We start from the raw sequence: 144,179 nt of genomic DNA on the forward strand, positions 1-144,179 counted from the left end.
CCGCACCTGAAACATGCTGTTGTCCCTACTAGACAGACTCCCTTGTGCGGCCTACCGCACCTTGGACATTTGGAGTTGGTCAAACCAGAGCTCGATCCCTCACCTATTTCCAGACCAGACTTTATCTGCTTCCAGAACTTATTCTTCTTTGATCTCCTGAGGCCTCTACCTCCTTTCATACTCTTTGTACTAGCCTCATGCAGAGGGGAGAGTTGAACATCACTTGTCTCTGCAAGTTTGGCACTAGCTTCCCTCTTCTGTGCCATATCTACTATATCACGGAAACTCTCCCTTGACCTGTCTGATAAAACCCCTCCTACAAACTCATGAGCAAACTGTTCCCAAGATAAGCTTTCTACCCTCAAATCCACATACTGGTTGAACCATTCCCTTGCTTTTTCACATGTCAATGTGACCCTTGCCATCTGAATGGCTCTACTCTCACTGGCTCCCAACTCATCAGTTATCAGCTTACCCATTTTAAGATACTCAACAGGGTCATCACCAGTCTCAAATGTGGGAACATTCAACCTCAAATAATCTGTCATCTGTACCCTACTTCCTCCAGGTGAACTAGGCTTAGGTGTTTGGCCAACTGGGGCTACTGATTCTACTGGTGGTGGAGGAGGTGCAACATGCCCTGAGGTAGGGTTTGCTGAACTTGGATAACCAAAGAAGAGTGGAAACATGGTATACTGTGGATATGACAGTGGATATGGCGGGTAAAAGGGAGGATAGGGCATAAAGGTGGGATCTGGGTTATACCTAGGAAACTCTGATGTACCACCTATCAGGTACTCTGCCCCCCTCGGGTAGGGTGGATACGGAGGTGGAACAAATCTCGAGGCCTGAGTGCCTCCTTGAGACTCATCCATATCTCCTCCTAACATACTCATGCCCAAGCTACCCTCTCTTCTCTGCTCATCCTCCTCTACTTTTATATCCCCTGACATACCACCCTGAACTACTCCCCTTTGGCTCTCATCCAAAGACCTTCTAGAGTCCCTTGATGTACCTCCTCTGCTTAATCTATCTGATGTTGTCCTTTGCAGAACAGGGAGATGGGTATCCAGACCCTCATTCTCTGGTGGAGCTCCTGTCAATCTAGCAGATCGACGAGTCCCTCTCATCCTGTTTCTGTAAAGCACACAACACCACACAAAACATCAAATGATCCATGTGAAAACACATGAATCCACAACACATATAGAAAACATATCAATAATGCACACTCATGGCATTTCACATCAGCATGCAAGACAAAACTCCACATTCTATCCTATTGGACATGATGTTACTTATTGTGCTTACCCTCCTACACAAGACAACACCTCTTTCCGATGTGAGCTATTTCTATTTCTTGAGCAAAGATGCTCCACACACCGTACTCTTGAGGCCCGATGCTCTGATACCAATCTGTAACGACCCGAAAACCGGTACCCCTCTGTAACGGCCCGAACCATCACTGGCACTAGGATCCAGATCGGCTTAAGGCCGCCAGGACCCGTAGCAAGCCGACTATACTCTCTGTGTACCTGATAAATCCCATACATGAGACAAAACAACTCAACAATCCTGTAAAACTCTGTAGGCTTAACTACTGCTTCTCAGATATGTCAATCTGAAATGGCCCTCCGGGCCTATACCAGGGACTACTATCTGCTGTGGTTCAAGGGATTAAAACCCTTTTAATCTGTAACACATTCCACTGGTATCTCATCAAAGCCATACATTAAGCCTAACTCACACATTTCTCATCAAGAAACGTAAAACAGGATCCATGTACAAAGGGATAGATTATACACCACACTAATGGTAAATCAAACAGTAGGGTAAAGCACAATTCTATCCAGTATATGACAGTACATATCTATACATGACATTACAACTAATACATTAATTACATCATGTCCACTATTCTATTACAAACATACATTCATGCATATCTTTACTTTTGCTACCTCTGTCTTCCCATAGCTATCTCAGAACCTGCAAAACTGGGGTTAAGGGAGTGGGATGAGCTCTAGAGCCCAGTGAGGAGGAACAGTAAAACAGTTCATTAATTACATGCTTTTATGAAATGCATCACATCACAAACATATCATCTCAAGGATGAACTTGTCACCAATAGCCCTTTACTGTATCCATATAATAATATGTCCAACTTGCCAGGGGCGATTAGGCCTCACCTGGACTTCTCTTACCTGACTCCATCACAAGGCCAACTGTGCCAGGGGCGATTAGGCCTCACCTGGACTTCTCTATCTGAGTCAGGTCAAACTGTCTAACTCATAGTACCAGGAGCGACTTGAACTATCCAGGAGCGACCTGGTATGGCTATCTCATGCCATATCTCATCTGATCTCATAGTATCTCACTGATATCAGGGGCTATGGATCATCCAACATTCATCCACACAAATATAATCTTATGCAATGTAGCATATTCGTGAATTCTAATGCAACACAACCTACTACATAACATGGCATTTTATGATGCATGGATCATGCTAAGAGCGTGTCATTTCTCAAATTAAAATATAAGGTTTAGTTCCACTCACCTCTGCTCTTCTAGCAGAAACTGACTGATTTTGCACCTACTAATCCTGGTGACCTCCTCGATCTCTTGGGTCCAATCCTACACAAATGGACTCGAATGAGGTGTCAAACATACTCTGAATAACTCATAAACAACTTCCCAAAATCCCTCTAAAAGCTCCTGAAACAAACACACAATGTATGAAAAAGAAAAGCTAGACAGAACACATTCGGCGGCAGGTTCGGCGGCCGAATGTCCTCTCCAGAGATGAAACTCAAGCACCTTCGGCGGCCGAATCTCCACTTTCGGTGGCCGAACCCTTTTAGGGGTAAGGTTCGGGGGCCACAACACACTCCAGAGACGAAAGTCTCTAACCTTCGGCGGCACCTTCGGCGGCCGAATCCTCCAAACAGAGTTGAACCTCAAAAACACTCGGGGGCAAGCTGTGGCAGCCAAAGCTACAATGCAAGGGGTTCGACGGCCGAATGCTCTTTCGGCTGCCGAACCTGAGTGCTTCAAGAACTCAGCTTCGCCCGCAACCTAACTCCTCTATCCTTTCTTCCTTCCTAAACATACATAACTCCAATCCTCAACTCGCATATACTCAAGTATATGCTCCAAGGGGTCCAAAACTACCTATCAACCCCAACAAACAATACACATAACACATAATCATGCATAAACTATTAAAACATCAAAACTAAACCTATATACATAACTCTACCCTTAACCTCTTTAAAAACTGTCATAAATCATTAAAACAAGTTTAAAGACTTCCCTTACCTCTTGAAAACAGAAGCTAGACAATCTGAACTCAAAGCTATACACAACACCTCTTCTTCTTCACCAAACCACCAAAGCTCTCCTTTTTTTCTCAAACCGTTCAAAACACTTTACCACCCTCAAACCTGTGCATGGGTGATTAAAACTTTGCAGATGAGTCATAGGAGACGTGGCCTAACCTCTGGGTATGATTTGGAGACAACACCTGTCCAAAATAGTGACTGAGAAGTGCCCATTCGTTGGCTGGCCAACTCAGCTTCGGCTGCCGAATCGCATGCAAAACCATGCAACATTCGGGGGCCGAACATTGGGCACTTTCGGCGGCCGAACATTGGGCACTTTCGGCGGCCGAACTTACCTTCGGCGGCCGAACCTGGCTTTTGTCCCCAAAGCCTTTTCTCTTCAAAACTCAATCCTATTACACTCTAAACCTTTAAAACACTTGAAAACATTTTAGAAAACCTTCCTCTTGCCCTTCTAGAAACTTCTGACATCCTCGAATTTCACCGGATGGTAAGAATTCCGATGCCTGATCTAGCCGGGTATTACAAAAATCTGCCACCTCTTCTCTTCATAAGGCCTTTAAATAAGTCTTGGGAGGCTGCCTAGGCTTTCTTGGATGTCCATGCATCTTTTGGAGGCTTCCCAAAGTGTCCTTGGTCTAATATATGTCTTCTAGGTGCATGTGTGGAGTTGCAAGGACTTTTTGGTCTTTTAATTGCTGCCCAAGGTGTGTCCAAGAAGTCTTCTTCATGCACTAAAGAGGAAGGTGGAGCCTTGTTTTGAATTTTGAATGTGCATGGCATGAAGTGGGAAACATGTGATCTTCAAGATTTGGCTTCTTGAATAAGGAAGAGGCTGTTCGGAGGCACTTTCGGCTGCCTAAAGTTAGTTTCGGAAGCTGGACTTTCGGCTCTGGAGTGAAGGTTCGGCGGCCGAAGGTACCGCTAAAGGTGCCCGAGTTTCGGATCTGGAGGTGACTTTCGGCTTCCGAAAGTGCTTCCGAAGGTGGTTGAGTTTCGGCTTCCGAAAGTGCTTCCGAAGGTTGGTGACTTTCAGCTTCCGAAGGTGCTTCCGAAGGTGATTTTTCCAGTTTTGGCACTTTTTGGCAGTTTTAAGAGCATTTTCTTTAGAATGTCCCTTTACACCTAATATCTTCAAAACATGATTAAAACCACAAAATTAGGTAGGAAAGGTGTAAATAAACATCAATAAGATTATGATAATATGGACTAAAATATGCTCTATCAATGACTGACCAACCTCTAAAGAAAATCTTGCATAGACCCGAGACCTCAGGACAGATGCTAGCCTAGTTCGTGGAAATTAGCCCATATTGCCTCATTTACCGACCTCAGACTGCCATCAAAGCCCAAGCATTAGCTGACATCATAGCTGAGTGCTCTTTCAGCTCAGACCAGCAGGAATAGAGTGAAAGGTTACCGAGGCCAGCAAAAGAGAAGATCAACAGCCACGCGAGTTCAGATGGAACCTATTCATAGATGGGGCATCCAGCACCGCTGGCAGCGGGGCATGGGTACTTTTGAAAGGGCCGGATGGATTCAGGGTGTGCTATGCTCTGCGTTTTGGGTTCCCTCATCTAATAATATAGTAGAATACGAAGCCGTCATAAATGGGATGCAGATATCATTGGAAGTGGGGGCAACCGAGCTCAAAACAAACAATGACTCCCAACTTGTGATCAACCAAATAATAGGGGCATACCAGGCAAAAGTCCCCATCATGCAGAAATATTTGGCCAGGGTACGGGCTGTAGAAGTCAAGCTTGAAGAGTAGGGGGCAGCTGTGCAGTACCAAAGAATACCCCGGGGGAAAATAAAGAAGCAGACTTGCTCAGTAAGCTGTCCGAAGAAGAACTATAGTAGCTTCTAGATGAAGTATACATGCAGTACATTGATGTCCCTACTTTCGAAAAACCAGCCCCAGTCATGCAGATCGAAGAAGAACGGAGCTGGATGACTCCATATTTAGAGTACCTAGAGGTAGGGAAGTTACCCGAGGACAAAGCAGAAGCTAAAAAGATTGCAGCTAAGGCTGCCAATTATCAAGCAGTGAGGGGGACTCTATACCGAAGGGGGAAATTAGCCCATGGCTGAGATGTGTGAGCCTGGAGAAGGCTGTTAAAGTAATCCAGGAGATACACTAGGGAGTTTGTGGGGTCCATGAAGGGGCAACCACATTGGCAAATAAGATTTTCAAGCAAGGGTACTACTGGGCCACAATTAAAAAGGAAGCCGAAGAGTTCATCAAAAGATGTGATGTATGCCAAAGATTCGCCAATGCCATTAACAGCCCGGCCACACCATAGTCAGGCATATCTAGCCCTTGGCCATTCTCACAGTGGGGGATCGACATTCTGGGTCCTTTCCTAAAGACTGTAGGGTAGAAAAGGTTCGTGATAGTGGCTGTAGAATACTTCTCCAAGTGGTTAGAGGCAGAAGCTGTACCCATAATCACAGCTCGTAAGGTGATAGACTTTGTCTAGGGCAACATCATATGCCAATTTGGGATATCGAGGATGCTCATATCAGACAATGGCAAACAATTTGACTGTAGATCCTTTAAAGACTTTACAGGAAACATGGGCACAAGGCACAAGTTTTCTTCAGTAGCTCACCCCCAGTTAAACAATCAGACGGAAGTAACAAACTGGGCTATGCTCCAAGGATTGAAAAAATGGCTGGATGGAGCTAAAAAGACTTGGGCAGCCAAGCTGAATAGTATCCTATGGGCATTTTGGACTACACTTCGGACACCGACGGGAGAGACGCCGTTCGCATTAGCATTCAAAACCGAAGCTGTAGTCCCCATAGAGCTGCAGATCCCCTTCCACTGAGTTCAGTTCAATGACAAGAATACTAATGGAGAAAAATGGAGGAGTAACTTGGATGGCCTGGAAGAATTCAGAGAAGAGGCTCAAATAAGAATAGATGCTTATCAACAGAAGGCAGCACGATACTACAATCAGAAGGTCTGTGAGAGGAGCCTAAAGGTTGGAGATTTGGCCTTGAGAAGATTAGAAGCAACGGGGAAGAGAGCAACCGTGGGAAAATTGGCGCCAACCTGGAAAGGCCCCATTCAGGATAGCTAAAGTCATCAAGCCTAGGCTGTACTGAATTGAAGACCTGCAGGGAAACTCGAAGCCTCACGCCTGAAACATCCAGCACTTGAAGAGGTACTTCCCGTAAAAGTGACTCGCGGTTGTCGAAGCCGGTCAAAAATAACCTTTTCAGTTATTAATAATATTACTACTGCAGATAGTGGTGAAAGGACCGAATCCACAGGGAATTGAAAACTTACCTATCTTCCTTGTCAAGACCAAGAGAATTAACTGAAAGCAAAGAAACTGAAAGCAAAATAAAAATGAGTGCAAGTAAAGTAAAAAGGGGGGTTTTGAGATTGATTGAATTAATCTAAACTTGAAATCAATAAAAGAAAGCGAATAATAAAAGTAAAGAGATTTCAATAATGAGAAAGATCTAGTTGAAGAATTGGATCCACTTCAGTTGTTGGGATTGATCATTGACACTTAGTTTCCCTTGATTGATTCAATAGATTAGTTATGGAGATGGAAGACGCTCCTCACCACCATGTCTCTCCTTAATCATAAACCAATTAGGGAACGTCCTCTAATTAATTACTAATCAACAAGTTGCCAAGGAACGTCCTTGGGCCTTAGACATCAAAACAACTGTCAATTGCATTAAGAAATAGAGAGATCTAATCCTAGCTACCCAAATGCATGGTGATATTGCTAGATTATGCAACTTCCTTAGTTTTTACACCAAGTGTTATTGTGTTTGAACAATCCAAGCAATTACGAACTCAAAATTATTCAAACTAACAATATATTACCTTGCAATCAAGAATCAAATGGCCACATTGATCATAATAACAAAGCAATAATGGAATCAAGCATGAAATTGCACAAATATTGAATAACTAAAAGATAAATAACTTATGTTCAGATCTCACAATCCATAAAACAACCAAAGTATCACCTAATCTTCAACTAGAATAAAAGGTTTCAGCCACTCACGGCTGAAACAAAACAAGAAAATAAAGAAAGGAAGAAGAAGAGATGGTGCCACTTGCAATCCCGTATGTGTGTCCAAGGGAGAGTATAAAAAGCATGGGGAGGCTCCTTATGTGTCTTTTTATAGTTAAAAGTGTTGCCCTAGGTCCTTACTTGCTGTCCAAGTTGAATTCTTGGCTGCTCAAGTGCTGCCCATGCCGCCTATATCTTGCATTGATGAGGTGGAGCCTCATTTTTGAATTTTGAATTTTGAATGTGCAAGACTTGAGGTGGCATGCGTGACTTCTTTGGATTCTTTGACAAGCTGAATTTGAATTTCAAATTTGAATGTGCATCTTCTAAAGATTTGGCTTCTTTAATAAGTAAAAGGATTCTTGAAGATCTTGAATATCAAACTGCTCTGCAGACTGCACTTTCCTTATTTGGCACTTTCCTCATTTAGCACTTTCCTTAATGAGCTGAATCTTGAATTTGAATTTTGAATTCTCTTAAGGATTTGAAATTTCAATTTCAAATTACTTTCCTTATTTGACTCCTTTCAAAGTTGCATTTGGCATGCTTGCTCTCCTTTGCTCTATTTTAGGCAGTTTTAGGGGCATTTTCATCAAATTGTCTCTTTACACCATTTTTTGCAGAATAAGATCAAAATCACAAAATTAGGCAGAAAAAGTGTAAATTAACATCAATATCATCATGATAAAATGGTCTAAATTATACTCTATCAAAAAGACATGTAATGTAAACCCCTGTCCTTTGAGATATGAATAAAAATTATTATTTCGTTCTTCCTATTAGTATCCCTGAAGCAGGTACAGAAGACCTCAGTGAGGTAGGTGATCGTTCTCAGACAATGACCGCCGACACCATAAAACCGGCTGAGAAAAAGAAGACCTCAGTGAGATAGATGACCAGTCTCGGACAATGACCACCAGTACCACAAAACCGGCTGAGGAAAAGAAGACCTCAATGAGGTAGGTGACTGGTCTTGGAGAATGATTGCCAGCACCACAAAACCGATTGAGGAAAAGAAGATCTCAGTGAGGTAGGTGACTGGTCTCGGACAATGACCATCGGCACCACAAAACCAACTAAGGAAAAGAAGACCTCAGTGAGGTAGGTGACCGGTCTCGGACAATGACCACCAGCCCCACAAAACTGGCTGAGGAAAAGAAGACCTCAGTGAGGTAGGTGACTGGTTTCGAAAAATGACCAGCGACACCACAAAACCGGCTGAAGAGAAGAAGACCGACACAGAAAAAATAGCATCAAACAAAGGCCATAAGGCTCTAAAAGAAAAAACTGAGCAATAAGCAGCCGATCTAAAATAGGACCTCAGCTCGAGTAAAACTCAGCAAATAGGTAAAAACCTGATCCCGACCTCACAAAAAGAGCTCAAAACACCTAGAAACGATAGATAAAAATCCAATTCCGACCTCAGTTAAAGGCTCGAAACGCAGAATCACAAACCATAGACTCAAATCTGACCTCACTAATGGATACGATCTCAACTACATCAGAATGGCCTAAATTCGAATTAATTAAAAGGCTCGACCTATAGGAAAAAAAGGTCACAATACCATAAAAATGAGCTTGGCCCACTTAAAGGCCTTGGGCAAATGAGGGGTAAATCAGAAAAACCCAATTGAATGAGCTCGCAGGCTAAACATGCAAAAAATAGCTTAAGTGTAATATGACCTAGCTCACAGCTCGAACGAGCTTGTAGGCTAAACACGCAAAAAATAGCCTATGTATAATCGCGCTCATAGCCCGGGTAAACTTATTGACAGATTGAGTGGAAATAGCCTAAGTACATTTATATAGGCTAAACAAACTAAACAGCTCGGTCAAGCTCATAAGCTAAATACATAAAAATCTCCTAAGTATATTAAAGCGAGTAAGCCAACAAACTGGCAGGACTCGCTGGCAGAGTGCGCAAAAACAACTTAAGTAAACGGGTTAAGCGAACTAAGAAGCTCGTCCAAGCTCACATGATGAGGATTGTTTAAGTCCATAATAGCATAGGAAGGGCCGTTAGCTCAGAAGAAATGCAGAAACTGCACATCCCAAAATTATTTAAGTATATAAGCAAAAAATACGCCAAAGTTAAAATTTACGAGCTGCCAGCCCGATAATGTTCACAAGCTATACATACAAAATGGCTTAAACATAAAGTGATATATAAGATGAACACAAATAAATCAAGAAAAAATATGAATTTTATTGATCATTTGAATGGGTTATAGAGGCAGCAGGGGAAGGGGAGCCAGAACTGACAAGATCATTCAAAGGCTTATCTACAGTATCTTCCTCTTGAGGTCCAGTAGGTAGGCGAGGAGCCCTCTTAGGCAAAAGATTGTCATCCTCTCCGTAGCACACCTCCTCGCTGTCAGAATTGACTTTGGGAGCTCGCAAGTTTGCTAATAGAGCGGAGGGGACATCTCTAGCTGCCTTCAGGCCCTGATTATAGCCGGAAGCGAACATGTGGAAGGCCTTCTTGTATACTCTCTCCTTTATCTCATCGGAGGCCTTATACTCCTCAAGTCGTGCCTCACAAGCTTGTTGAATTCTAGCCTTCAGTTCAACAGAGTCCTTGTACTCTTGAAGATGCTCCTCGCAAGCCAGTTGGACCCTATCTTTGGCAGCCTAGGCATCCTTTAGTAAGGTAGAACATCTCTCCTCCAGAGTAGTGACCTCTTGGCAAAGTTGTTGTTGCTGGAGGCGAGACTCCTCTGTTGCCAAGGCCATGCCTTTCAAGTCCTCGATGTGTTTATTGAGCTCCTGCTGGAGGACTGCAGCGCGAGCTAAGGCCTCATCACGCTAGGCCTTGGCCTCGTCACTTTGGCGACTGAACTCCTCCAAAGAGGACAGTTGTGGCAAGGCCTCATTCCGCTGAGACTTAACTGTAGAAGCTCTATGGGAAGCCCGGGCAACCTCTTCCCTCATGTCCCCCAGCCACTTGGTGATGTCCTCGATGACTCATTTCAGCTCGATAATCTGCCCACGAGCCTCACCAATGGCGGTGATGTTCTCATCCCGGTGCTCCTCAACAATGCGCTGCTCCATTGAGCCCTGGAAAGATTGGTTCTGAGTGTCAATCTTGAGGAACACTCCGAAGGCCTGCCATAAAGAAACAAATACGACATTAGAAAAATCAAGGAAGGTATAAATACTCCCCCAAGGAAAACATGTGGCTTACCATAAAGAGCATCTCCCTCAAGCTGTCTCCGAGGTCATCCACAGAGCGAGTACTAAATGCTGCTTGCTGCCTAGTGGAGCAGGCGAGATGGCTGACAAGGGCCAAAAGGCAGGGATCTGAGGTATCTAGAGGTCCCCCGAACATCTTATCACAGAGCTCCTTAGCAGCTGAAGCCGGTGTAGAGTAAGGAGTTTCCTCGGCAGCATTCAAAAACTCATTGTCAGGAGCCGAAGACAACAGCCCTACAACTCCCTTCCATTTGTCAGTAGAGGAGGGAGCCATTGTCTTTGCAGACCCTGCAGCCCAGGCCCTCTTAGTAGCTCTACCCTCAGAAATGGGCTCAGAGGTCCGCGCCCGCTTACCAGCGGCCCCTCCAATCACAATGGCAGCGACGGTCTGAAGAGGCTAGATGTCCAAAGGAGCAACCTCACCACCTCCTTTAGAACCACCCTCAGCAAATTCACTGATGGCGATGGGCTCCTTGGAGTTCTGCTTAGAGGCTGCTGGGGATTTGGCCGAGGCTGATGCCTTAGTAGGAATAGAGGCCTTTGAAGCTGCAGAACAAGAGCCCCCCGTAGCAGATGTCAACGCTAGAGTAGGGGCAGGAGTCTGGCTTATAGAGGTAGGGGCAACGACGTGGAAAACCTCACGAGTCACTTTCGCCACGGACTTGGAAGCCTTGAAGGGTTCCAACATGGCCTTTATGCTCTCCTTAGATAGGGTAAAGTTCTTTGGCAATTTGATGTTGCCCATGGGCGAGGCAGAAGCTGTAAAAAAGTAAACAATACAAGTCAGAATTTAGGATAACAGAAAAAAATACAACCAAAAGAGAAAAAATAAGAAAATAATCATTAATAATACCAGCTACCTGGCAGTTCCGGAGGTTAGACATAAACATGCACTTCTCAACATCATACTTCTTTCGTACAGAGGTCAGTCGAAGAAGGCAGAAATGGTCCATCAGGATCAGCTAGGGAAGGTCATTGCAGCCTTGAGGGACCTCCCTCCAAGAGATATCAACATCCCAGCTGATCTCCAAGCTCTCCTTTAGCTCGACCACCACAAGGCCTTAGCCCAGCCTTTTATTGAATCTTTGTACCCAGCAAAGATGGACACCCCAGAGCAAAATAGTAAAACCCATGGTTAGCTCGAACGAGGCAGAAAAAAGTGGAGAACAAAGCAACGGAAGGGGTAAAACCTCAACACAGGCAAACTGATTCAAAGGAGCTCATGAAGAGGATAGAATTTGGGGATAACATGGAAGGAGTCATGCTAAAATGAGTAAAAACCTCGATGAAAAAGGGGGTGAAGGGGAATGTCAGCCTAAAATTGCATTGCTTAACGAAAAAAACTAAGTTGCGACCCTACTGGGGTCTATCAAGCCTGCCGGAGGCGGGTTGGAAAGGATAATCCTCTCATTGCAAAGAGGAGCCCCAATTCTATAAATGGAGGTATCAATGTATTCGTTGGAGAAAAAATTAGAAAGGGAAGAAGAAGTAACAGAGGATATCAAATCCACGACATCAAGAATTTTCTAACGGAAGCCATGAGAAGAGTGGGACATACCTCAGAGCAGAGATTGCAGAGACAAAAGAGAATAAGTTAATGGGAGTGGAGCGAAAAGAAGAGTCGAGACCAAAATTGAAAGTACAAATTTGAAATGGGTAAAGGCAGAGAGAAGATGTTTTGACAAAAGTATTCCTAGTGTCGCGCGATCATAATTGAGACTTTGATATTTACCCCTTCATTAATCATGGAATAACTAATGAGCAAGTAAAGGGGCACTTGATGACCGCTGGTCCTCTGCTACCCAGGCCGCAGTTGAGCCCGCGTAAGAAAGGCAGGCCGTAATCCCATTAGAGCCCAATATGCAAGCCTGTCCTCTAGCACGCAGCCTAGGCCATGCTTGGGCAGGCCAGGCAGAATAGGATTCGGGCCCAATAGAGAAGGATCCAGCTCACCTGACTTGATGGGTCAGTGGGGTGAATAGACCCTTCCACATCCAGAACCATATCAGCACGGGCACCAAAGGGAATTAAATAGCCGCATGACGATGGAGAAAGGGGCAGTACATCCATACGTACGGCTTTGTATGATAGTAACATGTGGCACTGTAGCGGGTGACAGTTATATATCACTAGAGGATAAAAGGAAAAAAGAATAAAGGAAGAGAGCGTAAACCATTCAGACTAAATTAAAATTATGAACATTAAGCCAATTCTAAATTAAAATTATGAAATTAAAATCATAATTAAATTGTCAAATAAACTATCAAAGTTCAGAAATTTGCAGATTAATTAAAATTGCACCAAATGTAAAGATTAAGCCAATTAAATTAAAATTAAAAGATTTGAATTAAAATATAAACATCGTGTAAATGTTGAGTTTTTTTTAGTTAATTAAGTTACGAATAATTATAAATTTAGAGAATAAATAATAATTTATTTTAAAATATCAACTGTAAAATGGACAAAATAACTTGAAAAATATGAAAACAGTAAAATTAAAGGACTAAATAGTCTGATTTCTAGAATGCATTAGTCAAATTATTATTAACGATAAAACCTAAAGAATATGTCTGAAATTTTTTTTTTTGAAAAAAAAAGATTACTTCGAAACTATTTCGAGAATTCCATAAAAATTGTTTTTTACCTGATAAAAATTTCCAGTTTATCTAAAAATTTTACTTAACCATAATCAGAAGTTTACTTCTGGGAAACTATAACCACTGTTAAAAAAGACCAAAAGCCAAATAGTTTTTGACCCTACCTCTTTAACGTACATGGAAAACACAAGGAAAAAAAAGAGAACAATCATATCATACATTTTGTATACCATTCAAAATCCAAAACTCATTGGCTCAATTAATCATTTATCATACTTTTGACATGTGAAAATACATATTTGTATAGAAGTCTCTAAAAATTTACATCATGATGGATCTAACATTGCTAGTATCACCTCTTTCAGAGTGAAACTCCCGAATCAAATTGCACCTCCATAACTTGATGGTCGTTTGGTTACTTCTAGTTCATTGTGATGTCCATCAAACTCCCACTCACCAATCTCATCTGGCAAATAGTCTGCATCATCTTTCCCAAGTTCAGACTCGAGTTCTTCGAGTTCGACCAGGATTAGCGACTTTCTTCGAAGCAGCAAAGATGATTTAACTTTCCTAAGATGTTTGTCTACTACAGTCTTAGATGTGTGCTTGCCTCTAGGGGATACTGAGAGTGATCTTTGTAGCGGAGTTTCAACTTCAAAAACTGGTCTCTCAATGGAATCAAATTCCTCTTTCATTTTTTCAATAGCACTGAATAGCTCCTTCACCCTTTCATCATCTTTCCTGAATCAAGTGTTCAGTATCTCATTTTAAAGAGAACGTTTCAATATTATGGAGCAATGGATTGGTGCTTGTAAGGATTTCAAAGAAAAACCAACGTAATATACCTGTAAATGCCTTTACTTCCATTGTAAAACTGCTTTTTCACATTTTCCATCGTCCTTGAAGTGGTTAAAAGCTGACAAAAAATTAAAAATCAGCTGATTGAAAATGAAAGTGGTTATTCTTCTAAACCATGTTAATTTCACGGGCAATTCTCGTCTATACTGCATCATACTACAACAAATATTAGAATTAATATAAAAAAATTTTACATTAATTTTATTATTATATTGACTAATATATAAGAACAATTACTGCTAATAATATATAAAAAAGTACGGTAACAACAAAAATTATGAATATTAATAAAAGAAATTCTTTTTAACAGACAATATTCATTACCGTTAATAATTGTTATTTTAACAGTAATTATAATTTTATTGTAAAATATACTTGCTCACAATTTTATAGTAATAACATGCGACTGAAGAAAGAGGACAAATTCATACCTTCCCTTCCAAATCCAGGTATTCCTTTTCAATAATTTTTCTTTGGTTTTCTATATTTGTATCATTATCCTTCACACTAGGTGCTATCTCGGGCCTGATGTAAGAGAACAATTTGAGATTGGATTTTGACGCATGATATATAAATATTTCAAAGAAACACATTGTAATACAAATACCGTTGAAATGAATGAAAATCCTCAAGATATCCTTTAACACGTGTGATGGAAGGCCCCAATTGTTCCTGATAAGAGAGCAACGTTGTGCATATCAATAGAGAAATATCCAAAAATTCTATGGCTAAAATACTAAATTTATATTCAAGTATACAATAGATGCTAAAACTAACAAAATTCAATTTTCTATTCAAATTTGCCTCATAATTATTATTAAAAAATTCAATAAAATCATTACTTATCAAGATTTTAAAATGCGAAGTACATTTTTTTTCAATTTATTTAAATTTATTTAATTTTTTAAAAATAATTTATAGTTTAAATTTATACCGAAAGATAATATTTAATATTTTTTTGCCCCGTATGACAAACAAATTTAATTTTTTTATCACAGTTTTTATTTTTTTTCCACATTTTTTACAATTTGATTTGGAGAGGGCATCATTATGAATGAACCATATAGGAATGATTACCTTATGAGACATTAGAAGATGAATAACCAAATTGACAAAATAATCTCCATATTTCTCCAACTCCGCACTTGAACAAAGCACATGTGAAAAGGAAAATAATACATTAAATACAAAGAAACACCTTATACACAAAGATAAATACATTATAAAGGTACAATTAACATTAAAGTAACAAAAGAAAAAAAAAATTAGATTCCGTTTATTTTATGAAAAATACTTTTCACATATTTTGATGTTAATTTGAAATTTTTAGAAAAATTGATTAACCGAAAATATTTTTCTGATTAAAAAAAAATAATTTTCTTTTCTTTTCAAAAAATGCATTTTCTAAGTTTTGATAATCTTATTAATACCCTTATATATAAATTTATTAATTTTTTTTATTTTTAATTAAAATTAAATAATAAAAAATAAATTATTTTATTAAAAAATACTTTCCATGAAAAAAGGGCTTAGTATAATGCATTCAGCAAAAGCAACCGTCTCAGATTTATGAGTAGAACAACGGAAAGCTAATGGACATACTTGACCTGCTTTTCTTTTTGCTCAACATGAGTGGTCCGTGCAGCCCAGGTATCTTGAAGAAAATTTATCCAGGCATTAACAACATCTGCTTCTAATCTGTATAAAGACATTGACCTTGAGAGCTCATCCTCCTGTAAATCAATGAAATTTTTATGAGAAATTCTTACACAGAACAAAAAGGTCTATAATGAGTTGCACAATTTCTTGCGGAGAATACAGATAGGATTTTGATTTTAGTTATAACACAATGGCACCCATGATATGAATAAAACCCAACGGACCCTAGCTTCCAAGTGAACTACAATCTCACTACTGGCATGAACAAACTGTTCTTGTTCTTCCCTAACGTTGTGAAGTCGTGCCCGAGCAGCGATCAACGAGGAATTTACCTACACCAACATGCAAGCAAGTGTAACAAATTAAAGGATTACTTTGTGATTTAACCATACAGTTTAAACATGGATAATTTAAAATATAATACATGAGATTTAACAAAATTTACAATTTAGTCCATAAAATTTCATTTTATCAATAAAATAGTCATTCTATTGAAATTTATTATTTGACTATCGCAATTTAGTCTTTCTAATTTCATTTTTTATAATAGTTTAATCTCTTAATTTATAACAATTTACTCCTTATAGTTTTAATATTTAAAACAATTGAATCCTTTAATTTGAATTGAGTTTGTTTAATTAATAGTTGACTAATAATAAATGTTAACAAAAATACTATTTTGTTAATAAAATCAAAACTCAAATACTAAATCGTTTATTATTAAAAATGTAGGGACTAAATTACATATAGATTTTGCTAATTATCATGGACATTTTTGTAAATTACCCCTTAAACGTTTATGAGCATGTATACACTATGCATTTAGATGCACCTAATATAATCATGAATATTAATGGTAAAAGTCCACAATAGATAAATCATAAATCAAAAGGTCTCAGTAGACAATACTTTCCACAACAGTATTTATACTTCAAATATTCAAAAAAGAAAATCTGGTTAAAAAGGACCTTTTTCAATGCAGCTTCAAGTTCATCCTTTTGCTTCTCAAGATCTTCAATCTCATTTGCCAATTCCTAGGAAAAGCAAGAAAACATTTTCATGACATAACTTTCTGCCTTGGGAATAATTTATTCTTCTTATAAAATTACTGTCTCTTTATTTAAATTGAATTAACTCTCTTGTTTTCTTCATAGTGTTCCCAACTAGTTTGAGATTAAATATTAGCTATTGTTGTGTTCTTCCTAGTGTATATTTCAGAATAATTTGTATTCTTTAATTTATAATTACAATAATGTATTAAATAAACATGATATGTTAAAGGATTCTGCTTTCTCTCTGCCTCGCTTAGATTGTTTCTCTCAGCCTCCCATCGCGTGCCCCCGATGCGGTAGTAGTCTCCTGCCCGCGCTGCACCATCGTAGCAGGTGTCTTCTCTAGCGCCGCCTAGCACTTCTCTGAGCAGGTTGGTTAAGACTATAGGCATTACGACAATAGACAGTAAATAAAGAAGATCAAGAAGGGGAAAGATAAAAAATCTTGTTTGATGGGGAACCCATCGTGTGCCCCTGAGTAGCAGTGTTGCCGACGTGTTTGTGGCCTCTTGGCTGTGCCGCACTGCCGCAATCTATTCGGTCCTCTCTAGGGATGCGTTGCGCTTCCCTGGGTAGGTTGGTCCGCTCACACTGCACACAAAGAGCAGCCGCACCACTCCATCGGAAGTCACTGTGACTTTTAAGCACCACTGATTCAGGAGGTTCCGGCGCCGCATTCCCTCTGCTTGCATTAATCCTCTGCCGCAATTCAAGAAATTAAAATTGCAAGAGGGTAACACATGCAATGAATGACGACACTTCTATGTGTGTGGAGGCGTCAACGAGAGATGAGCATTTGGAAATCCAGTTGGTGAAAAAAGTAAAACTGAATGATGGTATGACAAATTCGTTTAGCGCTGTGATGGTTAAGCTGAGAAATTGCAATATCTGTTTTAGACTAAACCACTTCAATTCCTAATAAATATTTCAGTTTCCCATATCTTTAGTTTGGAAATGACTGAACAAATGTTGTTTAAGATGAGAGATTTCATCATGATCATTTCCTATAATGACAATATCATCAATATAAACCACCAAATAGATGCATCTATCACATTATAACGAAAAAATACAGAATGATCAGAATTATTTTGAGACATTCCAAACTGTTGAACTACAGTGCTAAATCGTCCAAACCATGCTCTTGGAGACTGTTTTAGCCCATACAAAGAGCGCTGAAGACATCACTATTTTGGTCCAGTGATTAATTGCAGCCAATGAGATAAGGAGACGAACATAAGTTATTTTAGCTACGGGAGAGAAAATATCACTATAATCAAGCCCAAAAATCTGTGTAACCTTTAGCTACAAGGCGAGCTTTAAGGCGATCAATTTTGCCATCAGGTCCCACCTTAACTGTGTAAACCCATTGACAACCAACAGTAGACTTACCAGGTAGTAAGGATACCAGTTTCCAAGTTCCATTGTTATGCAGAGCAGTCATTTCCTCAACCATGGCATTACACCAACCAGGATGATCTAATACTTCTCTAACTGTCTTGGGTATGGAGACAGCAGACACAGCAGAGACAAAAGTATAATAGGAAGGAGACAAACGATGGTAACTCACAAAATTATAAATGGAATGAGGATTTCGAGAAGAGCGAATACCTTTTCGAAGAGCAAGAGGAGGAGTAGCTGCTGTAGTTGAAAGCATGACTGAAGTAGGTGATGACGGAACGAGAGGTGAGTCATTAGAAGTACCTGCATTAGGGAGAGAAATGTCATTGTTATTAGCAGATAGGTGAGACCGACGTGTATAGACCTGAAGAGGTGGCATAGGAGTGGGAGATGGACATACTTGCGGGAAAGAAGAAATAGGAGCCGGAGGTATAGGCAAAGCGCTAGGGACAAAAGTTTTATATGTTGGACTAGAAGAAAAGTAAGGAGAGGTTTCAAAAAAGGTGACATCTGCAGACACAAAATATCTGTTAATTTTGTAATCTTTTTAAAGCCGTGAATAGCCGAGAAAGACACATGTAACTTATTTGGGTTGGAGTTTGTCTTTGCCAGGAGTATGATCATGAACAAAGCATATACATCTGAAAACACGCAGAGACAACTGGGTGGTATTCTGGTTAGGAAATAGGACAGAATGAGGACTTTAATGCTGCAAAACAGAGGAAGGCATTCGGTTAATCAAAGTAACAGGCGGTGAGGACAGCTAGGCGGTGAGGACAGCTTTTCCCCAAAAACGCAACGGAACATTGTGATGTAGGAGTAAAGTGCGGGCTGTTTCTATTAAATGCCGATTTTTCCGTTCGGCAACTCCATTTTATTGTGGAGTATAAGAGCAAGAAGTTTGGTGAGCAATACCCTGTGTAGACAAGAAATGAGTGAATGAAGAAGACAAATATTCTCTTGCATTATCACTTCGCAGTATCTTAATGCGAACACCAAATTGATTATGAATTTTAGCATAAAACTTTTGAAAAATAGGGAACAAATCAGAACGATTCTTCATCAGAAAAAGCCAAGTGCAACGAGAATAGTCATCAATAAATGTAACAAAATATTAAAATTCCAGAGTTGTACTAACACGACTTAGACCCCAAATATCTGAATGAACAATGTCAAACATAGAACTAGCCCTATTATTGATTCGTTTAGGAAAAGAAGCTCGAGTTTGCTTCTCGAGTTGACAAGACTCACATTCTAAAGAAGGCAAGGAAGAGAGGCTAGGAACCAGTTTTTGTAACTTGTTCAGACTTGGATGTCCCCAACGACTATGAATGAGTTCAGCGGAGGTGGAAGACACAAAAGCAATTGGAGAGTTAGAAGTGGAAAAATAGTACAATCCTTTGACTCATATCCTGCTCCAATCATCTTTTTAGTACTCCGGTCCTGCATAACCACAGATTCAGTAGTAAAAATGACTGAACAATGAAGATCTTTAGTCAATTTGCTAATAGAGATTAGGTTGTATGGACAGTCTGGGGTAAATAAAACATTAGTCAAGGGGATAGAAGGAAGGAGATATACATTACCGATCCCTTTAACTTGAATTTGTGAACCATTAGCTAATGTGACTTTAGATGGTGTGGAAGGTGAAACAAGAGTAGAGAGAAGAGAGGGATTACCAGAGATATGATCAGAAGCACCAGAGTCGAGGATCCATGAACCAATGGGTAAAGACTTGGTTAGATAAGTAAAAAAATTACCAGAATGAGCAATATTTGATTGGGCCATGGGGACTGAATCTGAATCTGTATTGAGGGTGTTTTGATTCTCAGATATGTCGAGAGAGATTATGAAACAACAAGGGACTGAGTAGGGATCCGAATCTGCAAAAAGGAGCCGAATCTGCCAAAAAGAACGCCTGTGAATAGTAAATCTGACGACCGCACCTACTGGGCTTTGGTCACCGGCGCCGGGTAGAGCTGGGAGAAGAATCGCCGGCGTGAAACGGTCGCTGAAAAGTGGGGCATGCATCCGCACGTGGATGAAAGACGTGTGAAGGCGAGCTGATCTGATGATCAGTCCAAATTTAGACCATTTTATCATGATGTCATTGATGTTAATTTACACTTTTTCTGCCTAATTTTGTGATTTTGATCTTATTCTGCAGAAAATGGTGTAAAGAGGTAATTTGGAGAAAATGCCCTTAAAACTGTCTAAAATAGAACAAAGGAGAGCAAGCATGCCAAGTTGCAACTGAAGAGGAGATAAACAAGGAAAGTAATTTGAAATTCAAATTTCAAATCCCCAAGAGCATTCAAAATTCAAGATTCGGCTTATTAAGGAAAGTGGCAAATAAGAAAAGTGCTGTCAGCAGAGCAGTTTGAAATTCAAACCTTCAAGAATCCTTTTCCTTATTGAGGAAGCCAAATCTTATGAAGATGCACATTCAAAATTGAAATTCAAATTCACCTTGCTAAGGAAGCCAAAGAAGACACACATGCTACCTCAAGTCTTGCACATTCAAAATTCAAAATTCAAAGAGGGGCTCCACCTCATCAATGTGCATAGGGCGGCATGGGCAGTACCTTGGGCAGCAAGGAGATCAACTTGGGCAGCAAGGAAGACCTAGGGCAGCACTTAAACTCTATAAATACATCTCTTAAGGCTGCCGCACACTTCTTCTCTTCCTCTCATTCTCTTCACATTCGGCCGGTGCACCTCCATCTTCTCCAAGCTTCGGGTCTTCTCTTCTTCTACCTTTCTTCTTTATTTTTGGTTTTGTTTCAGCCATGAGTGGCTAAAACCTTTTATTTCTAGTTGAAGATTGGTTGAAACTTTAGTTATTTTATGGATTGGGAGATCTGAACATACATTGTTTAACTTTTGTTTATTCAATATTTATGCAATTTCATGCTTGATTCTATTATTGCTTTGTTATTTTGATCAATGGGGCCAGTTGATTCTTGATTGCAAGGTGATATATTGTTAGTTTGAATAGTTTTAAGTCCGTAATTGCTTGGATTGTTCAAACACAAGAACACTTGATGTAAAAACTAAGAAAATTGCATGATCTAGCGATATCTCTATGCGTTTGGGTAGCTAGAATTAGATCTCTCTATTTCTTAATGCAGTTGATAGTTGTTTTGATGCCTAAGGCCCAAGGACGTTCCTTGGCAACTTGTTGATTAGTGATTAGTTAGAGGACGTTCCATATTTAATTTATGCTTAAGGAGAGACATGGTGGTGAGAAGTATCTTCCATCTCCATAACTAATTTATTGAATCAAACAAAAGAACCTACGTATCAATGATCAATCCCAACAACTGAAGTGGATCCAATTCTTCAACTAGACCTTTCTCATATTTGATTTACTCTACTTTTAATTATTCGCTTTATTTTTATTGCTCTCATCATTAGATTAACTGAATCAATCTCAAAATCCCCCCTTTTACTTTTATTGTCAGTTTATTTCGCTTTCAGTTTATTCGCTTTCAGTTTATTTTCTTGGTCTCGATAAGGAAGATAGGTAAGTTTTCAATTCCCTGTGGATTCAATCCTCTCACCACTATCTGCAGTAGTAATATTGTTGATAACTGAAAAGGTTATTTTTGACCGGCTTCGACAACTGCACAGTCATCTGACGACCGGACCTACTGGGCTTTGGTCGCCGGTGTCGGGCGAAGCTGGGAGAAGAATCGGCGGCGTGAAACGGTCACCGGAAAGTGATGCACACGCCGGCGCGTGGCCGAAAACAAGTATGTGCGAGGTGGCGCGTGGAGGCGCGTCTGGAGGCGGTGCTTCGCCGGAAAGTAGATCAGAGGCCGGCGTGGAGAATGGGCTGGGTGGTGAGACTAACTGATTTTCAGAAAGTCACCAGAGCAAGATGTCAGATCTGCAACTCAAAGGTGAACCAAATTTCTTGACTTTGATACTATGAAACTTTGATGAAAGGAAGAAAAATAGAGCAAAAAATTTGAGAGAAAATACTTGATTATACCCCTCAAGCCAATTGGAGTATATATACTACTTACAAGAGTACACACTAGATAAGAAAATAAATTAATTCCCTAATTATAGCCTAATCATATTCCAATCATATCCCTAATTACCACTACAAATCTAGGCTATTTACAGAAACAATCTCAACAAAGATCAAGGATGTGGTGTAACTGAGGTCCTTCCTACACAGCAAACGGTGTTTGGGTCGTCTTTTGACCAGAAATCATTGCAACAACTGTCGCGCTATCCATGGACTTCTAAATAAGGCTCCGTTCAATCGAATAGGAGAGATTCTTTAGTTTCTTTTCCTCAACAAGGTCGAATATGGGTGGGTGCTACTACCACTATACAAACTCTAGGTGAATCATCTCGGCAGCCACACTCCTTGGCTACCGCTTGCAAAACTGCTCTTGATGTTGTAGCCGTAGGAGAGTACGTGGTAGTGTTCGGTAAAGTTGGGATCGGAAAGGTGAGCTCAATGGTGGTTACGGATTCAAATGTATCTAAGAGCAAAAATATTTCTCTAGGATACCCGTATTTGAACAAAGAAAAGGGTTTATATACTGTTATAGCTGAGGTTCTTGGAAGTGGTTGATTTCTATAGGTAGCAGTGATCTGAATAGGTTGAATTTAAATGACTAGTGAGCAAGATCTGAAGATTTGATTATTGGATAAGGGTGTGTTGTTATAGGCTCTTTGTTGCCTCTCTCCTTTATTCTATCTTTATCAATGGATTGTCTTTTTTAGAATATTCAGGGGATTAGCAGTAAACACAGTCTACGTTCTCTAAAAGATTTTATTTTTAAAAATAAAATATAATTTTGTGCTATTATGAAACCAAAAGTGAGTAGTGAAAGGGCTGATTGGATCTCTCTACAGCTTGGGTTTAGTTGTTGGGTCTAAGTTAAGGCGGTTAGATTTAGTGGTAGTATTTAGCTCTTCTGGTATAACTCAGATTTCTCTATCGAGATCTTATACATACATTCTCAGTTCATACACTGTAGAGTCTCTACAGATAATAATAGAAACTAGTTTATTACGGTGGTATATAGTAGTCCAAAAGAATATTTACATAATAGTCTTTTTTTTCAACCATTCATAGTCTAAATGTCTCAATTTCTGCTTCTTAGGTCTTGGGAGGTGATTTTAATGCCTTTCTAGAACTTTCAGAAACTACTAGTGTTAGTGCTCAGGTTTCTGCACGGTGTCTACGGTTTCGAGATTGGATCTCGAATATGGGTTTAGGAGTTTTGTTTATATTAGCCAAATCAGTCCTTTTTGCGCTTCCTAACTATTTGATGTAATCAGTTTATATTCTAAAATCTATGTGTGATGAATTTGATAAAAGGCTTAGGAATTTTGTTTGGGGAGTACACATACATGGCGGGCAAAGAGTTCATTTCATTAACTGGAGTAAGCTTTGTCTACCAATGAATTAGGATAGTTTAGGGTTAAAATCATGTTGATCGATGAATTTGGCATTTCTGGCCAAGATGGGAAGGAGGATTTTGAAAGAAGATCGTGCATTATGGGTGCAAGTGATAAAAGGTAAGTATTTTCACTTACGTTCAAATTTGGAGGTGTTTGTCTCTAAGCCTACTAGCTCGTTTGTTTGGAGAGGTGTTGTTAGTAGCTTTCCAATATTATAAAAAGGCTTATGTATGGCTGTAGGCAATGGAATGAGTACATTCTTCTGAAGTGATACTTGGATTGAAAAGGGGTCTCTTCGTAATTTTTTAATCAAGCCCCTTCCAAGTCCATATAAACAAGTTGGGGTCGTTCAATATTGGAAGAATGATGATTGGAATTGAAATGAAATTACACCATATTTGTCTAGTGAGTGATATAACTTGGTGAAAGGCAAGTTTTTTATAACAAATGTTTGTGCTATGAATCAAACAACATGTAAGCTCACACGTAATGGTCATTTTACCGTCAAAATGACATATACTTTGTTGTACGATGTTTTCTCCTTTGCTCCCAATTCGGTTTGAAAGATGATTTGGAGTGTTTCAGTTTCTCAATGTATTCAGTGTTTCGTTTAGATTTTAATTCATGGAAAACTTATGACCAATATAGAAAGATAGAAGCGAGAATTTTCACAAGACATGAGTTGTACTTTATGTGGGCCAATAGTAAAGGATATTCCCTATATTTTTCGAGATTGTCCGAGAGCTCAATAATTTTGGTCTCGCGTTAGGTGACCTGACTCTCTTCGTATTTTCTTATATATGGATATTATTGCTTAGTTCTCTCAGTACAGATTTTGAATATGGATTATGTTTTGATTCATCTTCTGCACAAATCCTATTTTTAAGTTTGTGGTAGGTATAAAAATGGAGGAATAAAGATGTGTTTCATGACATTTGCTATTTGTTAAGCCAATAAATCAGTTGTTTTAAGTTGCAGTTAGCATAGAATCTCCAAGGTTGGTGTTCATAGAGCAATAAGACTCCAAACCGTATCTAAATATTAGTAAATATTATTTGGCAATCTCTCTTGCCTGATTAGGTTAAACTAAATACAGATGGGGCGATTAGAGGGAACCTAAGAAGGGGAGGTGCAGGGGGTCTTGCGTAATTAGTATGGAGTATGGTTGAAGGATTATTACATTTGTGTGGGTGTTTGTTCCTCAATGGATGTGGAGTTGCATGTTATATTATTTGGTCTCTGGATAGCATGAAATATGGGAATCAAACGGTTAATGGCAGAAATAGACTCTAAACCTGGCCTTATTCTAATGGAAGCACATACACAATGCTAATGTATTGTATCAATGTCGTCAGCCGTTATGACTCAACTGGCAGGTGAGGTTTAGACATGTTTATAGACAAGCAAATTGTATTGAGGATAGACTAACTAATCTAGCTATGACATCAACCTTTGGTGGTTTGTAGTAATTTTCGAGTCTACCTAAAATTGTTGCAAAATTAGTACCAGGTGATTTGCACGGTATTTCTTATCCTCATCAGATTACCACGGTTTAAAGGGTCGCCCTTCTATATATAAAAAAAACATGATATGTCGAAGTTAATTAGATTTTTAGAAATATAATTGGTATATTATCTATACTAAAAGTGTCAACAGAAAGTAATTGAACCAAAAAGGCTTGATATTTACATATTTTAAATTTTAATTTAAACGCTTCAATTTTAAATTTATCGAGTGCAATTTTAACCTAATTTTGAAATCAAAAATTTAAAATTCACTTTTTGTATACATAAAATTCAATTACTTAATACAAATATCATGGGAGGAGTGAATGGTTTGGTTGATTTTTTTATGCATGCTCGAGTATATGAAAAGGAGACATCAGTTGTTAGTAAAGGTACCATTTCAAGTTGCCTAACTTCACTGGCTTTAGCCACACGAAAGCTGAGTGCTTCATCTTTTTGAAACCTGCTTGAACATGGATGCAAAAGAAAATATAACCAATGCTTCACAATGAAATCTAGGAATGTACATAATTTCATCAACGCAAAAGTGGAAGATAAGAACAGATGATTGAGGAGAAAGCCTACAAGGTTCACATTTACTATAACTAGTTTTTATCACGCGTGTTATTAAACTCATTATTTGTTTTATATATCTTGTATGTAATATATATATATATATATATATATATATATATATATATTACAATAATATATTAATTTTTAATAATCAAATAAAAGTTAAGAAATTCTAAACGATACCACTAATTTAATTAAGAATAAAAGAAGAATAATTTAAAAAATATAATCTAACTTTATTTAGAATAAATAAATTAAACATATAAAAATTAAAAATTAGTTCTGGCTAAGGAGAAAAGACTATGATAAATCACATTATATAATGAGATAAAAGAAAACAATTAACTTTTAATGGTAAAAATATATAATATAGTCTTCGTAAATATTTAATCTATTAAGATTTTAATATTATATTTGTTAATAGGATATAAATTAAATTAAAACATTAAATTAATCGAATAAATCAAATTAAAATATTTTAAATAATGTAAATATATATCTATATATATATATATATAATTTTTTAATCCAGTAATTAAAATAGAAATTAACACGTTATAGATTTTATATATAAATTAAAATATTATATTATAGCTTAATTGAATAAATAATATATTAATAATAACAAATTATAAATTTTACAATTTAATTATTAGTTTTAAAAATATTAATTTAAATTATATATTATTTTATTATTAAAATAAATAACGGAGGACATGAAAGTTAAAAAAGTAAATATTTAATTTTTAAATTAAAGTTTTATGGAATGGGTATTTTTTAAAGTAAATGGGCTTCAATTAAAAAAAAAGTGTTTTCAAAAGCGATTTTATTTTCTTAAAACCATTTTTTAGGAAAATTGAATTTACAATCCCATATAAATACGCCATATTTATTTTTAGAATATAAAATTTTAAAATCATATAAATTCTAAAATAAGTTTATTTAAATAATAAAATTTATATATTCACGGACTTAACTTGATGGTAAGTGTATCTAAATAAATCTGAGGGATTTAATTATTTTTATTTTCCTTCCCATTTTCATATATATTATAGATTATAAAAATAAAGGAACTATTGTTATTATAGATCAATTTAGCATGAGTGAAACCACTCTCTCATTGTTGAATCCCAAACAAAAAAAAGGCAAAAATCACAGAGAAATTTTTTTTTTTTTTTTTTAAATACCATTTTAGATGTTAAAAAAATAACAACAGGAAAATATTGTTTTGTTGTTTAGTATTTTTATGCATATATATATTTAGTAATTTAATAAAATTACTTTTTAATAATTGCTAAATAATATATTTAGAAAAAAGTGATGCTTAATAGCTATTTTAACAGCAATGCCATATAATTTTCAGAGATGTTATCTGAACCTGTTCTCCATAATACGTCTTTCAGCTTTTGACATTGAATTTAGAAGAGACTCCGACAAAACTTTCAATTTATCAACCTGCAAAATTAATGTAGCATATATCCTTAAAATAGAGTATCCTATCAACGCAAGATAAAGCAAGTCTAAATAGAAACCGAGAAAACAAACTTCTTAGACGCAATACTATCTTTTCCAATTAGTAAACCAAAAGGACATGAGTACAATAATATGAATTGAAATACTTCCACAAAGCATGATAATTATTTAAACATTCAATATTGCTTATAGTTTATTAGTAAACATAATCTACCATGTTACTAATATACAATATTAGTCATTGATATTACCAGCAAAAACTAAATTTGAGTCAATTTAAGAATTTTTCAAATCAATAAATTATTGTGTTCTATAAATATTTTGATTTATTTGTATTGAATTATTTGTTGATTTCTTGATTTGATTACGGATTTTACGCATAAATTAGAATTTTTAATTATATCTATAATTATTTGATTATTTACTTTTTGTTTATCATAATTCTTTATATATAAATAGTCTTGTAAATCACTTATAAAAATTAATAGTGAAATACAAGAACATTACAGAATTCTCTAAAATTCTTCATGATACCAGAGTTTTTGTCTTGATCTTACGATTTAAATTCAATTTTTTCTCTTTAGGATTTCTAATACCCTAGATCTACTTTTTTGGTACTGCCCTATCTAGAGGCCTTTTTTTTTGTCTCACCATCGCCACCAGCAGGGTCACCGGACTATTGCCTGCCAGCTGTCCAACTTCGAAGCCAGAAATCCACGCGCGTGAGGCTCACACACCTTTCCTTGCTGGCGCATGAGGTTCTGTCTGGCGCTGCTACGCTGTCCAATCCACTCCGGCAACATTTTCGACCTCTTTCTGGCTATCCTGTACCGCTATATGGTCTTTTGGTGATTTGATTGGGCTCTTTTGTATGTACAATCTTGAGTACCTCCTATTCTTTCACAGTTCATTTGATTTTATCATAGCAGAAGATAAAAAGATCTTGGTTCCTAACTTTGATATCCCTTCCTTGCAAATTAGTCCCATAAAACTTGATAGAACTAATTATCTTGCTTGGTCAAGGTCTTATTTGTTGTTTATCAAGGTTAGAGGATTGTAGGGCTATGTCGTTGATAATAAGAAGCAACCGAATGAGATTAATCCAGATTTTCCTCAATAGAACTTGAATAATTGTCTTGCTATGACATGTTTACTTAACTTTATGCAACCTCATATCTCTAAGTTGTAGTAGTTGATATTGCTGCAAAAATATGGAAGGCTTTGTCATTAACTTATTCAAAGATTGAAAATGATGTCCAAATTTATGATATTCAGAATAAGATCCATAGTACTAAGCAAGGAGAAATGACTATCTTCCAATTTTATTTTGAGCTACATGGCTTATGGTAGGAGTTTGATTACTATCGGTAGTTCTAGGTAGATTGTACTAGAGATGCAATCAAATTTCAAAAAATAATTGAAAAGGAGCGGGTCTATAATTTTCTTTCAGAGTTAAATAACAAATATGATCCAGTTTGGGTGTAAGTGTTGGGGAGAAACCCTTTTTTTCCAGTAGAAGAGGCCCATGCCCATGTTCAACAAGAGGAAAGTCGCCAACATACCGTGCTCTATACTGCACCAGTTGAAAAGGCTAGGTTGGCTACTAGTTTGAGCAAACCTTAACCTCCTAATTTTAAGAAGGATAACCTGCATTGTGATTATTGTGGAAAACCTGTTAAGATATGGAGTCTAATAATATATTATGGACTGTACATCATGCCCCACCGTTGTGGATCCAATTGGTGAATTTTTTTGAGGGCTATTTTATCTTTTTGTATTTTTCCTTGGCATATAAATATGTAATATTCTCCTCACGTATTCTGTTCCAAAAAACTCACAGAGAAATAAGAAAACCCTAGCCGCTGTGGACATAGCTAAATTAGTAAACCACATTAAATATGTTTGTTAATTTCTTTTCGTACTTATTTTTTAGATTGTGTAATTGTTCGATTCTCAACAATTGGTATTAGAGCATTTGGTTTGTATCACAATAATCTGAAAAGACGATGGAAAGCCCAAAAATTCGAATTGAGAAGTTCGATGGAATAGATTTTGGTTTCTGAAAATTGCAGATTGAAGATTATTTATATCAGAATAACCTCTATGAACCTCTGTCAGGGAAGAAGCCAGAAATTATGAAACAGGAGGTTTGAAATTTAAAGGATCGGAAGGCACTAGGATTGATCCATTTGATGTTGGCAAGATACGTTGCCTTCAATATCGTTAGGAGATAACGACTGCAGGATTGTTGACAGCTCTGGCGAACATATATGAGAAACTGTCAGCCATTAACAAAGTATATCTGATGCGTCGTTTGTTTAATTTGAAAATGTTTGAAAGTGGATCTGTCACGAATCATATTAACGAATTTAATACGATCATCAGTCAATTAAGCTTTGTCAAGATTAATTTTGATGATGAGATAAGAGCTCTAATTTTGTTATCCTTTCTACTTGAGTTGTGGAATATTGTTGTTTTCGCAATTAAAGTTCACGTGGGTCTGAAAAGTTAAAGTTTGATGAAGTCCGAGATGTTATCATAAGCGAGAGCATTCGCAAAAGGAAAAGTCGGAGGGTAGAGGTAAGAGCAAGGTGAAAGGAGGCCATAGTAAACATGGTCGATCGAAGTCAAAGGAGCAGGGAAATCTCATAGCAGAAACGAGGTTGTCTGTTGGGGCTGTAGTGAAAAGGGACAATTTAAAAAGGATTGCCTTAACCTAAGAAGAAGAAAGGCCAAAAGAACAAGTCCAATGAAGATGATGATTCTGTATATTCTGCAGATGACATTAGTGATATTTTAATTCTTAGTGTGAACAGTCCGATTGACTCATTGATACTTGATTCGGGTGCATCATTTCATTCTTCTCCGAGCATACACTTATTCCATAATTTCAAATCTAAAAATTATGGAAAAGTATATCTTGTTGATAATAAAGCCTTGGAGATTGCTAGAAAGGGGAATGTATGTATACAAATCTCAGGTGAGGGAAGTGGAAGCTGCAGGATGTTAGATATATTCTGATTTGAAGAAGAATCTGATCTCTATTGGCCAGCTGAATAGTACGGGTTACAGAATAGTGTTTGGAGAGAGTTCCTACACAATTGTGAAAGGAGTTATTATGATAGCTCGGAGCACAAAATCTGAAATTTTATACACTACTGCAGGGTGTTCGGACATGGTTGTTGCGATTGACAATACATCGAGCTCAAGTCCGTGGCACAATACGCTTGGACACATGAGCGAGAAAGGGATGAAGATGCTAGCTTTGAAAGGGTATCTGCAAGAATTGAAATCTGTTAATATGAGTTTATATGAGAGTTGTGTTATGGGAAAGCAGAAATGGGTCAATTTCACAAAGGCTATCAGAGAAACTAAGGCAGAACGGTTAGAACTAGTACATATAGACATGTGGGGGCCATCCCCAGTTTCCTCTCTTGGTGGTTCGAGATATTATGTTATCTTTATTGATGACTTCAATAGGAGGGTATGGTTTTACTTTTTGAAACACAAATAAGATGTTTTGCCACTTCTACGAGGTGGAAGGCTGAAGTTAAAAATCAGACTGGGTTGAAGATCAAATGCCTAAGGTCTGATAATGGAGGAGAGTATAATTCTACAAAATTTAAGAAATTCTATGTTGATGAGGAAATCAGGTGCACCAGGATAGTTAGTTTCTAGCAAGGCAAAACAGAATGGGATTACTGGAAGGATGAACAAAACATTGAATGAGCGAGCAAGAAGCATGAGGCTACATGCTGGGCTGCTAAAAATATTTTGGGCAGATGCAGAGAGCACAATAGTATATTTGATAAATAGAGGATCTTCAATTCCTTTGGATTTCAAGATTCCGAAAGAAGTTTGGTCGAGTAAAGAGGTCAAATTTACTCATCTGTGGACTTTTGGTTGTGCTGCTTATGTTCACATTGATCCAGAAAAGAGAGACAAGCTTGATGCAAAGGCTTTGAAGTGTTATTTCATTTGGTATGGTTCAGATCAGTTTGGATACAGATTTTGGAATGAAAAAAACAGAAAGATCTTGAGACACTGTGATGTGACATTTGATGAGAATGTCCTGTATAAGGAGAAATCTGGGGTGCAATATGAAGATGTAGAAGAAGTAGGAGATGAGGTTGAGTTGCAGGAAATTTCACCTGCTGATGTTGCAGTAAGACCACAGGAGAATCCAAAAAACATTGTTGCATAACCAAAACAGCAATACGTCACACCTGCACTAGTGTTGAGGAGATCTACCAGGGCTACCAAGTCACCAGAAAGGTATTCACCTTCCCTGTATTATTTGCTGTTGACTGATAGAAGGGAACTAGAATCTTTTGATGAGGCGTTGCAGGTAAAGGATTCAATCAAGTGGGAGCAAGCTATGGACGATGAGATACGGTCACTTGAGAAAAATGATACTTGGGAATTAACTGAGTTGCCTGCAGGAAAGAAAGTTTTGTTGAACAAGTGGGTTTACATGATCAAGAATAAAACTGATGGTAAAATTAGGTTCAAGGCTCAATTGGTGGTCAAGGGGTATTCACAAAAAAAAGGTATTGAGTACACTGAAATATTCTCTTCTGTTGTAAAGCTAACTACAATCAGAATTTTGCTGCCGCAGAAAACTTACACCTTGAGCAGATGGATGTAAAAATAGCATTTTTACATAGGGATTTGGAAGAAGAGATCTACATGTAGCAGTCACAGAGATATAAGGTTCCTAGTACGGAACACATGGTGTGCAAACTTAAGAGAAGTTTGTATGGGTTGAAACAGGCTCCAAGACAGTTGTATAAGAAGTTTGACTCTTTGATGTACAGAAATGATTTTCACAGGAGTGAAAAATATCAGTGTTGTTATATTAAGAAGTCCATTGACTTTTTTGTTATTTTACTCTTATATGTGGATGATATGTTAATTATAGGGTCAAGTATGGAGGAGATCAATAATCTTAAGGGGAGACTGTCATACTCCTCGTCAAGTTGGAGCATAGATATTTATCATGCTCAACTTGTTAGAAAGATATTCTACTCCAGACCCATTTAAAGTTTAGATGAGCAGATCACTCAGTTGTTCTCATGTCTTCATATAATTGGAGAAAATTAAATTTTCTTGAATATTTACGGATGAAATGTCAATCAACTTCAATATGTTTAGTCCGTTCATAGTATGCTAGACTGAAAATAATGTGAAGAGCAACCTGATTATCACATGAAAGTTTCGCGGGTGACATAACATTCAAATCAACTTCTTTCAGCAAATGATTTATGAAGAATTTTGGAAAAATTTTGAGTATTCTTGTATTTCACTCTTAATCTTTACAATTGGTCTACATGACTATTTATACACAAAGAATCATATCTAAACAGGAAGCAAATAATCAAATAATAATTATAGAGATAATTAAGGATCCTAATCAGATCAAATCAAATCCCTAAAATCAGCTAGGATTAGCAAATAAGTCAACACTCCCCCTCAAGTTGGTGTAAAGATGTCACACATGCCCAACTTGCAAATCAGATTATGGTAGATTTTGTTGTTAAGCCCTTTAGTAAACACATCCGCAAGTTGCTCAGTAGAAGTCACATGAACTAGGCTCAAGACACCGTCTGTTAATTTTTCTTTAATGAAGTGCCGATTAATTTCAATGTGCTTCGTTCGGTCATGTTGGACTAGATTTTGAGCTATACTTATAGCAGCTTTATTGTCACAATATAAGGTTATCTTGTCTCTCTCGGACAATCTCAACTCTTCCGATAACTTCTGCAACCATAAGAGTTCACACACTTCTTGGACCATTGCTCTGTATTCTGCTTCCGCACTTGATCGAGCAACAACACTTTGTTTTTTGCTCCTCCAAGTGACAAGGTTCCTCCCCCCACAACTGTGCAATAGCCAGAGGTGGATCTCCTGTCATCGAGAGATCCTGCCCAATCTGCATCTGTAAAAGTTTCAATTTGGAGGTGACCATGTTTGGAGTAAGAAGCCCTTTCCCTGGCGCAGACTTTAGGTATCTCCAGATGCGAAGTACAGCTTGCATATGAGTCTCGCGAGGGTCATGCATGAATTGGCTGACTAAGCTAACAGCATAGGCTATATCCGGTCGAGTGTGTGAGAGATAAATCAACCTTCCTACCAATCTCTAATATCTTCCAATATCCACGGACTCACCAATTCCTACTTTCAGCTTGTGATTTCTTTCAATGGGAGATTCTGCTGGTTTACACCCCATCATACCAGTTTCTTCCAAAAGATTCAGAATGTACTTTCTTTGGGAGATGAAAATTCCTTTTTCTGATATAGCCACCTCGATACCTAAAAAATATTGCAGTTTTTCCAGATTTTTGATTTCAAATTCCTGAGTCAACAACCTCTTTAGTTGAGCCATTTCCTCTTTGTCATCACCTGTCACTACTATATCATCAACATACACAATAAGAAGGGTGATCTTATCCTTATGATGTTTGATAAATAGAGTGTGATCAGTATTGCTTTGTTGGTAACTAAAGGACATCATGGCTCTGCTAAACCTGTCAAACCAAACTCTGGGAGATTGTTTTAGCCCATATAAAGCCTTTTTTAACTTGCACACCTTTCCTTGTGTCTTCTCATCAGCGAACCCAGGAGAAATTTCCATGAATACTTCTTCCTCTAAATCTCCATAGAGGAAAGCATTCTTCACATCAAACTGTTGTAAGTCCCAGTCCAAGTTGGCCGCGCAAGATAACAGAACTCTGATTGAATTCATTTTTGCAACTGGGGCAAATGTCTCTTGATAATCCACTCCATAGGTTTGGGTGAAACCTTTAGCAACCAATTTGGCCTTAAATCGTTCGATTGTACCATCAGCTTTGTGTTTCACTGAGAACACCCACTTACAGCCAACGAGTTTCTTTCCAGGTTAAGAGTGACAAGCTCCCAGATCTCATTTTTAGCCAATGCTTTCATCTCTTCAATCATTGCTTCCTTCCATTTAGGTTCTGCAAGAGCTTTCTTCCAATACTGTGGAATAGACACAGAGGAAATAGACAAGGCAAACGGTCTATAGGAAGGAGACAAGGATTCATAAGAAACAAAGTTAGAAATAGGATGTTTAGTACAAGATCTGACTCCTTTTATTTGTGCAATCGGTTTATCTAAATCATTGAAGCATTCAAGAGTTGTGGGTAACTCACCAGAAGAAGATTCTTGACTCTGAGTAAACTGCATAATGACTTCTTCTGCCTTGCCTCTCCTTGAATACCTTCTCAAATTTGGTTTGTCCAAACGATCAATTCTTTCTCCCTGATTGGACATCTCCCCCTGTCGATTAGAACTCAAACTCTCTAGTTGAACCATATTATCCAGAATCACACAATTCGGGATCACCTCTTCTTGCTCATTATTCTCGCCCTGAAGAGGTGAATGGGTGGTATTGAAGTAGGGTTCAGTTTTTCGAAAGGTAACATCCATACTGACTAAGTATTTTCTAGAGGGAGGGTGATAACACCTATATCCCTTCTGTGTCGGAGAATACCCAACAAACACACATTTTGGTGGAACAACATATGAATTCTTCCCTTGTAGAACCGCCAAAGGACTCATAAAGTCAAGGGTCTTGAGAGGTATTCTATTTATAAGGTAAGCAGATACAAGGATTGCATCTCCCCAATATGCTTTGGGTAGATTCATAGTGAACATAAGAGATCGAGCTACCTCCAATAGATGCCTATTTTTTCTCTCAGCAATGCCATTTTAAGCACTAGTATAAGGACAACTAGTCTGGTGTACTATCCCATTACTCTCCAAATAAGCAGAAAAGGTACTATCCATGTATTATCTTCTATTATTAGTTCTCAAAATTTTCACTTTAGTATCAAATTGAGTACAAACCATCTTATGAAAATATTGAAAACAAGAAAAGACATCACTTTTAGCTTTAATCAGATAGACCCAAGTCATTCGAGTGCAACAATCAATAAAGGTGACAATCCATCGATTACCAGATAAGGAGACGGTTTGAGTAGGCCCCCAAACATCAGAATGAATAGTTACAAAAGGAATTTGACTTTTATTATTACTCAAAGGATAGGATGTTCTAGTGTGTTTAGCATACTCACAAGCATCACAAAATAAAGAGCCAAACTGGGTTTTAGCAAACAGATCAGGATAAAGTTTTTCTAAGACAAAAAAATGATGGATGCCCTAACCACCGGTGCCACTGTATTATTTTCCGATTGACATCCTTATTTTCTCCAAAACAGGCTTGAGATATCGGAGAACCCGGATCACCCTCCAACATGTATAAGCTATCATGCAGCCTACCATTGCCAATCCTCTTCCCTGTGCGAAGATCCTGAATAACACAATGATTAGGAAAGAATTCAATTTTACAGTTAAGAGCATTGGTGATAGCACTGACAGATAAAAGGTTGACAGGAAAGTGGGGAACATGAAGGACAGATGATAATTTAATGTTGGATGTGCAAATAACAAAACCTGTTCCGGATATGGGAGTAAAAGAGCCATCAGCAATTCTAACACTATCTTTGGTTAGAGAAGGAGAATAATTGAGAAAGCCTTTAGAAGAGCCTGTCATATGTCTATTCGCACCAGAATCGATAATCCATAGAACATTATTAAAAGAGGAAGCATTACCTGACTTTACAAAGTTAGATGTGGCACCAGAGGATGAAGAGGTGTCAATATGAGACAAAAGGCGCTTGAGACTTTGAAGTTCATTAGGGGAAAGAAACTCAGTCGTTGTTGTCTCCCTAAAGGGCTCCTCCACAGTTTCTACTAAATTAGCTTGATTTCTAGAGGTACCTCGTTTTCCTCCATAACATCTAGTGGGACGACCATGTAACTTCCAACAAGTCTCTTTGATATGCCTCGATTTCCCGCAATAGTCAGAGTGTAAGTGATTTTTTTCAGAAGTAGGAGGCTGTGGTGTGCTCAAACTAGTAGTCAACCCAGCCTTTTCAACTGGTGCAGTATAGAGCATAACATGTTGACGACTTTCCTCTTGTTGAACATGGGCGTGGACCTCTTCTAGAGAAGGAAAATGATTTCTTCCCAACACTTGGACCCGAATTGGATCATATTCGTTATTCAACCCTGCAAGAAAATCATAGACCCGCTCCTTTTCAATCATTCTCCGAAATTTGATTGTATCTCCAGTGCAGTCTGCCTGGAAGTCTTGATAGTAATCAAGCTCCTGCCATAAGCCACATAACTCAGAATAAAATTGGGAGATAGTCATTTCTCCTTGCTTAGTACCATGAATCTTATTCTGAATATCATAAATTTGGGCATCATTCTCAATCTTGGAATAAGTTAAGGACAAAGCTTTCCATATTTTTACAGTAGTATCAATTAACAAATAGGACTTAGGGATATGAGGTTGCATAGAATTCAGTAACCATGTCATAACAAGACAATTATTCGAGTCCCATTGAGAAAAATTTGGATCCCTCTCATCAAGTTGCTTTTTATTACCAGTGACATAACCCTGCAGTCCTCTAGCCTTGATAAACAACAAACAAGACCTTGACCAAGCAAGATAATTGGTTCCATCAAGTTTTGTGGGACTAATTTATAAGGAAGGATTATCAGAGTTAAGAATCGAGACCCTTTTACCTTCTGCCATAGTAAAGATTTATGAATCGTGAAAGAATAGGAGGTACCCAAGGTTGTACACACAAGAAAGCCCAATTGATTCACCAAAAGACCGGGTAACAGTACGGAAAGGCCAAAAAGATGGTCAAAATCGTCGCTGGAGTGATGGAGCGGCGAAGTAGTGACAGACGATGGGTCATGCACCGGGAAGCAACAAGTCACGAGCTGGGAAGGGGTGGCGCGTGAGCCTCACACGCAGGCTTTTCTAGCGTCAGAGCTGGTCGATTGGCCGGCGGCAGTCCGACGGTTCTCCTGGTGCCGGTGCTGAGAGAATGAGAGGCTCCTAGATGGGTTAGTACCAAAAAAGATAGATCTAGGGTTTTGAAACCCTAAAGAGGAAAAATTGAATTTGGACCCAAAAAATCAGGAAAAGGCTTTGATACCATGAAGAATTTTGGAAAAATTTTGAGTATTCTTGTATTTCACTCTTAATCTTTACAATTGGTCTACATGACTATTTATACACAAAGAATCATATCTAAACAGGAAGTAAATAATCAAATAATAATTACAGAGATAATTAAGGATCCTAATCAGATCAAATCAAATCCCTAGAATCAGCTAGATTAGCAAATAAGTCAACAATTTATTTACATAATCTCACAAGTGGATTGAACCATGACCCTGTATTCTGACTCAGCCGGATCTGAATACCACATTTTGCTTCTTACTTTTTCAAGACACTAGGTTTCCTCCAACAAATACACAGTAACCTATAGTCGACCTTCTATCACTTTTGAATCCAGCCTAATCAGCATCTGAAAAACACTCAATTGTAGTTTGTCCATGATTACTGTAGAGTATGTCGAGTCTAGGAGTCCCTTTTAGATAATATAAAATTTGTTCTAAAGCGGCTCAATATTTCACTGTAGATGCAGACATGAACAAGCTTATAACGGTTATTGCAAAAGCAACATCTGGCCAAGTTATCACCTCTATGGATTGTCATAAAGGTCTCCATCATCTTTTATAAAATAAATATTAGGAATTATTAGTGTGTTACAGGGTTTAGTTCCTAACTTTCTAGTTTCTACAAGTTCAAAATATAATTCATTTGAGACAAAAATTCTCTTTTTACTCCTCAAGGTTTCGACTCTCAAGAAATACTTAAGCTGACCCAAGCCTTTGGTATGAAACTCGCATGCAAAAAGGATTTTAGAGAAGAGATCTGTAACAAGATAAGGAATAATTGGGTAATTTCAGTATATTTTTCCATTGAATTAAGTGGGTATATATACAGATTATAAAGCCTTGTTAAGCCAACCCCTAATAATCCTCTATCAATCAATTAGCCTATGATTACGTAATCTCCTATAATTATATACAGATTATGTTTACACTCTGACACTCCCCCTCAAGTTAGATCATAGATATTTATCATACCCAACTTGTTAGAAAAATATTCTATTCGAGACCCATTTAAAGTTTTGGTGAGTAGAGCACCCAGTTGCTCTTCTGTCTTCACATAACTGGTGGAGATTAAATTTTCTTGAATCTTCTCACAAATGAAATAACAATCAACTTCAATATGCTTAATCCGTTCATGGTATACTATATTGAAAGCAATGTAAAGAGTAGCCTGATTATCACACTAAAGTTTCGCGGGTGACGCAACATCCATACCAACTTCCTTCAGCAAATGATTTATCCACATAATCTCACAAGTGAATTGAGCCATGACCCTGTATTCTGACTCAGCACTGGATCTGGATACCACATTTTGCTTCTTACTTTTCCAAGACACTAGGTTTCCTCCAACAAATACACAGTAGCCTGTAGCCTGTAGTCGATCTTCTATCACTTTGGGATCCCGTCCAGTCAGCATCAGAAAAACACTTAAGTGTAGTATGCCCATGATCTCTGTAGAGTATACCGAGTCTAAGAGTCTCTTTTAGATGACATAAAATTTATTCTAGAGCAGCCCAATATTTCACCGTAGGTGCAGACATGAACTGCCTTACAACGCTTACTGCAAAAGCAATATTTGACCGAGTCATTACAATAAGGTAGTTCAGTTTTCCAACCAACCTCCCATATCTCTCTAGATCATCATAAGAGTCTCCGTCATCTTTTCTAAGACATATATTAGGAATCATTGGTGTGCTATATGGTTTAGCTCCCATCTTCCCAATTTCTGCAAGTAAGTCAAGTACATACTTCCTTTGAGACAGAAAAATTTCCTTTTTACTTCTCAAGACTTCAACTCCTAAGAAATACTTAAGCTGACAGAGTATTTCTTAGGTTTGGAGAGTTACACCGATACCCCTTCTGAAGGCAAGAATATTTCAAGAAAACACACTTCAAAGCTTTAGGATCAAATTTAGTTGCTGACATCCCAAACATAGCAAGTACTGCCAAACAGTCGTGGTTCGAGAGAAAATAATAGCTTCTTAGAAAAGAGAACATTATAAGGAGTATTACCATTTAGTACTGCGGAGGGCATGCAATTAATGAGAAAGCATGCAGTAGAGATAGCATCAGCCCAAAATTCCTTAGGAACTTGCATTTGAAACAACAGAGCTCTAACAGTCTCAAGGAGATGTCGATTCTTTCTTTCAGCTACCCCATTTTAAGCGGGTGTATCAACACATGACGATTGGTGAAGAATATCATGTTGAGTCATATAAACCTGGAATGATTCGGACATATATTCTTTAGCATTGTCGCTCCGCAAAATTTTCATAGAAACATTAAATTGAGTCTTGATTTCAGCACAAAAGGCAGAAAAATGAGAAAACACTTCTGAACGATACTTCATAAAATAAATCCAAGTCATTCTAGAGTAATCATCCACAAAAGTGATAAAATATCTGAATCCAGTCTTAGATCCAACCGGACATAGGCCCCAAACATCTGAATGAACTAATTCAAAAGCAGACTCAACTCATTTATTGACTCTAGGACTTAAAGAGTTTCGATAATATTTTGCAAAGTGACATGACTCACATTCTAGTAAAGATACCTCATGAAATTGAGGGCATAACTTCTTCAAAACCGATAAAGAAGAGTGTCCCAACCGACAATGTGCTTCAAATGGAGACACGACATTGGAGCAAGCAACAGACTGAGGTACCCATACATCCAAAATGTAGAGACCCCAAATACATGTCCTTTACCAATAATCTGCTTCGTCACAAGATCCTGAATGAGACAATGATTAGGAAAAAAGAAACACAACAATTTAGGTCTTTAGTAAGTTTACTCATAGAGATTAAATTAAAGGCAAGATTAGGTAAACTTAGTACAGATGATAGGGTAATAGAAGGAGTAGATTTAACAGTCCCAGAATCCTCAACATTATAGGTTGACCCATCGACTATAATAACAGGAGAAGGTGCTTTATGGGATTGAAAGTTAGTAAAAATATGAGGATTACCTGTCATGTGATCCGTGGCACCAAAATTAATGACCCATTTATATGAAGAGAAAATAAGACATGTTTTACCTGTCTCAGCCGTTACTGAAGACGTTGGGATAATTTTAATAATATGGGTTTCACTGTCAAAAACCATTTCAACCAAAACTCTATACTCTTTTACCTTCAAACGAAGATAACAAAACCTAACCCAGTGAACAATATATAAAAAAGATGCCTCTACCCAACATTCAAACGGCAAACGAACCACAGATCTGACAAAGAGTTTCAAAGCAACTTCGGTGTCCTCTCTAGGTGGACGATGAGTGATAAATATTACCCTAGATGGGTAACACAAAAGAACAGGAGTCCTAAGTCTCCAAAAATTTAAAACTTGACGAGAGAGAAAAAAAATTAAATCTCTACGAGAATGGCTCTAATACCATGTAACAAGATAAGGAATAATTGAGTAATTTCAGTATATTTTTCCATTGAAGTAAATGGGTATATATACAGATTATAAGGCCTTCTTAAGGCAACCCCTAATAATCCTCTATCAATCAATTAGCCTATAATTACGTAATCTCCTATAATTATGTACAGATTATGTTCACACTCTAATAAGATCCATGCACTATCATTTCCTGTTGTTATAGGTTATAGGAAGTAAATATGTTCATATAGAAAGTAAATATTGATAGATGTATTAGTTGCTTAATCTTAGGCATTGCATGATCATAGTCTTGATTTCCTTTCCTTTCTAGATACAGTTTCTATTGTATTAGATATAAAAATATTACCTTTCTACAGTGTAATGACAATATCATCAGCATACACAACAAGAAGAATAATATCAGTATCTAAATTTCTATAGAAGACTGAGTGGTCACACTTGATTTTTTTCAATCCAAATTCTTGAACAACTTCAATGAACTTGTCAAACCATGCAGGAGGACTCTATTTCAAACCATACAAAGATTTTTTTCAAACAATAGAATTTTCCATACTCTCCTAGAGCAACAAACCCAGGTAGTTGCTCCATATATACCTCCTCTTGGAGGTCACTATGTAAAAAGGCATTTTTGATATCTAACTGGCGTAAAGGTCAATGCTGAGAAGCAGCTAAAGAGATGAACAAGTGAACTAAAGCCATTTTAACCACAGGAGAAAAAGTGTCAGATTAATCAATACCATAGGTTTGTGCATAGCTTTTAGCAACAAGACGGGCCTTAAACCTCACTACAGAACTATCTGGATTGACTTTGATGGTAAAAATCCATTTACAGCCCATAGCCTTCTTGCCAGAGGGTAAATCAACTAGTTTCCAAGTATAATTTTCATTTAGAACATTGATCTCCTCAAATATTGCATTATGCCATCTAGAATGGGTCAGAACTTCTTTAATTATTTTAGGTAAAGAAATGGAATTTAGAGAGACAATTTAGGTGGTAGAAGAAGGAAACAAATGATCATAAGAAAGAAAGTTAGCAACAGAATAGGTAGACTTACACTGTTGTTTACCTTTACGAAGACTAATGGAGAGGTTAAGGTCACTTGGTGGTGGATCCAATGGCGAAGAAGATTTTGGTAGAAGACATGTATCATCAGGTATTGGTCTCCAAAAGTAAATTTGAACAACTGGCAGTTTAACAAAAGGTTGAGTACTAAGAGGAATGTCACCATCAGATCCTGACCAGTAGAGATTTGTGCAATAGGGTTAAAAAGAATTTATTCGGAAAATGCTACATTTGTTGAGACCATGTATTTATTGAACTCTGGAGAGTAACACCGATACTCTTTTTGAAGGTAAGAATATCTCAAAAAACACACTTCAAAACTTTAGGATTAAATTTAGTCACATGAGGTCTGACATCTCAAACATAGCAAGTGCTGCAAAAAACTTGGTGGTTCTAGAGAAAATAATGGCTTCTTAGGAAAGAGGATATTATAGGGAGTATTACCATTTAGTATTGTGGAGGTCATGTGATTAATGAGGAAGCATCTAGTAGAAACAACATCAGCTTAGAATTGCTTAGGAACTTGCATTTGAAACAACAGAGTTCAAGCAGTCTCAAAGAGATGTCGATTCTTCCTTTTAGCTATTCCATTTTGAGCGAGTGTATCAACACATGACGATTGTTGAAGAATATCATATTAAGTCATATAAGCCTGAAATGATTATGATATATACTTTTTAGCATTGTCGCTTCGCAAAATTTACACAAAAATATTAAATTCAGTCTTGATTTCAGCATAAATGGCAGAGAAATGAGAAAACACTTCCGAAAGATGCTTCATAAAATAAATTCAAGTAATTCTAGAGAAATCATCACAAAAGTGACAAAATATCTTAATTTAGTCTTTAGACCTAACCGGAGATGGTCCCTAAATATCCGAATAAACTAATTCAAAAACAGACTCAACTCATTTATTGACTCTAGGACTTAAAGTATTTCAATAATATTTTTCAAAATGACATTACTCATACTCTAGTAAAGATACCTCATAAAATTGAAGATATAGCTTCTTCAAACCGGTAAAGTAGGGTGTCTCAACTGATAATGTGCTTCGAATGGAAACACAACACTAGAGCAGACAACAGACTGAGGCATCCATGCATCCAAAATGTAGAGGCTCCTAGATACATGTCTTTTACCAATAATCTGCTTCGTCATAAGATCCTGAATGAGATAATGATCAGGAATAAAAGAGACAACAGTTAGGTCTTTTGTAAGTTTACTCACAGAGATTAAATTAAAGGCAATCTTCGGTAAACTTAGCACAGATAATAGGGTAATAAAAGGAGTAGGTTTAACAGTCCTAGAACCCTCAATATTATAGGTTGACCCATTACTTGTCATGTGATATGTGGCATCGGAATCAATGATCCATTTATGTGAAGAGGAGGTAAGGTAAGTTTTACCTGTCTCAGCGATGGCCGCTCAACTTGTGTTTTGTAATTTTAGTAGGCGTTGGAATAATTTCAGTAATATAGGTCTTATTGTCAGAAGTCATTTCAACCAAAATGCTATGTTTCTAAACCTTCAAACAAATTAAAAGAAGACAACAGAACCTATTCACAGCAAAAAAAAAAAAAAAGGCCAAACTTGGTTGACAGTAACACCTAACCCAGTGAATATTAGGCTACCACTGAAGTACACTTTCCCATCCATGTCATATGGTTGGAGTTCCACTAGTGACGTGCCAAAAATAGTCGGTTGATCATCAGCGAAGAAACCGTAGGACGAATGCACGCCACATGTGCTTCCACACGCCGTTGCGTGAAATTGAGGCTGAAACTTGGATCGTCGCGTGAGTATCACTCATGACAGAACGACCGAAAACAACACTACGCCTCTCTTTATGCTGGTAGTGAGACCCAATAACTAGTTTCTCAACTCGAGAAACCCAAAGAACAGACACCCAAAATTAGATTTGATACTATATAATAAGATAAGAAACAATTAGACAATTTTTGTGTGTATTCTCTATTGAAGTAAGTGTGTTTATTTACAGATTATAAGGCCTTATTAAGGTAACTCCTAAGAATTCTCTATCAATCAATTAGTATCAATTAGTCTATGATTATATAATCTCATTTAATTATGTACATATTATATTCACACTGTAACGCTTTTATTACTCCTTTATTTATTTTTCGTTTGAATTTTTCTCCTCATTCTCATCTCTTTCTTTCTTCTTCTGGATTCTCTAATCTCTCCTTTCTTTCTTCTTCTGGATTCTCTAATCTCTCCTTTCTATGCTACTATACTGCCCAATACTGCCCAATTTCACTTTGATTGTCGATACTAGAGATCTCAAATCCTCGTGCATGTTTTTATTTCATACTTATCATTAATATTAAAAATAAAATATAATTTATTTTTAATGTGATAAAAAAATTTTAGGTATTTTAAATTACTTTTATAACAAAAAAATTCCTTGTTGATGCCATTATATTATCAAATGAAATTACATATTGTTATACAATATTAAATTTATATAGTTTCTTACTACCATTAAATTGATTATTATATTAAATATAAATCAAAAGTAAATAAATATAATTTGTAATTATAAATTTTATCATATCATCATGTTGAATCCCACATCATTTGGAATAGGGTAATGTGCCCCTTATAAGGGTTTTAGGCACTCTTCCCCTTGAGTTAGCTTTTGTGGTGAGTTAGACCTGACCCAAATTTAATATGGTGTCAGAACTTTGCCAATATTATTTAGTATAAGGATTCCTGGTACTATTTACAGAGTTAGGGTTTTTATAGGTTAAGCTTCTAGGTGACTCTATAAAGAGAGTTAACTGACACAGCCTATACCAGAAGAATACCCATTGGATTTTCGACCTTTCTGATCAAACATAATTTAGCCACATTTTTATCATAATTATTATTGCTTATTTACACATTTTTTAGTTTAATTTATGGTTTTTATCTTGTTTTTACAGAAAAGGAAGAAATTGGAAAATGGGAGAAAAAGTGCAGAAAAATTACAAAAGGATGATTTGCCCAGTGATTTGCCCAAGATCACCAGAAAATCTGCTCCAATCACTGCCCAGATCAAAGTTAAAGCAGAAACCCGGAGGCAACAGACAGCAGTGATTTGCCCAGCCATTTGCCCAAGAAACTCGAAGATCACTGGTCAAATCACTCGCAGAGACATAGAGGACTGACTCACAGAGAAGTGATTGGGTCAGTGATTTGCCCAAAAACACTCAAATCACCGGGCAAATCACTTTGACAGCAGAAACTTACAGCAGAGCGGGAAAATGGGCAGAAAACAGAAATCCGAATTTTCAGAAGTCCAAATCCAATCCAATCACTTCCAACACAAAACCAAGAGCCACGAAAGAGTCTCTCATCCAAGGAATTCCAATTGCAATTAAAATCAACATCAAAAGAGGAGTCAAACACCAAATCAAAGAGGGATTTCAAAACCCTAGATGGAGAGAAATTCTGCAGCTATAAAAGGAGAGCCTCCAAACCAGCAAAATCATCTTCTGATCAGCAACTCAACTCGCCAGAAACTCTCCAGCATCTTCCTTTTTCTTTTCTTTTCATCTTTTTGTGTATTTAGTCCACCATGAGTGGCTAAACTCTTTTCTTTTCTAGTTGAAGTTGGTGAATTTCAGATTTGTGTGATGAATTGGGAGATTTAAATCTCCATTGTTAAACTTCTATTTCTTTTCAATATTTATGCAATTTGAGCTTTCCATAATTATTACTTTGCCTTTAGAATCAATAAGGGCCCATTGTTTTTAAATTGCTTAAGTAATATTATTTGAATGATTTAGGTCCGTAATTGCTTAGGTTGTTCAAATACACATTTAATCAAATTGCATGATCTAGACTTGACCACGCGGTTGGCAAGGTTAGAATTAGGTTTCTCTAAGTCTTAATGCAGTTAACAGTTGTTCGATGCTATAATGCCCCAAGGACGTTCCTTGGCAACTTGTTAACTAGTGTTTGATTAGCGAACGTTTCCTAATCAAACTAGAACTAAGGAGGAATTTGGATTGTGAGAAGCGTCTTCCACATCCAAAACTAATTTATTGAGATAAATAGGAGTATTAAAGAATCAATGATCAATTCTAAACAATCTGAAATAAAACCATACTTCAACTAGAAGCTTTTCTCTTATTGATTTACTCATCTTTAAATTATTGCTTTCTTTTGCTATTTAGTTTTAATTCATCAACTCAAACCCCCCTTCTTTTAATTATTTGTTATTTACTTATCTTGGTTATTATTAGGAAGATCTTTAGTGTCAATTCTCTGTGGTTCGACCCTATTGCCACTATCTACAAATTTATTTTGTTGGTTGATAATAGGTTTATTTTTGACGGCTTCGACAACCGCCTATCACTTTCCCCGGCGATGCACCTCCATTTCGGCCATGCGTGTGAGCTCACATGCCACCACAGTCTTGGAGTCATTTTCAGGCACCGGTGCATAGGTCTTTCTCTGGTGCCCTTTTCCGATGGTGCTCCTTTCCAGTGACCTTCCCTTCATGTCATGCCTCTGACCAGCCCAGTCCCATGCCTTTTCACATATGCTTCTCTAGTGATCAGTAGCTCTTTTCCTATTTTGACAAAAAAAAGGGTAGTTTTTTCTTGTCCTTGAAATGGCAAACAAGAAAGCGACTAGTGTGGAAAATATAAGAGCCTTTGATAATGCTTTTATTTTATTTATTGATTTTGCTCTATGGATTATTGATTCAGGACATAGACACATGACAGACTCCTCTCAAAGCTCCTTAATTATCTTCCATGTCTACAAAAGGATATTGTCATAATAGTTGATGGTTCTTTTATTCCTGTCTTTGGAATCGGTTTTATTGTTTGTACTCCAAATATCAAGCTATCCTTTATTCTACATCTTCCTTGTTTCCCTATTAATTTTTTATTTAGTGCTCTCGGCAAAGTGCTTAACTGTAAAATTGAATTTTTTTTCCTAATCATTATGTTATTTAGGACCTTCAAACTGGAAAGAAGATTGGCAATGGTAGATTGCACGATAGCTCATATATGTTGGAAGAAAATCTGAGTTTAAATTCACCTCGGGCTTTTTTCGGAAAAAATTAGGATGTTAACCAAGAAATCAGGGTGTTAACCAAGAAATCATACAGTGGCATCAACAGTTAGGACATTTATTCTTCTTTATTTTAGAGAAACTTTATTCTAATTTATTTTTCAAGACTCAATGTGGTTCTCTAGTTTGTGATGCTTGTGAGTATGCTAAGCATACAAAAACCTCTTATCCATCCAGTAACAATAGGAGTACGATCCCTTTTGTGACCATCTATTCTAACATTTGGGGATCTATTCAAATAGTCTCACTATCTGATAATCATTGGTTTGTTACTTTTATTGATTGTTATACTCGCATGATTTGGATTTATTTGATAAAGGCAAATAGTGATATAATTTCTTACTTTCAATTTTTCACAAGATAATTTGTACTCAATTTGATGCTAAGATAAAAGTTTTGAGAATTGATAATGGTACAGAGAACATGGATGGCCATGTTTCTGCTTATCAGAAGTCTAATTGGATGCTGCATCAAATTAGTTGTCCTTACACTAGTGCCCAAAATGTTGCTGAAAGAAAAAATAGGCACCTATTGAAAGTAGCCTGATCTCTCCTTTTCACCATGAACCTTCCAAAAACCTACTGCGGAGATGCAGTATTAGTTACAGCTTATCTCATTAAAAGAATGCCTCTCAAAACTCTTTCCCTTAAAAGCTCTTTAGAGGTACAACAAGGGAAAAATACTTATACAGTTCTACCAAAGGTGTTTGGATATGTGTTTTGTTCATACCAAGACAGGTGAGAAGCTCGATTCGAGGGCTCTTAAATGTATTTTTGAAGGATTACAAGTATTACTACCCTCAATCTAGAAAATACTTTCTCAGTCTTGATGTTACGTTTAGAGAGACTAAACCTTACTTCAATACTACCCCATCACCTCTTAGGAGGGAGAACAATGAGAAAGAAGAGATGATTTCTAGTCCTATAACTCTAGAGCGTTTTACTCTAGAGGAGACTACTATACAGAGAGACACTATTGGTGATCAGGAAAAGATACTTAGATGTTTGGATAAACTAAATTTAAGGAAATACTCAAGAAGAGACACAACAGAAACTAAAAAAGGCATTATGCAACCTACTCAGTGTCCTGAATCTTTCTCTTCTCCATCTAGTGAGTCATCCCTAAATCTTGAGCCCATTGATGATCTAAATAAACCAATTGTTGAAAGAAAATGAGTTAGTTATTGCACAAAACACTCTATTTCTAACTTTCTCTCTTATGATTCTTTGTCTCCATCCAATAGAGCACTCTATTTCTAACTTTCTCTCTTATGATTCTTTGTCTCCATCCAATAGAGCGTTTGCCTTTTCTATTTCCTCTATGTCTATCCCAAAGGATTGGAAGGAAGCTCTCAAAGATTCTAATTGAAAAGGAGCAATGATTGAAGAAATGAAATCCTTGGCAAAAAATGAGACATGAGAGCTGATGTCTCTTCCACCTGGAAAAAAAAATGGTTGTAAATAGGTGTTCATTGTGAAATACAAAGCAGATGGATCAATTGAAAGATTCAAGGCCACACTAGTTGTTAAAGTATACACTCAAACTTATGGAGTAGATTACCATGAGACATTTGCCTCTGTTGCCAAAATAAACTTAATCAGAGTATTATTATCTTGTGCTGCCAAGCTTGACTGGGACCTACAACAATTTGATGTGAAAAATACATTTCTCCACGGAGACTTGGAGGAAGTGTATATGGAAATCCCTCATGGATTTGCTGATGAAAAAATAAAAGGAAAGGTGTGCAGGCTAAAGAAGGCTTTGTATGGGTTGAACCAGTCATCCAAAGCTTGGTTTGATCGATTCATCAGAGCTATAATTTTCTTTGGCTATCAACAGAGCAATACTGACTATACTCTATTTATCAGACATTACATGGATAAAATTACTCTTTTCATAGTCTATGTTGATAACATAGTAATATCAGGGGATGACACTAAAGAGTTGACTCGGCTGAAAAAAGCTTTTGGCTCAAAAGTTTAAAATTAAAGATTTAGGAAAACTGCAATATTTCCTGGGAATTGAGATTGCCAAGTCAAAGAAGGGAATCTTTATTTCTCAAAGAAAATACATTCTAGATCTTTTGAAAAAAATTAGTTTGTTAGGCTGCAAACTAGCGAAAACTCCCATTGAGAGCAATTACAAGCTACAAGCAGAGATTGGTAAATCTGTGGATATTGGCAGATATCAAAGGTTGGTAGGCAGACTGATTTATCTTTGGCATACTCGACCAGACATAGCATATGCAGTCAGCTTAGTCAGTTAGTTTATGAATCCTTGTGAATCTCATGTGCAAGCTATTTTTCACATTTTGCAATACTTGAAGTCCGCTATTGAAAAAAGTCTCCTATTCTCTAAATACGGATCTCAACATACACGCATTCAAAGATGCAGATTGGGCTAGATCCTTTGATGATAGGAGGTCGACTAGTGGTTACTGCACACTTGTGGGAGGAAATCTTGTCATTTGGAGAAGCAAAAAGCAAAGTGTTGTTGCTTGATTAAGTGCTGAGACAAAATATAGAGCGATGACATAAGGTGTTTGCGAACTCCTATAGTTGCAGAGATTGTTAGAGGAATTGAAACTGTTGGAGAGGGACAAACTCTTCTTATAATGTGACAACAAAGCTGCCATCAATATAGCTCACAATCCAGTTTAACATGACTGAACAAAGTACATAGAAATTGATCGACACTTCATTAAAGAGAAGTTAATAAATGGTGTCTTGAGATTAGATCATGTGACTTCCGATGAACAGCTAGCTATGTGCGTACCAAAGAGTTAAGCAATAAGACCTATCACACCTTGATTTGCAAGTTGGGCATTTGTGATATCTATACACCAACTTGAGGGGAGTGTTGACCAACATAGAAAGTTCCTAATTAGGAGAATTCAGATCTTTGGAATTCTAATTAGGCTTGATTATAGGGCATGATTATAAGAATTTTATTCTTATTGTAAATATTCCTACTTTAAGTTGATTTTTTGTATATAAATATTTAAATCTTGTAAAGATTAATTCAATTGGAATAGAATAAAAACCCAAAATTCTTCATGGTATCAGAGTCTTTCCACTAATATTAGGCATCCCGTAAATATATCATGCCCCAGTATAACCCTGGGCGTGAAGAGTGTGTTGAATCCCACATCGGTTTGGAATAGGGTAACGTGCCTCTTATAAAGGCCTTAGGCATTCCTCTCCTTGAGCTAGTTTTTAGAGTGAGTTAAGCTTAGCCCAAATTTATCACATCAAAGTTGAAAAATTTTATAATTATCAAAGTAGATAAACTTAAATAATTAACTTATATTTCTTTAATTTTAATAATTATTAATATTTATTTACTTATTATTTTTGTATCTTGCTTCGCTCAAGCGCGCAACTTGCGTCTAGGCTCTAAGGCCCTTTAGCAACTATGGAATTACTCTGAATCACTGTCAAAGTGATTATCATGCAAAAGACGTTAGGCTCTTATCATCAAATGTTAGAGGAGTTCTCTCCCACTCTAGTAAATTATGATGGTAAACCAGCCTCTAGAAAGATATGCAACAGGAATGACACTAAGATTGATATATAATAGGCTTACTTTAAGGCTTTTGATCACACCTTGAACACGAATTATTTCAATCATCATCAAAGTGATTATCATATAAAAGATTTCTAGGCCCTAGTAAAACTGGGCTGGATGCATGCCTTGTATCCTTCAAGGCATACACACTTTTAGACACCCAAATTGAAAAATATTGATTAGACAACTGGAACATAACATCAGAATAAATAGGAAGTTATGAGATGTCATTGTGGAACTTCCAGAACACAAAGATGCGGCTTGGTTTAGTGCATATCAAGAATATCTGAAATATTGTTTTGGTATAAAAACACCCCAGTTCCTTCTACCTTAACTTCTACCATGTAAGAACTTATAACAGCTGAAACATATAACGAAAAGCACTTCTAAAAACAAAATGAACTCCCTAGTTGATTTATTGATATCATAAAGAATTTATTGTACCTTTCCAGCATGCAACTCTGGAGAATCCCCATTGCTCAAAGATTTCTTCTTTAGTAAAAGTGTCTCCAACGTGAAACATAGTTCAATTTGTTCAAGCGTCTCTTCAACAGCCTGCATAAAAACAAAAGCAATCAAGTTTAATGAATCATAAACATATATTATCTGATCAAGAAACTGCATATGTACCCTTAAAATTAACAAATCATCGATGAAATTTGGGGATGTAGTGACAGATTTAAATTTCGACAGTAGATGATTGGGAAAAGCTACGATTTTACTTTCTCATATAGATGAATCTTAGGAACTAGTGCCATTTCAACATATACAAACCATCCAGCTATTCGACTGCGATAGCTGAGCTATAAAAAAATGATAAAAAAAAATTTTCTCAAAAGATCCTGGACCCAAAACAGTGAAGTATGGAAGCAAGGTATAAAATGAAAACCTTACTGTAAAAAAGAAATAAACAGAGAAAAGAGGAAAGTGATTGGACATGGAATCTTGTGGTCAGATGAATAACTAAAAAAGACTAAACAAACCAACAAGCATTGGGATGAATGCTTCGGCACTCTTCCCTTGAGGTCGATGATTTGATCCTCATAAATAGAGAAAATATTTGCTAAAAGAACTTTACCTTGAATGGGCCGATGTGAATAGGATAATACGTGTGGTTATACACACACAAAAAAAAGACTAAACTAGGATCAATCTAAATCATTATTTAAACATATTCACACACATAGAAAAAGGATATTAAAACTTATTGTAGAATCATAGCCAGATTATGAAATATGAAAACTGAGATATGAGGCTCCATACAATATACATGCTAAGAAGCAGGACAAAATACTGGGATGGAAAAGAAAATCTCAATCTGCTCAATGTTAAGTGTTATTCTTCAAAAGTTAAAAACCCAAATCACTATTACATAAATCTTGAATTGTTGTTTGCATAACACTTATATCACATTGTCTGTCAGGTTGTATATAAGAGAATTTTACACATGTATTTGTTTAGGAAAAAAAAAAACATGAAAGTTTGATAAGGCTCACATTCACCTTGTTAAACTCTGTTTCTTCAAATGATTGTTCCCCAGCTCCATTTGATAATTGATGGAATGTCTTCATTTTATCAAGTTTCCCCATTAGACTGCAAACTTCAGCGTCTATTCTGAGGGCAGGGAACATAAAAGAAGCATTCAAAAGAATTACACTGTCTGTGTCACCATTGTGCAAAAAATTTTCAATGATGCATGATCTATAAATGATAGACTAAAAATATAAAACACAATTTGTAACAAATTAGTACGTAACAGATAGATAACAACAACACCATTTGTGAGTAGGCACTCATATAGAGTGGAAAATGGAAAAAGCCATTCAATTTGGCCCGGGATCTCTACTATGGCAATAGAAAATAATAGGACAAAAAAGTTTAGGTTCATCAAAGCCCACACAGAAAACTATGTAAAATATGTAAAAATCCTGAACCACCTTATAACATCAGCATTTATTTTCAACCCTGAAATTGCACATTGAGCATATTGGAGCAATTCATCTCGCTTGACCTGAGGACAAAAAAAACAAACCGCCATATGTTAAGCAAACTCATCTTTTAATGCAATTTCAATGTTAAAATCTAATGGATTTTGTAGAAATATAATATTTGATGTTGTATTTCATAATAAAGTTTACAACCTATTTATATATAAAAGACGGTATCTAAACAAGAAAGAAAATCAAGTCTATAATTATACAATCCCTAAGATTAAGCAACTAACCCATTTATCAATATTTACTTCCTATATTAATATATTTACTTCCTATAATCTATAACACTCCCCCTCAAGTTGGAGCATAAATGTTAATCATGTCCAACTTGTTACATATATAATCAACTCGTCCCATACAACTTAACAGACACCGAATTTGTAAACCCAACTTCTTCCAATAATTGACGTACCCACAAAACTTCACAAACGGTTTTTGCCATGACTCGACATTTAGATTCAACACTAGAACGGGAGACCACATTTTTTCAGCTTGGTAAAACGCCTTACTATGAATAGAATTTCGAATCCGTGAACAGTACTCGTGACTCGTGAACAGTACTCGTGAACAGTACCCGAGGAACAGTACTCGTGAACAGTACCCCGAGAAACAGTACTCGTGAACAGTACCGATAAATAATTTTCGTGAACAATACTTGATGAATAATTCCCGTGAACAATATCTGATGAACAGGGCCCTAAGTCTCCAAGTGTTACCCTTTATGGATAACCAAAATGAACATAGACCTAAGTCTCCAAATGTTACCCTTTATGAGTAACCCAAATGAATAGAGCCCTAAGTCTCCAAATGTTACCCTTTATGAGTAACCCAAAATGAACAGAGCCCTAAGTCTCTAAATGTTACCCTTTGTGAATAACCCAAATGAACAGAACCCTAAATCTCCAGATGTTACTCTTTATGAGTAACCCAAATGAACAACTTACTCTTTATGAGTAACCCAAATGAACAGAGCGCTATGTCTCCAAATGTTATCCTTTATGAGTAACCCAAATGAACAGAGCCCTAAGTCTCCAAATGTTACCCTTTACGAGTACCCCAAATGAACAGAGCTGTAAGTCTCCAAATGTTACTCTTTTATGGGTAACCCAAATAAACAGAGCCCTAAGTCTCCAAAAGTTACTCTAAAAGTTACTCTTTATGGGTAACCCAAATGAATAGTATCAAAAAGACGCCTTCACCCAACACCCAAACGGCAAACGAACCACAAATCTGACAAGGGAGCTGCAAGGCGACTTTGGCATCCTCTTTAGGTGAACGGTGAGAGACAAATATTATCCTAGATGGATAACACAAAAGAACAGGAGTCCTGAGTCTCCAAAAAATTTAAAACTTGACAAGAGAGAAAATAAATCTCTACAAACCTGGCTCTGATACCATGTAGAAATATAATATTTGATGTTGTATTTCATAATAAAGTTTACAACCTATTTATATATAAAAGACGGTATCTAAACAGGAAAGAAAATCAAGTCTATAATTATACAATCCCTAAGATTAAGCAACTAACCCATTTATCAATATTTACTTCCTATAATCTATAACAGATTTGATCAAGATACATGATCTAATGTAGAGTAATTTGCATTTTTACAGATAAAAAAGCTAATGATTCAAACCTTTAAAAACAAACCATTATCTCTAAATTATGAGTATTCTACCTGAAGAATTTGGGAGAAATTTTTTATTTTATTCCAATTAAATTGATCTGTTATAGGTTATAGGAAGTAAATATGTTAATATAGGAAGTAAATATTAATAGATGGATCAGTTGCTTAATCTTAGGATTATATAATCATAAACTTGATTTTCCTTCCTGTTTAGATACCGTCTCTCATGTATAAATAGATTGTAATCTCTATTGTGAAATACAATAACAAATATTATCCTTCTACATGGTATCAGAGCCACCCTGGGTCAGATAAATTGTGCGGAGCTAGTAGGCCTACGAAGAAAGGGCTACCCATGTGAGACGAGGTGGAGCCTTCCAAAGTACTAGCGAACCACAATACCCGAGGATCCGGTCTTGGTTTAGCAATTGTATTCGATTCAGTTGCGACGAGGACGTCGCAAATTTAGCAGGGAGAGTGTGACGTCCACCTGCTAGTTTGTGGATTCCGTCCAACATTTGGAGACTTAGAACTCTGTTCATTTTGGGTTACTCATAAAGGGTAACATTTGGAGACTTAGGGATCTGTTTATCAGGTTACCCATAAAGGGTAACATTTGGAGACTTAGGGTTACTCATAAAGGGTAACATTTGGAGACATCGGGCACTGTTCATCGGGTATTATTCACAGGAACTATTCACGGCTACTGTTCATCACGAGTTACTGTTCACAGGTTCTGTTCTTCTGATCCTTTGTTTATTTTGATTGTTTTGGATTGGTTGTTCTTATGGCTGAAATTGATTATATATGTAACAAGTTGGGCATAATTAACATTTATGCTCCAACTTGAAGGGGATTGTTATAGATTATAGGAAGTAAATATATTAATATAGAAAGTAAATACTGATAGATTAGTTGCTTAATCTTAGGATTGTATAATCATAGACTTGATTTTCCTTCCTGTTTAGATACTGTCTCTCATGTATAAATAGATTGTAATCTCTATTGTGAAATACAATAACAAATATTATCCTTCTACATGACCTTTACAAGATTTGAGTATTTTTACATAAAAAATCAACCTAAATTAGAAATATTTACAATAAGAATAAAATTCCTATAATCAAACCTAATTAGGATTCAAAAGATTTGAATCCCCTTAATTAGGAATCTTCTACGTTGGTCAACACTCCCTTTCAAGTTGCAAGTTGGTGCATAGACATCACACATGCCCAACTTGCAAACCAAGGTGTGATAGGTCTTATTGCTGAGCCCTTTGGTAAAAACATCAGCTAGCTATTTATCAGAAATCTCATGATCTAATCTCAAGGTACCATTTATTAACTTCAAGTATTGATCAATATCTGTATGCTTCATTCAGTCATGTTGAACTGGATTGCGAGCTATACTGATGGCAGCTTTGTTGTCACAGTACAAGGAGTTTGTCCCTCTCCAACAGTTTCAATTCTGAGAAAGACCACCAGTTAAAAAGGCTGGGTTGGATACTAGTTTGAGCACACCACAGCCTCCTAATTCTGAGAAAGATTACCTGCATTGTGACTATTATGAAAAACCGAGGCATACCAAGAAGACTTGCTGAAAATTACATGGTCATCCCACTAGAGGTCGTGGGGAAAAATGAGGTGCCTCTAGAGCTCAAGCTAATTTAGCAAAAATTATGGAGGAGTCCTTTAAGAAGAAAACAGCCCCTGAGTTCCTTTCCCTTAATGAAATTCAGAGTCTCAAGTGCCTCTTGTCTCATATTGACACCTCTTCCTCCTCTGGTACCACATCTAATTTTGTAAAGTCAGGTAATGCTTCCTCTTTTGATACTGTTCCATAGATTATTGATTATGGTACGAATAGACACATGACAGGCTCTTTAAAAGACTTTCTTAATTATTTTCCTTCTCTAACCAGAGACAGTATCAGAATTGCTAATGACTCTTGTTATAGGTTATAGGATGTAAATATATTAATATAGAAAATAAATATTGATAGATGTGTTAGTTGCTTAATCTTAGGAATTGCATGATCATAGATTTGATTTCCTTTCCTTTCTAAATGCAGTCTCTCATGTATAAATATGTTGTAATCTCTATTGTAATTGATAACAAATATTACCTTTCTACATGGTATCAGAGCCTCTCCCATAGAGATTTATTTTTTTTTTGTTAGACTTAGGACTTCTGTTCTTTTGGGTTACCCATATAGGGCAACATTTGTCTCTCACCGCCCACCTAGGAAGGACGCCGGAGCGCCGGTGAAACTACCCTGAAGAGCCGATGAGTATCTGGCTGGCGAGTGAGCTTCACGTGCCGCGACAAGGTTCTGCCGTCATCCCACTGGTTGGCGGGTGTGAGGCGCGTCGCATGTCCGTTGCTACTCCGGTCACCCTCGCCGGAGTCACCTCATAGCTCCCTTGTCAGATCTGTGGTTCATTTACCGTTTGAATGTTAGATGGAAGCATTTTTGGTACTGTTCACATTCGAATACTGTTCACATCCGGGTACTGTTCACGTCCTGTTTTCTGATTTTGTGTTTCTTTTGTTGCTATTGCTTTGTTTCTTTTGTTGCTATTGCTTCGGATTAGTTGTTCTCATGGCTGAAGTTAAAAATACCATAGCTGAGGTGATTCTTGTGATGACTAAAATCACGGAACACAAATTAAATGGATCTAATTTTCACCTCATAGCTCCCTCGTCAGATCTGTGGTTTGTTTACCGTTTGAGTGTTAGGTGGAGGCATTTTTGGTACTGTTCACATTCGAATACTATTCACATCCGGGTACTGTTCACGTCCTGTTTTCTGATTGCTTTGTTTCTTTTGTTGCTATTGCTTTGGATTAGTTGTTCTCATGGCTGAAGTTAAAAACACCATAGCTGAGGTGATTCCTGTGATGACTAAACTCACGGAACACAAATTAAATGAATCTAATTTTCTAGATTAGAGTAAGACTATCCGTATTTATTTACGAAGTATCAAAATGGATGATCATCTTACCAAGGATCCTCCAATTGATGAAACTAGGAGAGATTGGATGAGAGATGATACTCAATTGTTTTTGCAGATCCAAAATTCTATTCATAGTGAGGTAATCAGCCTTATTAATCACTGGGAATTTGTTAAAGAATTAATGGATTATTTGGAGTTTTTATATTCTGGCAAAGGGAATATTTCTTGTATTTATGAGTATGTAAGGCATTTTATCGAGTTGAGAAAAATGATAGAACTCTAAACTCTTATTTTATCAATTTTAAAAGAGTGTATGAGGAATTTAATGTCTTGATGCCTTTTAGTACAGATGTGAAAACTCAACAAGCTCAACGAGAGCAAATGGCTGTTATGAGCTTCCTTGCAGGTTTCCCTTCAGAGTTTGAGACAACTAAATCTCATATTTTTTTGACTCTGAAATATCATCGTTACATGATTTTTTCACTAGGGTGTTGCATAAAAAGTCTCCAATTCCTTCACACACTACTAGTGCTCTTGTTAGTCGCAATGATAGTGGCAGACATAATAACAAAGGTGGGTACAAGGGAGGTTTTAATGGTGGTAGAGGATCTTAGTGTCTTGGAGAAGCAGTTCCTACTTTTGACTCCGGTAGAATCATTTGTTATTACTGCCGTGAACCTATACATATTAAGAAGACACACCTGAAACTTCAGAATAAGAATCATCGCTTACAAATGGCGCATATGGTAGTTGAGATCTCTTCTGATCAAGGAATTTTGATATCTGCAGATGAGTATGCATAATTCACCCAATACCAGGCATCTCTGAAATCCTTTAACTCCTCTATCACTTGAATTTCCGAGTGGTAACTCTACTGTATGTCTTGTGTCTTCATCTTCCAAATAGGTTATTGATTCTGGTGCTATCAATCATATGTCAGGTAATTCTACCCTTTTGTCCAATCTTAAGTCTCATGCATCGTATTTTTATATTACTCTTGCTGATGACACTAAATCTTCTGTCATGGGTTCTAGACATGACGACTTAACCCTTTCTCTTTCTGTATTCTCTGTGTTATATCTTCCTAAGTTCTCCTTTAATTTACTTTCCATTAGTAAACTCACTCGTGCACTAAATTGTTGTGTCTCATTCTTTCCTGACCATTGTGTTTTTAAGATCTTTTAATGAAGCAGATTATTGGTAGAGGATGTGACTCAGAGGGTCTTTATGTCTTAGATGAGCAACTACTTAGATCTCTTGCATGTTCCACGAGTTTAACGCCATTGCCATTTAGGGCATCCTTCTCTCTCGGCTTTGAAAAAGTTATGTCCACAGTTTCAATCTTTGTCTGTTTTAGATTGTGAGTCTTGTCAATTTGCCAAATATCGCCGTTTACCTACAATGTCTCAAGTCAATAAACGGGCTTTGTCCCCCTTTGAGTTAGTGCATTTCGATGTTTGGAGTCCTTGTCCTGTTGTGCTAAGTCTGGCTTTAAGTACTTTGTTACTTTTATTCGTGATTTAATGAAGAGTCGTTCATAATTATTCTCTATCTTTTGTGCTTTTTATCCTAAAATCCAAACTCAGTTCAATATTTTCATTCGAATATTGCAAGTGATACTACTAAAGAGTATCTTTCTGGGAAATTTTAATCTTATTTGTTACAAAGAGGGATTCTTTATCAGTCTTCCTATGTTGACACTCCTTCATAGAATGGAGTTGCCGAAAGAAAAAAATCGACATTTTCTTGAAGTAGCCAGAGCCCTTTTATTCTGAATGAAAGTACCTAAATGCTTTTGGGCTGATGCTCCCTCCACTACTTGTTTTTTTTATCAATCGCATGCCATCCTCCGTCCTTTATGGTGATATCCCTTATAACATTTTATTGAGCCATGTATCTTTGGTTGTACTTGTTTAGTTCGTGATGTTCGTCCACATGTTACTAAATTGGATCCCAAATCACTCAAATGTGTCTTTTTTTGCTACTCTCGACTTCAAAAAAAGTATCATTTTTTTCTCGTGATCTTAATCGGTACCTTGTGTCTGCTGATGTAACATTCTTTGAGTCCACTCCGATCTTTTCGCCTTCATCTGTTTATCACATCCAGGGGGAGGAAGATGATCTCTTATTAAACACTGTTCGCTCTCTGTCTCCTTAAATTCTTCCTGCACCTTCCACTATGTGCTAGGTCGCCCTCCCATTTTTCATGTTTATTCTAGATGCTTAGAAGACTCTTGACTCCGCTCCGCTACAAGCTTCTTTGTTGACAGACCCTACGCCCGCCGATCCTTCACCATCTGATTTGAATTTGCCCATTACTCTTCACAAAGATAAACGTACTTGTACTCATCCTATTTCGGCTTTTGTCTCTTAAGTCAATTATCCTCTTCTTCTCATTATTTTGCCACTGCTTTAGATTCTATTTCAGTCCTCAAAACTATTCTTAAAGCTTTATCCCATCCTGATTAGCGTGCTGCAATGGAAGAGAAAACAATGGCCCTAGACAGTAATGGTACTTGGGAGTTGATGTCCTTGCCCCCAAGAAAGCGGGCTTTTGGGTGTTGTTGACTTATTTGTTGATCCTAACTGATTCTAGGGATATGATTTGATTTGATTAGGATCCTTAATTATCTCTGTAATTATTATTTGATTATTTGTTTCCTGTTTATATATAATTCTTTGTGTATAAATAGTCATGTAAACTAATTGTAAAGATTAAGAGTGAAATACAAGAATACTCTAAATTTTTCCAAAATTCTTCATAGTATCAGAGCTTTTTCCTGATTTTAGGGTTCAAATTCAATTTTTCCTCTTTAAGGTTTCAAAACCCTAGATCTACCTTTTTTGGTACTAACCCATCTAGGAGCTTTTCCTCCTCTCACCGCCGGCACCAGGAGAATCGTTGGACTGTCGTCGACCGATCGCCCAGCCTCGATGCTTGAAAAGTCCGCACGTGAGGTTCACGCGCCTCCCCTTCCTAGCGCGTGTCCAATCGCTTCCCAGCACATGACCAATCGCCTGACACTGCTTCGCCGCTCTGATCACTCTGGTGACAATTCTGACCACCTTTTCGACCTTCCCGTGCTGCTACTCGGTCTTTTGGTGAATTGATTGGGCTCTCTTGTGTGTATAACCTTGGGTACCTCCTATCCTTTCACAGTTCATAAATCTTTACCATGGTAGAAGGTAAAAGGGTCTCAATGGTAGAAGATAAAAAGGTCTCGATTACTAACTATGATTACTCATCCTCCGATGCCACATCTAACTTTGTAAAGTCAGGTAATACTTTCTCTCTTAATAATGTTCCATGGATTATCGATTCTGGTGCGAATAGACATATGACAGGCTCTTCTACAGGCTTTCTCAATTATTTTCCTTCTCTAACTAAAGATAGTGTCAGAATTGATGATGGCTCTTTTACTCCCATATCCGGAACAGGTCCTGTTATTTGCACATCCAACATTAAATTATCATTTGTCCTTCATGTTCCCCACTTTCCTGTCAACCTTTTATCTGTCAGTGCTATCACCAATGCCCTTAACTGTAAAATTGAATTCTTTCCTGATCATTGTGTTATTCAGGATCTTTGCACAGGAAAGAGAATTGGCAATGGTAGGCTGCATGATGGCTTATATATGTTGGAGAGTGATCTAGGTTCTTCAATATCTCAAGCCTGTTTTGGAGAAAATAAGGATGTCAATCAGAAAATAATACAGTGGCACAGGCGGTTAGGGTATCCATCATTTTTTGTCTTAGAAAAACTTTATCCTAATTTGTTTGCAAGAACTCAGTTTGATTCTCTATTTTGTGATGCTTAACACACTAGAACATCCTATCCTTTGAGTCATAATAAAAGTCAAATTCCTTTTATGACTACTCATTCTGATGTTTGGGAGCCTACTCAAACTGTCTCCTTGTCTGGTAATCGATGGTTTGTCACCTTTATTGATTGTTGCACTCGAATGACTTGGGTCTATTTGATTAAAGCTAAAAGTGATGTCTTTTCTTGTTTTCAATCCTTTCATAAGATGGTTTGTACTCAATTTGATACTAAGGTGAAAATTTTGAGAACTGACAATGAAAGAGAATACATGGATAGTAGCTTTTCTGCTTATTTGGAGAGCAATGGGATAGTACACTAGACTAGTTGTCCTTATACTAGTGCTCAAAATGGCATTGCTGAGAGGAAAAATAGGCATCTATTGGAGGTAGCTCGATCTCTTATGTTCACCATGAATCTACCCAAAGCATATTGGGGAGATGCAATCCTTGTATTTGCTTATCTTATCAATATAATGCCTCTCAAGACCATTGACTTTACGAGTCCTTTAGAGGTTCTACAAGGGAAGAATTCATACATTATTCCACCAAAAGTATTTGGGTGTGTTTGCTTTGTCCATACTAGGACGGCAGGGAAATTGGATCCCAAGGCCCTTAAATGTGTGTTTGTTGGGTATTCTCTGACACAAAAGGGATACAAGTGTTATCACCCTCCCTCTAGGAAATACTTAGTCAGCATGGATGTTACCTTCCGAAAAACTGAACCCTACTTCAGTACCACCCACTCACCTCTTCAGAGGGAGAATAATGAGCAAGAAAAGGTGATCCTGAATTCTGTGATTCTGGATGATATGATTAAACTAGAGAGTTTGAGTTCTAGCAGACAGGGGAAGATGTCCAATCAGGGAGAAAGAATTGGTCGTTTGGACAAGCCAGATTTGAGAAGGTATTCGAGGAGAGACAAGGCAAAAGAAGCCATTATGCAATCTACTCAGAGTCAAGAATCTTCTTTTGGTGAGTTACACAGTCAAAAATCTTCTTCTCGTGAGTTACCCACAACTCTTGATTGCTCCAATGACTTAGACAAACCTATTGCACAAAGAAAAGGGGTCAGATCTTGTACTAAACACCCTATTTCTAATTTTGTTTCTTATGAATCATTGTCTCCTTCCTATAGAGCCTTTGCCTTGTCTATTTCCTCTATGTCTATTCCACAGGATTGGAAGAGAGCTCTTACAAATCCTAAATGGAAGCAATGATTGAAGAGATGAAAGCATTAGCTAAAAATGAGACTTGGGAGCTTGTCAATCTCCCACCTAGGAAGAAACTCGTTGGCTGTAAGTGAGTGTTCACAGTGAAACACAAAGCTGATGGTACAATTGAATGGTTTAAGGCTAGATTGGCTGCTAAAGGATTCACCCAAACCTATGGAGTGGATTACCAAGAGACATTTGCCCCAGTTGTAAAAATGAACTCAATCAAAGTTCTGTTATCTTGCGCAGCCAACTTGGATTGGGACTTGCAACAGTTTGATGTGAAGAAAGCTTTCCTCCATGGAGATTTAGAGGAAGAAGTGTTCTTAAAAATTCCTCCTGGATTCGCTGATGAGAAGACATAAGGAAAGGTGTGCAGGCTAAAAAAGGCTTTGTATGGGATAAAACAATCTCCCAGAGCTTGGTTTGATAGGTTTAGCAGAGCCATAATGTCCTTTAGTTATCAACGAAGCAATACTGATCACACTCTGCTTATCAAACATCACAAGGGTAAGTGATCAGACCAAATTTAGACCATTTTATTATGTTGTTATTAATGTTAATTTACACTTTTTCTGCTTAATTCTGTGATTTTGATCTTATTTTGCAGAAAATGGTGTAAAGAGGTAATTTGGTGAAAATACTCTTAAAACTGCCTAAAATAGGATAAAGGAGAACAAGCATGTTTGCACAAGCCAAGTTGCAGCTGAAGAGGAGATAAATAATGAAAGTACATTCAGCAGAGTAATTTGAAATTCAAATTTCAAATCTTCAAGAAGTCTTTCCCTTATTGAGGAAGCCAAATCTCAAGAAGATGCTCTTGCCTCCCAATGACTCAAAATTCAAAATTTAAAAGAGGACATTCAAAATTCAAAATTCAAAATTCAGCATTCAAAATTCAAAATTCAATAGAAGGCTCCACCTCATCAAGGAAATCTAGGGCAACACCTTTCATCTATAAAAGGGCACATAAGGAGTCGCACGCTGCCCCCTTGGACTCTCTCCCCAATTCGGATTGAAGCAAGTCACCTCCTTCTCCAAGGCCAAGCCGCCGGCCACTCTTCTCCTTCTCCTCTTTCTTTTATTTTTTGTTTTGTTTCAGCCATGAGTGGCTGAAATCTCTTTTTCTAGTTGAAGATTAGGTAAAACTTTAGTTGTTTTATGGATTGGGAGATCTGAACATACATTATTTATCTTTTGTTTTTCAATATTTATGCAATTTCATGCTTAATTCCATTATTGCTTTGTGGTTTAGATCAATAGGGCCCATTGATTCTTGATTGCAAGGTAATAATTTGTTAGTTTGGATAGTTTTAAATCCGTAATTGCTTGGATTATTCAAACACAAGTAACTCTTGGTGTAAAAACTAAGGAAATTGCATGATCTAGCAATATCACCATGTGTTTGGGTAGCTAGAATTAGGTCTCTCTATTTCTTAATGCAATTGACAGTTGTTAGATGCCAAAGGCCCAAGGATGTTCCTTGGCAACTTGTTCATTAGTGATTAATTAGAGGATGTTCCCTAATTAATTTATGCTTAATGAGGGATATGGTGATGAGAAGCGTCTTCCACCTCCATAACTAATTTATTGAATCAAACAAAGGAACTTAAGTGTCAATGATCAATCCCAGCAACTGAAGTGGATCCAATTCTTCAACTAGAGCTTTTCTCATTATTGAATTTCTTTACTTTAATTATTTGATTTACTTTATTATTTTCAGTATTAGTTTAATTCAATCAATCTCAAAACCCCCCTTTTTATTTTACTTTCAGTTTATTTACTTGGTCTTGATAAGGAAAATAGGTAAGTATCAATTCCCTGTGGATTCGATCCTTTTGCCACTATCTACAGTTGTAAAATTGTTCATAACCAAAAAGGTTATTTTTGACCGGTTTCAACAACTGCACAGTCAGTAAGATCACCCTTCTTATTGTATATGTTGATGATACAGTGGTGACAGGTAATGACAAAGAGCAAATGGCTCAACTAAAGAGGTTGTTGGCTCAGGAATTTGAAATCAAAGATGTAGGAAAACTGCAATATTTCCTAGGTATCAAGGTGGCTAGATCAGAAAAAGGAATTTTTATCTCCCAAAAAAAGTACATTTTGGATCTTTTGGAAGAAACTGGTATGATGGGGTGTAAACCAGCAGAATCTCCCATTGAAAGTAATCACAAACTGGAAGCAGAAACTGGTGAGTCCGTGGATATTGGAAGATACCAGAGATTGGTAGGAAGGTTGATTTATCTCTCACACACTCGACCGAATATAGCCTATGCTGTTAGCTTAGTCAGCCAATTCATGCATGACCCTCGCGAGACTCATATGCAGGCTGTACTTCACATCTTAAGATACCTAAAGTCTGTGCCAGGGAAAGGGCATCTTTACTCTAAACATAGTCACCTCCGAGTTGAAGTCTTTACAGATACAGATTGGGCAGAATCTTTCGATGACAGGAGATCTACCTCTAACAACTGCACAATTATGGGAGGGAACCTTATCACCTAGAAGAGCAAAAAACAAAGTGTTGTTGCTCGGTTAAGTGCTGAAGTAGAATACAGAGCAATGACCTAAGGTGTGTGTGAACTCTTATGATTACAGAAGTTATTGGAGAAGTTGAGGTTGCTCGAGAGAGACAAGATAACTTTGTATTGTGACAATAAAGCTCCTATAAGTATAGCACAAAATCCAGTCTAACATGACCGGACGAAGCACATTGAAATTGATCGGCACTTCAATAAAGAAAAATTAACAGATAGTGTCTTGAGCCTAGTTCATGTGACTTCTACTGGGCAACTTGCATATATGTTTACTAAATGGCTCAACAACAAGATCTACCATAATCTGATTTGCAAGTTGGGCATGTGCGACATCTTTGCACTAACTTGAGGGGGAGTGTTGACTTATTTGCTGATCCTAACTGATTCTAAGGATATGATTTGATTTGATTAGGATCCTTAATTATCTCTGTAATTATTTTTTGATTATTTGTTTCCTGTTTAGATATAATTCTTTGTGTATAAATAGTCATGTAAACCAATTGTAAAGATTAAGAGTGAAATATAAGAATACTCTAAATTTTTCCAAAATTCTTCAGGTGTAAATGGGCGTTTGCACTGAAAGTAAACCCTGATGGATCTGTTGCTCGCCTTAAGGCTCGTTTAGTGGTCAAAGCATGGTTTTAAATCGCGGTCGCGGCCACGTTCGCGGTCGGGGTCGCGGGTAATGGAAACAGACCTATAACGGCCGTAACGTAACGGTAACGGCCTAGCGCTACGCAAATTTTTTAAAAAAATTTGCAAAGTTCATAAATAAAATGATATTGATTAGATTTAATTTAGAACAATGTATACAAATGCATAATAAACATAAATATATAAAATATAGATTATTTAACTTAAGTTAAATATCATATAGTTTAAAATAAGAAAAATCAACATAATCTTTATAGATTGAGTAAACTAATAGCTCAAAGTATAATTTTAACTCAAAACTAACACTTTAATCCATAAAAACTTACAAAAAAAAAGGAAAAAAAAAACAACAATTAAAAACTAAAATAGATAAAATTTAACTAACTTTTTAGAAAAAATAAGCTTGGAAATAGAGTAGTTTATAATGGATCTAAGTTTATATGAGAAATATGCAAGGAAGTTTGAAAGAGAAAGGGAAGAGAAAACTTAAAAAATATAGTCTTTGAAGCTGCTGAAAAGTGTAGAAACTAATGAAAATGAGAATAGGGAGCAAAAAATAAAAGATATAAAAGAATTTTAATTATTGGTAACGGCCGTTACAGTTACGTAACGGTCGGTAACAGCCGTTACCGTTACGTAACGGCCGTAACGACCGTTACGCATGCAAATCAGGAGGGGCCGTTATATAACGGGATAACGGGTAACGGCCCCCCCAAAACCCATTACATAACGGTCGTTACGTAACGTAACGGCCGTTATTTAAAACCATGGGTCAAAGGTTATGCTCAAACTTATGGAGTTGACTATTCTAATACATTCTCTCCAGTTGCCAAGCTCACACCTGTTCAATTGTTTATTTCCTTGGCAGCTACACATGATTAGCCTTTGCATCAACTGGATATTAAAAATGCTTTTCTCTATGGTGACCTTAAGGAGGAGGTTTATATTGAGCAACCACCTGGTTTTGTTGCTCAAGAGGAGTTAGGCAAGGTTTCTAGACTTTGAAAATCCCTCTATGGCTTGAAACAGAGTCCTCGGGCATGGTTTGGTAGGTTTAATGAGGTGGTCCAACAGTTTGGAATGAAGATGAGTAAGTGTGATCACTCAGTGTTTTATAGAAATTCTGATAGTGGAGTAATTATGCTTGTAGTATATGTGGATGATATTGTTATTACAAGAAGTGACGTTGCTACCATTACATCCCTAAAAGAATTTCTTAAAACACAACTTCATACAAAGATTTGAGCTTTTTGAAATATTTTTTGGGCATCGAAGTTATGCAGTATAAGAAACGCATTTTCTTATCTCAAAGAAAATATGTTGGTAGAAACAGGAAAATTGGGTGCTAAGCCTTGTAGTGCACCAATGACCCCTAATCTTCAACTTACCAGAGAAGACAGTGAGTCATTTGCAGATCCTAAAATGTATAGAAAATTGGGTGCTAAGCCTTGGAGGATTAGACGTGGAAAAATAGTATAATCTGTGTGACACATGTCCTGCTCCGATCATCTTCCTAGTACTTCAGTCCCGCACAACCACAATTTCAGCAGTAAAGATGACTGAATAGTGAAGATCTTTAGTCGATTTGCTAATAGAGATTAGGTTATATAGACATTCAGGTGTCAATAAAACATTAGTCAAAGGGATAGAAGGAAGAAGATATAAATTACCTATCTCTTTTAACTTGAGTTTGTAAACCATTATCTAATGCGACTTTAGATGGTGCAGAAGATGAAACAAGAGTAGAGAAAATATTGAAATTACCAAAGATATAATCAGAAGTACCAGAGTCGAGGATCCATGAATTGATAGGTAAAGACTTGGTTATATAAGCAAAAGAGTTACTAGAATGAACAATGTTTAGAGAAGAATATTGCTGAGTAGCTCAAAACTGTAGATATTCTCTATACACTGCTTCATTTAAAATGACTAAATTCAGTTTGGAACGTGAGTCTACTCTATTTGATTGGGCCATGTGAACTGTATTTACGGTTATCTGCTTCTGAGACATGTTGAGAGAGAGAGTTTGAAGAAAAGAACCTGCTTTAAGACATGACCAATAGTCTCAAAAGTACTGTTCACGAAGGATGGGTGAAGGAGAGCTGCGCAGGTGACTGGACCTAGTGGGCTGGAGTCGCCAACGTCGGACGAGTTTGGAAAAGGGTCACCGGCATGAAAAAGGTCATTGGAATAAGGGTCACGTGCTGGCACGTGTACCGGATGCAGAAACAAAGTGGCGGTGCGTGGCAGCGTCTCTGGTAACGGCGCTTCAGGGAGGTGCTGATTGGAGACCGGCAAGGCTGATGGCTTGGGTGGTGAGATTAACTGACTTCCAGAAAACCTCCAAATGAAACTGGCAGATCTACCAATCACAGATAGGCCAAGACACTTGGCTCTGATACCATGAAACAGTTATGGAAAAAAAAGAGAGAAAGATACTTGATTATTCCCCTCAAGCCAATTGGGGTATATATACTAGTTACAATAATAAATTAATTTCCTAATTATAACCTAATCATATCCCAATCATATCACACAATCATATCTCTAATCATGCACACAATCACTGCAAATCTAGGCTATTTACAGAAAGTATCTCAACAGAAACAATGGAATTTCCTAAAGAAAAAAAAAACTAATGCTAATATTTTTTTCTAGAAAGAAATTAAATCCTAAGGCATATGTTAGCTCAAATTCTAAACTTCACTCTCAATCAACTATAGTTGCCTCATATAATTTTGTCAAAATAAGTAATGTTTTTCTCACTACTCCTGAAAAAATCTCTAGGTTATAGATTTTGGAACAAACAAATGTATAATATTCTTCAATAAATTTTCAACTTATTTGTATGATCACAAATAAAGATTTTGTAATAGTGAATGGTTCCTAAACTACAAATTTTGGAATATGTTCCATTAAATGTACTTCTACTATAAATTTATCTTTAATTTTGTGTTCTTAGATTTCCTATCAAAATTTTGTTTGTTTGCTGAATTATAGTTTATTAAAGCCTTTGATTGCAAAATTGAATTATTTATTTCCCACTCATTGCTTATTTCAAGATTTGAAAACAAGGAAAATGATTGATAGTGGTAGATTGCTAGATGGCTTGTATCTTCCGGATGACAATTATGGTTCCTCAAATTTTGGTAATAACTATGCTTTATTGGAAAGTGCTAATCAATAAATCATCTAGTGGCATAAATAATCAGGATATCCATATTTTGTTTTGGTTTTACAATAGGTATATCCTATTTTTTCTAACACCAAATATTTTATTCTTCAATAAGTAAGAAGAGTTTGGTTCCTTTTAACCAAATTTAATTTATATGGGTCTATTCAAACAATTTCCCTAACAAGTTATAGATGATTTGTTACTTTTATTGATTATTAAACTAAATTAAGTTAGGTTCATTTCATGAAAGCTAAAAATAAAGTTTTATCTTACTTTCAACAATTTTAGGAAATGATTTTTATAGAATTTGATGCTAGGATTAAGATTCTAAGAATTGATAATGGAACAAAATATATAAATTGAGTCTTTCATGCATATTTATACTTTAATAGTAATATTGCATCAAAATTTTTTTTTGAATACTAATGCATAAAGGTTTTTCTTACTTTCAACAATTTCACTACATGATTTTTATATAGTTTGATGCTAGGATTAAAATTTTAAGAACTGATAATGGAACACAATACATTTGAGTCTCTCATGCATATTTAGACTCTAATAGTATATTATATCAAACTAGTTCTATAAATACTAGTGTACAAAATGAGGTGTCCAAAAGAAAGAATATACATTTACTTGAAGTAGCTTAATTTTTTAGGTTCACTATGAATTTTTCAAAACCTTAACAAGAGATGTTCTTCCTGTTACATATTGTTCCCATCAAAGATCCTTAGATGTGTTTGTTCTATTCATTCAATAAAGGTTAAGAAGTTAGAATCTAGAGAGCTTAAATAATCAAGAGATCCTAAAAATATATCTCATTGGTTACTTTGATACTCAAACAAGATGTAAATATTATTACTCAACCTCATGAAAAATATTGTGAGTACGAATTTTACATTTAGAGAATTCAAATTTGATTCCCTCTTCTAGTCTACCTATTTAAGAGGAGATAAGAAGTGATGTGCCTCATCATGGACTGAAAAATGTCATTGCACAAGACTTTATATGGAGATCCAATCATTTAGAAAAGATCAAGTAAAATATAATATCACATGTTTAGAAAGCTAGAGATTGGAAGATGGAAAAAAGATTATACCTTTATTTTGTTAAATTCATTGGTCCACTTTCAACTATTATTTGTTCATATTTGGAAGCTCAAAATTAGGAGTTTTTATTTTTATATTTTTTTTAATATCCTTTTACAATCCTGTATGAGTTAGGAGTCAACTTTGTATTTTTGACCACAAGATTCTCCTAGAAGAACATGGATTTTGACTAGCCACTATCATGGCTGAATTTGACTAATTATTCTACTAATTCTTCAAGGATTTTAACAAGTCAATAATCTTAAAAGATTACTATAATCTTAGAAGATTTTGACTTGTAATTAATTAGGAATATTTGACTTTTCCTTTCCTATTTCTATTAGGATTTGTTAATATTTCTAGATTTATATTTATTTTTATTCCTAATTAGTTTTACTTTATATTTTTCTATTTATATTGTAACTATTTAGTTTCTTTTTAGTGATTTGGATATTGCCTATAAATAGGCATCCATATATAATGTTTTAAGAAGTTTTTGAATACTAACATAAGTTGATTGCTTTTAATTTTAATTCTTATCTACATTCTTGATTATAGTGAATTCTTTGACTTATCACCTTTGTGTGTGGCATCTACATTGGTTTATTGAGCTTCTTTTATGGCATCTTTGACTTATCAAATGTACTTCGATTACCACCCTTGTTATATTTCTTTGTGGCGTGTTCATACACTTATCAAAGGGGTTTTTGCAAGTTTATCATTCTTGTTTCTATCTTTCTTTAGTTTATAATTTATTCTTTTTTACATAAAAACCATAAGGAATTTGTGTTCCTTCGAGTTTCTAAGCTACCAATTGATCTTGTCAATTTGGTGTAGTTTAGGTACATCAAGAAGGAAGATGTGTTGTCTACTCTTATTCCTGTTCAAGATGCTCTAAGGAATAGGTTAAACCTTAATGAGGATGACAAGGAACAATCCCCCATAAACCTTAAGGAGATTGAATAGATTATTTATTGTTCCTACAACCATAAAAATTTTAGTTACTAGAAGATAGGTAATTCTACATCTTAAGAGTTGTTAGTGTGGGTGGATCTAAAAATTGATGAGTGTCATGCATGGAAAGAACCTAATGAATCTATAACATGGAGGATTTGCTCATGTATATATATGCTAATGCTGATGCATGCAATTTGTTAGTATGCTGGAGTTGAGGGTCTATGTAAATAGTGACACTTGCCCTTAGTCAGAATCCAATTTTTGGTTTCAATCAAATTAAAAGCGAACCTTGTTTCCCTTAGAGATATTTTCTACATGTTCTATCATTATATTAGTTGTATTACACCATTAACATGGAAAGTATTTTTGGAGATGGTTATGTAAGGAGGGTTTCCCAAATTTAAGATCTACAATAGCTTTGCAGGCATTTGCTTTTTTACACTTGATATTGGTGGTATAATGTGATACAAAATTAGCTGTACTAATGCCATGATGTTGGAAAAGCCTATAGGGTAAGAGAGTACAAGTGGTGCTCTAGTAAGTGTCTATGTAGTTTATAGGGGATGAGTAAAATTATTTTGACCTCCTGTGTCATTGATGGAATAGTTTGAACCCAACTTAACTAACAGCCACAACCATTCTGAATTTCTTGCATTATATAAAGTAAACGAGTTGTTAGATTAGTTCTTGCTTGATTTAGTTCTTTGAGTCTACCTCCTTGAAGACAACTCACAAGTGGTGGTTATAATAAGAGTGTGAATCGAGAAGAAAGCTCAACAAAAAGGACAATTGGAAAGGATTTAATTACTTAGGTTGGGAGTATGTAAATGACATCTTGAAAGGAGAAAGAAGGGAATATATCGAGGAAGAAAATGGAAAAAAACGTATACTTTTTGGCTAGTCTTCCCATGAATAGAAAGGCAAATGCTATCTGCAAGAGTAATGATCCATGGGAATCTTGGTTGCCATTTTTTAGTGCTTGTTTCCTATGATTTTCTGTTCAGTCGAGAAATTATAATAGTGCAAAGAAGTGAGCGAGAGAAATATAAGTTGTAATTGATAAACACATTGTAAAAGGGCATTTTATCACTCCATTTCAATACAAAGTTCAGTTTCAATTTAATTACAAATTCTCTTTTTACTAACTCTATCAATTGCATATGGTTGTTTATAGTAAAACATAGGGCGGATGGTTCAATTAGAAGGTACAAGACCATATTAATAGAGAGTGGCTTCACAGCTATCAAGAGACCTTTGGCTCTATTGCAAACATGAACACTATCAAAATCTTGTTGTCATATGCAGCAAATCTTAAGTGGGACATAAGCATTTTGATGGTAAAAATACCTTTTTCATGAAGACTTGAAGGAAGAGGTATTTATGAAAATTTCACCAATAATTGATGATAAAAAGATCTAAGAAAATATTTTCGTAGTAAAGAATATACTAAATGAACTACAACATCCCTAGCTAAGAGATAGTTTGAAGATCTAACAAGCTATGATCTCTTTCAAATACCATTAAAGCAATATCGTTAAAAATTCATAATTTACATATCAAACACTATAGAGCCAGTTCCTTTTACTTATTGTTTATGTTGATTGTATAGTTATGATTGGAGATGAGAAGAGGAGATTGCCCACCTAAAAGAACTATTAGCTTAAGAGATCGAAATAAAGATTTTTTTTTTTTGGAATAGAGGTTACCGAATTGCATAAAGGAATCTTTATTTCTCAAAGAAAATATAGCTTGAATATCCCAAAAGAAGTTGCTAAATCCTAGATTGCAAGTAGGATTTAGGAATTGGTATACTGTTACAGTACCCTAAGTTTAAGGATGACGGCCGAAATTTACCTCTAAAAGTTGACATGAGGAATTTTCTACATGTCTTGCCATATAAAACATAAAATCATATGAGACGTGTTTGCAAAAGGACACAACTATTAGTTATCATTAGAACTGTGCAAACAATAAAGTTCAAAGCACAGTCATATTCATCTCCATATCAATCAATAAGAATTGTATTCATAAAATGGGTATCATGGAATAAGAGATTTTGAAAGGCCTGTGTACCCTTACCAGTACTTCGTCTTGGTAACTAGAGAATGTTGAAGCCAAATCCTGTATGTTGTTCATAACTTCTTTGTGAACTTCCTTTCCTCCTGCAAGACATAGCCTATATATAACCAAACCAAAAGGAAGTTTAGATGCAATTTAATAATATAAGGCTGAAAGCTAAAAATATTTCAACTTAACTAAGCTTAAAACCAAACTAGTAGGGGTTCAACTATACAAATCCTCTTTTTCTATTCCACCCCAACTTGGGCCATCAAATTGACCAAAATTAAATTATCAAGTAACTAAATTAGGACCAATCTACGACTAATTTTAAACTTGACTGAAATATGAAGTAAAGGAAAAAAATGTGCCATGAAAATAACTAAATGCTCTGGAATCACAAATTGGATCACTGTCACAGGTAATGACCCAATAACTGGCTAAATGAACTGACATGGGTTTGTTATAGTTACTTTTGAGAAGAAAAAGTTGAGCCAAAGGATCCATATAATGGAAAGGATATTCTCGTACAGCCTAAATGCTTTCCTCTATTGTTGCACATGCCACTTTGTGCTTAACTCATTCTTGATTATGGATTTCGCAACCAAGAAATGGATTTTCCCATTCTAATTTCAACAATAACCTATTCCCATAGCTCACCTTGTCATAGATCACCAACAAGTACAGGACCTAACAGAAGAGTTAATGATATAATTAACCTTGCAGATGACAAGAGATAACTGACCTTAAAGAAGATGATCGACCTAAGCAGACAATTAGCAATTTCTCCTATCTCTCTCTCTTATGTAGAAAGAGACTAGCCTCACCTTTAAAAATTTGATTTCAAGAGGAAAACGTCATATGTATATGCATATTGATGATGAAAATTCTCAAACAAAGTACACATATTGATGATGAAAATTACACCAAAGTATACAAAAATTTGTGTGTACATGGTTTGATTCTATATAGGCAAGGTATTTGAGAAAATTGGTGAGGAAAGATGTTTATGAAATTGTTCTTACTAATATTTTTCTAGTGTAGGTCTTAATATCTCAACAATCAAATATTCTTGCACATGAATCCATGAAATTCTCCATTAAATAAAATCTCACTCTAAAGCACAAAATTCAAATGTGAACCCTCATATCATCAGTCACCAAATATCCTCTCAACCCGTTAGGTACCCTCCCCCCTCCACCGTCTCCATCGCCTCCGCCACCCTTGCTTCCGGTTCTGTCCAACCAGCCTCATTTACCTGATCCATCCGTTCACGCCTGTCTTCCTCCTAAGACTGTCACCCAGCCTTGCTCCCCTTTACTAGCTATCCTACCGTTTACCTTGAAAATTTTCCAAGTAACCGCGATGCAACCTTTCTTAGGAAGATAATTTCAAAGTTTACAAAGGTTGTTGATGTGTTTATTCCCAGGAAGTTATCTAAGTAAGGGAAACGCTTCGCTTTCATTCGTGTGAATATTGTTCTTGTAATGCTCAATCTTATCAAGACTCTAAACTTCTTGTGGATTGGATCCTTCAAGCTAAAGGTTGCTAAGTCACATTTCCTTAAAAGTGATGTAAGGAGTAGAAAGGTTGAAATCCCTACGAATGTAAAACGTCATGTTTTACCTAGAAGGTTTGGTAAGCCTTATTCATCAAAAAATGTTGGCACGACACAACTACATGGTGAGAATGTGACAAATACAAATAAAGGCTTTGACCTACACCCCGTTTCATTGCTCTTTAATCTTCCATATATATCATATGGCATTATGTTATTCCTGATAATGTCAAGAATATCAATGATGAATAGCTGGCTAAATCTGCCATTGCAACTGCTCTAAATATTAACTCTGTGCCTTACCTAAATGTTCACTTCTCTAAAGTAAGGGTTTTCTCAGTTAAAGCTATCCCTCTAGGATGTAAAATTGTGCTGCTGAGCTTTCAAAATCAAGAAATTATGGAAGGTTTTTTGAGTAATGTTGCAACGTGGTTAAAGAATTGGTTCTAAAATATAAGGCCATATAAGTTTGTTTTTGCCTAAGATAAAAGAATGGCATGGTTTAGACTTTATGGGGTTCCTCTCCATCTATGGTCAACTCACTTCTTTGAATGGTTTGCTGAGAAAATGGGCGATATTTATCATAATTAGGAGGCTTCAGTGTACTTAAACTAGTAGTCAACCCAGCCTTTTCAACTGGTGCAGTATAGAGCATAGCATGTTGGCGACTTCCTCTTATTGAACATGGGCATGGGCCTCTCCTAGTGAAGGAAAGGGTTTTTCTGCAACATTTGGACTCGAATTGGATCATATTCATTATTCAACCTTACAAGAAAACTATAGACCCGCTCCTTTTCAATCGTTTTTCTAAATTTAACTGCATCTCCAATACAGTCTGCCTGGATGTCCTGATAGTAATCAAACTCCTGCCATAAGCCACATAACTCAAAATAAAATTGGAAGACAGTCATTTCTTCTTGCTTAGTACTATGGTTCTTATTCCGAATACCATAAATTTGGGTATCATTCCCAATCTTGAAATAAGTCAAGGACAAAGCCTTCCGTATCTTTATAGCAGTATCAAGTAACAAATAGGATTTAGAGATATGAGGTTGCATAGAATTAAGTAATCATATCATAACAAGACAATTATCCGAGTCTCATTGAGGAAAATCTGAATCACTCTCATCCGGTTGCTTCTTATTACCAGTGACAGCCCAACAATCCTCTAGCCTTGATAAACAAGAAACAAGACCTTGACCAAGTAAGATAATTGATTCCATCAAGTTTTACAGGACTAATTTGCAAGGAAGAGTTATCAGAGTTAGAAACCGAGACCTTTTTACCTTCTACCATAATAAAATCAAATGAATGGTGAAAGAATAGAAGGTACCCAAGGTTGTACGTACAAGAGAGCCGAATCACCAAGAGATCAAGTAGGGCATGGGATGGCTGGAAAGAGGTCAAAAACGGCACCAGAGTGGACTGGGCAGTATAGTAGCGTCGAACAGAACCTCACGCGCCGAGAAAGAAGGGCGCATGAGCCTCACGTGTGTGGATTTCTGGTGTCAGAGTTGGACGGCCGGTTGGCGACAGTCCGACAACCCTATTGGTGGTGATGGTGAGACGGAAAAAGGCCTTTAGATAGGGTAGTACCAAAAAGGTAGGTCTAGGATTTTAGGAACCCTAAAAAAGAAAATTTGAATTTAAACCTTAAAATGAGGAAAAAGTTTTGATACCGTGAAACATTTTGGAGAATTTTAGGATATTCTTATATTTCACTCTTAATCAGCATAGTAGCGTCGAACAGAACCTCACGCGCCGAGAAAGAAGGGCGCATGAGCCTCACGTGTGTGGATTTCTGGTGTCGGAGTTGGACGACCGGCTGGCGACAGTCCGACAACCCTATTGGTGGTGATGGTGAGACGGAAAAAGGCCTCTACATAGGGTAGTACCAAAAAGGTAGGTCTAGGATTTTAGGAACCCTAAAAAAGAAAATTTGAATTTAAACCTTAAAATGAGGAAAAAGTTTTGATACCGTGAAACATTTTGGAGAATTTTAGGATATTCTTATATTTCACTCTTAATCATTAAAAGTAATTTACATAACTATTTATACACAAAAAATTACAACCAAACTAAAAAAAATATAATCAAAATAATTACAGAAATAATTAAGAATCCTAATTTATGTTTAAAATCCATAATCAAATCGAATCAAATCATATCACTAGAAATCAGCAAATAAGTCAACACCTTTGTTTGTTGGTGACTCTCAGCATATGGCGTATGGTAGAGGAAGTCTTATTTCCAAGAGTCCTAATGTTAATGAGGTGACAAAGAAAGCACAACTAATTCAGAAGATGGGCCCGTAGATGCTCAGCTTGTACCTAGCCCAAGTGTAGACAGTAATTTGCCTCTTTCAGTCTATAGATCTTCGTGAAGGCCCATTGTTGATTTGTATGCACAAAAGTTTATGGTGATTCCTGTCAGCCCTTCATAGCAACAGATAGAGACATCGTTGGATGGAACAAAGTTTCTTCTTCCAAATCCACAAAAAGAAAGACCCTCTTTTCTCCTTTTTGAAGCAGCAAACACTATAAAATTTGGAAAGTCGCCATGAATCATCTTCTATGGTGACGAGAGGCTCTTGGTTAAGGATTTGGCTAACAAAATCTCTAGAGATAAGTCTCTCTGCATTAATGCAATCTAATGTGGCTGGTGCAATTTGCGTGTTTTTTTTGTTGTAGTGACCTTGGGATGGTTGGTTTTTGATGGTATATGTAATTTGTTATCTATGTGATTTGTTCTTTTTTAGTTGTGTTGTCTTAAGTCTTCTCTCATATAAGTTTTGTTGCTTTCCTTCATTATGCCTACAATTCTCTCTTGGAATGCAAGGGGTTTGGGAGGTAAATAAAAAATTTCACATATGAAAAAGTTAATTTTTAAGCAGAAGAAGACTTGATTTTATTTTAAAATCTAAGTATTGTAGTTCCTCTGTCTCATTTTCTTTTATAAGAAATGCTTGGAGTATGGTAAATTTGGACTGCGAGGGTGTGGATGGTCATTTATTATCTTCGTAGTGAGCACGACAAGCAAGATCTATAGGAGTCCATTTCTCATGAATTTTCTAATGTGGTAGAACCTATTTTGCTGATGGCGGATTTTAATCAGGTGTTGGAGCACTCTAAAAGTTCTAGTGGCCATATTTCTTCCTTAGGTGTCCACAATTTTAAGAGAATGGTGGATGATCCTGCTCTTATAGATCTAGATTTGTGTGGGCAGAAATTTACATGGTGCAATTCTTTCTCTAAAAGTTAAATTGATAGAGCTTTTATCTCCTTTCACTAGGTGCAAGCTTTCTGCAGTCTTCAGCTAATTGGGCTACAAGGGGACCTTTGGACCATAATCCTATTTTGCTGGCAACTGAGCACTCTCTTGACTGGGGGCCTAAGCCTTTCCCCTTTCTTGATGCATGGTGATCCTGGCCCAGTTTTGCTGCACTAATAGACTCGTTTTGGAATGAAATTATGGTTGTTAATCCTTGTGCTTTTCTCCTAGTTAAATTAAAGTTGCTTCGCGAAAAACTAAAATCTTGGAACTCCGAAGTTTTTGGGCATGCTGATGTTTATTTGAAGCTGATTTGCTCTAAGATTGATGAGCTTGAAGTTATTTGACAGTAAGCAATTAACATCCGTGAAAAGGTTAACCTTGTTTTCGTTGATGGTTGATAAAGCTGCTTGGGCATCCCGTTGTGAAAGCATTTGGAGACAGAAAGCACGTATGGCATAGTGTAAATTAGGGGATAAACATATAAGATTCTTCCATATACAATGCTCAAATCGATAGAGGAAGAATTCCATTCTCAAAATTTCAGATGGTAATGAATCCTTCCTCAACGCAGTTTCAATAAAAAGTGTTGTTGTTGATCATTTTAAAGACTGATTTCGTAAACAACGTCGATTTTCTGGTGTGCTCCCTGATATGGCCTTGCAATCACTTTCACCAGAAATCGCGCAGAGTCTTAAATTGCTCTTCTCGTTGGAAGAAATAAAATATGTTGTATGGCAATGCGATTCTTCCAAAACACTAGGACCTAATGGTGCAAAATTTTTCTTTTATAAGCGGGTGTGGTCATATATTAAGGAGGACCTTTTTAAGCTTTTCAATGAATTCTTATCCGGTGCCTCTTTCCCATCTTCCATTCATGCCTCTTTTATTGGTTTGGCCCCAAAAGTTGTGGGTACTTCAAAAGCAAATGATTCTAGGCCGATCAATCTAATTCATGGTATTTATAAAATTGTCTCAAATGTAATACGCGGCTAAATTCCAGTGTCGAAATTTTAACTTTCCAATGAATCTCCGTTGAAATCCGGAATCTTGATCGAAAACTTTAGAAAGGTAAAATAGATTTTTATAAAATGAATGTTAAGTAGTTTAAAATGTGTTTTAAAAAAAAACAGAAAAAAGATTTTCAAAACTTTGGCCGCCAAAACTCACAAGTTTAACCATCGAACATAAGCTAGCAGATCCATCTAATATAAGACCTTCAAACCCAATTGTGAGGAGAATTTCTCTCCCTTACACTATTCTCAACCTTTCTTTCTATGAATTTCTTCAGTCAATCCCTTCTTTTCCTCATATGGTTTTTGGGTTTTGAAGATCAAGCTTGGGTTTGAGGCTTTTGGCAATCAGAGCTCATCTATTCCTCCTCTCCAAACTCTCTCTTGTTTTAGTTGTGTTTTCTTTGAAGACATTACTCTTACTTTCTCTTTGGTTTGGAATTCTAAAGAGATTTAAAAGCTATTTTAAAATTATTCCATTGCATGGGTTTAAGTTTTCAAAATTATAGATAGTGAATGAATTCCTGTTTTGATGAATGCACGTGATTCCTTCCCTTATTTCTAAGTCGTTTAGAGACTCTATTTGGGTTTTTAAGTAGTTTTATTGGTTTATATGTTGGTTTGGTTGCGTTTAGGGGTTGGATTGCAGAAGCAGAATCGGGTTTGGCATGAAGCCAAAATCCAGGTTCGGCCACTGAAACTGCACTTGAGGCAGCCATCTTTGGCCGCCAAAAGTGCCTCCGAAAGTTTGACTTTCGGATCTATAAGGGGACTTTAGACTACTGAACCCTCCGCCAAAAGTTTTTTGTCCAGCCGTTTTTAGCCCGTTTTCAACATGCTTTCTTATATGCTTTTAAAGATTTATTAGAGTAGTTTTAAGAGTTGTAAAAGTTATGTTTGGTTTTTCATTTAAGTCAATTTGTGTAGAATCGGACTTGAGAGACCGTAGAGGCTAGTAGTAAGACAACTGCTTCAGAGCTAGGCTTAAATCAGCCAGAGGTGGGTAGAATTAAACTAAACTATTATTTTAAAAAAATCAAATGTTTTAAGCATTGTTATACATCATGAATGCTATGTGTATATGATCAGGTTGTTTTGCATTAGAATTCACGAATATGATGTATAGCATAATTAATTGTTATTGGGATGGATGATGGATGACCCACTAACCCTCGAGCATATTATGATATGTTATAAAGGATACAGATCGAGGCCCATTCTACGCCTCTAGCACGATGGATATGTTATGTTATGTTTAAGAGGAAATCCTAAGGAGCACCCGTTATGGGCCGGATACTATTGGAACTATGGAGAGTTACTAATGATAAGTCTATCTTGATGTGCATTGTTTATGTTATGACACATTAATACGATCATATGTTTTATTAAACTGTTTTATGATTATATTTCTGCTCACTAGACTCTAATAATTTATCCCTTTCCCCTAACTCCATGTTTGCAGGATCAAAGTTAGCTCGGGAAGTCAGCAGTGTTTTATAATATAGTTCTGATGTAACAGTATAATTGTGGACATGTAACATATTGTGGATTAGAATTGCTTTGCCCAGGTTTTTCTTTTATGATCCCTTTGTTAATGATGTAAAAATTTTAAGTTTAAGCTACCTTCGAACCTAACAGAGGCATATAATAATGACCATATTGGAGCATTTGATGAATACTCTAGTATGGGTTTATATCTTCAGTTATATTTATATGCACATGCCGAGTTTTGGTTCACAAGATATAATATTTTTATATGTTTTTAAGATCATGGTTGAGATTATATCAGATATAACAGAATGTATAGTAGGCTTACTTCAGGCTCCAGCGACCTCAAATCGATTTGAATCCTAGCGCTGGTAGCGATTCAATTTCCGGATCCTTACATCAAAGGTGTCGGCTGCTAGACTCAAGAGAGTGCTTCCTTTGATCATTAGTAAGAACCAATGTGCTTTCATTTCGAGTTGGAAGATTCTTTATTGTTTTCTCATTGCTTCTAAGATAATTAATTTTTACAAGAAGTCTGGGATGGAATGTTTTCTTTTCAAATTAGACTTTGAAAAAGCTTTTGATTCAGTTTGTTGGAACCATTTAGATCATACTATGTCATGCATGGGTTTTGGTTTAAATGGAAGAGATGGATTTGGACATGTGTCTCTAATGCAAGAGTTAACATTTTAATCAATGGTTGCCCCTCTGAGGAATTCTCTTTGCAAAATGGTCTACGCCAAGGTGATCCCCTCTCCATTTTTATCTATCATTGCCGCTAAACCATTGGGTTTTATTATCAATAAAGCTATTGGTCAGGAACATCTTAAAGGGGTTGAGGTTGGGTGTTGAGAGCTATAGTTTCTCCATCTCTCATTTATGTTTTGCAAATAACACTCTCCTTTTTACCGCTCCTAATATTGATAATGTTTTGGCAATTTCAAGAATCTTTCGCTGCTTTCAATATACGTCTGGCCTTTGTGTCAATTTTCCTAAAAACATGCTCTTTGGTATTAGTGTTGCCTCTAACGTAACTCAGGAAGTTGCAAAATCTCTGTTGTTGTAATATTGGCTCCATATCAACAAGATATCTTGGGTTCCCTCTTGCTACTAATAGTAGAAGACATAGTACATAGACAGTGGTAGCTCAGAATGTTGAAAAAAGATTATCTTTCTAGAAGGTAAAGTTCTCTCAATGGCAAGAAGACTAACTTTGATTAAGTCATGCATCAGTAGTTTATCTCTTTATTATCTTTCTGTCTTTAAGGTTTTCAAGAAGATAGCTAATAAAATTGAAGCCCATATGAGAGACTTTTTCTTGTCTAGTGGTGTTTTTGGTATGAAGTTGCATGTTATTAACTAGAATACTTTGACCCAGTCTAAAAAATGTGGAGGGTTGGATATTAAATATATCAGTTTGCAAAATCAGGCTCTCTTAATTAAATGGATTTGGAGGCTTAGCACTGATCAAGAGTCTCTTTAGGGTTAAGTTATGAAATCCAAGTATTCCTTTCAAGAGGATGGTCATCTTTCTTTGACTGTGGGTAACAACTTGCCTCCTATATGGGCTGATATTCAAAAATCTATATTTACAAAGGGTGCTTCTTCCATTTTGTAAAATATTTCTTTTGCTATTGGCAATGATGATAAAATAAAGTTTTGGCATGATAGGTGGCTTGGTGAGGTACTCTTAAAATTTCTTTTTAGTAGGCTTTTAATTTGTCTTTTGATCGAGATGATGTAGTGGATGATTTGGGTTATTGGGACAATGGAACTTGGATTTGGAAGCTTTTTTGGAAACGCAATTTATAGGAGTGGGAGCTTCTTTCTTTGAGTCGCTTGCTGCCATTAGTAATCTGAGTTTATGTAATCTTAAGCAAGACCGTCTTATCTGAAAACCGGAGAAAAATGGGCTTTTTTCAGTGATCTCTTTATAAATATTTTTTAGTTTTATCCTGTGATATGAAATTGGGTGTGCCTTTTGTTTGGTTAGGTATTGCTCCTCCAAAAGTTGAGAACCTGATCTGATTGATAAGTTATGGTAGGTTATATTCAAAGGACTGGCTTTGTCATCTGGTATCATCCCACCTGAACCATATCAATGTCTAGCCCCCTGAAGGACGTCTCAACTAATCAGCTTTATTGTCTTATTCAGCACCGTGTTTCTACTTGGTTAAAGGCTTTTCCTTATTCGGAATTAATTTTGCTCTCATCACCTGAAGCAATTAAGGGTTGGATCAATGGTTCCTAAGCCCAGCGAGCTAAAATCATTTGGGATAAGCCTGTCAATTGTTGGTTAAAATGGAATGCTAATGGTGCTGCAAGAAGGAATCCTGGTCCTGCTGGCATTGGTGGTGTTCTCCGCAACTGTGAAGGTCATTTCCTTTGTCTTTTCCCCTATTCTATTGGGCAAAATGACTCTAATGTTAGCAGAATTTTTTGCTACTGAAAAAGGATCGAGTATTCTTGCTTATACACCCAACTTGTGGAGCTCTTGTCTAGGCATTGTTATTGAATCAGGTTTTGTAGTTTCTGTTTCATGGGCATCCTCAAATGATAAGCACCCTTGGGTTCTGGATCATGGTTTTAAATAACGGGCCATTATGTAACGGGTTTTGGGGGGGCCGTTACCCGTTATCCCGTTATATAACGGCCCCTCCTAATTTGCAGGCGTAACGGCCGTTAGGTAACGGTAACGACCGTTATCAATAATTAAAATTCTTTTATATCTTTTATTTTTTGCTCCCTATTCTCATTTTCATTAGTTTCTACACTTTTCAGCAACTTCAAAAACTATATTTTTTAAGTTTTCTCTTCCCTTTCTCTTTCAAATTTCAATATTCCTTGCATATTTCTCATATAAACTTAGATCCATTATAAACTACTCTATTTCCAAGCTTATTTCTTCTAAAAAGTTAGTTAAATTTTATCTATTTTAGTTTTTAACTGCTGTTTTTTTTCCTTTTTTTTGTAAGTTTTCATGGATTAAAGTATTAGTTTTGAGTTAAAATTATACTTTGAGCTATTAGTTTACTCGATCTATAAAGATTATGTTGATTTTTCTTATTTTAAACTATATGATGTTTAACTTAAGTTAAATAATCTATATTTTATATATTTATGTTTATTATGCATTTGTATACATTGTTCTAAATTAAATCTAATCAATATCATTTTATTTATGAATTTTGTAAATTTTTTTGCGTAGCGCCAGACCGTTATCGTTACGTTACGGCCGTTATAGGTCTGTTTCCGTTACCCGCGACCACGACCACGACCGTGAACGTGGCCGCAACCGCGATTTAAAATCATGTTCTGAATCATGTCCATAACTCAATTGTGAATTTTTCTAATGTTTTTCCCTCCCTTCATTCTAAGAAAGAAGACTTTATTGCTTAGTTGTGATTTGGTTTGGTGTTCCTTTTTGTTTCCTTTTATGCAGGCTGTAGGTGTTTCATGTGCCTTGTGCTTTCTTTGTTTAGCAGCTTATACGGTTGGTGTTGATTGATTTTTATTCTCGTCTTTGTTTGTTTGTGTCTGGCTATATGTTTTACCAACTTTTTTCACTTAGCATGCAAGCTCTTAGGTTGGATGTCTATTCTGGATTTTGAGTTAGTGAAGTATGTCATGCTTAGTTTTTCCTGGTTTTTAATTAACAAAATTCATCTAATAAAAATAAAATAAAATCCCACCATATCAGTGACGTTTAGTGGTTATATTTGGTTGTTTTACAGTGAGAAAACATATAATTTCAATTCTTTTTTCCTTACCATGAATGATATTGTATAATGTATGTGTTTCTGTTGCAAATGATCTAAACAATCAAAAATTAATTTCAATTGTCACATAAATGGTGCAACCAGAAGACAGACTATTGCAAGTAATGGTGATCCAGTTGTGATTCTCCAAAAAATTCAGTGATTTTCATGGTATAACTTTCTTTTCCACAAATGTAATGGGATTTAACTTATACTTTAATAAGTATATGTGAAATAGCCAATAAATCCTTAATAGAAGATAGAAACAAAATGTGAATAGTGAGAAGAATTATCACCCGAATATCTCTAGAAGCAATGAAACTTCTTCCTCATTTGGTGCTTCAAGAATCTGATTCATACAAAAGAGATAACCTGCAGTTAACTCAATGAATCAGCAAATAAAAAGCTCTCCCAAATATTTGACTAGTGACTGAAATTTAAAGGACGAGGTATGCAAATAGTGCTATCAATAAAATGGATTCCTGAGGATTAGTGTGAGGGGTGAGGGAGACCTTTGAACTGCTCATGGCAGGATAAGGCATCACCATATTTATTGGTTGTTGCCAATTTGCAATACATGCCCCTACAGGCCATCATATTTTTCTCAAGAACTGGATATCAACTTGATATAATACAACATAACCAAACTATTAAAAACAACTGCATTCTAGGTAATTTAATAAACAATTTAGTTTCTTTTGAACTTTTAATGTATATTTTTCAAAACTTTTCTGATATTAAAGAAATCTTCTTATTTGATATTTAAGAAGTTCATTTTTCAAAACTTTTCTGATATTAAAAAAGGCTTCTTACTTCATATTTGTTAAATATATCAAGTTCACACAAGAAAAATGACAAGGGTGTTACATCGTGAACTCTTGCATTTCTAAGGATTACATCAATCTAGACAAACCTCCCAAGAGGAAAAGAAATCTAACTACAGAAGCCACAATTCCTAGTGTAGTAAAATGTCAATTTTAAAATAAGTGCATAAAACAAATTTGTGTATTTAGAGTTACCATAATTTCATACCACATAAATTTGTATTTGCTCTTATTTTCGGCAATGAAGCACGAATTGGGAAGTACGCTAGTTCATTCAATCAACTTATTTAATGAATAATTAATTGGTGAAGGTATATTAAGAACTACAAACACAACATTTATATTTAAGAATAGCTCAATTATAAACTTACTAAATAAAATTAATATTTTAAATTTTTATAAAAAATTTTAAAACGTCTAAATGTGACGGTCTATTAAAAATAAATTCATATTTAAATTAAAATTTCAAGGGGGCTATAGCTGTTTATTGGCTCCTTATTAAGTCTATCATAGTGTATTCAAGTGCCTACTTTTCACACACTTTTAAACTTTGGACTAGATCTTGAACAAAAGTTCATCAAGTAAAGAAAGCTTTATGCTTGTTGCTTTGGGAGCTAGATTATGACATATACAGTGTAGAAAGAGGGAGGGAAGGAGAGAGAGAAATAGAAACATAATGCATAATTGATCTAATTCAAAGTTATATATATATATGCGACTATCAATAGGCCAAAGTGATTAACAAGAATAAGCAACTTATTAAATTACTTATATAGAAGTGAATAAATAACAAAATCTTCTAATATAAGCTATTTCTACATGTAAACTTACCACGGACAATGTCATGCCTTCAAGAGCTCGACTGTAAAGAAATACATTGTGAAAACTCATTTTCCCAAGATCAGGGTCGACATAATAATCCTGTCCACATTTAAATAGCACCATAAAAAAATTTAAAAAAAAAAACAAATGTAATGAAGTTTTGAACTTCTTTCTAAAAAAATGCTTTATAGATGTTGTAAGCAAGGGAAGCATCATCCCCAAAGTGGTAATTGTTTGCCCTCTGTTCTTATTTTAAACTTACACCATATTGAGTGGGAACAAAATGCATATCGAATTCTATTAAATCAATTAAATGCTTTTACCGTCAATAAACTTCACATAAAATAATATATTGGTACTTATTTTTTCAAAGAAAACAAAATAAAAATAAACAGAACAAAACAAAATGGTAAAACCACAATCGACGGTGGCGACTAACCTAATGAATCCTGACTCAAATTCCAATTACCACTCGTACAAGCCAACTAAAAAATAGAAAATAAAGCTAGAAACAAAAGATTCTTGGAGTAACTCACCAGAGTGGGTATGTTTGGAGGCTCCTTGGCCTCATCAGAGATAATGGGTTCATTGAGATGCCTGTAATAGTTCTCGGAATAAGCTGCAGATGATCTCTCAGCCTCTTTAAGTGCGACCAACCACCTTCTCAATAACTCTATTCTTTCCATTCCTCTACAAGACACAGAAACTTCCTCCAGTCTTTTGACGGTAAGCCGAAAGTCTTTCGAATTCCCAGCCCCCTGTTTCATCAACAATTGAATATCAAACAACATTGCATTCCAAAAAGAATAAATCCTAAAATTAAAAAAATAAAAAAGAAGGTACAGAATTAGGATTACAATACGATGCGTGATGATCTTGGCGCCCTCGACCACAGAATTGCCAGCATGATAGACTACTGTGTCGGCGTAGCTTCGAACTTTGTGTGTCAACTTGGTTTTCCCTCCGGCTTCCACTGCTCTGTACACCGCCGATCTAAACCACGACATAATTATTCTCTTTCACACAGACACACTCTTTTCGTTGGATTTGAATTAACTTAGAGAAGAAAACTTAACTATTTCTGATAATAAATGTATTCCATTCCAATTTTGTCGTGTTTGTTTTTTGATATTTGTTAGAAGAAATTAATCAAATTTTTGGAGAGGTGATTCTATTGCAATTTTCTGAGAAACTGGGATTGGAAAATTGGTAGAGAACAACGACGATGACAAAGAAGAAGTCAAAGCTTTTTTGCTATATATAGCTTCGAGTCTAATGCCTTTCATTTTGCTTGTTTGCGTTTCTTCTCTCCACCCTTTTATTTTCCTTCATCAATCAAATCATTGGGCGATGTAATTTCTTACAATGGTTTGAATCGAGGAAAACGTGTTTGGTTAAATTTCATTTTACGCAATTCAATTTAATATTTTAATTCTAAAATGAAATCTATAGTGCGTTCTTAAAATATAAAAATTTAATTAAATTTTACTAACTCATATTTGATACAAAATCACAATTAATTTTTTTTTATTTTTAAACTACTCTCAAAAATAAAATTAAAATTTTCAAATTTTTAACCATATTAAAAATCTTATATTTAAATAAATTAACAATTAACAGAAATATGATTTCAAAAAATAAAAGAAATCTATGCCAATTAAAAATATAAAATAAATTTATATGACTTTGTAAAAAAATATGTTATGTAATTGTCTAGACATGGTTTTCATCTTCTTAAATAATTAGAATTTAATTAAATTTAAAAAATTATTGAATGCAAATTGTCTTATGTACACATTTCCTAAAAAATATGGTTTTGAAACTTATTTCAAATTTCATTAAATTTAATAGGAATATAAATTAATTTTAATTTAATCAATTCCTAAATATTGAATTGTCATAATTGAATTTTAATTTTTATTAAATCGAGTACATAAAATATAAAATTTACTTAATTTTTCCAAAGTTTTAAGAATTGAAAATTATCAAAACATAGTGTTTATTTTTTTTTCTTATTTTTGTTTGATTAATAATAAACTAAGCTTAAAAGAAAATTTCAAGATGGAAAATATCACTATTCCTCCGACTCAAATAAAATTTTTAATATTTTAAAGGGTAAATTATAGTTTACTCTCTAAATTTTAATATAATTAACTGATTGATTCTTATATTTTTAAAATTAAACACTTAAATTTCTCTATAATTAATCCGTCCGAATTAGAAATCTCTCCATCCATTTTTGCCGTTAAAAGTATGAAAATGTATTTATTATCCTTTTTTAAATGGATAAATTATATTTGAATCTTTAAATTTTAGTATAATTAATAAATTGATCCCTGTATTTTTAAAATCATACACTTAAATCTTTTTATAATTAGTCCATGCTCATCTATTATAATTTAAATATTTTGATCCTTTATTTTATATTTGAAAGAACACTTAAATTTCATTAACTTTTGTCTATAATATCTCATTTAACTAATTTTTAACACTTTTTGTTCTTCAATATTCATTCATTAAAATACTTTAATACTTATAATTTCAAAACTTTCAGAAAATACTTACAATTTCAGCTATTTTTAAATAGTACCAAATAATCTTTAAATAGGTTGTAAACTTTAATAAAAAAAATTTCGGAAGAAATTGCACTTTCAAAAGAAGTTTGACCATCTGCTAGCTCTGAATTAATATCTATAATAGATGAAAAGACGGTAATTTTAGACGAATTAAATATAGAAAAATTTAAAAGATTTAGTTTTAAAAATATAAGGACTGATTCATTAATTATGCTAAAAATTAGGGACCAAAGTGTAGTTTACACAATAAAAATTCTCACCTGTATTAGAAAGGATTTATATGTTCATGAAGGTATTTTAGATATTTGAAATGGTTATTTTCCCTTCGACTGGTTGACTAACAGAATTATGGATGGAAAAACATCTAATTTGAACAGATTAATTATGTAGAGATTTAAACGTGATTTTAAAAATATAATATTAATTATATAGATATTTAAGTGTTGAATTTTAAAAATATAGAAACATAGACATTAATTATATTAAAATGTAGGGACTAAATTATAATTTATTTATGATAATATCAAAATTTTTTCAATTTTATTATAATGATATTTTTTAAAAAATTGAGAACTAATGTTATTCACATGAGTTCTAGAATTTTAATATTTTATATGTTGAAAAAAAATATTTTTGAATTTATTACAAATTATATGTTCTTGTACTTATTTTTATTAATTTATTAATATCGATTAAACAATTACAATCCATTGACTTTAAATAATATAAGTTTTTTTATGAAATTAAATGAATAAAAAGTATATTATGAAAGTAAATTGATGTAACACAACAATAGCATAAAGTAAGTCATGAACTATTATCATAAGATAGAATCACGTGATAAGAGTCTGATAAGTCAATACGCGGTCACATTCGTAGAAAGAATGAATTAGACACTATTGCATCCGGTTTTTCATCAATACTCACCCTTTTCTGAGTAAGTCGAGTTTTCACATAAAATCACCATTAGTAGACACAATCCAGCATATTCCCATTACATCTATGATTACGGAATCCCGAAAATTAGCCGGTGGGATCCCATCAATTAGTCAACACCCACCAAATTTCTAAAAAATGTTGTAATTAACTTTATCTTCTTATAGTATAAAAGCTAATGATCGTAGAGGCTAAGGTATGCATTCCTACATAACTACACTTAAGTTCTAAACAATTCCTTACCTTCGCTATTTTCTTCAATTTACTGATTTAAGCGTCAGAGTGGCTACAGTAGGCACCACACCTCACCTTCTTTTTCTTGTAGATTAACCAATTGTGGCATAACTTCATTTCAGCCACATCATTTGGTTCTATTGCCGGAAATATCCATTTAATTCTCTCTATTTATTTGGATTAAAACTGGTCTTATATCCCTTTTCTCTTAAAAGGAAATCTTTCTTTTCCCTCTCTCAAAATGGCTGGCAATTCACAAGTTGCTCTAAGATTGCTACCAGTGAGAGCTCTATCATTTTTTCCACTCCTGGCAGTAGACAAAACACACCCTCTATCGTCAACAAAACAGATATCAACAATCTAAATAATGAGCAAATGCTCTAATATATCAAAAGGTTGCAGGCTACTCTCGAGTAATACAAAGCTTAGGGGGAGGCATCATTTGTGACTCCCAGGGAAAGGGAGGAAGCTTTTGTTGATATTCTAAGGATTCAGATAGAGGCGATCTAAACGCGATCCAAATGGAAGGCCAAGTTGAGGAAGAAGAGTCATCAAACGATGCTCCAAAAGATGTCGACTAAAAGTTGGTATAGGTTGTTCAAAGGTACCAGAAGGAGCAGGAAGAGGACTTTGGCCTGGATGATGCCTCGCCCCTTTCAAAAGAGATCTTAGCAGAGACATTTCCCGCTAAGTTCGAACTCTCAAGTTTGGACAAATACGACGGGACAACAGATCCCAAGAGTCATCTGGCAATCTTTAGGATGACCATGTAACTTTAGAATATCAATGACTTTGTGTTGTGTCGAGTGTTTCCATCAACACTCACATGTTTGGCTCAAAAATAGTATCAATATCTGAGCTCGAGTTTAATTCAGAATTTTATGCAATTCGCTATGTTATCTAAGTCCAAGTTTATCACTTGTATGCTTCCTAAAAAGCTCTCCTCTGACCTACGGAAGATCCACTAAGGAGAGGGCGAGCCTTTCAGGAGCTTTATTTCACGGTTTAATGAAGAAGCAATACAGGTGAAGAAATTGAATCATGAGATAGCATGTGAAGTCTTAAAGAAGGGGACACACAACATCAAGTTCATGGATTCTCTAATCAAGAACCTAGTTGCTACATACCAACATCTAATGGATAAGACCCAGAAGTACATCAGGTTGGATGACGAAGTCTTAGCATTAAAAGACGCTAAAAAGATGAGTCAAAAGCAAAACCAAAAGCTAGAGAGGCAAGGATATGAAGGAGACCGTAAAAGTTACCCAGTCTCTTAAAGGAGGGATGACCAAAGTAAGTATAAGAATTATACTCCATTGAATGACTCATGAACATGCATTCTAATGTAGATAAGGAAGAACGAAAAGGAAGTCAGATGGCCTCCCAAGCTCAATTTAGAGAGAGCCAAAAGTCAAGACAAGACCAAGTACTGTTGTTTTCGCAAAGACCACGGATATACAACGGAGGAGTGCCGATAGTTGAAAGATAAGATCGAGAGACTAATAAGGGGCATCACACTTTTGAAGTTTGCTAAAAAGAATAGAGAAGAGAGGAAACCCAAACCTGAGGTAATGACTTTTGAAACTCCTCCCAACAGTGAACCTGTAGGGGTTATACATGTAATTATAGGAGGACTTAGAAATGGCACTGAAAAAAAAAGCACGTCACAGAAGACGTTCTATTAGTCAAGTAGGAACCATGGGCCAAACATGAAGTAAAGTTCGAACTGATAGCCAAGGCAACATGATTTTTTTTTCACAATGACCCGTAGGTTGTCAACATTCATCTAAATAGGTATGAGGTGAGGCGACTATTGGTGGATACATGTAGTTCCGTTAATCTCCTCACTTTAAAGGTTTTTAATAAGTTGGGCTTGGATAAAAATAACTTTGCTAAAGTCTCCTATCCATTAGAAGGATTAGGAGATAAAACCGTGGCAGTACTAGACACCATCAACCTCCTCCTTCTGCTGGGTGGATGAGAAGCATAAGCGAGAGTTGTATGTGGAGTTTGCGGTGGTAGATATCCCACTTGCATACAATGTAATACTCGGTCGCTCGGTTCTAAACTGTCATGATATAATTATTAACATGGGTGCTATGTCTCTTAAGCTACCTACTCCAAGGGGATTAGCTGTAGTCCAAGGCAACCAGAACTCGACCCAAGAATATTACAGACACTCTAGAAAAACCTTGGAAAAGTGACGATACCCATTGACTTGCTAGAGAAGCTTATTCCCACATAAAATCAAAGCCAGCAGACTCAGTAGAAGAGGTCCAGTTAGCTAAGGATAAAAAGGTATGGTTTAGTACTGCATTAATCAATGAAATAAAAAATCGTTTAATAGAATTACTAAGATGCAGAGTGACAACTTTCACTTAGTCTCTCAAAGATGTGACAAGGGTGGATCCAACTCTTATCACCCATAAGTTGTCTATTGACAAAACAATAAAACTGGTGCAATAAAAAAAGGAAGTTTGCTCTGGAGAGACAACAGGTGATTTAGGGAATGCAGGATTAATAAAGAAAGTCTAGTATCCTACATAGCTCGCCAATGTAGTACTTGTAAAGAAGGCCAACAGAAAATGGAAGATATGCATGGATTTTATTGACTTGAAAAAAGCATGTCCAAAGGACCATTATCCACTCCTATCTACCGATAGGTTAGTGGACTCGATTCGGGTCAAATAGTGATTTTCTTTCTTGATGTCATTTCAAATTACCACTAGATCATGATACATACTGAAGATGCAGAAAAGACTGCGTTCATTACTAACGTAGAAGTATTTTGCTACAAAGTAATGCCGTTTGAACTAAAAAATGTAGGGGCGACTTACCAAAGACTAGTGTCATGTATCTTTAAAGACAATGGGATTAACAGTCGAGGTGTATGTGGATGACATGGTAGTAAAGATCCAGCCCTTAGAATATCATCTAGATGATATCCGAAAAGTTTTTGATGTATGTTAAATGCAGGATTAATAAAGGAGGTCTAGTATCCTGTATGGCTCGCCAAAGTAGTACTTGTAAAGAAGGCCAATGGAAAATGGAGGATGTACATGGATTTTACTGACTTGAACAAAGCATGTCCAAAAGACCATTACCCACTCCCATCTATCGACAGGTCAGTGGACTCGACTTGGGTCAAACAATGATTTTCTTTCTTGATGTCATTCCAGGTTACCACCAGATCATGATGGATATTAAAGATGCAGAAAAAATTGCGTTCATTATTGAGGTAGAAATATTATGCTACAAAGTGATGTCGTTCAGACTAAAAAATGTAGGGGCGACTTACCAAAGACTAGTGTTAGAGATCTTTAAAAATGATTAGATCAACAGTTGAAGTGTATGTGGATGACATGATGGTAAAGAGTCAATCCTTAGAAGATCATCCAGATGATATTCGAAAAGTTTTTGATGTATTAGATAAGGCAGGTATAAAACTAAACCCTAAAAAATGCACTTTCGGGATAAAAGTTAGGAAGTTTTAGGGGTATATAGTTTTAGAAAGAGGTATAGAAGCAAACCCTAAAAATTAGTGCCATTCAAAATATGGAGGCACATTAAATGATTAATGAAATACAAAAGTTGAATGAGCGGGTCATAGCTCTTGGCCAGTTTATATCATACTTGGCCATAAGGTGTCTCCCGTCCTTTAAAGTCTTAAAAGGTAAAAATAAGTTTATTTGGAGGGAAGAAGAAGAAAAAGCATTTGAAAGCTTAAAAACCTTTTCATCATTTCCTCCATTGCTAAGCTCGCCTGTCGAAGGCGATGTTTTGTTTCTATACTTGTTTGTGACGTAGGAACCAGTAAGCTCGATACTCATTCGTGAGAATAAAGAGGAGCAAAGCCTAGTTTATTATGCCAACCAAGTCTTGAAAGGGGTAGAACTGAACTATCCTCCTCTCGAGAAATTGGCATTGACAGTTGATAGAGCATATTTTAGTCCACTTTATCATTATGTTCTTGATGTTTATTTACATCTTTTCTGCCTAATTTTATGGTTTTAATCATGTTTTGCAGATATTAGGTGTAAAGAGACATTCTGGAGAAAATGCTCTTAAAACTGCCAAAAAGTGCCAAATATAGAAAGTGCCAAAAAAGGAAACTTTTCAAATAAGGAAATTTTTCAGAAAAGGAAAGTTTTCAAATAAGGGAAGTGCAGAAGCAAAAGCAAATAAGGAAAACTCAGTCAGAAGATTATTTGAAATTCAAATCGCAGATCTTTCTTTCCTTGTTCAAAGATGTGCACACACTGCAGCAGTCATATATTCCTATTTAGGCAGCAAGATTTCATGAAGACGCACTTGCCTCTTCTGCGTTCAGCATTCAAAATTCAAACGAATGCTCCACCTAAAAAGGAAAGACAGGACAGATATCTTTCCACTTTTGCACATTGATGACTGCGCTCCACTTCCTCTTCTGCAGTCCATGCGCACACCACCTGCCTTTTGAAGACCAAGGCGCCTCTCCTTCCTCTTCTGAATCCCTTGGTACGTGCCTATTTCCTTCTGAAGCTCAAGCCATGTCTCTTTCCTCTTCTGAAGCCTTGAAGCACATCTCCTTCCCCCTGAAGCACAAGCTGCGCACCACTTGCCTTCTGAAACATCAAGCCGCACGCCACCTTTCTCTTTTGCAACATGTTGAGCGGCAAGACTTGTATGGGCAGCACCTTGGGCAGCCTCTTCACTAAAAAGGAAGCAAGTGAGATCTAGGGCAGCATTTGAACTCTATAAAAAGGTACACCTTTGGCAGCCGCACCTCTCTTCTCCATCTCATCTCTTCAGTTGGCACAAGACACACTGAACAAGGCTCCTTCAGTTTCTTTCTTCTTCTACCTTTCTTTATTTTTGGTTTTTGTTCAGCCATGAGTGGCTGAAACCTTTTATTCTAGTTGAAGATTGGTTGAAACTAAGGTTGTTTAAAGGATTGTGAGATCTGAACATAAAGCGTTTGCCTTTGATTTGTTCAATATTCATACAGTTCAATATTCATACAGTTCATGCTTGAATTCTATTATTACTTTGTTGTTTTGATCAAATTGGCCACTTGATTCTTGATTGCAAGGTAATTAATTGTTAGTTTGGATAATTTTAAGTCCGTAATTGCTTGAATTATTCAAACATAAGAACACTTGGTGTAACAACTAAGGAATTGTATGTTCTAGCAACATCTCATGCGTTTGAGTAGTTAGGATTGGATCTCTCTCTTTCTTCATGCAATTAACAATTGTTTGATGCCTAAGGTCCAAGGACGTTCCTTGGCAATTTGTTAATTAGTAATTAATTAGAGGATGTTCCCTAATTGGTTTAATCATAAGGAGAGACATGGTGGTGAAAAGTGTTTTCCATCTCCATAACTAATCTATTGAATCAACCTAAAGAATATAAGTTTCATTGATCAATCCAAACAACCAAGGTGGATCCATCTCTTCAACTAGACCTTTCTCATATTGAATTTCCATTTTATTTTCATATTCTGCTCATTTAATTGTTTTCAGTAGTTGCTAATCAAATCAATCTCAAAACCCCCCATTTTACTTTACATGCACTTTTATTTTATTTGCTTTCAGTTTATTCGTTCTCAGTGCGTTCTCTTGGTCCTGACAAGGAAGGTTAGTAAGTTTATAATTCTCTGTGGATTCGATCCTTTACCACTATCTGCAGTAGTAATATTGTTGATAATTGGAAAGGTTATTTTTGACCGGCTTCGACAACTGCGAGTCAAAAATTAGCGCCGTTGCTGGAGAATTGTTCTAACTTGCTTATTTTTCTTTTATGACCAGATCTGAACATAGGGAGACTCTGCCTTACGATCCGAAAATTGAACACACCATCAGAAGGCTAGGCAAGCAAGTCATTCGGCCTGAAGAACCAACACAAGCCGAACCACCCATTGCACAAGCACCAATCGCAAACCATCATCTGAACACCACCGGAACACACCACCAAGCCGCACCAATGGCTGAAAATCATCCACAAGATGCTGCCCATAATGGACATGCTGTCCATGACCAAATAATTCAAGAAAATCCAGCCATTAGAGCACCAAGACCAAGAGAAAGAACCATGAGAGAGTTGGCAACACCTGTAGGTGATCAAGCACCACTTTGCATCAATTATCCACCACTGACAGTTCCCTTTGAACTGAAAACAGGTTTGATCCATCTTCTTCCTAAATTTAGAGGTCGAGAAAATAAAAATCCACACAAGCACTTGAAAGAGTTCAATATTGTCTATTCATCTATGAGACCTTAAGGCATTTCTGAAGATCATGTTAAGTTAAGAGCTTTTCCTTTTTCACTTGATGATTATGCTAAGGATTGGTTATTTTATTTGCCACCTGGATCTATTACTTCCTGGGATGATATGGTTATAACTTTTCTGAATAAATACTTCCCAACATCTAAAGCCATTGGCATAATAAGAGAAATCACTAGCATAAGACAGAAACCATCTGAGGACTTATATGATTATTGGGAAAGATTTGAAAGATTGTGTACAGGTTGTCCTCTGTTAGTGTATATGCCCTAGGCCATTATCTTGGACCTTTTTGTATGTCGTTTTGGTTATTAATAAAAGAGGTTTTTATCATTATTATTTGTTTGCATGTTACATAATAATGATTATCATCCCTGGTTACTTATTATTATGTTGATAATAATAAAATATAACTGGTATGATTATTGATTGATAATCATGAGATGATTATGTATATGTTGATATAATTCAATAATCATAAATACTTGTTAGAGAACAAAGTATTGAATGGACCCGCATTGAGATCACTACATGAGTCATTGTCATAAGTGAATTTCAAAGTAGTTATGTCTTAATCCTTTGACTTGAGATTGTCATAGTTTCCAACATAAGGACTATTATGTTTTGACATAACCAAACGTTGTCTTTAATCGGACAATCATAAAGGTTATGATTGCCTTTATGATTGAGCATAATAGAAATTATGTAGAGGATAATGAACAATCAAGATAGGATTTGTCCCTCTCTATGAGAGAGATATCTTCTGGGCCCCTCGATAAGTGAGACTGAGAAATGCATGGCCGTGCTCAAATGAATTAATAGTGTGATCAATATCATTTGAATTTATCAGTCTACTTAGAGATCGAGAAATCATAAGTTTGAACATTATAAGTTTGACATTGACCATGACTTATGTTCAAACTAGATATCGTGTGACAAAGGGATTAATTCATGTTCTATTTCTTAGGCTTTATTGGATTATTGATCCTTATATTAGTTGGATAGTCATAATGTCTTGCTAGAGGCCACTTATGACTTATGGGTCTTGTGGGACTGGACCTATTGCCAATTAATGTGAACCTATTGGGTCACACACAAAAGAATGTTGTTGATGTGCTATGTCATATTAATGGGCTAAAAGCCCAAAACCCATTAATATAATTAATAATAATAAAGTGTTATTATTATTAATCATTAATATAATTAATAATAATAATAAAATGTTATTATTATTATTGATATTAATTATTAATATAGTTAATAATAATAAAGTGTTATTATTATTAATTATTTATTATTATGAGATAATAATATTTAAAAGATCTGCAGTCTATCTGTAAGTGTTACAGATAAAGAACTCTATCACATAAGATATTTGAGTATCTGCGAGATTGTGATAGTGGGTTCTGAGCACAACTATTTTAGGAAAAGAGTTGGTGGAAAACAAAAGACTGAAATATATAAATACTCCTACTACGAATTGTGGGGGTTGACGACGTTTTGAGAAAACTCAGTCTAATAGCTGCAGATTGTGGAGCACATAATCTATCCATCTTTGAGAGAGCTAGCACTCTAGAAGGATAGAAGACGTTCGTGTAGATACCATAGAGGGTGTTCGTTTGAAAAAGCAGCACCATCAGTCTAACATTGTATCTTCTCAACGAGATTAACAGGTTAGTCTCATATTCTCCTTGTGAATTAAACGAAGCACTCGGATTTTGGGAAAGGAAATCAGAGAAATTTTATTTTTCCGCAGCACATTTGGGTTGCAATAATCTCTGGATTTCCTAACATCCTCAACATGATATGTTAGACAAGTCACTCATAGAATTCTTCTATGGAGAACTGTTGTCATCAGAAAGAAAGTTCATTGATGTAGTCTGTGGAGGCTCAATTGCAGACAAAACACCTAGAGAGATGAGAGAGTTGATCTCGACACTTGCAGCCTCATCTAGGCAACATGGAGAAGAAAAGTAACTGCAGAGAGAAGCCCATGAGGTAAGTACATCTGCTCTTTCCTCTCAGATTTCTGCACTAACCTCTGCCATGACAAATTTCTTCATAGGCCAACCTCAACAAACCCAGCCAACTAGGCCATGTGGGATCTGTGCATATGTAGGACATCCAACTAATCAATGTCCTACACTATAAGAGGATAGCCAGCAAGTGAATGCCATTGGAGGTGTAACGACCCGAAAACCGGACCGCTACCGGCGCTAGGATCCAGATCGGCTTAAGGTCGCCGGGACCCATAGCAAGCCAAACATACTTCCTATATACCTGTTTAATCCCATACATGATCAATACATACATAAAAATTTTGAACTTTTCTTTTCATTCATTCACCAAACTCAACCTGTGCATGCACTAAATATAAACATAATCATTAACCCCATACTGGAGTCCTTAACAATGCTCCAATGGGGTAACATATCATGCCTTAAGTCTGGTTTACATAAAACATCATTAAAATCATGTACTCAAGGGGATTAACAACATATTGGGGTCAAGCACAACTCTAATCCTCAATAACATCATTACATTACATAATTGTTTAATACTATCCATTACATTTCAATATTTATCATGTCCACCACTAGCTATTACACAATCATGACTTTACTCTAGCTGACCTCCTGGTCTATCCCATACCTGCATACCTGGGGGATTAGGGAAATGGGGTGAGCTACTAGAGCCCAGTGAGTAGAAACATAAAACATCATATATAAAACATATGCATTTATGGAATGCATCACAACACAAACATATCATATCAAGGATGGACTTGTCACCAATAGCCCTCTACATATCCAATCGTGCCAGAACGTAGAATGGGTCCTGGTCTTTCTCTTAAACATAACATTCCAAAGTGTCAGAACGTAGAATGGGTCCTGGTCTTTCTCTTACATGGTGCCAGCGAACGTAGAATGGGTCCCACTGGTCTTTCATTCCGTACCGTACATATCATATCATCACATCATAGATCAAGGGCTATGGATCATCCAATATCCATCCGCACCAACATAATCATATGCAATACAACATATTCGTGAATTCCAGTGCAAACAACCTATTACATAACATGGCAATTATGATGCATGAATCATGCTAAAACCTTCATTACTTGCTTAAAAACATAAAGAGTCATTCTACTCACCTTTGACTAGCTCTGACAAGACTCTGAAGCAGCTGACTCACTGCTGGGGGTCTCGATTCCTCAGGTCCGAACCTACACAGGTGGACTTAAATGAGGGACCTAACATACTAGAACATGACTCTAAAATACTCCCCAAAAACCCCCTAAAACACCTTAAAACAATCATAGAAATCATGCAAAGGAGGGCTGAACAGGGCACTTTCGGCGGCCGAAGGTTCCCTCCAGAGGCGAAACTTATGCATGTTCGGCGGCACCTTCGTCGGCCGAAACTCCCTTTCAGAGCCGAAAGTCTACTTTCGGGGGCAGGATTCGGCAGCCAAAAGTTGGCCTCCACAGGCAGGTTCGGCGGCCGAAAGAGCCTTCGGCTGCCGAACCTGAGTTCTTCCCAAGGGCAGAACTCAGCCTCTTTCATGCATAAAAACCTCCCAATCCATTCACACATGCATTTACCTATTCTACAACAAGAAAACTCAAGCCAACAAGCATATAGGGGTCTCAAACTATCCTAAACCCCAATACAACACATCAAACATGCATAAACAACCCATATTGTCCATAAACACAACATAAACCAAAAACTCAACATAAACCTAATCATGCATTTCTACCCCATAGATCTTCATAAAACTTGTTTAAAATATACAAGGAAGGTCGGATCTAAGCTTACCTCTTGAAGATCGAGAGGAAAGACGATCCTAGCTTGGAGATGGGGAGAAATCCACTCTTTGGTCTCCAAGCTCCAAAACTTGCTCTTTTGCTCAAATATCTTCAAACCAAGTGAAAACTCATAAGAAAATCATGAAGATTCGAAGGAAGAAGCTCAAAATCGATGAGGGACGGCGGAGAACTCACCTTGGCCGAAAACGGAGAGAAAAGCTCACCCGTTCGGACATGGGGACCCCTTTATAGGTGGCTGGCCAGGCCACTTTCAAGGGCCTAACGTGCCTCCGCATGCATGCCATGTTCGGCAGCCGAACATAAGGTTCGGCGGCCGAACCTGGACTTCCCTCACTCATAACCTGGGTCTTCCTCCAATGTTATTTTCATACAAAACTCATTTCCTTTCTTGCTTAAAACCATAAAATACATTAAAATTTTTTATGAAAACATGGTTTTACCCTTCTAGAGGTTTTCGACATCCGAGATTCAACCGGACGGTAGGAATTCCGATATCGGAGTCTAGCCGGGTATTAGATTCTTCCCCCCTTAAGAACATTCGTCCCCGAATGTTCACCAACAAACATAGCATGGCACAAAACATGATCATACAAAGCACATAGCACTCACCTTAGAAGAGATGAGGATATTGCTGGAGCATGGACTCCCGCATCTCCCAGGTACACTCCTCGATGTTGTGGTGATTCCAAAGGACTTTTACCATCGGGATTTCCTTGTTCCTTAGCTTTCTGATCTGGGTGTCAAGAATCCGCACTGGCCGCTCAACATAGGTGAGATCTTCTTGGATTTCCACATCAGGCTCACTAAGAACCTTGCTCGGATCTGACACTAACTTTCTTAACATAGAAACATGGAAAACCGGATGGATTCTTTCCATTGAAGCAGGTAAATCCAGCTTATACGATACATTCCCGATCTTTTGCAAGATTTCAAAGGGTCCGATATACCGTGGAGCTAGCTTACCTTTCTTCCTGAACCGAATCACCCCTTTCATTGGAGACACTTTGAGCAATACCAAATCCTCCTCCTGAAACTCTACTTGCCTTCTGCGGATATCTGCATAACTCTTTTGCCTGCTTGCAGCAGTCTTGATCCTTTCTCTGATTATGGGCACCACTTTACTGGTGATCTCTACAAGCTCAGGCCCTGCCAAGGCCCTTTCTCCAACTTCCTCCCAGCAAACAAGTGACCTGCACTTCCTTCCATATAAAGCCTCATATGGAGCCATCTCTATGCTAGCATGATGGTTGTTATTGTAAGCAAACTCCACCAAAGGTAGATGCTGCCTCCAAGAACCGCCAAAATCTAGCACACACATTATGAGCATATCTTCTATAGTCTGGATGGTCCTCTCTGACTGTCCATTCGTCTGTGGATGAAAAGCAGTGCTAAAATCCAACTTGGTACCCATAGCGTTCTGCAGACTCCTCCAAAACCTGGAGGTGAACTGGGGCCCTCTATCAGACACTATTGAAACAGGAACCCCATGCAGCCTGACAATCTCATCTACGTACACCTGTGCCAACTTGTCCATAGAATAGCCACTCCTGATAGGGATGAAGTGAGCAGATTTGGTCAATCTGTCCACAATCACCCATATGGAGTCAAATTTATTGGACGTCGCCGGTAGCCCCACCACGAAGTCCATAGCTATATTCTCCCATTCCCACTCTGGAATAGGTAGTGGGTTAAGCATTCCAGCCGGCTTCTGATGTTCCAGCTTCACCCTCTGACATATTTTGCAGGCTGACACAAACTGTGCCACTTCTCTCTTCATAGCTGGCCACCAATACACTCTCTTAAGATCTTGATACACTTTGGTGGCTCTAGGGTGAACACTGTATCTGGCATTATGAGCCTCTCTCATAATGTCTCCCTTTAGCCCTACGTCATCTGGTACACACAATCTATTCCCATAGCGGAGGATCCCCTTGCTGCCAAATCTGAACTCTTCATTCTTGCTCGACTGAACAGTCTTGGCAATCTTCACTAACTCTGGATCCTCATGCTGTTTCTGAGCCACCTGCTCCAGAAACACAGGTGTTACTCTCATCTGGGCTATCAAAGCACCTGTACCAGACAACTCCAACTGCAAACCTTCATTGATGAGCTCGAAGAACTGCCTCACTACTGGTCTCCTCTCTGCTGAAATATGTGACAAACTGCCAAGTGATTTCCGGCTTAAGGCGTCTGCCACAACCTTCACCTTACCCGGATGATACTGAATCTTGCAATCGTAGTCACTAAGCAGTTCTACCCATCTTCTCTGCCTCAAATTCAACTCTCTCTGACTCAAGATGTACTGCAGGCTCTTATGATCTGTGAAGATCTCACATTTCACCCCATAAAGGTAGTGCCTCCACATCTTGAGTGCAAAGATCACCGCTGCCATCTCTAGGTCATGTGTAGGGTAATTCAACTCGTGCTTCTTCAGCTGCCTAGAAGCATAAGCAATCACCCTTTCATTCTGCATAAGCACACAACCCAGTCCTATACGGGACGTATCACAATACTCTGTGAAGTCTTCATTACTAGTTGGCAGAGCTAACACTGGTGCCGACTTCAACCTCTTCTTCAGCTCTTCGAAGCTCTCTTCACACTGGTCGGTCCACACAAACCTCTGGTTCTTCTTCGTCAGTCTGGTCATAGGAGCCGCAATCTTAGAAAAGTCCTGTACGAACCTCCTGTAGTAACCTTCCAAACCCAAGAAGCTCTTGATCTCTGTCACTGTAGTGGGTCTAGGCCAGTTAGCTACGACTTCTACCTTCTTGGGGTCCACCTTTATCCCATTTTCTAACACAACATGCCCCAAGAATGAAATGCTCCTCAGCCAGAACTCACACTTGGAGAACTTGGCATACAAGCCGTGTTCCCTCAAGGTCTGCAAAACTAACCTCAGATGATAGGCATGCTCCTCTGCATTCCTGGAATACACTAAGATATCATCTATGAAGACAATAACAAAGTGATCCAGGTATTGACTGAAAACTCTGCTCATGAGGTCCATGAATGCTGCAGGGCCATTGGTTAACCCGAACGGCATCACAAGGAACTCATAATGCCCATATCTAGTCTTGAACGTCGTCTTCGGCACATCCTCTTCTCTTATTCTTAGCTGATGATACCCCGATCTCAGATCTATTTTGGAGAAACAACCTACTCCTGCTAGCTGGTCGAATAGATCGTCGATCCTCGGCAACGGGTACTTATTCTTGGTAGTGACCTTGTTCAACTGCCTGTAGTCGATACAAAGCCTGAGGGATCCATCCTTCTTTTTCACAATAGCACTGGAGCACCCCAAAGTGAGGTACTCGGTCGGATGAAGCCCTTATCTACCAACTCTTGTAACTGCTCCTTAAGCTCCTTCAATTCTGCTGGTGCCATCCTGTAGGGAGGGATAGAGATCGGTCTAGTTCCAGGCATCAACTCAATTTCGAACTCTATCTCCCTAGCAGGTGGTAGACCTGGCAGCTCGTCTGGAAAAAGGTCTAAAAACTCACTGACCACGGGCACCGAGGCAGGCTTTCTGACATGACTATCCAGCTCTCTCACACAAGAGCTAGAACCCTCTGACAACCTCTCCTACGTACCCTACGAACTTGACAGGCTGACATTAAACCTCTAGGCATCCCTACACAGTCCCCTCAGAAAAATACCTCTGACTCATCCTGTCCTCTGAACCTGACTACCTTATCTCTGCAGACCAAGATAGCACTACAAGTAGAAAAACCCAATCCATCCCTCGATTGGCGTCCAGACAATAAGTCTAGGACCTCAAGGTTGGGTGGAAGGCATCTACCCTCAGCTGACATAGATCTGAACCGACAGACTAACTCTACCACAGATGGATCACACTTGGATTCACTGACCTAAGGAGGACATTCTAGCCCAGAAGTTATCAACTCAACCTCTCGACGGCTCCTAGAGCAACTAAAGAAAGAGAAACACCAGAGTTCACAATAACATACACATCAGAACATTCAAAAATGAGCGTACCAGACACCACCATGTTCGATGTGTTTGCCTCTTGCTGAGCTTGGGTGAAGATCCGAGCTGGAGCTGACGGACCTTCTCCACGGGAACCCTCAGAAGAAAAGGCTGACCCTCTTCCTCTGCCTCGACCACTAACCTGAAATATGGCTGGAGCTACTGGCTAAGCCGCTCTACCTGAAACTGCCTGCTGGGATTGGGCCAACCAGGGCGCAGTGGGACACTCACGTGCTATGTGCCCCTCCTGTCCGCACCTATACATAGATTGGTTCCATACCGACAGACTCCCTTATGTGGCCTTTCGCACCTCATGCATTTTGAACTGCCTGAGCCAGAGCTTGAGCCACCGCCAAAACCCAGACTAGCCTTCAAATTCTTCTAGAACTTCTTCTTCGACCTTCTGAGGCCTCTGTCCCACTTCTTACTTTTCGTGGAGGCTGTACTCAAAGTGGAGGGATCAATCCCTCTTGAACCCGAGATTCTGGAATCCTGAGTCTGAGCATCCTCCTGAGAATCTCCCATACCTTCTCCTGACACTCTGATTCCCAAACTGATATCCCTTCTCTGAACATCCATCTCTGCTTCCCTCATACTAGCTGCCATCCTTCTTGGAGCCATTCATTCTCTACTCACATCAAAAGACCTTTCAGGGTCCCTTGATGTTCCCCATCTGTTGACTCCCCATGACTGCGCTCTTGGCAGGGTAGGGGGAAAGGTGCCCATACCTTCCCTCTCAGATGGAACTCCAGTCGATTCCACAGATCGACGAGTACCTCGCATCCTAGCTCCTCTGTAGAACAACACACAAGCATACAAACAATCATTAGCATCATACGGTTCAGGTGGAAACACATGAACCTGCATCACATACATCACATACATAGCATATCATTAATACACATGCATATCATCATGGCATTTCACATCATCATTCAAGACAGGACTCTAGATCCTATCCTAGTGGACATGATTTTCCTATTGTGCTTGACCTTCTATAACATCTATGAGCCCGACACTCTAGGTCCGACCATATGAACCTAGAGCTCTGATACTAATGTGTAACGACCCAGAAATCGAACCGCTACCGGCGCTAGGATCCAGATCGGCTTAAGGCCGCCGGGACCCGTAGCAAGCCAAACATACTTCCTGTATACCTGTTTAATCCCATACATGATCAACACATACATAAAAATTTTGAACTTTTCTTTTCATTCATTCACCAAACTCAACCTGTGCATGCACTAAACATAAACATAATCATTAACCCCACACTGGAGTCCTCAACAATGCTCCAATGGGATAACATATCATGCATTAAGTCTGGTTTACATAAAACATCATTAAAATCATGTACTCAAGGGGATTAACAACATATTGGGGTCAAGCACAACTCTAATCCTCAATAACATCATTACATTACATAACTGTTTAATACTATCCATTACATTTCAATATTTATCATGTCCACCACTAGCTATTACACAATCATGACTTTACTCTAGCTGACCTCCTAGTCTATCCCGTACCTGCATACCTGGGGGATTAGGGAAATGGGGTGAGCTACTAGAGCCCAGTGAGTAGAAACATAAAACATCATATATAAAATATATCCATTTATGGAATGCATCACAACACAAACATATCATATCAGGGATGGACTTGTCACCAATAGCCCTCTACATATCCAATTGTGCCAGAACGTAGAATGGGTCCTGGTCTTTCTCTTACATGGTGCCAACAAACGTAGAATGGGTCCCACTGGTCTTTCATTCCGTACCATACATATCATATCATCACATCATAGATCAAGGGCTATGGATCATCCAATATCCATCCGCACCAACATAATCATATGCAATGCTACATATTCATGAATTCTAGTGCAAACAACCTATTACATAACATGGCAATTATGATGCATGAATCATGCTAAAACCTTCATTATTTGCTTAAAAACATAAAGAGTCATTCTACTCACCTTTGGCTAGCTTTGACAAGACTCTGAAGCAGCTGACTCACTGCTGGGGGCCTCGGTTCCTCGGGTCCGAACCTACACAGGTGGACTTAAATGAGGGACCTAACATACTAGAACATGACTCTAAAATACTCTCCAAAAACCACCTAAAACACCTTAAAACAATCATAGAAATCATGCAAATGAGGGCTGAACAGGGCACTTTCGGCGGCAGGTTCGGCGGCCGAAAGTACCTTCAGAGCTGAATCTTCGGTGGCACTTTCGGCGGCCGAAGGTTCCCTCCAGAGACGAAACTCATGCATGTTCGGTGGCACCTTCGGCAGCCGAAACTCCCTTCTAGAGCCGAAAGTCCACTTTCGGGGGTAAGGTTCGCCAGCCAAAAGTTGGCCTCCACAGGCAGGTTCGGCAGCCGAATGAGCCTTCGGCTGCCGAACCTGAGTTCTTCCCAAGGGCAGAACTCAGCCTCTTTCATGCATAAAAACCTCCCAATCCATTCACACATGCATTTACCTATCCTACAATAAGCAAACTCAAGCCAACAAGCATATAGGGGTCTCAAACTATCCTAAACCCCAATACAACACATCAAACATGCATAAACAACCCACATTGTCCATAAACACAACATAAACCAAAAACTCAACATAAACCTAATCATGCATTTCTACCCCATAGATCTTCATAAAACTTGTTTAAAACATACAAGGAAGGTTGGATCTAAGCTTACCTCTTGAAGATCGAGAGGAAAGACGATCCTAGCTTGGAGATGGGGAGAAATCCACTCTTTGGTCTCCAAGCTCCAAAACTTGCTCTTTTGCTCAAATATCTTCAAACCAAGTGAAAACTCATAAGAAAATCATGAAGATTCGAAGGAAGAAGCTCAAAATCGATGAGGGAAGGCGGAGAACTCACCTTGGCCGAAAACGGAGAGAAAAGCTCACCCGTTCGGACATGGGGACCCCTTTATAGGTGGCTGGCCAGGCCACTTTCGGGGGCCTAACGTGCCTCCGCATGCATGCCATGTTCGGCAGCTGAACATAAGGTTCGGCGGCCGAACCTAGACTTCCCTCACTCATGCCTTCGGGAGCCTAAAGCACTCCCGAAATTCATGCATGTTCGGCAGCCGAACTTAAGGTTCGGCGCCGAACCTGGGTCTTCCTCCAAGGTTATTTTCATACAAAACTCATTTTCTTTCTTGCTTAAAACCATAAAATACATTAAAACATTTTATGAAAACATGGTTTTAACCTTCTAGAGGTTTTCGACATCCGAGATTCCACCAGACGGTAGGAATTCCGATACCGGAGTCTAGCCGGGTATTACAGGAGGGTACAACAACTAGCCCAGACATGATCCATATTCTAATACATACAACCCAGGCTGGAAAGACCATCCTAATTTCAGCTATGGAAGGGCCAACAATAATCAGAACTATCAGAACTACCAAAGGAATCAGGCCCAGCCAGTGACTTCAAGTTCCAATCAACACCTTTAAAGGATGATAGAAACACTTACAAACTCTATGCAGACACTCCAACAACAGATGGGACAGCTAATGAGCAAATCTGAATCCCAAGGTAAGCTTCCTTCCCAAACTGAAACTAACTCCAGACAAAATGTCAGTGCCATTACCTTGAAAAGTGGGAAAGAACTTCAAAATGCCAGATTCGAGGAAGAGAAGCAAGTTGCACAAGAGCCTGCACAAGAACCAATTGATTCAGAAGCCTCTCCAACGCAATTTGAAGAGCCATCTGCGTAAAGGCAAGCCTCTACACAACCTCCAGCGCAATCTGAAGCCATTCCTGCGCACAAGGCTGATCAAAAGATACGTTTTCAGATTCCACCTCCTTTTCCAAAGAGATTTGAAAGAACACAAAAAGAAAAGGAAGAAAAGGAGATCCTTTAGACTTTCAGAAAGGTGAAAATCAACATACCTCTACTAGATGCTGTTAAGCAGATTTCCAGGTACGCAAAATTGTTGAAAGAGTTGTCTACAAACAGAAGAAAGCTTGCTGAGAGAGAGAAAGTAAGTGTAGGTGAAGTTGTTACTGCTGTTATTAAAAGAGAGCTCCCTACTAAATGCAAAGATAAAGGTATGTTTGCGATTTCTTGTAAAATAGGGAATGTTGGAATTAAGAAAGCTATGTGTGATCTTAGTGCATCCATAAATGTTATGCCCCTTTCCATCTATAATTCTTTGAATGCATGTGCACTGAAAGACACAAGAGTTGTGATACAATTAGCTGATAGATCTGTGGTATATCCCATAGGTGTTATAGAAGATGTGTTAGTTCAAGTAGATGAACTTGTCTTTCCTGCAGATTTTTATATGATTGATACTAAGGAAGACAATTGCAATGCTAGTTCTGACATCCTTCTTAGACGTCCTTTCTTGAGTACTGCTAGGACTAAGATTGATGTGCATGATGGTACCTTGACCATGGAGTTTGAAGGAGAAGTCATTAAATTTAATGTCTATGATGCTGTAACGACCCGAAAATTGGACCGCTACCGGCGCTAGGATCCAGGTCGGCTTAAGGCCGCCGAGACCCGTAGCAAGCATGACAACCTGTTTAATCCCATACATGATCAAGAAAATACATAAAAATTTAAAACTTTTCTTTCGTTCATACACCAAACTCAACCTGTGCATGCACTATACATAAACATAATCATAATCATGACCCCTCTTTGGGATCTCATCAATGCCCCAATGGGCGATACATCATAAGTTGAGTTGGTTTGCATAAACATCAAAAATATATAAGATCATGCATTAAAAGGGATATCTTATACATATAGTCAAGCACAACCTCTAATCCTCAAAGTCATTACATGACTAAAACTGTACTCATACATAACATTAATACATTTATCATGTTATCATGTCCACACTATCTATTACATACACATGACTTTATTACTCTTACGGATCTCCTGGTCTACCCTGTACCTGCAATCCTGGGGAAAATGGGAGAGGGGTGAGCTACTAGAGCCCAGTGAGCAGAATAATAAAACATTCAAAACATATGCTAACATGGAATGCATCACATCACAGCTAATCACATCAAGGATGAACTTGTCACCAAAAGCCCTCTACATGGTCCAACTGTGCCAGAACGTAGAATGGGTCCTGGTCTTTCCCTTACATAGCATAACATAACAGTCCAACTGTGCCAGAACGTAGAATGGGTCCTGGTCTTTCCCTTACATGGTGCCAGTGAACGTAGAATGGGTCCCACTTGTAACGACCCGGAAACCGGTACCCCTCAGTAACGGTCCGAACCATCACTGGCACTAGGATCCAGATCGGCTTAAGGCTGCCGGGACCCGTAGTCAGCCAACTATACTCTCTGTGTACCTGATAAATCCCAAACATGATACAAAATGACTCAACAATCCTGTAAAACTCTGTAGGCTTAACTGCTGCTACTCAGATATGTCAATCTGAAATGGCCCTCAGGGCCTATACCAGGGACTACTATCTGCTGTGGGTCAAGGGATTGAAACCCTTTTAATCTGTAACACATCCCATTGGTATCTCATCAAAGCCATACGTTAAGCCCAACTCACACATTTCTCATCAAGAAACGTAAAACAGGATGCATGTACCAAGGGATTAATCATACATCACACTATGGCAAAGACACTAGAGAAAGCACAAGTCTATCCAGTAAATGACAGTACATATCGATACATTACCTGACAACTAATCTTTTAATTACATCATGTCCACTATGCTATTACAAACATACATTCATGCATCACTGTTCTCTGTACTCTTGCTGACTTTGACTTCCCATAGCTAGCTATCTCAGAACCTGCAAAACTGGGGTTAAGGGAGTGGGATGAGCTACTACAGCCCAGTGAGAAGGAACAGTAAACAGTTCATTAATTACATGCTTTCATGAAATGTATCACATCACAAACATATCACCTCAAGGATGAACTTGTCACCATAGCCCTCTACATACATAATAGTATGTCCAACTGTGCCAGGGGCGATTAGGCCTCACCTGGACTACTCTGATCTCTGATCTGACAGACTGTCTGTCTAACTCATAGTACCAGAAGCGACCTGGCCTATCCAGGAGCGACCTGGTATGGCTACCTCATGCCATAACTCTGTATCTGTACTCTGTGCTCTATCAAGGGCTAAGGATCATCCAACATTCATCCATACAAATATCATCTTATGCAATGCATCAAATTCGTGAAACGAATGCAATACAACCTAATATAACACATGGCATTTTATGATGCATGGAACATGCTAGAAGTATGTCATTTCTGAATTGAAAATTATAAAGTGTAGTTCCACTCACCTGTAGCCTCTGCTTGGCTAACTCTGGGCTAACTAGCTCTGGACCAACTCTAACTCTGAAGCAGCTACTATTGCTAAATACCTCGTTTTCTCGGGTCCAATCCTACAATGGAGGACTTAAATGAGGTACCAAACATACTCTATACACAACAGATAAACATCTCTTATACACCTTCCCAAAACCCCTCTAAAACACCTCAAAACATGCATGCAAAACAAGCAAAGGAAGGCTGGACAGGGCACTTTCGGCAGCACCTTCGGCGGCCGAATGTCTCCTCCAGAGACGAAAGTCAGGCATGTTCGGCGGCCTAACTTGGACTTTCGGCGGCCGAACCTGAGTTCATCCAGAACTCAGTTTCGTGCACAAGGACGCCTGCCAGTCCCTCCATCATCTGCTCAGCCCTCAATACCTGCATTTTAACCCCTCTAAAACATGCATAAACACTTAAACAAGCATAAAGGAGCTTCAAAAAACTTAAACTCCAACAAAACAAGCTCACAAGGCACACATCAAACATAAAGGATTCATAAACCCTATTATGCCCATCTCATGCAAACTCATGCCTAGCTCCCTTTTCCCTTTACAAAACTCATATAACACATCATAAAAACCATGGATCAACACTTACCTCTTGAAGAACAAAGGCTGGTATGATTCAAACTCAAAGATATGGAGAAACCAAGCTTCAAAAGCATCAAACTCCAAAACCTTGTTTAAAGCTCATAACTTTTCATTAAAACCTTGAAAGAGTTGAAGAAAAAACCATGAAAACACTTCAAGGAGATCAAGAACTTACCTAGGCCAGAAGGAGAGAAGAAGTCTCCCCCTTTTTCTGCCACTCGGTGCCCTTATAGATGAGCAACCGCCTCAGGTTCGGCGGCCAAACCTGCATGCAAAACCATGCTACGTTCGGCGGCCAAACATTGCCTTCGGGGGCCGAAACTAGGGGACTTTCGGCGGCCGAACTTTAACTTTCGGGGGCCGAATCTGCATTCTGCCTCCTTGGCCTTTTCTCTTCAAAACTCAATCATTTTCACTCTAAACCGTTAAAATACTTGAAAATAGTTTAGAAAACCTTTCTCTTACCCTTCTAGAAACCTCTGACATCCTCGAATTCCACCGGACGGTAGAAATTCCGATGTCTGAATCTGCCGGGTATTACATTCTTCCCCCCTTTAAGAACATTCTCTGCAAAGAGACACAGAGATTACTGACGGAAACCCTCTCGGGTTCTCTATACTTCCTAACTCTGTTGACCCTTAACTGCTTAATCTGTGTTCACACTGTACACTGATTGCTAACGTTTCTTTCTCTTTGACTCTTCTTCGCTGTCTTCATACTCTTCTGCCCTTGCCTCTAGCTTTACCTGTCTATCTATTTTAGATTCAAACAGACATGCCCCAAAACCGAACTCGTCTGATAGAACTTGGCCTCGATGCCGTGTTCTCGTAAATTCTACACTACTTCGTAGATCATGGGCATGCTTCTCTCTTTTTTTTTTTTTTTTTTTTTTACTCAACTGGCTTCTTCTCTTTTGATCCCTGCTAACTATACTGGACTATCTCTAGCTCTCTAGTTCTCTAGCTTTCGAGCTATCTGTTTCTATAGGATAAACTGATAAATGACTTCTGACTGAGGGCAGCTAACATCTCATCTACCTCACTCAGTAATAGCTGTCGTGTATACTCAGAGTCGCTGAGCAGTTTATAGACTCTTTACTACAACTCTGAGCTCAGCTCTATTCAATTGCTTTTCTCTACCTCTCAGCACATAGTGTCCGAATCTCAGATTTATCATCATCAATTCGACATGAGAACACCTGTCCTTGGTAGTGATTTTGCATCAACTGCTCACAGTCGTTACAAAATCTCAAGGTTTCATCCTTCGTTTCTCATACCAACACTGGAACATTTCAGGGTGAGGTACTAGGTCGGATAGAACCTTTATCTACCAAGCTTTTCTATATTACTCTGACTATGCTCTCTCTCTGCAGGTGCCATCCTGTAGGGTAGAAGGAAAGAAATAGTTCCGCGTCCAGACACCACTTCTATTCCAAACTCTGACTCCCTGACAGATGGTAAACCTGACAGCTCGTCTGGGCAAAAACATCTAGAACTCATTAGCAACGGGCATTGAGACTGATTCCCTGACCTGACTACTAAACATGCGCACAAGAGCTAGAACCCTTTGACAACCTTTCCTGTGTAAACGCTGAGCCTAATGGGCTGACATTAACTTCTAGGCACCCCTATACTGTCCCTCTAACGGACTGCCTCTGATCCATCTTAGCCTCTGAACTCTGAACTCTCCTACCTTGTCTCTGCAGACATAGGTAGTACCATGAGTAGTTAGCCAATCCGCCCTAGATTGACATCACCAGTCAACTCTAGAACCATAAGGTCAGCTGGATTGCATCTACTCACCACAAACTCTAAGCTGAACTGACTGACGCTGCCTCAGATGGATCATACTCGGGTCCACTAACCCAGCGAAAACACTCGAAGCCCAGAAGTCATCAAACCCCCCTCTATCTACGGCTCTCAAGACAACAGGGAAAGAAACATCAGGGTCCACGACAACCTACACATCTGAACACCCTCAAGTGAACGTATCTGACGTCACCGTGTTCGATGTGTGAGCCTCCTACTGAGTCAGGATGAAGATCCAAGCGAAAGCTAATGAATCTTCCCTCAGGACTCTACTGAAGAAAAGACTGACTCTTTTCTCTGCCTCAACTACTACCTAATCCCAGATTAAACTGAAAGCTCTTTCTAAACTTACACTTATTCTTCCTCTTTTCTTTTTCTGTTCTCTTCTAGTTTACTTACTCTTCTCTTTTCCTTCATCTGCTCTCTTTCACTTCCTGTTATGCTGTTCTTACCCTTCTCTTTCTTATTTTATTCTCTGACTTCTTGATTATCCTTGAGGGCTGCACTCGGAGATGAGAGATCATTCTCCCTATACCTGGATACAATCCAAGGCCATAGCATCTCATAGCAACACTCTCAAGCAGCTTTCCAAGCTTACTAACTCTAGTTACTTACTCGTTTGGCTTTTTCTATCTCTCTCACTCTACTGGTGTCATCCTGCAGAGAAGACGAAGAATGGTTCTGGGTTTAGACATCAGTCCTATATCCCATTCTAGTCTCTTAGCAGGTGGTAAATCTGACGGCTTGTTTGGACCAACATCTAAACCTTTGCTCTGGCTGCGGGCACTCAACCTGGTTCCCCTCCTAATCTGACGAACTACTATACTCTCTGACATAAGCACGAAACCTCTGATAACCTCTCCTAACCAGTTTACGAGCCTAGAGGGCTGATATTACATTTCAGGCATCTCTACACTGTCCCCTCAACAAACCACTTGTGAGCCACCCTGATCTCTAAGCCTGACGACTCTGTCTCTGCTATCTCAAGCAAGACTATGAGTAGCTAGCCCATCCACCCCTAGAATGATGTCAATCAATCACTCTAGAACCACTAGGTCAGTTGGAAGGCACCTACTCACAACTAGCACTGAACTAACACCGAACTCAACTGGCAGACTACCTCTGCCGCTGATGGATCACACTTGGGTCTATTGACCTAATGAGGACATTCTAATCCCTCAAGCACGAAGGAAAACGAAGCATCAGAGTCTCTAAGAGCAGACACATCAAAACATATGGAAGTGAAAAGTACCTGTCACCGCCATGTCCGATGTGTCAGCCTCCTGCTGCGTCAAAGCGAAGATCCGTGCTGGTACTGATGGACCTTCACCTGGGGAACCTTTGGAAGAAGGAGTGATCTCGCTCCCTCTGCCTCTGCCCAACGCCAAGGCTAAAGCTCCTGGCTGAGTCACTCTGTTTGAGGCTGTCTGCTGGGACTGTGTTCTCAAAGTCGCGGTGGAACACTCACGTGCTATGTGCCCCTCCTGTCCGCACCTGAAACATGCTGTTGTCCCTACTAAACAGACTCCCTTGTGCGGCCTACCACACCTCGGACATTTGGAGTTGTTCAAACCAGAGCTCGATCCCTCACCTATTCCCAGACCAGACTTGATCTGCTTCCAGAACTTGTTCTTCTTTGATCGTCTGAGGCCTCTACCTCCCTTCTTCCTTTCTATATCAGCCTCGTGCAGAGGGGAGAGATTCACATCACTTGTCCCTGCAAGTTTGGCACTAGCTTCTCTCTTCTGTGCCATATCTACTATATCATGGAACCTCTTCCTTGCGCTATCTGGAAAAACCCCTTCGGCAAACTCTGTTGCAAACTGCTCCCAGGATAAGCTTTCTACCCCCGGGTTCACATACTGGTTGAACCATTCCCTTGCCTTTTCACATTTCAATGTGACCCCTGCCATCTGAATGGCTCTACGCTCACTGGCTCCCAACTCATCAGTTATCATCTTGACCGTTCTGAGATACTCAAAAGGGTCATCACCAGTCTCAAACTTGGGAACATCTAATCGCAAATAGTCTGTCATCTGTACCCTATTTCCTCCAGGTGAACTAGGCTTAGGTATTTGGACAACTGGGGCTACTGGTTCTATTGGTGGTGGAGGAGGTGCAACATTCCCTAAGGTAGGGTTTGCTAAACTTGGATAACCAAAGAAGGGTGGAAACATGGTATACTGTGGATGTGGCGGTGGATATGGCGGATAAAAGGAAGGATAGGGCATAAAGGTGGGATATGGGTGATAACTAGGAAACTCTGATGTACCTCTCATCGGGTACTCTGCCCCCCACTGGTAGGGCGGATACTGAGGTGGAACAAATCTCGAGGCCTGAGTGCCTCCTTGAGACTCACCCATATCTCCTCCTAACCTGCTCCTGCCAAAGCTACCATCTCTGCTCTGCACATCCTCCTCTATGACTCTCATAAACCCTGACATACCACTCTGCACAACTCCCCTTCTACTCTCATCACTAGACCTTCTAGGGTCCCTTGATGTACCTTCTCTGCTTAAACTATCTGATGTTGCCTTTTGCAGAACAGGGAGTTGGGCATCCATGCCCTCATTCTCCGGCGGAGCTCCAGTCAATCGAGCAGATCGACGAGTTCCTCTCATCCTGCCTCTGACAAGCACAACATCACACAAAAAAATCATCAAATGATCCATGTGAGAACACATGAATCCGCAGCACATATCAAACATAACAATAATGCACATGCAGCTCATCATGGCATTTCACATCATCATGCAAGACAGGACTCCACATCCTATCCTCGTGGACATGATTTTACCTATTGTGCTTCCCTTCCTATACCAGACAACACCTCTTTCCGATGTGGGATATCTCTAGTCCGTGAGCAAAGATGCTCAGCACACCGTACTCTTGAGGCCCTAAGCTCTGATACCAATCTGTAACGACCCGGAAACCGGTACCCCTCAGTAACGGTCCGAACCATCACTGGCACTAGGATCCAGATCGGCTTAAGGCCGCCGGGACCCGTAGTCAGCCAACTATACTCTCTGTGTACCTGATAAATCCCAAACATGATACAAAACGACTCAACAATCCTGTAAAACTCTGTAGGCTTAACTGCTGCTACTCAGATATGTCAATCTGAAATGGCCCTCAGGGCCTATACCAGGGACTACTATCTGCTGTGGGTCAAGGGATTGAAACCCTTTTAATCTGTAACACATCCCATTGGTATCTCATCAAAGCCATACGTTAAGCCCAACTCACACATTTCTCATCAAGAAACGTAAAACAGGATGCATGTACCAAGGGATTAATCATACATCACACTATGGCAAAGACACTAGAGAAAGCACAAGTCTATCCAGTAAATGACAGTACATATCGATACATTACCTGACAACTAATCTTTTAATTACATCATGTCCACTATGCTATTACAAACATACATTCATGCATCACTGTTCTCTGTACTCTTGCTGACTTTGACTTCCCATAGCTAGCTATCTCAGAACCTGCAAAACTGGGGTTAAGGGAGTGGGATGAGCTACTACAGCCCAGTGAGAAGGAACAGTAAACAGTTCATTAATTACATGCTTTCATGAAATGTATCACATCACAAACATATCACCTCAAGGATGAACTTGTCACCATAGCCCTCTACATACATAATAGTATGTCCAACTGTGCCAGGGGCGATTAGGCCTCACCTGGACTACTCTGATCTCTGATCTGACAGACTGTCTGTCTAACTCATAGTACCAGGAGCGACCTGGCCTATCCAGGAGCGACCTGGTATGGCTACCTCATGCCATAACTCTGTATCTGTACTCTATGCTCTATCAAGGGCTAAGGATCATCCAACATTCATCCATACAAATATCATCTTATGCAATGCATCAAATTCGTGAAACGAATGCAATACAACCTAATATAACACATGGCATTTTATGATGCATGGAACATGCTAGAAGTATGTCATTTCTGAATTGAAAATTATAAAGTGTAGTTCCACTCACCTGTAGCCTCTGCTTGGCTAACTCTGGGCTAACTAGCTCTGGACCAACTCTAACTCTGAAGCAGCTACTATTGCTAAATACCTCGTTTTCTCGGGTCCAATCCTACAATGGAGGACTTAAATGAGGTACCAAACATACTCTATACACAACAGATAAACATCTCTTATACACCTTCCCAAAACCCCTCTAAAACATCTCAAAACATGCATGCAAAACAAGCAAAGGAAGGCTGGACAGGGCACTTTCGGCAGCACCTTCGGCGGCCGAATGTCTCCTCTAGAGACGAAAGTCAGGCATGTTCGGCGGCCTAACTTGGACTTTCGGCGGCCGAACTTGAGTTCATCCAGAACTCAGTTTCGTGCACAAGGACGCCTGCCAGTCCCTCCATCATCTGCTCAGCCCTCAATACCTGCATTTTAACCCCTCTAAAACATGCATAAACACTTAAACAAGCATAAAGGAGCTTCAAAAAACTTAAACTCCAACAAAACAAGCTCACAAGGCACACATCAAACATAAAGGATTCATAAACCCTATTATGCCCATCTCATGCAAACTCATGCCTAGCTCCCTTTTCCCTTTACAAAACTCATATAACACATCATAAAAACCATGGATCAACACTTACCTCTTGAAGAACAAAGGCTGGTATGATTCAAACTCAAAGATATGGAGAAACCAAGCTTCAAAAGCATCAAACTCCAAAACCTTGTTTAAAGCTCATAACTTTTCATTAAAACCTTGAAAGAGTTGAAGAAAAAACCATGAAAACACTTCAAGGAGATCAAGAACTTACCTAGGCCAGAAGGAGAGAAGAAGTCTCCCCCTTTTTCTGCCACTCGGTGCCCTTATAGATGAGCAACCGCCTCAGGTTCGGCGGCCAAACCTGCATGCAAAACCATGCTACGTTCGGCGGCCAAACATTGCCTTCGGGGGCCGAAACTAGGGGACTTTCGGCGGCCGAACTTTAACTTTCGGGGGCCGAACCTGCATTCTGCCTCCTTGGCCTTTTCTCTTCAAAACTCAATCATTTTCACTCTAAACCGTTAAAATACTTGAAAATAGTTTAGAAAACCTTTCTCTTACCCTTCTAGAAACCTCTGACATCCTCGAATTCCACCGGACGGTAGAAATTCCGATGTCTGAATCTGCCGGGTATTACACCACTGGTCTTACATTCCGTACCGTACATATCACATCGTCACATCATAGATTGAGGGCTATGGATCATCCAACATTCATCCACATCAACATTAAAATGTGCAATGCAACATATTTGTGGATTCTAATGCAAACAACCTAAAACATCATATGGCAGTCATGATGCATGAACATGCTCAAAACTATACGATTAAGTTGCTTAAAAAAATAAAGGTTTATTCCACTCACCTCTGGGTAGCTCTGACTAGACACTGGAGCAGCTAACTCACTGCTGGGGTCCTCGGTTCCTCGGGTCCGAACCTACACAGGTGGACTCAAATTAGGGACCAAACAAACATGAACATAACTCTAAACTACTCCCCAAAAACCCCCTAAAACATCATGAAACAATCATAGAAAAACATGCAAGAGAGGGCTGGACAGGGCACTTTCGGCGGCAGGTTCGGCGGCCGAAAGTCCCTCCAGAGCCGAAACCCAGGCAGGTTCGGCGGCACCTTCGGCGGCCGAAAGTCCCAGACAGAGACGAAAGTCTCTTTTCGGGGGCAACTTCGGCAGCCGAAAGGCCTGCCTCCCCAGCCATGTTCGGCGGCCGAAAGTTCCTTCGGCTGCCGAATCTGGTTTCTGCCAAAGGGCAGAAACTTGGCTCCTTTAAGCACATTTGCCTCCAAAACTTCCAATCATGCATTTAGCTCAACCAAAACATGCAAATATACATACATTGGCTCCTAGGGGCTTCAAACTAACTTAAACCCCAACTACAACACACAACACAACACAAATCCAACATACATTGCTCAAAACATAAAATTAACTCAAAAACCTAACCATGAGCTAAACATGCATTCTACCCCATAGATCCACTTAAAACTTACTTAAAACATGAAATGAGCTTAAGATCGGCTCTTACCTCGTGGAGATCGAGAGAGACGACCTAAACTCGGAGATGGGAGGGGTTCAGTTCCCTAGAACCTCAAAGCTCCAAAACTTTGCTCAAAGCTTGAAAATCTTCAAAACCAAGTAAAAACTCATGAAAATCGAGTAGGATTGGAAGGAAAGAACTCAAAATCGGTGAGGGACGGCGGAGAGCTCACCTTGGCCGAAAATGGGGAAAAAGCTCGCCCGTTTTCGGCTAAGGGACCCTTTTATAGTGGCTGGCCAGGCCATGTTCGGGGCCGAACGTGTCTCCGCATGCATGCCATGTTCGGCGGCCGAACTTGAGGTTCGGCGGCCGAACCTGGAATTTCCTCACTTATGCTTTCGGGGGCCTAAAGGCGCTCCCGAAGGCATGCATGTTCGGAGGCCGAACTTGAGGTTCGGCGGCCGAACCTGAGTTTTCCTCCAAGGTTGTTTTTATGCAAAAACTCATTTCTATTTTACTTAAAACCATGAAATACCTTAAAACATTTCATGAAAACATGTTTCTACCCTACTAGAGGCTTTCGACATCCGAGGTTCCACCGGACGGTAGGAATTCCGATACCGGAGTCTAGCCGGGTATTACATTCTCCCCCCCTTAAGAACATTCGTCCCCGAATGTTCCTCAACTAGCATATAGCATGGTGATAGAGCATATTTTAGTCCATTTTATCATTATGTTCTTCATGTTTATTTACATCTTTTCTGCTTAATTTTGTGGTTTTAATTATGTTTTGCAGATATTAGTTGTAAAGAGACAATCTGGAGAAAATGCTCTTAAAACTGCCAAAAAGTGCCAAATATGGAAAGTGCCAAAAAAGGAAAGTTTCCAAATAAGGAAAGTTTCCAAATAAGGAATGTTTCCAGAAAAAGAAAGTTTCCAAATGAGGAAAGTGCAGAAGCAAAAGCAAACAAGGAAAGCTCAGTCAGAAGATTATTTGAAATTCAAATCGCAGATCTTTCTTTCCTTGTTCAAAGATGTGCACACATTGCAACAGTCATATCTTCCTATTTAGGCAGCAAGATCTCAAAGAGATGCTCTTCCTCTTATGCGTTCAACATTCAAATTTCAAAAGAGGCTCCACCTAAAAAGGAATGTATGGACAGCATATCTTCCCCTTTGAAGATCAAAATTCGTGCATCCTTCCTATTCAGAAACAATCTGCGCGCTTTCCTCTTCTGAGAGCCATCTGCGCGCCACCTTCCTTTTCTGCAACAACTTGGGCAACAAGTTGAGCATGGGCAGCACCTTGGGCAGCCTCTACACTAATTAGGAAGCAAGGTCAGCATCTAAACTTATTTAGGAAGCACAATCTGTGCCTCCTTCCCTTTCGGAGACCAAACCGCGCGCACCAACTTCCTTCCGCAAAGCATTCGCGCGCAGCCTTCCTTCTAAAGCCGAAAAACGTGATTCTTTCCTTCAGACACAACTTGGGCAGAAAATACCTCTTGGGCAGTAAGTATGACCTAGGGCAACACTTTTCAACTATAAAAAGCCACATAAGGAGCCTCTACAGGTCCCTTAAGCTCCCCTTGGGAGACACCTACGAAATTCACATCTCTTCTTCTACCTTTCTTCTTTTCTTTTATTTTTGGTTTTGTTTCAGCCATGAGAGGCTGAAATCTTTTATTCTAGTTGAAGATTAGGTGATACTTTGGTTGTTTTATGGATTGGGAGACTTGATCAAACATTGTTTAACTTTTGGTTGTTCAATATTTATGCAATTTCATGCTTGATTTTAATATTGCTTTGTTGTTTAGATCTACGTTGATTCTTGATTGCAAAGTAATAATATGTTAGTTTGGATGATTTAACTCCGTAATTGCTTAGATTATTCTTACATAAGAACACTTGGGATAAAACCCAAGGAAATTGTATGATCTAGAGTTATCTCCATACGTTTGGATAGCTAGGATTGGATCTCTCTATTTCTTAATGCAATTGACAATTGTTTTGATGCCTAAGGCCCAAGGACGTTCCTTGGTGTAATACCCGGCTAGATTCCGGCATCGGAATCCCTACCTTCCGGCGGAATCTCCGTTGGAATCTGGAATTCGGGAGATGCCAGAGGCTTCTAGAGGGGTAAAATGTGTTTTCTAAAATGTTTTCACATGATTTCATGGTTTTAAATGAAAATGAATTGAGTTTTGAAAAGAAAAGACCAAGGAGGCGTTTGCCAGGTTCGGCCGCCGAACATGGAAAGACTTCAGGAGCGCCTTTGGCCTCCGAAAGTCTTGTTTGAACGAGCCAAGGTTCGGCCGCCGAAAGTCAAGTTCGGCTGCCGAACATGCATGAGTTTAGGGGGCACGTTAGGCTGCCGAAGGTCTTCGACCAGGCCACCTATAAAGGGCCCTCAGATCGGAAATGGGTGAGTTTTCTCCCCATTCTCGAGCTCAGGTGAGTTTTTGTCCTCCTTTGGTCATTTTCATGTTTTCTCTTCATCTCCTTCATGTTTTCATGAGTTCCATGGTTATTTTGAAGAGTTTTCAAGCTTAGATCAAGCTTTGGGAGCTTGGAGCTTTTGGAGCTTGGATTCTCCACACCTCCGAGTTAGAGATCACGCAACCCTCGATCTTCAAGAGGTAAGTGTAGATCTTTGCTTTCCTAGTGTCTTTCAAAGTTTTATGAAGGTTTTAATGATGTTTTAATGGGTAGATATGCATGTTAGGATTTATGTGGGTTTTTATGCCCAATGTATGTTATGTGATGTTTGTGTGAGGAGTTTATGTTAGTTTATGCTCCTTTATGCTTGTGGGAGTGAGTATGCATGATTGGGAAAGAGTGTGTGAGGATTTGGTTGTTTTGATGGTTTTGGCCTATGTGGGTCATAAGCTATCTATATATGTTTTGATGTTGTTTTTGGAGTTTAATCTAGTTGTTAAGCTCCTTTGTGCATGGTTAAGGGTTTATGCATGTTTTGGTTAAGTTGGGTGCTTGTTTTGGGGTGTTTGGAAGGCTTGGGAGGCTTGAATGCATGAGAAGCTGAGTTCTGCCCTTCTAGGAAGAACTCAGGTTCGGCCGCCGAAGGTGGTTTCGGCCGCCGAACCTGCCTTTGGATGCATGGTTTGGCCGCCTAACCTTGCCCCCGAAAGCTGAGTTTTTGGCTTGAAAGCAGACTTTCGGCCGCCGAAGGAAGGATTCGACCGCCGAAAGTGTCTGACTTTCGTCTCTGGAGTGGGACTTTCGGCCGCCGAAGGTGCCGCCGAAAGTGCCCGAGTTTCGTCTCTGGAGGGAGGGTTCGGCCGCCGAAGGTGCCGTCGAAAGTGCCCTGTCCAGCCTTTTCAAGGTTGTTTTCTATGCATGTTTAAGTGATGTTTTAAGGGGTTTTTGGGTAGTTGTTTATGAGTTGTTTAGAGTGTGTTGGCACCTCATTCGAGTCCACCTGTGTAGGATCGGACCCGAGGGACCGAGGAGGCCATCAGTGTTAGCAGTTGCAGAGTCAGTCCAGCGTCTGCCAGAGGTGAGTAGAACTAAACTTAATCTTTATTTTACGAAATCAAATGCCTAAAGCATGCTCATGCATCATGTTTATATGTAATAGGATTGATTGCACTAGTTTCACGAATATGGCGCATTGCACTATTTGATGTTGATTCAGGAGGTTTGGACCAAGGCGACTTCAATAGCCCATTTCTGTCATTGAGTCTTGGGTAAGTCCTTTGAGAGCCGGACAAGTACATATAGGAAAGTCCCTGTGAGCTCTCTGTGGACTAGGTACCCTGTCATGTATGTGAAAGTCCTATGTGAGCTCCTTCGGGGGAGCCGGGCACCGACAGAGGGAATTTTGAGGTCATGTCTGATCCTTGAGAGGAAAGGACGCTAGCAAAAAGAACTCTCAGAAATAGGTCCGTGGGGAGTACATATTTGCATGAACCCCGAGACGGACAAGATACAGTTGTGTGATTTCTTTATGCTATGACGCATTTCATGAAAGCATGTAATTAATGAACTGTTTTCTTTGTTTCTACTCACTGGGCTTTTTAGCTCACCCCTCTCCCCTAACCCCAGTGTTGCAGGTTTGAGGTTGATCGGGAAGTCTCGAGAGCAAGGTTTTGCTTATGTAATAGTTTTAGATTAGTACTCCTAGTGTGGACATGTATTATAAATTGTTAATGATTTGTAAGAGATTGTAATGTAAAGTATAGTAGAGTTATGTTTATGGATTAGTACTGTGCTTGGCCCTGAGACTTGGTTAGTCCCTGTTTAATACATGATGTATGTTTTGGTTTATTGTTGAGTTATGTTTGAACTAATCTTGTGGCATGTGTTGTTACCACGCTATGGTAATGGATGAGGACCTTAGTGGAGGTCTTATGTTTGTGGTTTGATGCATGCACAGGTTAGGTTCTAGTTCCTTGGATGTAATCCCAGTTTGATGTATGTTATGTTGACCCAGCTAGAGTTTTGATGAGGGCTCTAGTAGGGGGTTTCTTTATGTTTCCAGTTATGTCGCATACAGGTCAGGCTCGGTTTGTACATCAGATGTTTGAGTTTTTATGTTAAAGTCTTGATCATGTATGGGATTTGACCAGGTGATAGGATGTATGTTTGGCTTGCTACGGGTCCCGGCGGCCTTAAGCCGATCTGGATCCTAGCGCCGGTGGCGGTTCGGGCCGTTACAGAGGGGTATCGGTTTCCGGGCTGTTACACTTGGCAATTTGTTAATTAGTAATTAATTAGAGGACGTTCCCTAATTGGTTTAATCATAAGGAGAGATAATGGTGGTGAGAAGCGTCTTCCATCTCCATAACTAATCTATTGAATCAACCCAAAGGAAACTAAGTGTCAATGATCAATCCCAACAACTAAAGTGGATCCAATTCTTCAACTAGATCTTTCTTATTATTTATTTCTCTTTATTTTTATTATTTGCCTTATTTTTATTGCTTTCAGTTTTAGATTAATTAAATCAATCTCAAAACCCCCCCCCATTTTACTTACAGTTTAGTTGGTTTCAGTTTTATCTCGTTTTAATTTATTTTGCTTTCCGTTTATTTCTCTTTCAGTTTTATCTCATTTTAGTTTTATCTCATTTCAGTTTATTTCGTTTTCAGTTTTATCTCGTTTCAGTTTATCTCGTTTTCAGTTTTCTTCTTTTGCAGTTTATTTTTATTTCAGTTTATTTTATTGGTCTTGATAAGGAAAATAGGTAAGTCTTCAATTCCCTGTGCATTCGATCCTTTCACCACTATCTGCAGTTGTAAATTGTTGATAACCAGAAAGGTTATTTTTGACCGGCTTCGACAACCGCGAGTCACATGGCATAAAACATAACATACATACATACACATAGAGATCTAACCTTAAAAGAGGTGAGGGTACTGCTGGAGCATAGACTCCCGTGTCTCCCAAGTGCATTCCTCCAAATTGTGGTGGTTCCACAGGACTTTCACCATCGGGATTTCCTTGTTTCTTAGCTTTCTGATCTGGGTGTCTATAATCCGTACTGGCTGTTCAACATAGGTGAGATCCTCTTAGACCTCCACATCAGGCTCACTAAGAACCTTGCTCGGATCTGACACAAACTTCCTCAACATCGAAACATGGAAAACCGGATGGATTCTTTCCATTGAAGCAGGTAAATCCAGCTTGTACGACACATTCCCAATCTTTTGCAAGATTTCAAAGGGTCCGATGTATCGTGGAGCTAGTTTATCTTTCTTTCCGAAGCGAACCACTCCTTTCATAGGAGACACCTTGAGCAATACCAGATCCCCCTCCTGAAACTCGACCTTCCTTCTGCGGATGTCTGCATAACTCTTCTGTCTGCTTGTAGCAGTTTTGATCCTTTCTCTGATTATGGGTACTACCCTGCTGGTAATCTCTACTAGCTCAGGCCCTGCCAAGGCCTTTTCCCCAACTTCTTCCCAGCAAACAGGTGACCTGCACTTCCTCCCATACAAAGCTTCGTATGGAGCCATCCCGATGCTAGCATGATGGCTGTTATTGTAGGCAAACTCCACCAAAGGTAGATGCTGCCTCCAAGAACCGCCAAAGTCCAGCACACACATTCTGAGCATATCCTCGATAGTCTGGATGGTCCTTTCTGACTGTCCATCAGTCTGGGGGTGGAAGGCAGTACTGAAATCCAACCTAGTACCCATGGCATTCTGCAGACTCTGCCAAAATCTGGAGGTGAACTGGGGCCCTCTATCTGACACTATCGAAACAGGAACCCCATGCAGCCTGACGATCTCATTAACATATACCTGCGCCAACTTGTCCACGGAGTAGCCACTCCTGACAGGAATGAAGTGAGCAGATTTGGTGAGTCTGTCCACAATCACCCATATGGAGTCCACTCTGTTGGACGCCGCTGGTAACCCCACTACGAAGTCCATAGCTATATTCTCCCATTTCCACTCTGGAATAGGTAGCGGGTTAAGCATTCCAGCCGGCTTCTGATGTTCTAGCTTCACCCTCTGACACACTTCGCAGGCTGACACAAACTGTGCCACTTCTTTCTTCATAGCTGGCCACCAATAAACCTTCTTCAGATCTTGATACATCTTGGTGGCTCCGGGGTGAATGTTGTATCTTGCATTATGAGCCTCTCTCATAATGTCTCCTTTTAGCCCTATGTCATCTGGTACACATAGTCTGCTCCCATAGCGGAGGATCCCTTTGCTGTCGAATCTGAACTCACTATCTTTGCCTGACTGAACAGTCCTGGCAATCTTCACTAACTCTGGGTCCTCATGCTGTTTCTGAGCCACCTGCTCTAGAAACACGGGTGCCACTCTCATCTGGGCTACCAAAGCACCTGTACCAGACAACTCCAACTGAAGACCTTCCTCAACGAGCTTGTAAAACTCCTTCACCACTGGCCTCCTCTCTGCTGATATGTGGGATAAACTGCCGAGTGATTTCCAGCTTAAGGCATCTGCCACAACATTCGCCTTACCCGGATGGTACTGAATCTTGCAATCATAGTCACTCAGCAGCTCCACCCATCTTCTCTGTCTTAAGTTCAAATCTCTTTGACTCAGGATGTACTGCAGGCTCTTATGATCTGTAAAGATCTCACATTTAACCCCATAGAGGTAGTGCCTCCACATCTTGAGTGCAAAGATTACTGTTGCCATCTCCAGGTCATGTGTGGGGTAATTCAACTCATGCTTCTTCAGCTGCCTAGAAGCATAAGCAATCACCCTTTCATTTTGCATTAACACACAACCCAAACCCACTCGGGATGCATCACAGAAGACCGTGAAGTCCTCACTATTAGCTGGCAAAGCTAATACTGGTGCCGAAGTCAACCTCCTCTTAAGCTCTTCAAAACTCTCTTCGCACTGGTCGGTCCACACAAACTTCTGATTCTTCCTGGTTAACCTGGTCAGAGGAGCTGCAATCTTTGAGAAGTCCTGAACGAACCTCCTGTAGTAACCTGCCAAACCCAAGAAACTCCTGATTTCCGTCACTGAAGTGGGTCTAGGCCAGTTAGCCACAGCTTCTACCTTCTTGGGGTCCACCTCTATCCCATTTTCTGACACTACATGCCCCAAGAATGAAATGCTCCTCAGCCAGAACTCACACTTAGAGAACTTGGCATACAAGCCATGTTCCCTCAAGGTCTGCAGAACCAACCTCAGATGATGGGCATGCTCCTCTGCGTTCCTGGAATACACTAAGATATCATCTATGAAGACAATAACAAAGTGATCCAGGTATTGGCTAAATACTCTGTTCATGAGATCCATGAATGCTGCAGGGGCATTGGTTAACCCGAACGGCATCACAAGGAACTCAAAATGCCCATATCTGGTCCTGAAAGCTGTCTTTGGCACATCTTCATCCCTTATCCTTAGCTGATGGTACCCCGATCTTAGATCTATTTTGGAGAAACAACCCGCTCCTGCTAGCTGGTCGAATAGATCATCGATCCTTGGCAGAGGGTACCTATTTTTGGTAGTGACTTTGTTCAACTGCTTGTAGTCGATACAAAGTCTAAGGGATCCATCCTTCTTCCTCACAAACAAGACCGGAGCACCCCAAGGTGAGGTACTCTGTCGGATGAAGCCCTTTTCTACCAGCTCTTGCAATTGCTCTTTCAACTCCTTCAACTCAGCTGGGGCCATCCTGTAGGGAGGGATAGAGATCGGTCTATTTCCAGGCATCAACTCTATCTCGAACTCTATCTCCCTAGCAGGTGGTAAACCTGGAAGCTCGTCTGGAAAAACATCCTGAAATTCTCTGACAACTGGCACCGAGGCTGGCTCCCTCACCTGACTGTCTAGCTCTCTCACATGAGCCAAAAACCCCTGACATCCCTTCCTAAGCAACCTACAAGCCTGAAGAGCTGATATTAGACCTCTAGGTGTGCCCCTCTTGTCTCCTCTGAAGACGACCTCTGACCCGTTCTGATCTCTGAACCTGACTACCTTGTCCCTGCAGTCCAAGGTAGCACCATGGGTAGATAGCCAATCCATCCCTAGAATGACGTCAAAGTCTGTCAAATCTAGAACCACAAGGTCGGCGGAGAGGCATCTTCTGTAACAGCCCGAAAATCGAACTGCCACCGGCACTAGGATCCAGATCGACTTAAGGTCGCCGGGACCCGTAGTAAGCCTGCTATCCTGTCTGTGTACCTGTGAAATCCCATACATGATCATACATTTGCTGTAAAAACATAAAACTTTTCTTTATTCCAAGGCTTAACCTGTGCATGCACTATCTCTGTTCTCTACCAATCCCTACTAGAGCTCCTCATTGCTCTAGGCGGATCAAACTCATAATGTTAAGCCTGGTTTTGCTCATAAACATACAACAATAGATAAACATACATAAACTGATCATGTGACTCCACAAAGGGATTACAACTCTTATAAGTCAAGCACCATTCTATACATTGTACATATACACTATCTCTATACATTTACATGTCCACACTAGCTATTACAAAAGTACTCTTCCTGTACCCTGCTGACCTCCCTCTGACCTCTGAACCTGCACAACTGGAGTTAGGGGAGAGGGATGAGCTACTATAGCCCAGTGAGTAGAACAATAATAAAGAACAGGTGATAAAACATGCTCTCATGCAATGTATCACATCACAAGTAATCACATCTCAGCATGGACGGATCAACACTCCCTCTAGATCATATGCCTGGTCCCCGTAGGGCTGTTCCAGGTCTTTGTGCCTGGTCCCCGTAGGGCTGTTCCAGGTCTTTATGCCTGGTCCCCGTAGGGCTGTTCCAGGTCTTTCCTCTGAGGGCTATTGAATCCTTACTAGGTCCATACAGGCATAGAATCAAGGATAAATGCAATGCATCATATTCGTGTACACTAATGCACTCAGCCTATAGCATAGTCATGATGCATGAAGCATGATAAAATATTCTCATTTTAAAAGATGAAGTTCAGTTCCACTCACCTCGGGTTGACTCTGAACTGACTCTGCAGGTTCTGAAACTGGACTCACTGCTGACCTCCCTGATTCCTCTGGTCCGTACCTACACAGGTGGACTCAAATGAGGGACCAAACGCACTCAAGAACATTTCTAAGAAACTCCCCAAAACCCTTCTAAACCATCCTAGAACATTCACAGAAAACATGCAAAAGAAGGCTGGACAGGGCACTTTCGGCGGCAGGTTCGGCGGCCGAAACCCCTCTCCAGAGACGAAACTCATGCATGTTCGGCGGCACCTTCGGCGGCCGAAGGTCTCGTCCAGAGACGAAACTCACATACTTTCGACGGCCGAACTCCCTCTTTCGGCTGCCGAAAGTCTCTTTCTAATCCGAAAGCTTAGCTTTCGGGGGCAAGCTTTGGCAGCCGAAACTGCCTCCAAGCATGTTCGGCGGCCGAACCTGGTTTTGTCCAGGGGACAGAACCTTGCTCTGTTTCATGCAAACATTGCCCAAAAACCTACAACATGCCTATCAACTACTCCTAACTAGCACATACACATATATATGCACAAAGGGGTCTAAAACTATCCTAAAACCCCAAACAAACACATCTAACAACACTTAACCATGCTTCAACTCAAAGATCATCAAAAACCTCACCTAAACCTAAACATGCATACTATCCATACAAACTTCCATAAAACCTTCAAAAATCATCAAAGAAGGTCAGGATCTTCACTTACCTCTTAAAGAACTTGAGGATGAAGGATCCTAACGTGGAGATATGAAGAAAATCTCTTCCCAAGCTCCAAACTTCAAATCTTGCTTCTTTTGCTCAAAACCTTCAAAAATCACCAAAACTCTTAAAACTCTTGAAAGCTTTGATGAAAATCATGGAAAACAGGAAAGTCAACGTGAGAAGGTTTTGGCTCACCTTTGGCTGCAAGTGGAGGAGAAAATACCCTCCTCTCACCGACCTTTGGCCCTTTTTATAGGTGGCTGGCCAGACCACCTTCGGCAGCCGAACGTGAATCCGAAACCATGCAATGTTCGGCGGCCGAAAGTGACCTTCGGCGGCCGAACCTTTGCATTTCTCCTTTGTTGCTTTTCTGATCAAAACTCATTTTCCTTTATCCTTTAAATCGTAAAACCAGTTAGCAAACAATCAAAAACATATGAATTACCCTTCTCGAGGGTTCCGACACTCGAGATTCCACCGGACTACAGGAATTCCGATGCCGGACTCGAGCCGGGTATTACATCTTCCCTCAACGAAAACTGGACTGTACTGGCAGACTGACTCTGCCACTGACGGGTCACACTTGGGTCCACTGACCCATAGGGGACACTCTAACCCAGAGACTATCAGACCCAACCTCTCAACGGCTCTCGGAGCAATAAATGAATGAGATGCACCCGGGTCCATTAATGCATACACATCAGAACACCCAATGACGAGATTACCTAACACCACGGTGTTGGATGTGTTAGCCTCCTGCTGAGTCATGGTGAAGATCCTGGCTGGAGCTGATGGACCTTCACCTCGGGAACCAGAAGAAGAGGCTGCCCCTCTCCCTCTACCTCTGCCACTGCCCTGAGTTGTGGCTGGAGCTGCTGGCTGTGCCACACTACCAGAAGCTGTCTGCTGGGGCTGGCCCATAAAAGGTGCTTTAGGACACTCCCGAGCCATATGTCCCTCCTGTCCACATCTGAAACATGAATTGGTCCCAGCTCGACACACTCCTCTGTGCAGCCTCCCACACTTTTGGCATTCTGTACCGTCTGAACCTGAGCTCGAGCCACCGCCAAATCCCAGACCAGATTTCAACTTACTCCAAAACTTGTTCTTCTTCGGTTTCTTGGTGGTGTTATCCCACCTCTTCTTACTTGAGCTCTAAGAAGAGAGACCTGGCCCTCCTCTGCTTGGGGTCTTAATCCTTGAAGACTGGGTCACTGACTGCTTCACTGACCCCTCAACTATAGCACTCGCCTCCATCCTTCGAGCCATATCCACCACAGTGTGGAAACTTTCCCTTTCAACTGACTGAATCAAAGAGGAGTACCTGGAATGCAGCTTCATAACATATCTCTTGGCTTTCTTCGTATCTGTATCTAGAGCTTGCCCTGAAAAAGGCAATAGCTCCAAGAATTTATCTGTGAATTCCTCTACACTCATGTGCTCTGTCTGCCTCAGTTGCTCAAACTCAATCATCTTCAGTTCTCTGGAACTGTCTGGAAAAGCCCATCCAGCGAACTCATTCGCAAATTCTTCCCATGTCATGCCGTCTAGTCTCGGGTCCACATAACACTTGAACCATTCCCGTGCCTTCTTGCACTTTAAGGTGAACCCTGCCATCTGAATGGCCCTGCTATCATCCGCCCCTAACTCATCAGTTATTGTCTTCACTACTCTCAGATACTCAAAGGGGTCATCCCCTGACTTGTATTTGGGAGCATCCAGCTTGAGGTAATCTGTCATCTTTACCTTGCTCCCACTGGCTGAGCTAGGTCTAGAAGGTTGAGTAACTGAGGCAGCTGGTTCTGTAGGTGGTGGAGGTGGGGGTGCAGCATTCCCCGAGGTGGGGTTTGCCGGGTTTGGATAGAAGGGTGAGGGTGGATAAGCTGGGTACTGTGTGTAAGGTGGATAGAAAGGTGGATAAGGCATGTAGGTAGGGTAGGGGTTAAAGCTGGAATAGTCCGATGTACCTCCCATCGGATACCCTGAACCCTGTGAGAAGGGTGGATAATGGGGTGGAAAACCATACCCCGAGGCCTGAACACCTCCCTGTGACTCCCCTGTCCCTTCTTCCTCCATGCTAACATCCAGATTCCCATCCCTCCTCTGATCCTCTTCCATAACCTCGCTCACATCTGAAGAACTTCCTCCTCTATCTGTCCCCCTTCTGCTAGCATCAAAAGACCTTCTAGGGTCCCTTGACACTCTTTCTCTGTTTGCTCTACAAGACATTGCCCTAGGCAATGTAGGAGGACGGGCGCTCGTGCCCTCATCCTCAGGTGGCACTCCAGTCAATCGCGTAGATCGACGAGTTCCTCTCATCCTGTTTTCTGAAAAACAGTACACATCACACAAACATTAGCATCATATAGTTCATGTGGGCACACATGAACCCTCATCACACATACATCATTCATATCATAGCATCAATGCACATGTATATAATCATGGCATTTCACATCATCATACAAGACAGGACTCCACATCCTATCCTAGTGGACATGATCCTTCCTATTGTGCTTGACCTTCTATAAAACCTATGAGCCCGACACTCTAGGTCCGATCCTATGAACCTAGGGCTCTGATACCATTCTGTAACGATCCAAAAATCGGACCGCTACCGGCGCTAGGATTCAGGTCGGCTTAAGGCCGCCGAGACCCGTAGCAAGCCTGACAACCTGTTTAATCCCATACATGATCAAGAAAATACATAAAAATTTAAAACTTTTCTTTCGTTCATACACCAAACTCAACCTGTGCATGCACTATACATAAACATAATCATAATCATGACCCCTCTTTGGGATCTCATCAATGCCCCAATGGGCGATACATCATAAGTTGAGTTGGTTTGCATAAACATCAAAAATATATAAGATCATGCATTAAAAGGGATATCTTATACATATAGTCAAGCACAACCTCTAATCCTCAAAGTCATTACATGACTAAAACTGTACTCATACATAACATTAATACATTTATCATGTCCACACTATCTATTACATACACATGACTTCATTACTCTTACGGATCTCCTGGTCTACCCTGTACCTGCAATCCTGGGGAAAATGGGAGAGGGGTGAGTTACTAGAGCCCAGTGAGCAGAGTAATAAAACATTCAAAACATATGCTAACATGGAATGCATCACATCACAGCTAATCACATCAAGGATGAACTTGTCACCAAAAGCCCTCTACATGGTCCAACTGTGCCAGAACGTAGAATGGGTCCTGGTCTTTCCCTTACATAGCATAACATAACAGTCCAACTGTGCCAGAACGTAGAATGGGTCCTGGTCTTTCCCTTACATGGTGCCAGCGAACGTAGAATGGGTCCCACTGGTCTTACATTCCGTACTGTACATATCACATCGTCACATCATAGATCGAGGGCTATGGATCATCCAACATTCATCCACATTAACATTAAAATGTGCAATGCAACATATTTGTGGATTCTAATGCAAACAACCTAAAACATCATATGGCAGTCATGATGCATGAACATGCTCAAAACTATACGATTAAGTTGCTTAAAAACATAAAGGTTTATTCCACTCACCTCTGGGTAGCTCTGACTAGACACTGGAGCAGCTAACTCACTGCTGGGGTCCTCGATTCCTCGGGTCCGAACCTACACAGGTGGACTCAAATGAGGGACCAAACAAACATGAACATAACTCTAAACTACTCCCCAAAAACCCCCTAAAACATCATGAAACAATCATAGAAAAGCATGCAAGAGAGGGCTGGACAGGGCACTTTCAGCGGCAGGTTCGGCGGCCGAAAGTCCCTCCAGAGCCGAAACCCAGGCAGGTTCGGCGGCACCTTCGGCGGCCGAAAGTCCCAGACAGAGACGAAAGTCTCTTTTCGGGGGCAACTTCGGCAGCCGAAAGGCCTGCCTCCCCAGCCATGTTCGGCGGCCGAAAGTTCCTTCGGCTGTCGAACCTGGTTTCTGCCAAAGGGCAGAAACTTGGCTCCTTTAAGCACATTTGCCTCCAAAACTTTCAATCATGCATTTAGCTCAACCAAAACATGCAAATATACATACATTGGCTCCTAGGGGCTTCAAATTAACTTAAACCCCAACTACAACACACAACACAACACAAATCCAACATACATTGCTCAAAACATAAAATTAACTCAAAAACCTAACCATGAGCTAAACATGCATTCTACCCCATAGATCCACTTAAAACTTACTTAAAACATGAAATGAGCTTAAGCTCGGCTCTTACCTCGTCGAGATCGAGAGAGACGACCTAAACTCGGAGATGGGAGGGGTTGAGTTCCCTAGAACCTCAAATCTCCAAAACTTTGCTCAAAGCTTGAAAATCTTCAAAACAAAGTAAAAACTCATGAAAATCGAGTAGGATTGGAAGGAAAGAACTCAAAATCGGTGAGGGACGGCGGAGAGCTCACCTTGGCCGAAAATGGGGAAAAAGCTCGCCCGTTTTCGGCTAAGGGACCCTTTTATAGTGGCTGGCCAGGCCACGTTCGGGGGCCGAACGTGCCTCCGCATGCATGCCATGTTCGGCGGCCGAACTTGAGGTTCGGCGGCCGAACCTGGACTTTCCTCACTTATGCTTTTGGGGGCCTAAAGGCGCTCCTGAAGGCATGCATGTTCGGCGGCCGAACCTGAGTTTTCCTCCAAGGTTGTTTTTATGCAAAAACTCATTTCCATTTTACTTAAAACCATGAAATACCTTAAAACATTTCATGAAAACATGTTTCTAACCTACTAGAGGCTTCCGACATCCGAGGTTCCACCGGACGGTAGGAATTCCGATACCGGAGTCTAGCCGGGTATTACAGATGCTATGAAATATCCACATGATGTCCCCTGTTTATGGTCTTGATATTATTGACTGCTTGAGTCAGGAAACGTTTGATGAGAATCAAGATTGTATTCTGAATGATGATCTTTTCAGGAATGAGAACCAGAAAGAATCAAAACTGAAAGAGACAGTCTGTAGCATCCAACAGGTAGTTTGCAGTCAAGCACAGAATGAAGAAAACTTTGTTGCACCACCTCAGAAAGGCCTTGCGCAGATTGAATCCACCATCATCGCGCCCTTTCAGCTTCCGGTCGCACCTCCTCAGTCTCCAACGCAAACGAGCTCTTCTAGTCCTCCTTTGCAGTCAAGCCTTGCGCAAGGTAAAGCTGAAGCAGATCCAATGCAGAAAACAAGTCAGAAAGCACTAGAATCAGATCTAAAGCCTCTTCCAGACCATCTGAAGTACATGTACTTAGGAACTGACAAGACACATCCAGTAATAGTGTCTAATCAATTGAGCCAAAATGAAGAAGAAAGCCTCCTAAAAGTACTACAGAAGCATAAGGGGGCCATAGGGTGGACCATAGATGACATCAAAGGTATATCCCCCACCACATGCATGAATAGAATTCACATGGAGGATGAATGCAAGCCAGTCAGAGATGCTCAAAGAAGACTGAATCCTCCTATGATGGAAGTAGTGAAAAAGGAGATAGTCAAGCTCCTAAACGCAGGTATTATCCATCCTATCTCTGATAGCAAATGGGTAAGTCCTGTGCATGTAGTTTCAAAGAAAACTGGAATTACCATTGTTCCAAATGCTGAAGGGGAACTTGTCCCCACTAGAGTTCAAATGGGTGGAGAGTGTGCATGGACTATAGGAAGCTAAATGCAACCACAAGAAAATACCACTTCCCACTGCCTTTCATTGATCAGATGCTAGAAAGGCTTGCAGGTAAGTCCCATTACTGTTGTCTTGATAGTTATTCAGGTTTTTATTAGATTCCAGTTGCTCTAGAGGACCAAGAGAAGACCACCTTCACTTATCCTTTTGGCACTTTTGCCTTTAGAAGAATGCCATTTGGACTATGCAATGCACCTGCTACCTTTCAGCGATGCATGATGAGCATATTCTCTGACTATGTGGGTAAGACAATTGAAGTATTCATGGATGACTTCACAGTGCATGGCAACTCTTTTGAAGAATGCCTTGCCAACTTGGAAAAAATCCTACAGAGATGCCTTGAATCTAATCTTGTACTTAATTATGAAAAATGTCACTTTATAGTTAACCAAGGTATGGTCTTAGGTCATGTTGTTTCAGCTAAGGGCATTAAAGTGGACAAAGCTAAGGTGGATACCATTAAAAATCTGCCTTATCCCATAAATGTTAGAGAAATTCGGTCATTCCTTGGCCATGCAGGGTTCTATAGAAGATTCATCAAAGATTTCTCTAAAATTACATTGCCATTATGCAAATTGCTCCAACAGGATGTAACATTTGATTTTGATGCAGATTGCAAAAAGGAATTTGATCTGATTAAAGAATTGTTTGTGACTGCTCCAATTATTCAGGCACCGACTGGAACCTACCTTTTGAAATCATGTGCGATGCAAGCAACCATGCTGTAGGAGCAGTCTTGGGGCAACGTGTGGGAAACTCACCCCACGTCATCCATTATGCCTCTCGCACATTGGATGCTGCTCAAAGCAACTACACAACAACAGAAAGAGAACTCTTGGCTGTTGTATTTGCTTTGGAGAAGTTCAGACCATACCTCATTGGGACTAAAGTCATCATCTATTCTGACAATGCAGCCTTGCGATATCTGATCAAGAAAAAGGAGGCAAAACCAAGACTCATTAGGTGGATTCTTCTACTACAAGAATTTGATCTGGAGATAAGAGACAAGAAAGGCAAAGAAAATCTTGTAGTCGACCACCTCAGTTGACTTCCCTCTAGCTCCGCACCATGTCCAGTCAAAGAAGAGTTCCCAGACGAACATCTATTCGTCGCTCATTCAGCTTGAAGGATCGCACACCATGCACACCACACCCCAGGGGAGTACTCAGTTTCCTTTGCTTTTTCATGTTTCTTATACATTGAGGACAATGCATGATTTAGGTGTAGGGGTGCATATCTCCTCTTCTTCTTCTCTTCTTCTTCTTCTTCTTCTTCTTCTTTTCCTTTCAGTTCTGCGAATTTACATGGCTTTCAGTCTGCAAAATTTTTCTTTTCCTTTCAGTTTTTGCGCAAATTCTCCTTTCAGATTTGCAATTTTTTTGCTTTATTTTGTTTCAATTCATGCGAATTTTTGCTTTCAGTTTTCCCTTTAGTTGTTTTCATTTATGCTTTTAATAACACACACAACCATAACCTTCTTCTTCTTTTTGTTTTGCTCTACTCAAACTGATAGATTATGTTGAATGAGCTTTTCTTTCCATGACCACATTGATGTAATGACTCTTTAAACTTGTGTTGAATCAATTGCAGTGAGTTATATTTATGTTTGAGAATTGCCTTTTGAATTGAATCTTTGAGCTTGCCATGGTGAAAAATATATTGATGACACTCATTAGAGAGGATGAATTGAAATATGTGTGAATGAACTTAACATGACTTGATTTAGCAATTGGTGTTGATTTGTCCAATGCATTGATTAAAGAAATTCAGCGGAGGCTTAGACTTCATAAGCACAATTGAAAACTGTTCCAATGGTTGAAAGACTATGAACAGAGCTAGTAGCCACTTGGACAGGTGACCAAGTGAGTAACTGGGGGTGGGTATCACCAATATGTACCTTCACGTCAAAAGGTTGGTGACTTTTTCAAGCAAGATTAAAATGCAAAAGGCTAAATATAGTACTTCAAGGTAAGGGCAAATCACTCTGAAAGCTAGAAAAAGTCTTAACTGAATAAGAACATGTGCATGTATAATCTCTCTCTTGAGTAAAACAAATCCTAGCCATGGTAAGTAAAGGGAAACAAGAAAAGAAGGTGAGTAATCTTCATGCATATATTCTTCACTGCAATGATTCAGAATAGGTGTCTTGAGTAAGAGCTTAAGTGGAAATAAGGATCAAGTAGCAAAAAAAGCTTGTTTGACAATGTTTATTTGCTTGAGGACAAGCAAAAGGCTAGGTGTGGGGGGTATTTGATAGAGCATATTTTAGTCCATTTTATCATTATGTTCTTGATGTTTATTTACATCTTTTCTGCCTAATTTTGTGGTTTTAATCATGTTTTGCAGATATTAGGTGTAAAGAGACATTCTGGAGAAAATGCTCTTAAAACTGCCAAAAAGTGTCAAATATGGAAAGTGCCAAAAAAGGAAAGTTTTCAAATAAGGTAAGTTTTTAGAAAAGGAAAGTTTTCAAATAAGGGAAGTGCAGAAGCAAAAGCAAATAAGGAAAGCTCAGTCAGAAGATTATTTGAAATTCAAATCGCAGATCTTTCTTTCCTTGTTCAAAGATGTGCACACACTGCAGCAGTCATATCTTCCTTTTAGGCAGCAAAATTTCATGAAGACGCACTTGCCTCTTCTGCGTTCAGCATTCAAAATTCAAACGAAGGCTCCACCTAAAAAGGAAAGACAGGACATATATCTTTCCACTTCTACACATTGATGACTGCACTCCACTTCCTCTTTTGCAGTCCATGCGCACGCCACCTGCCTTTTGAAGTCCAAGGCGTCTCTCCTTCCTCTTCTGAATCCCTTGGTACATGCCTATTTCCTTTTGAAGCTCAAGCCACGTCTCTTTCCTCTTCTGAAGCCTTGAAGCACATCTCCTTCCCCCTGAAGCACAAGCCGCGCACCACTTGCCTTCTGAAACATCAAGCCGCCTTGCAACATGTTGAGCGGCAAGACTTGCATGGGCAGCACCTTGGGCAGCCTTTTCACTAAAAAGGAAGCAAGTGAGACCTAGGGCAGCATTTGAACTCTATAAAAAGGTACACCTTTGGCAGCCGCACCTCTCTTCTCCATCTCATCTCTTCAATTGGTGCAAGACACACCAAACAAGGCTCCTTCGGTTTCTTTCTTCTTCTACCTTTCTTTATTTTTGATTTTTGTTCAGCCATGAGTGGCTGAAACCTTTTATTCTAGTTGAAGATTGATTGAAACTAAGGTTGTTTAAAGGATTGTGAGATCTGAACATAAAGTGTTTGCCTTTGGTTTATTCATTATTCATACAGTTCATGCTTGAATTCTATTATTACTTTGTTGTTTTGATCAAATTGGCCACTTGATTCTTGATTGCAAGGTAATTAATTGTTATTTTGGATAATTTTAAGTCTGTAATTGCTTGAATTGTTCAAACATAAGAACACTTGGTGTAACAACTAAGGAATTGTATGATCTAGCAACATCTCATGCGTTTGAGTATTTAGGATTGGATCTCTCTCTTTCTTCATGCAATTAACAATTGTTTGATGCCTAAGGCCCAAGGATGTTCCTTGGTAATTTGTTAATTAGTAATTAATTAGAGGATGTTCCCTAATTTGTTTAATCATAAGGAGAGACATGGTGGTGAGAAGCGTTTTCCATCTCTATAACTAATCTATTGAATCAACCTAAAGAACATAAGTTTCAATGATCAATCCAAATAACCAAGGTGGATCCATCTCTTCAACTAGACCTTTCTCATATTGAATTTCCATTTTATTTTCATACTCTGCTCATTTAATTGTTTTCAGTAGTTGCTAATCAAATCAATCTCAAAACCCCCCCCATTTTACTTTACATGCACTTTTATTTTATTTGCTTTCAGTTTATTCATTCTCAGTGCATTCTCTTGGTCCTGACAAGGAAGGTTGGTAAGTTTATAATTCTCTGTGGATTCTATCCTTTACCACTATCTGTAGTAGTAGTATTGTTGAAAACCGGAAAGGTTATTTTTGACCAGCTTCGACAACCGCGAATCAACAGTCCTAATATTTGCTATAAAGTTACGACCATACTTGAAGTCACACACCATAGAAGCCATGACAAATTATCCATTGTGAAAGGTTTTACATAGGCTGGAGTTGTCAGGGCGACTGTCCTCATGGGAAGTAATACTGTCAACTTTTGATATCAGGTATATCTTAAGAAAGGCCATAAAAGCCTAGGCAGTAGCAAATTTTATAGCAAAAATGACACCATCATTAGAGCTTTCAGAATTTCCTAAATCAACCATCGATGTAACACCCGGCTAGACCCCGGCATCGGAATTCCTACTTTCCGGCGGAATCTCGGATGTCGGAACCCTCTAGAAGGGTAAAATAAAGGTTTTCTAAAATGTTTTTATATATTTTTATGGTTTTAATGAAGAAAGAAATTGAGTTTTGAAAGAAAAGACCAAGGAGGGAAAAGCCAGGTTCGGCCGCCGAACATTGGGCTCTTGCGGAAGCACCTTTGGCCCCGAAGGTGGTCTGGCCCCACCTATAAAAGGCCTCTTGCCCGAAAATGGGTGAGTTTTCTCTCTCTATTTTTGGGCATAGGTGAGATTTCGCCCTCCCATGGTTGATTTTGTGTTTTCCTTCAATCCCTTCAAGTTTTGATGAGTTTTTACTCTGTTTTGAAGATTTTAAGCTAAGATCAAAGTTTTGAAGCTTGGAGACCCCCGAAGCTCGTTTTCTCCCCATCTCCAAGTTTGGGTCAAGCCTACCCTCGATCTTCAAGAGGTAAGTGTAGATCCACGTCTTTTATAATGTTTTAAGTAAGTTTTTAGAAGGGGTTAAGGGTTTTGATGCATGTTTAGAGTAGATGAAAAATGTTAGGGTTTATGTACCCTTTATGCTTAAAGTGATGCTATGTTGATGTTTGTTGGGGTATAGGCTAGTTTTATGCCCCTATATGTTGAAAATGTGTTTATGCATGTTTTAGAATAGATGGATGTGTGTTGGGAAGTTAGGATGTCTGAATGTGGGATGGCAGAATCGGGTTCTGCCACTCAGGAGGATCCAAGTTCGGCCGTCGAACCTGCCAGAGGAGGCAGTTTTGGCCGCCTAAGCTCGCCCCCGAAAGTTTGGACTTTTGGCTCTGGAGGGGAGTTTCGGCCACTGAACCTGCCCCCAAGGTTTGGACTTTCGTATCTAGAGGAAGTTTCGGCCGTCGAACCTGCCCCCGAAAGTGCTTGACTTTCGGATCTGTAGGGACCTTTGGCTGCTAAACCTGCCGCCAAAAGTCCCCTGCCCAGCCTTCCTTTGCCTGTTTTGCATGCATATTTTATGGTGTTTTAGGGGGTTTTTGGGGAGATGTTTAGAGTCATGTTAGAGTATGTTTGGTCCCTCATTTGAGTCCACCTTCGTAGGATCGGACCCGAGGAACCGAGGAGGCCCGCAGTGTTAGCTGTATCAGAGTCAGTCCAGCGTCAGCTAGAGGTGAGTAGAGCCTAACTCTTTTACTTTCAAAAGCACTCAAACTTTTAAGCATGTTCATGCATCATAAATGCCATATATGTAATAGGTTGTATTGCATTAGAACTCACGAATATGACGCATTGCATAATATGATGTTGATGTGGATGGATATTGGATGACCCATTAACCTTTGATATGATATGATATGATATGATATGGTATGAAAGTCCAGGTCGAGGCCCATTCTACGCCCCTGGCACAGAGTAAGAGAAAGTCCAGGTCGAGGTTCATTCTACGCCTCTAGCATTATGGATATGTTATGTTATGTGTAAGCGAAAGTCCTGAGGAGCTCCGTCAAGGGCCAGGCACATTGGATTATGTAGAGGGTCATTGGTGACAAGTCCATCCTTAATGTGATTTATTTATGATGTGATGCATTTCATAAAAGCATGTGTTTAATAATATGTTTTTACGGTTTTACTCACTGGGCTTTAGTAGCCACCCCTTTCCCCTAATCCCTAGGTTGCAGGGTCAGAGATAGCTCAGGAAGTCAGCAAGAGTAAAGGCTATGTATATGTAATAGTTTAGTAGTGGACATGTAATGTAAAATAATGTAACGTAAAGTAGAGTGATGTTTTATGGATTAGTATTGTGCTTGGCCCTAATAGTAGTGGTAATCCCTTTTGTACATGATCTGTATGTAATGTTTTTAATGATGTTATCTGATGAACCACGCTTGATATATGAAATGTGGACCCAACTAGAGCATTTGATGAGGGCTCTAGTATGGGGTTTTATGTTTACAGTTATAGTGCATGCACAGGTCAAGCTTGGTGTATGAAAAGTTTAAAAAAATTTTTATGCAAATGTATGATCATGTATGGAATTTTATCAGATGTACAGGATGTATGTTAGGCTTGCTACGAGTTCCGGCGACCTTAAGTCGATCTGAATCCTAGCGCCGGTAGCGGTCTGGTTCCTGGGTCATTACAATCGATGAGTGGAAGGTTTGGGCAGATGGAGCTTATGGAGCAAGAGGTTATAGAATTAGGACCCTCTTGCAGATTCAAACCAGGATAAAGCTTCACTACACAATAAAACTTGCTTTCAATACTACCAACAACGTAGCTAAGTACGAGGCTGTGATAATGGCCCTAAAATTCATCGAGGAAATAAGTATACAAAAATCTATTATTTTGAATGACTCATAGTTGGTTGTTAATTAGTGCTAAGGACAGTTCAAAATTTGAGATTTGAACATCATCAAATATGAGGAAAAAGTTTGCTCCTTAATAGAGAGGATCAATGATAGGCAGGGCAACTGTGAGTTTCACTAGGTGGTTAGAGGTGATAATGAAGAGGCTGATTTTCATAGATAACTAAGAGGCTGATTTTCTGGTCAAAATGGCGGCAGCAGGAGAACAACACTTAACTCAACTATTTCAATTTAAAGAGTTACAGACTCCCGAAACTGATAAGGAAGAGTCCTTTCCTATAAAGGAAAGGGAATCGTGAATGATGTCCATGTACAAGTTTTTGACACAAGATGATCTATCGGCTGGTTAATTTTCAGCTAAACAGGTAATAAGAAAATCATCTAAATACGCACTAATTGATAGTTGGTTGTACAAAAGGTCCTTAACTTAACCATAGCTGCGTTGTGTAACCAAAGAAGAAGGCTAAGAAATCCTAAAGGATATTTATAAAGGAGATTGTAGGAGCCATGAAGGAGCTCAAACAATCGCCCGGAAAGTGTTTAGACAAGGGTAATACTGGCCAATGATAATGCAGGATGTGAAACAACTTCTCTAGAAGTGTCGAAGATGTCAAGTACATGCGAGCATTCCAAGGACCCCCAAGAGAGATGCAAGCCGCAATTGGAAGCCTCTGGCCTTTCTTTCAATATGGGCATAGACATCCTTGGCCCGTTTCCGAAGGCAGTTGGGTTAAGAAAATTTGTGATTGTGGTAGTGGATCATTTTAGTAAGTGGATTGAGGCTGAGGCAGTTCAGTCCATTACCACCCAATAAGTGATCTCTTTTGCCAGCAAGAATATCTTCACTCGGTTTGAAATCCTGAAGGTAGTAATTACTGACAACAGAACTCAATTTGCGAGTTCTAATTTTAAAGATTTCTGTATGAAATGGGAGATTGACTTAAGGTTCAATTCGGCTTATCACCCATAAACCAATGGAATGACTGAGGTTACAAATAAGACTATATTACAAGTACTAAAGAAAAGACTCAATAAAGCCAAGGGCAACTGGCCTGAGGAATTACCCTACATACTTTGGGCATATAAAACAACCTCGAGAACAGCCATAAGGAAAGCACCTTTCTCTATTGTGTATGGGGCTGAGGCAGTAATACACATGGAAATTCAAGTAAGCAGTTTCAGGACACAACACCCAGAGATTTTAGGAAACCTTAAAGAAATGCAATTCAATTTGGATCAAGCCAAATTTTTATGAGAAAATGCCACAATCAGAATGGCGATTTATAGGAATAAAATGACTAAAATTTTCAACAGTAGAGTCAAGCCACGCACTTTTAATGTTGGAGACTTAGTCCTTAAAAGAACGAATGTAAGCAGTAATGTCAGATCTGGTAAGTTGGGCAAAAATTAGAAAGGACCATTTAGAGTCCTGAAGGTTTCATCCAGAGTCTTATAAGCTAGCCAAGTTAGATGGTTGAGTCATTCCCCATTCCTGGAATATTTGTAATCTGAGAATATTTTATCAATAATAGTTAACGAGATATTTTTTTCATATGTTGTGTTCATCAGTGACAAGAAATGTTGGGGTTGCCTTTTTAAAAAAGTGATTAAAGAGCATTCATTAAAGGCCACAAGGCAAGTTCGGCCAGGTCACCTAATCCGAGTATTAGTCCCACTAAATAAGGTATCTTATGTCAGGCTACAAGGTGGGTTCCGCCAGGCCACCTAATTTGGGTGTTGGTCTCACTAAAAAAGGCATCTTATGTTAGGCCACAAGGAGGGTTCCGCTAGGCCACATAATATGGGTGTTAGTCCCACTAAACAAGGCATCTGATGTCAGGCCATAAGGCGGGTTTTGCCAGGTCATAATCCAGGTGTTAGTCTGCTAAACAAGGCATTTGATGCCAGGCCACAAGGCTGATTCCGCCAGGCCATAATCCAAGTGTTAGTCCCATTAAATAAGACATCTGATATAAGGTCACAAGACAGGTTCTATCAGGGCATAATTCGAGTGTTAGTCCCGCTCAACAAGGCATCTGATGCCAAGCCATAAGTTGGGTTCCTCCAGGCCATAATTTGGGCATTAGTTCCGCTAAACAAGGCATCTAATGCCATGCCATAAGGTGGGTTTTGCCTGGTCATAATCTGAGTGTTAGTCCTGCTAAACAAGGTATCTGATGCCATGCCACAAGAGGGGTTCTGCCAGGCTATAATCCAGGTGTTAGTCCCGCTAATCAAGGCATTCTATGCCAGGCAACAAGGAGGGTTTTGCCAAGCCATAATCTAGTTGTTAGTCCCGCTAATCAAGGAATTCTATACCAAGCCACAAGATAAGTTCTACTAGACCATAATTTGAGTGTTAATCCCATATCCATAAAAATTTTCTAAGGTATTTTATGCCCAAGCCACATGGTGAGTATCTGCCAGGTCCATGACCGGGTGTTAGTCTCATATAAAAGTTTATAAGGCATTTGATGCCCGAGCCACAAGGTGGGTATTCACCAGGCCACGAGACTAGATGTTAGTCCCAGGTGATAGAAATTTCTCTAAGGCATCTCTAGTCCAGGGTACAAGGAGGGTATGCATAGAGGACACTCTCTATGGCAGAGTGCATAATGTTGTCAAAAAGCTCATCCGTCTCGACCTCGTTCAGGCCATGATGGTCCTCGAGCCTTAAAACATTCTTCGCAATTAGGACTAATAGGTTAGGTTCCTCAAGAAGAGAGGCCATCTAAGTCAACGCCAGCACTAGGTGTTGGATGCTACAAGGCCATAAGGACTCAACCCAAGGATTTTTTGGTGTGGGCTCAGCAATGATGGGACTGTTGTAGCGGTGCCGCTTGTAGAAGACTCGGGCTGAGCAGGGGTTGTTTCTTCTATTGTAGGAGGGGGTGAAGGAGGAGGAAGCATGATGATCTCCTCAACGCCGCGAGCACGCTTAGGTGGAGGCGCAATCGCTCCAGCAATAGCCTTGCCTTTTTAGGCAGCACGTGCTGCTTCGGCAAATTTATTTCTTAACTCGGCCATATCTGCATAGAGCAAAAAGTGAGTAAGGTAGTTTAAAGTACAAAAAAAGTTTAAAACAAAAATACTTTGCTCGCTAGCCATGAAGGTGCTTTCTCCAAGGCTGGGAAGGATGGACGAGTGAGAACTCCGAGCTTGGCTCGCCTAGAGATGGCTTTGCCAAGACAAAATGGTGTTCCTTACCGCCTTGGTAATGTCCATTTTCTTAGACGTGGCCATCGTCTGGAGGAAGTCCAAAGCCTTTTTCTCACTCCTCTAGGACTGGACTCCATCTTTTCTCAGTTCCAGATATGCGTTCTAGCTAGTATGGATGGGACCAAAACCCCTGGACATCCGATGGCAGAGGATAAAAAATATGTTCTTCCATCGCTTTAAGGAAGATGGTATCCAGTCAAATAGTGTCTAGCGCTTCCTCCCACTAAAAAAATCAGAACTCTTCATTTTTTCGAGTGCCCAGCTGGTACAGTTGAGAAAAGAGGGCCACACTCGGCTCAATATTGTTATTGAAGCAAATGAGCAAAAAGGCCAATAAGATTCTCCAATTGTTGGGCTGCAGCTAGGCAATTGAAACCTTATTGAATCGAAGGACCTCAGTGAAAAATGGCTCCATAGGGAACCGAAGACCCACCTTCAGTTGCTCTTCATAAACTATGATGGTGTCCTCAGTAGGGATCTGGTCATCTGCGCAAACGCTCAGAGATGGAGCGAAGACATGGAAGATTTCTCGAGATATCTGGTATTTTATCATGAAGGTGTTCTATATCTTTCTCTGTTAGTATAGAAGGGATGTATCTGATCAAGCTGCCTGCACTTTCATAAGTCGCCCTTAGTGGAACGATAGGAGTTAGGGCTCGGATGGAGCCGTCGGCGGAGGAGTTTGAGGCGGAACTTTCACCAAGAGAAAGAGAAGAAGAGGAAGTATTTATATTCATTTTAAAAGGAAAAGCAAATAAGAAT

At 38.6% G+C, this 144,179-nt stretch overlaps 1 protein-coding gene across 3 annotated transcripts; it reads right to left on the bottom strand.

The window, feature by feature from the left end:
* Window positions 1-13,375: 13,375 nt before the first annotated feature.
* On the bottom strand, window positions 13,376-86,457 carry LOC110620407. 3 transcript variants are annotated; one of them, XM_021764129.2, is made up of 18 exons: window positions 85,990-86,457; window positions 85,669-85,890; window positions 85,142-85,231; window positions 83,783-83,835; window positions 72,421-72,517; window positions 52,252-52,325; window positions 51,817-51,928; window positions 50,759-50,869; window positions 27,039-27,115; window positions 25,481-25,547; window positions 16,665-16,730; window positions 15,921-16,028; window positions 15,640-15,770; window positions 15,115-15,181; window positions 14,645-14,709; window positions 14,469-14,562; window positions 14,025-14,095; window positions 13,376-13,920 (listed from the first exon to the last, which is right to left on the bottom strand). In XM_021764129.2, the coding sequence occupies exons 1-18, from the start codon at window positions 86,137-86,139 to the stop codon at window positions 13,560-13,562; spliced, it is 2,016 nt and encodes a 671-aa protein (XP_021619821.1). In that variant the 5' UTR covers window positions 86,140-86,457; the 3' UTR covers window positions 13,376-13,559. The 3 variants fall into 3 exon arrangements, with proteins under 3 accessions (XP_021619821.1, XP_043814637.1, XP_043814638.1); XM_043958702.1 differs by lacking the exon at window positions 16,665-16,730; XM_043958703.1 differs by lacking the exon at window positions 85,990-86,457 and having other exon boundaries at window positions 83,783-83,858; window positions 85,669-85,720.
* Between the last annotated feature and the right edge of the window lie 57,722 nt (window positions 86,458-144,179).

The sequence above is a fragment of the Manihot esculenta genome, chromosome 8 (assembly GCF_001659605.2).
Source record: "Manihot esculenta cultivar AM560-2 chromosome 8, M.esculenta_v8, whole genome shotgun sequence".
Taxonomy (NCBI): Eukaryota; Viridiplantae; Streptophyta; class Magnoliopsida; order Malpighiales; family Euphorbiaceae; genus Manihot; species Manihot esculenta.

Bases quoted from the DNA above. Each gene is read 5' to 3' on its own strand.
- LOC110620407 (XM_021764129.2), bottom strand. From the start codon at position 86,139: ATGTCGTGGTTTAGATCGGCGGTGTACAGAGCAGTGGAAGCCGGAGGG. The intron at 83,836-85,141 runs GTAAGTTTACAT...TGTATGAATCAG, and splicing joins AAGGCATGACATTGTCCGTG to ATTCTTGAAGCACCAAATGA. The intron at 13,921-14,024 runs GTATATTACGTT...CACTTGATTCAG, and splicing joins GGAAGTAAAGGCATTTACAG to GAAAGATGATGAAAGGGTGA.